Source organism: Hyaena hyaena, unplaced genomic scaffold (assembly GCF_003009895.1).
Source record: "Hyaena hyaena isolate Hyena2069 unplaced genomic scaffold, ASM300989v1 scaffold_941, whole genome shotgun sequence".
Classification (NCBI taxonomy): Eukaryota; Metazoa; Chordata; class Mammalia; order Carnivora; family Hyaenidae; genus Hyaena; species Hyaena hyaena.
This window is the reverse complement of record NW_024081565.1, coordinates 108,979-253,157: the sequence shown is the minus strand read 5'-3', so window position 1 is coordinate 253,157 and position 144,179 is coordinate 108,979.

Genomic DNA, 144,179 nt, shown 5'->3' with positions numbered 1-144,179 from the left:
GCTTATATACTGACAGTCTTGTGTTGATGGTAATAAAGCCTACTATTATCCTGCCAGCATATCTGATGCTGAAAAATCCTTTTGGTGGAGAAAGAGCCTTTTAAAAATACTAACTGCTCTCAGTAGCATTTAGTACAACCTGCGAGAGGCTGTCAGTTTTTCTGATCCATTTTTAAAATTTTTTAAATGTTTATTTTTATCATTTCGAGAGATAGTGCACAAGATGGCGGGGGCGCGGGGGGGGGGGAGGTGACAAAAGAGAGGAAGAGAGGATCTCAAGCAGGACTTTACTGTCAGTCCAGAGCTCAACATGGGACTCAATCTCATGAGCCTTGAGATCATAACCTGAGTCAAAATCAAGAGTAGGACACTAAATCGATGAGCCATCCATACTCCCCTTTCTGATCCATTTTTAGCTGCTGGGAATATAATGGTGTCCACTGAAATTAAAACAGAATGGTTAATGTACTGGTGAAATTTATTAATGCAACAATTAATAAGACTTTTATGATGTTGTATGGAGCTCTGACAATATGCTCTTAGAGACAGTGCAAAAGCAGAAATGTTTCTTCTTTCAGAAGCCCCAAAAAACCTTACATTTAAGGGCATTATGAAATAACCATCAGACATAATGCATCTTCTATTCTTTCCCTTTCCCGCTATTTCCCTTGGATTGTGCAAATTAAATTTGCTTTTATAATACAGTTACTACCCTAAAATGCACATTGTGTTATAAGTCTTTAGACCTAAAAAGATTAAGGACCAGCCCTGAGGAAACTTAAATAATGTTAGTAGTCATCAATACTTCCTTGAATTTGTCTCTGAATTTATTAAACATCCCTTCTGATGTATGATCATGGGTAATGAATAAGGTTAACATATTTAGCTATCCAGTGATGTCTTTCCATGCATCTCTGATAACTAAACCCAATTACAAAGTAATCCCTAAAAAGAGGGATGCAAGTAAGATTTTCTGTGAAATGAGATGACCTATGAATCTATGCATACTGTGCATTTATGATTAAAAGAAACACCTTAATGTAATGAGGACAGAAAAAGGTATTTGGACATTTTATATATTTTTTTAATGTAACCAAAACCAGTCCTAGAAATAGCCCTAAATAGCATTCACCTGCAGAGCAAATATTCACAGTTCAGGAGGACAATTTTATGCAATCAATTAGCAGTTTCTGCATATTACGTTCACATACTGCCTTAGTGACATATTCCACTACATTCCTATAAGTGATATGAAGAGCCTATCATACCCAAAGAGCTATCCCTGTTGTGTTTATTTACTCAATTATTCATATTTCGTTGCCACTTTTACATTTACCCTTAAAAACTCCTTGAGATCTGCCCTATTCTTATTCTGTCATTTAATGACTGTGGATAATACTTCAAAAAAGCCATTAAAGATGATATTATAGATTACAGATCTGCATAAAAGGTATCCCAATTGTGTGAATAAAATTTCATCACTTTCTCTTTTTATGCAGAAAATACTCCCCTTGATTGCAGAATATCTGGACATCTTAGGAACATAAGCTGGCCTGGCAGAGATAGACAATGCAGGTAGATTTGATTTATCTTGGGAAGTTAGAAAACCTCTCTTCGAGGAAGGAGGTTAAAGCTATAATGATTCTTCATAATGAACCCTGATAATGAGGAGCAAGCAATGAGCCACTTTTTATGGCAGTTAATGATTTGGGCAGAAACGAAAAAGGCTGCATTGGTCACTTGCTCAAACAGAAAAACACAACACAGTGAAGAAGCATCTTGTTTCCCTGAATTTAGAGAAAACACTGAAAATGTTTTTCCAAGGAAAAAAGTTAGTCACTGTTCTAAACCCAGTAACTAGTACTATTCTTTTGTTTTTGTTTCTTGCTTGCCTCCCTTATGTAGAAGCTATCCTAGCTTAAACTGTTGGGTTTTTTTTTCCCCACATTCAGTATATTTTTACAGTATTCCTACAGTCCCTGCACAAAAGAGTTTGAGCTGATATTTATAAACGGAAAACCAAAGGACTCTGCGAACCTGGATATTGACATCCTCACCCTCTGTCCTCAATCTAGAATACTGATTAATAAATGTTATCATATCTGTGCAATACACATAGATTGATCATGACCAAAAATGAAAGGTCCCCCATAGGGTGTCATTATTTGTAACTGTCTATAACAATAGCTAAACTTTGGTATTCATAGTGCATTCAACACTTGGAAATTTACTATTGTTTTTAATGACTAATAAAGAGAGTCTTCTATGAAGATGACAAACATAGTAAATACATCCTCCTCCTTCTAAATTGTGTCTCCCTAGGAAGTACAGGTCTAATGGAACCACATACATCTTCATTTGTTGAAAACAGGAATGTGAACTCTGGACGACAAAAACAATGAGACATCAGGAATATACCTATTGGAATAAACAAATGCAAGAGACACCCATAACAACAGATTTATATAATTACTCCTTTATCTGAAATTTGAGTGTGTGTGTGTTTTTTTTAAAGGAAGCTATGGGACAGCTTTTCACATAGGAAAAATTATTGTAAAATTCCCCATTATCTCCCAGGATTCTGATAATTTCCACATTGAAAATCATCATTTAACAAAGATGATGATAGAGTCCAACTAAATTTCTGAATATTCTCTCAGTCTCTGAGATTACATTAGTCAAAAACATGTATGCACCACTACTTTAGTTATTCTTAACAGTGCACTCAAGAAAGATAAAGAGCCATAAGGGAACCTGGGTGGCTCAGGCCATTGAGTGTCGGACTCCTAAAGTGAGCTCAGGTCATGATCCCAGGAAGCCCCACAACAGGTTCTCTGCTGAGCTGAGCATGGAGCCTGCTTAAAATTCAATCTTTCTCTCCCTCTGCCACTCTCCCCTCACCCCCACTTGCATACTCCCTCTAAAATAAATAAATAAATAAATAAATGATAAAAGATAAAGAGCTGTGCATCCTATAAATGATACATGATCTCACGGTTCACAAGTTCAAGTCCCGTGTCAGGCTCTGTTAGGACACCTCAGAGCCTAGACCCTGCTTCAGATTCTATGTCTCCCACTCTCTCTGCCCCTCCCCAGCTCATGCTCAATCTCTCTCTCTCTCTCTCTCTCAAAAATAAATAAAAAATATTTAATTTTTTTTAATTTTTAATCAATTCATTAACAATTTCACATATTTGCTTTATTCCTCTCATTTTCCCTTCTTAAACTAGAGAAGATATTTCAATTCTCTTCCAATATTTAACAGCCATCTAGTTCAAATTGCCATTTTTTTCTTTTAAAAACACAAAAAAAGCAGATTCTTGAAAATTCCTAATTTAAATGGGTGATTTATCTTACCTGATACTTGGATTTTATTGACACTGTTTCCTTATAATACAGAAAGCCTCTAGCCATTTTAAACTACAAGGCTCATGAACCTTTTCAACATATGTGGCAAAGATTTTCTTACAGGCACTGTTTGAACACACTCAGAAAGCTTATCAATGGCAATGCTTCATTCACACCTGTTTCTATGGCAAGAGGGTTTTAATAAGCGTAGGTATATCTAGCATATTGAGTATCACCTGTATTTTAAGTCAAATAATGCTACCAACAGAACTCCATTGGTGGGTGAAATATTTAATTTAGCTTTATTCACCCAGCAATATAAAGAATTAAAAATTAAATACAAATGAAAACACATCACCAGGAATAAGAGTCAAAAGTAACTACCAACAAGAGGTAGAGTGGGCAGAGCTTAAAAGGAAGGAAATGGCATAGCTTGGGTGCACTAGGCTGGATTTTACAGGTAATACAGAGATAGAGGAACAGATCAATTAACTCTGAGGGAAGAATCAGATCCAGAACGTGGAACATTCTATAAGAAAACACCTAAATTCTTCAATAGGCAGAGGGGATTAGAATAAGTTAACCTGACAGTAAATGAATGGACAAAACTAATCTGAGAAAAGAAAGGGAATATATATAGATATAAGTGGCCATTGGTTTTCTGGTGTAGGAGCTCATGTTTATTTATTTTCTTTTGCTATGACTTGTAAACTGTCCTGGGTTAAGTCACTTTATTTTTTTTCTGTCCCAACCAAAAAAAAAAAAAGGAGGATAAGATATCTCCCTGTATCCTGATAAGACAAACAAGTTGATATGAATATAATAGGTGTCTATAACAGTTTGTGAGCCCAGGTTAAATGATCTTGGGCCTCTTTTGATTATTTAAAAAAAAAAAAAAAAGTAACTACCAATGAGGTTTAGATCTCCAAAGATCTAAAATGTTTGAATTATCAAATATAAAATATGAGATAAAATAGATAAAAACATTTAAAGAAAAATTGGAATAATAAGTAAATGGGTAATATAAAACATTGTTAGGAATATATGAAAATGCAAATTTAGAACTGAAAAACATAATTTTTGAAATTAAAAATAACCTGAATGAACAAGTTATACAACAGATAAGGCTAAACAGATAAAGATACAACATATCTAGCTAAAGAGTGGTTTAGTGAACAAGGTGCTAAAGCCAAATAATTATGTACAACACAGGAAACAAAATGAATGATGTGAAAGAGAAAGTAAGAGACACAGAGGATGAAACAAAAATATAAAATATATGCCTAATCCTGCCCTCATCAGGAAAAAATAGAGCAAAGGAGAGAAGATATGCAAACATTTAATAGTTGAGAATTATCTAAAACTGAAAAAAGTTGTATTCACAAATAAAAGAAGTACAATGTATATAAGCAGACATATGAAAAGCAAAAACAAAAGCACTACACATAAAAAAATTGTGGTAAAATTACAAATCACCAAAGAAAATGACAAAAATTTTAAAAGAAAACAGAGTAAAGACAAATCAACAACATAGTAAAAAGTAATTAGAGTAATAAAAGACTTTTCAAAAAAAGTAATTAGAATAACAGAAGACTTCAAAAGAAACAATGAAGAAGGAAATCTTCAATGAGCTAATGTTATTTATACAATAAATGTACAAGTGAAAGACAAAAAAGGTTAAAAGTAAAAGATGGAAGTATACATTGATAAATTCTAACTGTGACAAGGCTAAGTCATATTAATATAAAATTAGAAGTTAAGACTATTACATTAGTAAAATGAAGAAAGCTAGTATATGATGAACAGTTTTAACTGATGAGAAAAAAATAATAAACATATATAAAATGTAAATAAATAAAGAAAAAATTTGATAAAATTCAGAAATAAACACCACATAAGTTTGTTACTATATATATGTAAGGAAATATGTACAGAAAAATTGATAGAATTCAGGAATATTTTATAAGTAAATATGCTATTATAGTAGGAGATTTTATCCTTATGATAAGTAAACAAAAAAATTGTTAAAGATATAAAATATTTTGTGACCAAATTTAAAATGTGTGTTTAGTTCTGGTTCAATATGGCTAGTAGGAAGACTCTGAACTCACCTCCTCCAAGAACACACTAGATTATACTATTAGCAGAATAATTCTGAAGAAGAACTGAGGGTTGACAATTGCTCCTGGAAAACCAAAGGTAGAACAGCAAGAGAGATGAAGGCACAGCAGCAAAACCCACAGCCAATGCTGCGAATGGAAGTGGGGAGGGATAGTATTGAGGGACTGGAAACAAATCCCTCTGTCCTTGAGAACAGGAGATAAAAATCCACGGTTTAGCATATAAAAGAGACGACATTAGAACTCTTCCAAGTGGCAGAGGAGCAGCAGGAAAGCCCTCCAGGTCAGAGGGACTGGAGAAAACCATATGGTGTTTATGTTCAGACAACTTAACGGACAAGCTGGTCATCGTGGTGAGCTCACGGCTTCAGTGAGGCCAAGGGTCCACAAACCCACACCAGTCCTAGTTGTGCTGGGGCACAAGAAAAGCAGTTGAAAAGGCCCCAGGAGCTATGGGGCCTCCATGTTAAAAGCTCAGACCTGAACAGGGTCTGGACACCATAAAAGGCGTTCAGATTCCGTAACTGAAGGGTCCCATCACAGGACAGGTTTAGGGCCATAACTGGTGGATTCAGTCCTCACAGGGAGCTTCTGATCTCACCAAGTCCAGGGTCCTCAAGCACACATCAGCCTTGGTGCTCAGCAACACAGGAAAAAAGCCATGGTTTAAAAGGGCCGAAGAACTGAGAACATTCTCTCTCCCTCCAGTTGGACTGGAGCAGAGTCCAAAACACACTGAGCTTGTGGCTTCAGTAAACCCAGGATCCACAAGCCCATACAAGCCACCCTGGGGTGCTGGGGCACAGAAAACAAGCCGTGGTTTAGTGTTTCATTTATTCTTTTTCTTTTGATTTTTATTACTTTATTTTATTAAAGTTTTTCTTGTTTTGTTTTTATTTTATTTTTAATCTTTTTGGTCTTGTTCTTTTTTCTTTTTTAAAAAGGGCTCCATTTTTTAAAAAGTCCTTTTTTCTTTTTTACTTCTCTTTTTTTTCTTTCTTCTTTGTTTTCCTTTTTTGTTTTATAATTATATTTTCTATATTCTTTCTGTAAAAAAATCTTGGTTTAAAAGAGTAACTAGCATATAAAGCCACAGCTCTAGTCGATCAGCAAAAGTCACCAACCACACACAGTCTGCAGTGGGGACATGATACACAAGACCACTCCTTCAGCATTAGGAGAAGTAGTCATTTTACCTAATCCAGAAACAAACACAGAAAGTCAAGCCAAATGAGGGGATGGAGAAATATGCTCCAAAAGAAAAAACAAGAAAAAGCCCCAGAAAAAGAACTAAATAAAACAGAGATAAGCAATATACCTAATAAAGAAATTGAATGATTATATATTTAATGATTATAAAGTATTCACTGGGTCGAAGAAAGGAGTGGAAAAACTCAGTAAGACTTCACATAAGGAGGTAGAAAATATCAAAAAGAACCAATCAAAGCTGAGGAATTACTCAAAAAATACACTAGAGAGAATCAAGAGGAGACTAGAGAATGCAGAAGAATGTGACAGCAATCTGGAAGACAGGGTAATGGAAAGCACACAAGCTGAACAGAAAATAGAGAAAATTTTGAAAATGAGGATAGATTAAGAGATTTCTTAGACAACATCAAGCAAACACACACACACACACACACACACACACACACACACACATACACATTTGCATTATAGGTCCTAGAAGGAGAGAGAGAGAGAGAGAGAGAGAGGCGGGGGTGGGGGGAGAGAGAAAGGTGTAGAATATTTATTGGAAGAAACTATAACTAAAAACTTTCTTAACCTAAGGAGACAAATGGACACGCAAGTCTGAGGCACAGAGAGTTCGAAACAAAATGAGCCCAAAAAGGTCTACACTATGATATATAATAATTAAAATGCCAAAGATAAAGATAAAGTCTTAAAAGTTGTAAGAGAAGAAAAAGTGACATATAAAGAAAAATCTATAAGGGTGATTTTTCAGCAGAAACTCTGTAAGCCAGAGGGAAGGGCATGATATATTCAGAGTACTGAAAGGAAAACACTTGTAACTAAGAATACTCCACCCAGCAAGGTTATCATTCAGGTTTGAAAGAGAGATCAAAAGATTCCCAGGGGGGAAAAAAAGATAAAGTAATTTATCACCACTAAACCAGCCTCACAAGAAATGTTAAAGGTAGTTGTTTTACATAAAAAAATAAATGACCACTATTAGACATATGAAGAATATGAATGAAAAGATCTAAAATATGCCAACATATACATAAAGTGTGGAGAAAAGAGAAAAGAGGGAGAAGAGGAAAAAAAGAAAAAGGAAGATTTTTTCTTTTTGTTTTTTTTTTTTTTAAGTGAAGTTAAATCTCCAAATTAATACAGACTGCTATTTACTTAGTATGTTATATATGAACCTCATGGTAACCACAAACCCAAAACCTATGATAGATGCACAAAACATAAAGAAAGCAAAGAAAACACTATAGATACTCATTGATGATTTTTAAAAAGCAAGAGAGGAAGAAAGGAGCAAAGAAGAACTACAAAAACAAAGAGAAAGCAAATTTTTAAAATGGCCTTAAGTACATACCTATAAATAATCACTTTAAAAGTAAATAGCTTAGCTGCTCCAATCAGAAGACACAAAGTGGTGGAATGCATAAAAAACCAAGACTCATCAATATGCTACCTACAAGAGACTTATATGAGATTTAAAAATGCATACAGACTGAAAATTAAAGAATAAATACTCACCATGCAAATGGAAATGGAAAAAAAAAAGCTGGGTAGCAATACTTCTATTAGACAAAATTAAAACAAAGAGTGTAAAAAGAGACAAGGAAAGGCATGACATAATGATAAAGAGACCAATCCAATAAGAAGATGTAACAATTGCAAATGTCTACACACCTAAAACTGGAGTACCGAAATACATAAAACTAACATTAGTGGATATAAAGAGAAAAATTGGTGTTAATACAATAAAATGGGGAATTTAACAGTCCACTCACATTAGTAGATAGATCACCCAGATAAAAATCAATACGGAAACAATGTCTTTGAATGACACATTCGACCAGATGGACATAATACATCTATACAGAACATTCCATCCAAAAACAACAGTATATACATTCTTTTCAATTACACATGGAACATTCTCCAGCATAGAATTCATATTAGGACATAAAACAAGCCTCGACAAATTTAAGATGACTGAAAACATGCCATGCATCATTTCTAACCACAACAGTATGAAACTTCAAATAAATCACAAGAAAAAAACTGGAAGAAACACAAAAATGTGATATTAAACAACCAATGGGTCAATGAAACAATCAAAGGAGAAACCAAAAAATACATGGAGATAAATGAAAATGAAAACACAACCGTTCCGAATCTCTTAGGACACAGCAAAAGCAGTTCTAAAAGGAAATTACATAAACATATAAGCCTACCTCAAGAAACAAGAAAAAACTCAAACAATCTTACTTTACACCTAAAGGAACTAGAGTAAGAAGACCAACCAAAACCCAAGGTGAGTAGAAAAAAGGAAATAATAAAGATCAGAGGAAAAATAAATGACATAAAAACTAAAAACTTAAAAATCTATAAAAACAAAAGCCAGTTCTTTGAAAAATTCAAAAAAAAATGACAAACCCTTAGACAGACTCATCAGGAAAAAGAGAAAGGCCCCAATTAAATAAAATCAGAAATGAGAAAGGAAAACACTGATATACAACTGATAACACAGAAATACAAAAGAGTATAAGAGAAACCATAAAATACCTACGAATAAACATAATCAAAAAGGTGAAAAATCTATACATTGAAAACTCTAGAATGCTGATGAGGGAAATTGAATAAGACACACAAAAAATGTAAAAATATTCCATGCTCCTGGATAGGAAGAACAAATACTGTTAAAATGTCTATACTACACAAAGCAATCTTCATATTCAATGAAATCCCTATCAAAATAATACCAGCATTCTTCACAGAGATAGAGCAAACAATCCTAAAATTTGTATGGAACTAGAAAAGACCTCGAATAGCCAAAGCAATCTTGAAAAAGAAAACCAAAGCAGGAGGCATCACAATCCCAGACTTCAAGCTGTATTAAAAGCCATAATCATCAAGACAGTATGGTACTGGCACAAAAACTCACATTAAGATCAATGGAACAGAACACAGAACCCAGAAATGGACCCACAAACTTATGGCCAACTCATCTTTGACAAAGCAGGAAAGAATATTCAATGGAATAAAGACAGTCCCTTCAGCAAGTGGTATGAGAAAACTGGACAGCGACATGCAGAAAAATGAACCTGGATCACTTTTTTATACCATACACAAAATAAAATCAAAATGGATGAAAGATCTAAATGTAATACAAGAAGCCATTAAAATCCTCGAGGAGAAAGCAGGCAAGAAGAACCTCTTTGACCTTGGCCACAGCAACTTCTTACTCAACACGTCTCCAGAGGCAAGGGAAACAAAAGCAAACATAAACTATTGTGACATCATCAAAATAAAAACTTCTGCCCAATGAAGGAAACAATCAGCAAAACTAAAAGGCAACCAACGAAACGCAAGAAGATATTTGCAAATGACATATCAGATAAAGAGTTGGTATCCAAAATCAATAAAGAGCTTATCAAACTCAACACCCAAAAAACAAATAATTCAGTGAAGAAATGGGCTAAAGACATCAACAGACACTTCACCAAAGAAGACATCCAGAGGGCCAACAGACACATGAAACGATTCTCAACATCACTCATCATCAGGGAAATACAAATGAACACCACCATGAGATACCAACTCACACCCATCAGAATGGCTAAAATCAAAAAGTCAGGCAACAACAGATGCTTGCGAGGATGTAGGTCTCTTTTTCACTGCTGGTGGGGATGCAAACCTGTACAGCCACTCTGGAAAACAGTATGGAGATTCCTCAAAAACTTAAAAATAGAACTATCCTACAACACAGCAATTGCACTACTAGGTATTTATCCAAGGGATACAGATATATTGTTTCAAAGAAACACATGCACCCCAATGTTTATAGTAGCACTATCAACAATAGCCAAAGTATGGAAAGAGCCCAAATGTCCATCAACAGATGAATGGATAAAGAAGATGTGGTATATATACACAATGAAGTATTACTCAGCAATCAAAAAGAATTAAATCTTACCATTTGCAACTAGAGAGTATCATGCTGAGCAAAATTAGTCAGAGAAAGACAAATATCATATGACTTCACTCATATGAGAACTTGAAGATACAAAAAAGACAAATATAAGGGAAGGGAAACAAAAATAATATAAAAACAGGGAGGAAGACAAAAACATAAAAGACTCTTAAATATGGAGAACAAACAGAGGGTTACTGGAAGGGTTGTGGGAAGGGGGATGGGCTAAATGGGTAAGGGACATTAAGTCTACTCCTGAAATCATTGTTGTACTATATGCTAACTAACTTGGATGTAAATTAAAAAATCATTAATAAAAAGAGTATAAGAGAATGCTATAAAAATTATATGCCAACAAACTAGAAGAAATAGATGAATTCCTAGAAATGTACAGTCTTCCAAAATTGAACCAGGAAGAAGGAGAAAATCTGAATAGACCAATTGCAGATAACAACACTGAACTAATAATAAAAAAATAAAATAAAAATAAACTACCAAAACAAAAAGGTCCAGGACCAGATGCATTCACAAGTGAATTCTATCAGACATTTAAAAGAGAGTTAATACCTATTCTCCTCAAACTATTCTAAAAAATAAGAGGAAGGAAAGCTTACAAAAATATTACTGAGGACCAGCATTACCCTGATACCAAAACAAAACAGCAACCACACACACACACACACACACACACACACAACTACAAGCCATAATTTCTGATGAACATGGATCTAAAATCCTCAAGGAAATATAAGCAAACCACATACAATACATTAAAAAGATCATTCACCATGATTGGGTGGAATTTATTCCGAGGATGCAAAAATGGTTCAGTATTCACAAATCAATCAACATCATATACCATACAAACAAAATGAAGGATGAAAATCATATGATCATCTCAAAGGATTGAGAAAAAACATTTGATAAGATTCAACATCTTTTTCTGATTAAAAATTTAAAAAAAACACACACAACAAATGAAGAGGTAACATACCTCAACATACTAAAGGCCCTGTATGAAAAACCCACAGCTAACACCATCCTCAATGGTGAAAGACTGAGAGCCTTCCCTCAAAGGTCAAGAACCAAACAATGATGTCCACTCTTACCACTTTTACTCAACATGGTACTAGAAGTCCTAGCCACAGCAATCAGACAAGAAAAAGAAATAGGGGCACCTGATGGCTCAGTCGGTTTTGGCTCAGGTCATGATCTCATCATTCATGAGTTCAAGCCCCACTGACAATTCAGAGTCTGGAGCCTGATTCAGATTCTGTGTCTCCTTCTCTCTCTGACCCTCCCCACTCACTTTCTGTCTCTGTCTCTGTCTCTCTCGAAAATAAATAAACAAAATTTTTTTAAGTTTAAAAAAATAAAGTAAAAGAAATAAAATCATCAATATTGGTAAAGATGGTAAACTATAACTATTCCCAAATACATGATACTATACATAGAAAATCCTAAGAATTCCACCAAAAAATGACTACAAGTAATAAATGAATTCATTAAAGTGGCAGGATACAAAATTAATACAGAGAAATTGGTAATGTCTCTATATAATAACTACGAAGGCACAGAAAGAAAAATTAAAAAAAACAACACCATCTACAATTGTACCGAAAAGAATAAAACACCTTGAAATAAACTTAACAAAAGAGATGAAAGACATGTACTTTGAAAAATATAAAACACTAATAAAGGAAAATGGACGTGACAGAAACAAATGGAAAGATATTCTATGCTTATAGATTGGAAAAATTAATATTGTCAAAATGTCCATATTACACAAAGCAATCTTCAAATTCAATGCAGTTCCCATCAAAATACCAAAATCATTTTTCACAAAACTACAACAATACTAAAATTTATATGGAACCACAGAAGACCTAGAATAGCCAAAGTAATCCTGAGAAAGAAAAAAAAAAAGGCTGGAAGTATCACAGTTCCAAATTTTAAGATATACTACAAAGCTGTAGTAATCATAACAATATGATACTGGCATATATAACAAAAATAGATATATAGGTCAATAGAACAGATACCCTAGAAATAAACCCATGTTTATATGGCCAAATATTCTATGACAAAGAAAGCAAGACTATAAAATGGGGAAAAGAGTCTTTTCAATATATGGTACTAGAAAAACTGGACCACTTCCTAACACCATATACAATAATAAACTCAAATGGATTAAAGAACTTAAACCATAAAAATCCTACAAAATAACACAGGCAGTGATTTCTATGACATCAGCCATAGCAACATTTTTCCAGATATGTCTCCTAAGGTAAGGGAAACCAAAGCAAAAATAAACTATTGGGACTACATCAAAATAAAAAGCTTATGTACAGCAAAAGAAATCATCAACAAAACAAAAACACAATCTAGTGAATGGGAGAAGATACTTGCAAATGATGTGTCTGACAAAGTGTCAATATCCAAAATATATAAAGAACATACACAACTCAACATCAGAAATATAATCAATCCATTTCCAAAATGGGAATAAGACATGAAAACATTTCTCCAAAGACATACAGAAGGCCAACAAATACATGGAAAGATGCTCAACATCACTAATCATCAAAGAAATGCAAATCAAAACCACAATGAGATATCATCTCACACCTGTCAGAATGGCTAAAATCAAGAAGACAAGAAACAACAAGTGTTGATGAAGATGTGGAGAAAAAGGAACCTTCATGCAGTACTGGACATAGTTTCCAATAATTCCACCACTGGGCATTTACATGAAAAATGAAAACAACTAATTCAAAAAGATAGGTGCATCACTATGTTTATTGTAGCATTATTTACAATAGCTAAGACATGGACACAACCGAAGTGTTCATCAACAGACAAATAAGGAAAATGTCAGATAGATAGATAGATAGATAGACAGATGAAAGAAGAAAGAAAGAAAGAAAGAAAGAAAGAAAGAAAGAAAGAAAGAAAGAAAGAAAGAAAGAAAGAAAGAAAGTTAGTTACACAGCCATAAAAAATGAGATCATGCTATTTGAGACAAGGTGAATGGACTTAGAGAGTATGATGCTAAAGTAAATAAGTCATGATTCCACTCATAAATGAACTCTATAAAAAGCAAAATCAGACAAACAAAAAGCAAAATCAGAATTATAAATTCTGATTATATAAATTATAAGGTATATAAATAATTATATAATTCTGATTATATAAATTATACAGGTATATAAATAATTATATCTGCATATAAATTATACAGGTAACAGACTAATGACTGCCAGAGGGGAGGGAGGTGCGGGGTTGGACAAAATAAGTGAAGGGGAGAAGAAGGTACAGGCCTCCAGTTATGAAATGAATGAATCACAGGAATAAAAAGCACAACATAAGAAATACAGTCAGGGATACTGCAATAGCAATGTAATGGATAGATGGTAGTGATACTCACAAGTGAACCCAACACAATGTATAAGCTTGTCAAATCACTAAGTTGTACATCTGAAACTAATATAACACTGTGTGTCAACTACACTAAAATAAATAAAATAAAAATCATTCATTCATTCACTTTTTTGCAAATTTTATTTGTAAGTCTAATATATATATCTCTGCCCGTAACAGAGATTATGTGTTCTTCTCAAGAATATATAAAATAGATATTTTTTAAATTGACCATACAGTAAACCATAGATCAAGTCTCAACAAAATTTGAAGAATCAATATCATATGACCATGTTCTTCAACCAGAGTATAATTACACTAGGAATCAGTATTAAAAAGATTTTTTTAAGTTTCTATAAAACAGAATATGTAAACACAATATAAATACCATTTTGGGAAAAGTAAACCTCAACAAAAAAACTAAAATATTTGGAATTGAATGATAATGAAAGCACAAAAGTTTGAAAGGATAACATGAAAATAGTGTTTATAGAAAAAATGTTATCCTCAAATTATGAGAAATTAGAAAACAAGAGATTAAAAATTAATAAAGCACCCAAATTAAGAAATTTAAAAAATAAACCAAATAAAGCAGAAAACAGATTTTCTTTAAAAAGTTGAAATCAATGGAGTAGAAAATAAACAGAACAAAGAGAAGATGAATAAAACTAAGTTAGTTCTTTGAATAAAGCTAATAAACTGGAGAAAGTGATCAAGAAAATGAGAATAGAGACACAAAATAAATATGATTAGGAATGTAAAAGAGACATTCCAGATCCAAGATAGATTTAAAAGCTATTACAAAATGTGGTTAACACCAGTAAACTTGAAGAAATTTGGTAAAATTCAAAAATCCCTTAAGATACAAATATATCAAAGCAAAACCAACCTAATGTAAATAAAAATCTGAAGAAATTCAACTGCAATTAAAACTATTTCCACAAGGAGCAGGGCACCTGGGTGGCTCAGGCAGTTGAGCGTCTGGCTTCGGCTCAGGTCATGATCTCGCAGTTTGTGGGTTCGAGCCCCTCATCGGGCTCTATGCTGACAGCTCAAAGCCTGGAGCCTGCTTCAGATTCTGTGTCTCCCTCTCTCTCTGCTCCTCCCTTACTCATGCTCTGATCTCTGTCTCAAAAGTAAATAAACTATAAAAATTAAAAATAAATAAACAAATAAATAAAAACATCTCCACAAGGAGCATCTCAGGTCTGGATAATTGTACATTGTTTTCTTGAGCACAGGAAAAAATAGAAAATAACAAAATCAGATGTGCAATCCAGTAAAGATAAAAAAAAAAAAAACAAAAAAAAAACCTGGAAAGAGATGTACAGGAAAGGGAAACTGTAGTTCAATCTCATAAATGAACATGAATACAAACAGATTCAAATATCTAAAATGTATTGACCAAGATGCACAGAGTGAAATTTAAAATAACTGTTGATTGTGTTGGCATTCATTTTTAAACCTAAAAAGAAACCTCCTCATTAGAAATCGTTAAAGGTGATTACATTAGAGAAAGAGACTTCTGGATTGAGGGGATCGGTGGCAACTGTAACATTTCATTTTGAAACTTGTGTATAGTCATTTTCTATTATTATACATGTGTTATTTTTCCCTTCTCCTTTTTTTTTTTTAAGTCTGGCTTGAAATACTAGTTTTATAAATTTCATTTTGTTTTTTCTTTGGTATATACATGGTAAAATCAATAAGTACTTTAAAATATAATGTATAAGTTCATACCATTTACGTACCATGTAAATCATGTACATGTAAATGATACACTTAGAATTACAAAATAAAATTAGCTGAAGAAACAACTAGAATAGGCTAGTAACAGAAGACATGGAAGAATTGACAAAAAGTATACAAAAAAGTTGCAGGCTAGACAGTTCCAGAGGCAAGTTTTTATCCAACTTCAAGGGATAATTTCTACCTTGCATAACTTATGCCAGATCACAGCAAAAGATTAAAGCTCTTCAAATTATTGACAAAATTGGCATAAGCTGGATACCAAAATCTGACAAGAATAAGACAATGGGAGAAAAATTTTAACGAATTTCACCTTCAAGCATCAATGTATTAGTAATGCCAATGAAATAATTCAGGCCAGACAAGAGTGGGCTGGACTAAAGGAACAGTGTGAAATGTAAGATCTGGATTTGGTGATGGAGTAGACATGAGAGAAAGGGTGTAAGGATGGAACTGAATAACTTGAAGGCTTTTGGTCTAAGCAACTGAAAAAATTAAATTCATTCACTGAGACTTGGAAAGTCACAGAATGAGCTGGATTTGAGGGTGGGTATGTGGGTAGGAAACAGGTATTGGACCTACTCAGTTTGAGATGCCTCCTGTACATCCCACTGCAGGTGCCAGGAAGTCAGTTGGATATATAGGCCTGGATTTCAGGAGACTTTCCAACATGCAGAAATAAATTTGGGAGTCAACTGCAGAGGGCATTTAAAACCCAGAGTTGAGACACTATTACTGTAATGACATTGTTACACTAACATTTAAGTGGAGCAAAAAGTGCTGGATGGTTAAGTTGCAGTTCAACAACAAACTACAAGAGAAACTGAAACAGAGGGGCTTATTACTCACAGGTATTGCAGGAAGTACACAGAATGTCTCAAGGGGACACATGGGAAGGTCAAGGCAAAATGAAAACAGGGAGAAGGGGAGATTGGGTGGCTTAGCTGGTTAAGGGTCTGACTTCAGCTCAGGTCATGATCTCACAGGTTGTGGGCTCAAGCCCTACATCGGGCTCTTGCTGCCTGGAGCCTGATTTGGGTTCTATGTCTCCCTCTCTCTCTGCCCCTCCCACACTCATGCTCTGTCTCTCTCTCCTTTCTCTCTCTCTCAAAAATAAATAAGCATTTAAAAAATGGAGAAAAAAAAACAGACAGAAAATTACAGAATTGGAGCAAATGCCTATATTTGGGCCCATGGGCTGAGTGCTTTGAGATTCCCAGGCTGAGGCCAGAATGGTCAATTCACACCAAAAGAGCAGGATTCTGGTAAGCTCCACAGGAGTCCTGTTTCAGGAGCACACAAGGAGAAGGCCCAGGGAGGCAGAGGACACTGAATCACCGGGGCTACTGGGGGCGTCAGAAACAAAAACTGACTTGTGACTCTGCAGACTCTTATTTAGGGATTGATTGATCTTGCATGAGGAACTAGTGCGAGCCTGAGGTCCCCAAAGGCCACTTGACACCCCCCCCAAAAAAAAATAGGATGCCAAGGCAACAACATTATGGAGTAGCTTAAACTCTTGACAATTACCAATGAAGAGAGAGTAATTGGGCCGAAAGTAAATTCAAGGACTAAAACGTTGGTTGCTGAGAAGGAAACAGCAAAGGAGTCTGAGAAGAGGCAGTTAGAGTGACGGTAAAAGGAAAACCAGAAGAGAGTGATAGTCTAGAAGCCAAGGAGGGGGTAAGCTACTCTTAGTTAAATAATATGAGACCTGAGAGAAAACAAGCAATTGGATCTAGGAATGTGAGTCACTGTAGATGTTGATAAGATCTGTATCAGGGGAGTTCTGAGTATTAAAGTGAGGTCAAGCCTGATTAAAGTGAGGTCAAGAGAATGAAGTATCAAAGGACATGATGGTGATCTTGGTAGTGGTGGTGATGCTGCTGTTGTGAAAGCAGGAGAGAAAAAACAGTATGTTTTAATGAAAATGATCCAGAAGATGGGGAAAATATCAATTTTCATGAGAGAAAGAGGACAAAGCAATGTATTTTTCCTCTATCAATAACAAAGATTCTAGCTACAGAGTTTCTCTTATTCACTTTCTACTGACAATCCTGATTTCTAACTATAATCAATCACATCTGTAGGAGGTTTGAATATCCTGAAGAACGTCCTGTAAATGCCCTCCATGGCTTTGGCTGCCTTTGTTGCCCTGGTGGAAGGAGTTTCAAAACCCTCCAGATTCCAGTTGAGCACTGTCCAGATGATTCCATCCCAGTTCTAAAATATCTTTGTCTCTAAGGTTGTTTCAGGGTGTCACTGAAATGGTTTGTCTTCTCAGACTGGACCCTTAATTTTCCCAGGAAAATGTCAACATCCTACATACACACCTACAAACATACACACGCAATCTCTTTCATCATCCCACTTATCCCTTAAAAGTAGCTCACACTGTTACAGCTTTCCTAGGACACTGTCCTTGGACCAGGACAGTCACTTCAGTATACTAACATCATAGTCAAAAAGTAAGTTCAATCTTTCTCTTTCATATAGAATGTCGGTCGCACATGTTTCAAGGCTCCATAACTGCTCAAACTCTACTGACGTTGTTTTTGCTTAGGATATTTTGAAATGTCATTCTTACTATTATGTGCATTACTATTACATATATTCTTACTAAGTATATAGTCTTACTACTATTTTCTTGTTTACATGTTCTTATAACAGAAACTAACATACTAGCAAATGTTCCTAAAATGAAAAACTTTTTAAGATGATGTCTACCTCTACCATTTGTAAAAAAATATTTTTTTTCTCAAAAATTTGGAAGATAAGATATTAGAAGGGATAGATTTTAACCTGTTCATTTGCACCACAAGGAAATTACTCTAAATCTTTACAATGAATTCTAATCTTCTAAATCACTGTAATTGTTTCCCATGCCAGTGTAATCTTGTCATTTATTCGGATTAAAAGAAGCAGCATTTATTGATCAACATGATTGAAGGCAATGTACTAAAGAATGTGAACCCAACTGTTACTCTAATGCTGGTCACTAGAATTGGCATCTATTCACCTCTTGTCAAGCCCTAATTTCAGAAGGTAATGGTTGTATGCTTCCCATGAAGCTGCTGTTACAACCAGGTTCAGTCTCATTCAGGATAAAGTTAAAAATAGAACATGAAAGAGAGCTATGGGTTTTGGGGACCAGATGAATGGATTCAAGGGAGAATTCACTTTGGGGTAAAGAAGACAGAAACCAAATATCTTAAGGCATTTAAGAATCATGGCTTAGAAACAAATCTGCTCTAAATCATGTTGCTTAATAAGCAAGTCAGAAATACCAACAGTATAGTCTCGCTGACTCATTTTTAAAATTCATTTGTTCATCCAACATTCATTGATATATTTACTTAACAAGGTGTCTGACATTATGTGCTAAGTCACAAGGTTAAACAAAATAGGCAGAATGTCTGACTTCAGATATCTCATACTGTACTGGAGGAAATGGAAAATAAAAATAAACAAATTCATATAAACATACAAAATATAACAGCACACTGAAATTAATCCTATGGGGGAAAAAACAAAGCCAGATGACAGAGGGTGAGATGAGGTGCCATTTTGGATAAGAGAGTTAGTAAAGGCTTATTTGAGAAGGTGTTGCTTTTAGAGACCTGAATTACATGAGGCAAACATGCAAATATCTCGGGGAATCCTTCCAGGCTGAGGGAAGAGCAACAAAGATCCTGTGGTAGGGATATGCCTTGTTTTTTTTCAAGATACAAAAAAGGTCAGTGAGAAAGGAAGTAGGATAGTGAGCAAAAAGAGTGGTTGGGTGCAGGGAGGGGGAGTCAAGGTGGAGCCTAGCAGATTCCCCAAGGTGCTGAGGAGTTGATTCTTCAAGAATACAGAGCTGAGAGTCCAGGGAGATCAAAGAAGCTAGGGTTTGCAGGACAGAGTGTCTGACTCAAGAGACAGCTTCACAGAGAGAGCATGGGTAGGGTAGCTGCACATGTGTGTGAGGAAACCACCTGAGGCCAGAGAAAGAATATCTTAAGGCATTTACGGAAAGAATGCCTGGAACTCACAAAGGAGTAGTATCTGCTACTACTAGCCAGTTTGGAAATAATCTCGTAATTCACAGGCACTGGGTAGAATATTCTGAAAGGATTACACAGGAACAGGAGAAAAACTGGGGATAATGGATAATGTTCAGTATCTTGATTGTGGTGATCGTCTCAGGGATGTTTGCAAATGTTAAAACTTATCAAATTGAAAAAACATATTAAATAATAAAAAAGAAGAGTAGTAGACATGCAATCAGAAAGACAACCAGGAGCCAAATCACACAGAAGTTGTGGCAAAATTTTTAGATTTTATTGTAAATTTGGTGGAGCATAATACTACCATAAAGACAGACCACCACCATGTGGCAGAAACTAAAGGGCAAACACATTTTAACTACCTAGTTCAAAATACTAACGTACTCCTCTTGTCATCATTTCTAAAGTTCTGATCAAGCAGAAAAAGTTGGTGTGGATGTAGGTAGTGAAAAGGGTATGATTTGAACCAACCACAAGTTCTGGCATCAGAATTCACTCTGCTGACCTAGCATATGATCTCTGTACAAATAGTTAAGTGCTAAGAGCAAAAGGCATTGGAGAGAAGATCCAAAATCAAGTAAAGACGTCTCCTAACAGATGAGAAGGGTACATAGATGGGACTCTAATTAGCTCCTTGGCTAATGATTCAGAAAGAGCAGGTACACTGTGGGCACCAGGGAGAACTGCTAGTGAATAACACAGTCATGGTCTCATCTGCTGACTGGGTTCTATCCCTGAGACAGGGCTGAAAAAGCTAACGCCAAATCCTATTAGGATCCAAAGCTCCTAGCGACTACTCAGATTAGATCAGCCAAAACAGGGAATGTGGTGACGAGACAATGGCAGCTCTGTGGTCATAAGTGTGTGTCAGGGTTTTCCAAGCCACAGAACCAACAGGAAATATATAGATACATATTCATGTATATATCTGAGGAGATTTATTAAGGAGATATTGTAAAAACTGGCTCATGCAGGGGAGACTTGGTGGCTCAGTCACTTAAATGTCTGACTTCGTCTCAGGTCATGATCTCACGGTGAGTTTGAGCCCCACATCAGGTTCTCTGCTGCCAACAGCAAGCAGAGCCTGCTTTGGATCCTCTGCCTCCCTTTCTCTCTGACCCTTCCCCCCACCACCATCCAAAATCAATAAATATTTTCAAAAAAATTGGCTTATGCAATTATGAAGGCAAAGTCCTACAATCTGCCATCTGCAAACTAGAGAACCAGGAAAGTCAGTGGTGTAATTTAGTCCATGTCCAAAGATGAAGAGCTGGCCAATGGTGTAGGTCGTGGCTGAATCTGAATGCCCCAGAATCAGGAGTCTTGATGTCTTTTAAACAGAAAGCAAATTCACTCCTCCTCCATCGTTTTGTTCTATTCAGGCCTCAATAAATGGGGTAATGCCCATCTGCATTGTTTAAAGTGATCTTTACTCAGTCAGCCAATTCAATGCTCTCTTCTGGAAACATCTTTATAGACACACTCAGAAAACACACTCAGAAATGTTTTACCAACTATGTTGGCATCCCTTAGCCCAGTAAAAATGACATATAAACTAACCATTACAAAGTAGAGGCCTGTAATGGCAAAACAGGTGCATGAGCAAGCCTGAATGGTAGCTGGTTATCCATCTCCTACCTAGGGCGAGTAGTGCTGGTGACTTGAGTTGAGCCTATAGAGGGCAGTCAGCCTTTAGTGTGGGGTTAAGGAGGTAGAAGACTTTCAGGATTCAGGCGGGGCTCATCAGTGCTCTCAACACTGCCTTAAGGACAATACTAAATGGCCCACCATAACTGGTTCCCTTCCTAGTACCAAAATTAACTTTCAAAAATAATTCTAAATCTAATATTATTAATTTTTTCCATTTCATTATCCAGATGAAACATTAGGTTAATTTATCTGTCATGGGAAGTTTTGCTTACCTTTAAAGGTAGTTACTAAAAGGAAAATCTTCAAGACAAGGACTAAAGGAATTAGTTAAGCCTGCTTCAGATTCTGTGTCTCCCTCTCTCTCTGCCCCTCTCCCACTTGTGCTTTGTCTCTCTCTCCCTCAAAAATAAACATTTTTAAAAAATAATGATTCTTCTTCATTGATTAGATTTTCAAATCAAACATGTTTCTCCTACCAAATGAGGGATATTTTCTCACTCAGGATCTCTAGCCAGCATTCATCAACTCACATTGACTGACAAATGATTTAAGTTCTTGGGAAAAGAATAAAGATACATGTCACTTTTGTTTTTTTTTTATTTTTTTAAATATAGTTTATTATTTTTGAGACAGAAAGAAACTGAGTACAAGTGGGGGAGGGGCAGAGAGAGAGGGAGACACAGACTCTGAAACAGGCTCCAGGCTCTGAGCTGTCAGCACAGAACCTAACGCGGGGCTTGAACCCACAAAGCACAAGTTCATGACCTGAGCCGAAGTCAGATGCTTAACCAACTGAGCCACTCAGGCACCCCCAGTCAGTCACTTTTAAACTTGTGGGTGTATGGCTTTAAAAAAACAACCCACACACATAACATGAAATTTATCTTCATAACAAAATTTTAGTGTACAATACAGTAGTTACCTATATGAACACTATTTCACAGAAGACCACTAACACATTTTTTTAATGTTTTTATTTATTTTTGAGAGCGAGAGATAGAGCATGAGCAGGGGAGGGGCAGAGAGAGAGACAGAGACACAGAATCCAAAGCAGGCTCCAGGCTCTCAGCTGTCAGCACAGAGCTGGACGCAGTGCTCGAACTCACGAACCATGAGATTATAACCTGAGCCGAAGCTGGACGCTCAACCGACTGAGCCACCAAGGCGCCCCTAAAACATTTTCATCTTCCATGACTGAAACTCTGTACCTGTTGAACTGCAGCTGTCCATTTCTGCCTCCTCTCCCTCTCCCTGAGCTCCTGGCAACCACCATTCTCCTTTCTGCTTCTGTTTCATCAAGTTTGCTGGTAAGCTCCTCTAAAGAATACTTCAACTTATTTGTTGTATTCTTTGGCTCCAAAAATTCTGTTTGGTTCTATTTATATTTGTTATCTTTTTGTTGAAATTCTCATTTTGTTCATGGAGGATTTTTTTTCCCTCAGTTTACTGATCTTTAGGATGAGTAAATTATTTGTCGACTAATTCATATAATCCCTTCTTGAAGGATCAGTATCAGGAAGCCTTTTTTGGTTCCTCTGATTGGACCATGTTTCCCTGTTTCTTTGTATCCTTATAACTTTTTGTTGGGATCTCTGCATTTGAAAAAAAAAACAAAAAACAAACAAACAAACAAACAAAAAAAAAAACACCTCTCCTCATCTGTAAAGACTGGCTTCATACAGGAAAATCTTCACCAATCAGCCCAGTGAGAGATTCTGGGGGCCTTCCAAATCTTTCTGGAGCTGCATCTTCACTGGACTTGTGCTTATAAATTTCAAAATAGAGGGATTTGCTGTTTTGGGGGTTTGGGGTGGGGTGGTTACACTAGTTCATAATCTCTTGCTCTCTCTGGTGTCAGTCTGTAGAACTGCAAGTTTCTAGAACTGCTTCTGTAAACCCAGCTCTCTTTCATTTTCAGCAGCAGACTTCCAGTGTTTGCCAGGTATCAGCACTCTTGAGTCAGGAGAAACTGAAACCAATCCCTGGAACATATCTCTGAAAAGTCATTGGCTACACACTCCTCCCCAAGGAGAAATCACTAGTTGGGGTAATGGGGGTTTTCTCCTACTTACTCTCAGGTTAAAGTATAGCAAGTGAATGCTCTAAACCATCACCTTTGTTCTCAGTGGTCCCCAACCTGACACCCTTTCCTGGTGGCACTTAGATTCAAGCAAGATTGAAACCCATCCCTCAGCCAGAAAAGTCTTAATGTCAAAAATATGATCCAAGCTTCTCTTTCCCTTCCCACTGAGAACAAAGGGGCTGGAAGTTTCCTCCTGATGGTGCTACACTGAGCTAGTGGGAGGGACTACAGTGTCCTGGAGCTGGTTTTGCACTTGCCTAGGGTGCAAGAGTCTCTTAAGTGTTTACTTGATTTCTCACAATGGAAACTGGTCTGTGTATTATTTTGAGTCAATCTCTCCACTGGAGAGAGAAGGATCTGGAGCTTCCTATTCTACCATCTTGCTGAAATCACTCCCTGGGATCATTTTTTAATTAAAAACAAAAAGAGAAGCTAAGGATCACAATCTCCCCTACAAGCCTATAAATAATTTTAGAGCAACTCCCATCACCCAGCTCAGAGCCCAGCACATAGTATGTGCCTGTTAAATATTTATTTAACTGACCTAAAGGGTTGTACAAGACTATGGTAGAAGTAGGGTTTGAACTTACAGGCTTTGACACTGTCACCTTTCATAAATGGCTTTCGTATGGCTCTCTACTCAAATTTACAAGAATACCTAGGAATTTACCTAGTAACTATCACAGAGAGAATTCAAGCTCAGGGAAGCAGCGGGGTATATAAGAAAAGGTAGAGAAGACTTGGTATCAAAGACCTGAGTTTGAATCAAATTCCTTCAAATCCTCCTAGTTATATCCTAGATATTCTTCAAATTTACCTGTGAAACATTGGAAACATATAGATTCCCAGGACCCACCCCCATTGAATCAAAGCTTTAAGGAGTAGAGCCTAAATAGATACCATTCAAACAGACTCACAGGTTGAAAAATGCTCTTCAAGCTATTTCATAAAAGGCATGCCCCAATTTTTCAGAACCGTAACAAACTCGACTATCTATAAAATGAGATATTAGTCCTTCTATCATTGACCTTATGGGGATAATCTGAGGGTCTAGTCATAGTGGGAACACATGTGAAAGCAATGTAAACTGTAAACCATGATAATAAGATAACTTCATCCTATCAGGTAATCTGAATATCAAATAAGGGCTTAATGGAAACAAAACCATGACTATCTCCTCTAGACATGTTCTATATAAAGAATCATCGGGGCGCCTCGGTGGCTCAGTTGGTTAAGCGTCCAACTTTGGCTCAAGTCATGATCTCACGGTTCATAGGTTCGAGCCCCACAACAGGCTCTGTGCTGCCAGCTCGGAGTCTGGAGCCTGCTTCAGATTCTGTGTCTCCCTCTCTCTCTGACCCTCTCCTGCTCATGTTGTCTCTCTCTCTCAGAAAAAAAAAGAAAAAAGAGAATAATTTTCTTCTCTCCTTTTAAAGTTAAAACTATACTTCTCTCATTGTAGTTGTGCTTCTGTGAAGTTGTTTATAAATCAAGTTTTATTTTAAGCACATTAAGAGATCTAAAGTAACACCCTATTAAACTTCTGATGACATAAAGAATGCTTCTAAAATGCAAAGAGACAATCCTTAAGTAATCAGTTTTTCAACCTTGGGTTTTATATCTGATGTTGCCCGGAAGTGGGACAAGCTATATTGCTGTCAACAACACCTGGCAGTTTTGCTGTGGAACTGTTCCTGCCTTTCTGGGGTCACAGTCACAACCACAATACCACTGTCTTCAGAGGGAAGGATAAGATGCTCAGGGCCTTTCAGTTGCCCACCAAATGCTAAGAAACAAACACAGATGTTACCTCTTAGTCACAGCCAGGCTCCCCCATTTCCCATAATAAAGCCTTAAATCAAACAGAGGACTCCCCACAAAAAGTACTCTTAATGAAATATACCTCATATTCCAATGCTCAGGCCTGATTTATCTAACATCTAGGGACCAAACTTCCTCTTGGATAGTCCAAAAATCTCACATGACAATTTTCTTTAAAAATTCTATTTCTTGGTTCAGTTAGGTTGATAATATTTCAGGTGTTAAAGATAAAAGGCATTCAGACAATCTGGTTTTTCAGAAACTCAGGGGGGAAAATGAGTTTTTTTACAATGAGTTTCCTTTCAAAAGAAGAAAGTTATGGTAGTTGAAGATCAAGATTCAAGTCACTTCCCATCTGAATCAAACCTGTTTTAGAATTCAGTTTTGCCAAGGCCCAATCTCCAACTATGGTGACCGGCTGCCAGTGTGCATGACAGCCATTGAGGGATTGGAAGGGTAAAGCAGAGCTGATCGGAGTGGTTCAACAACACATAACTTTTCACTTATTAGATTAGAAGTGCCCAAAGACAATCTTCTCAAAGGTGTTGAATATTGCTCACTGGGAACTTATGAGGCTAACCAAGGAATTCAGTGAACTCATTCATTATTAATCCAGATGTATTTTGTGATTAATATGGCAGAACAAATCTCAAAGCACTGGTAAGCAAAGAAAGAACTCTTGAACCACAAATGAAGAAATTAAGAGCTATAAGAACTGGAGGCAAGGCAATGTCATAATGAAGAACACAGGGAACGAGAGCATGGTTCTGAAACCAGACCGGGTCCGATGGCAACACTGATACTTAGTAGCTGTGTGACTTTAAACAAGTTAAGTAGCCTTTGTAAACCTTAGTTTCATTATCCATAAGCAGAAGGATGATAGTATTTAACTATAACAGAAAGGTAAGTAAGTTGATATGTGTAAAGTTCTTAGGGTACTGCCTGGAACATCGTAAATACTATAAGGTTTTTCAAAATTAAAAATAATGTGGAACAGAATTTTAAAATCTGGTCCTGTAAGGAATCCTAAAGATGAGAAAGCAAAATACAGAGAGGTGGCAAAAACCAGACTAAGTGGTCCATCAATAATGCACGCCTAACAGCTCTGACAACCTGTCTCCATTTCATTACTAGCTTACTGATGACTCTTGGACAGTCACTGAAACAGATGTGCCAAACTGGAATGATAATAATACCGAGCTTCTTTGTATTAGAGGTGTGAGGGAAAAAAAAAGGAACAGTAAAAAGCACTTTTAACTGTTTTGCAAGTGGAAAAGCACCAAACATAGGGTTTCAGAGCATATTCTTATTTCCCAGAAGTATATTTCAGTTTTTAATCACACTTTCTGGGGCTAGTGTCTATAGAGAAAATGCAGACTGTAGCCAGAGGGCTTGTTGAAATGGAGGTTTTATTAACAGAGAAAATGAAGTATTCCTAAAATCGCATTTGACTTTAGAAATGTATGTAGACTGGTTTATTAAATAGTGCTCTAAACAGGAAGTAAAAACTCAAGCACCTGATTGCTACCCATGTCCTATGCTACCTTGAGAAATTTACAGAATCTTTCTGAACATCATATTCCTCACAAATCAGAGAGAGCGAGGAGAGAGAGACAGAGACAGAGACAGAGAAATCTTGCTTCATCCCTAATGATGAACAGGTTGATGATGACTGATCCATGGGCAAAGCGCTTCCTGATTTTTAAACAATGTTTAGAAAGCACAGGCCACTAAAAATAGAACACTTTACAACTGATAATATTATATTTGTCTCCTTTAGCACATGAATTGTACCACATGGATAAACAGAATGGGAATATCAGTTCTAGAACTTACTGTTGGTAGAAATCAGATTTAGAAATCTGATGAGCCCAGTTTAGCAAAGGACTAGAATAAAGGTTTAACTGCTCTTCTGTGGCACCACATTAAAAATAGTCTCAAATCCCCTTGTGAAATTCTGTGAGATTCTTAGAGACTGGGAGGGTTTATCTGTCTTAATAATGAAACCATGGCTCTGAAAGATTACAGAATGGGTCAACATCTCATACTTTTTTGGTTCATTATAAACTGACATATCTCTTTTGTCCTTTCAACAGACCTCAGGTAGAGATACCCCCACCCCGCCCCAGCCCCCAGCGGGGGGGAAATTATTACTGTAACTGGTATCCATCAACTCTAAGTGGAGAATATCACGTGCCTTGTTAATTGAAGAAATATTATTTTCTTGCCATAGATTTCAACAAAAATGTTTTTAATTAAATGTATTCTGTCTTATAGGTTTTCCAATAGGTCAATCCATTAAAGAGCCTTCAAGTCCACAACTCCCACTGGTGAAATACCTAAGAGCAAAGTCAAGTTGAAGCGTTTATGAAACCAGAAAATGGAAAGAATTGCTGTCTACCCAGGTGAAGTCCATGCCACCCTTCAAGCCCTTAGGACATTATAAGGGACAGAAGGAGGACAAGGGTACAGGGAGTGAGGTCTGCTTTTGTTTAGGATAAGAGATGTCAGAGGGAATCATGGAAAGCACAGATGCAAAACTCAGATCAAGAGAGCAAGGTTAACACTGGAAAGATCCACTCTCCTTGTGAAGGTACAATCATAAAGCATCTTTCTACAGCTATTAAATTTTTTTTTTCAATTTAGCTAGAGCTTTAACCTCTTCCTTCTCTGTTTTCACTCCATTCTGAAAGTACCCTAACACTTTAGTGAAGATCCTTCAACAGTTTTACATCCTAATTGAGAGGAAACTTTAGGTATAACATGGCAAAGAAGAAAGAGAATAATGTTTACCTCGTATTTTCTTAAATTCAGAGGAAAACACTATCTGCCTTCTTTGAATGAACTTAGATTCATGCTTCTAAGTGACTGTCAGCAGACCTAAGAGGCATGTTCTCATAGTGGCACACAGATTCTCAAAACCAGAATATTCTAAAGAATATAAATGCTACTGAGCTTGAATTATCTTCATAGGTTAGAGGGGGTGACATCCTGCAGGAAGAGACTGGAGGACTTCTGGTTTGCAGCAAAAATCTGCTTTGTTGACTTGGAGAAGGCCACCTCACTTTGGGTCCACAAATGCCTTGGTACTTTTTATTGAGAAAGTGCTCATAACCTAAATAAAAGTATGTAGGAACTTTGGTAAAAGGTATAAGAAAGAAGAGGGAGGAATCTGGGACACAGCAGAAAGAAGTCTGAAGGAGGAGAACTCTGGGTACAAAGCCTTGCTACTTAAAGTGTGGTCCCTGGACCAGTAGCATCAGCAGAAATCACAGGCCCCACACTAACCTACTGATCAGAATTTGCATTGTAACAAGACCTCCAGATGTGTCACGTACATATTTAGAAGGTTTGAGAAGCATCAGTTTAGAAGGTAGTCCCAGGAGAGCAAGGAAGACACAGATGGGGATCACAATCACTGGTCACAATGTGGAGAGGGTTGAGGAACAGCCCAGAGGGTGAGATACCACAATGGACAGTCAATATCAGATCTGATTGGCAATGACATCATGACCACAAGAAGTGACAGCAGAGATAGAAAATGGGGGAAGTGCTCCCTCCTCAGGGTCAAGCCCTCTACCCGAGTTGGCCAAAGCTATTAAGATTATCGGAATACCAGGCATAGAGTGGGGTTAAAGAAAAGGCTCTAGTCCCTTCAAGAAACAGAAGTGTTCAAGAGCAGAAGCCTGGCTCTAGAGTTTCAGTCGATATGTAGAGGTAAGGAAGTAACATGACTTGGAGAATACACGGAAAACCAGAGCTCATTGCTAGCGCATCGGCATCTCAACCTCCTAGCGGCACAACTACCACCGCTCCCACCAGCCACGGACTGAGGCTCATGGCAGTACAGAGGGGCATTTAGATAGTGGAATCTGAGTTTTCACACTAATGTGTTTTTTTTTCTCTCTCTCTCTCTCCACAGTCTGGTGGGGCTTGAGGATATTTTGGTGACACAAACCCCCCAGTTTGTTGTAGGTAAACTGCTTTTGTCTGGAACCCAATTCTAGGAGTGTTTTTTTTTTTTTTAATGTTTTTTTTTTTTTTTTTTTTTTATTTCTAGGAGACAGAGAGAGAGACAGCGTGAGCAGGGGAGGGTCAGAGAGAGAGGGAGTCACAGACTGAAATAGGCTCCAGGCTCTGAGCTGGCAGTCAGCACAGAGCCGGACGCGGGGCTCGAACCCACGAACCGCGAGATCATGACCTAAGCGAAAGTCGGATGCTCAACCGACTAAGCCACCCAGGCGCCCCTAGGAGGAGTGTTTTTAACAAGGTTTATAAAGATGAGGAATATTAACACTAATTAAATCTGTAAATTCAAACCCACACTACTTTCATAAAATGTGTTTTATGTACCAAAATATTTATCTCTCAAATTACCCAGATTAACTGGTTTTCACCAAAATTGCAAAAGTCACATTGGCCCCCTGCACTCCTCAGTCCCAAAGAACTGAATCCACTGCTCAGTTCAGTTCATGAGGCAACCCAAACAGGGCAGTGATACATTACCCCATTTGTGTGGTTCTAAGAGGCCATATTCTAAGAGAATATTCCTCCATATTCCTGCAAGGGCCTGGGAGACGTCTCACATATTTATCACCTGTGCTCACCAGGCTCTGCCATTTACCCAGCAGGCCTCAGCATGGCACGCCATGTGTATACTGAGAAGCTTCCACACGCACCAGGTATCAAGCTCTCCTCTATGTTCTTCACTGTTCATCAGGGAATTATCGCTTTGCCCAGGATACTGTCTCCTGAGATGCATGAATTAGATAGCTCACAGGATACCCAAAACAGGATGATGACCCCTTTCCGTTTTAATTGTGCCAACACTAGGATGCATTTGAAGCAGGATTAGAAAGGGAAGGGTGCAGACTTAGCCCAGTGCAATTTCTGTGGAAGGAGGGGATGCTCTATTTTTCTCTTTTGCCTTATATACCCATGCACAAAATTTCTATCCTCATATAGACTCTCTTTCCCAAACAAATCCATTTATGCAAATATATATTGGCAGATGTGGGTATGTGCAAAGATGGGGCCCATGTGGTCCTTTGGCTCTAAAGGTAAATTTTCACTTAGATCTAGCAAGGACCAGTCTGATATTTTTGTTGGCATTTACCATCTAAAAACAAAATATTTCTCTCCCCAGAATATCTACTAGGTATCTGACTCCAAAGGAGACCAAATGTGTTAGATAATTGGATCCTAAAAAGAGCTCTACTTTTAGTTTGTACAAAGGTGAAAAGAAGACTTTTTAATGGCATTTGAATGCAATTAGTCTTTCAAGAAGACTCACCAACTATTCTTACCAATGAAGACGAGCTTTCTTTTTTAAGTTTCATTTGCACTGGCACCTAAAATGGTATTTAACTGATCACATGTGATTTGTCAGTCAAAGTGCCCAAGGGAAATACTGCAGCATTCTTCTCTTGGAGCTCACTGCTATGTTTTCAGCCAAACAAAGAAAAGAATTCTCTTAGCACCTGATTTAAGTGACAACATAGAGCAGCAAGCCTTCTGTGGTGTATGTATGCTAAAGCTATCTTTAGCCTTTTTTAGTCTAAGATCTATGTTCTTAATGACAGAAAGTAATGTGTATCTGCAGGTAAAAATAATAATAATAATAAATTAATCATGTGGTTTGGGAATCCAGTAGCAAAAACTCAGGACTTCCTTCAGTGAAGAAGTCAGTGTTTTCTGGCAAGGATGAATTAGAAGCATCATTTACTGAGAGGTAGGTTTTGGAGAGTTTATTTTTTTTTTTTTTTTTAAACATCAGGTGACCTGCAGGCTAAGAAATAATTACATGATTTTAGAATTAAGAGTTGTTTCTTTTCTTCAGGGAACATTCTGGTACTTTCCTCAATTGAAAAAAAAAAGTCCCAAATTCTGCAGCAGAGAATGATTCCCTTCGCAGAGCAAACACATTTTATATGTCACACATATTACAGAATACTCAGAGGTGTTCAAAGGTTTAAGGGGAGTGGCAGAGGTGGGAAAGGGAAGGGGTGGTGGAGTCCTAGAGGGAAAGATTGAAAATAAATTCTCCAAGCATTTGAAAGAAAAGCAGCCAATCCTAAACACGTAAAAGATATACAGATGTAAATTTTAAGACTGTATGCTATAAAGTCCTGACATTATGAATCTTCAGAAGTCTCACAGAGACTTAAGAGTCATGGTACACAGTAGGTACCAAATTACAATTGCCCAAAAAGTGATTTACCAGATCAGTAGATCCTCTGAGTTCTAAGAATCACAGGATACAGTTCTTGCAAGCCCAACTTAATAACTACTCTCTTTCCTTCTGATAATTTGATATCAAATAGAAGTGATGACTTTGAGTTTAAAGTCCAGACTGTATTAAACCAACTGAATTTCTGTGAATGTTTACATTACACAAATAATTATGGGGGTCTTAATGACAAAAACATTACATCTCGCTAAAGTGCACTGTCCTCTCTTTTTTCTCAGACATCTCCTAGATTCAGAATCACATTCTTAAATCAGCCATATAAAAATTAGCACAATTACCACTGGATACAAAAAAGTCAGGGAATGGGTCTAAAAACACATGAAATATACATGAAAAAATAAGTATCATCAGCCATGTTCTCTGCCTATGCAGTCTGGTTTTATTTTTTTTTTTATCTTTTATTTTTTTATTTTTTTTGAGAAAGAGACAGAGGGTGAGGGAGAAAGGCAGAGAGAGAGAGAGGTAGACACAGAATCCAAAGCTGGTTCTAGGCTCTGAGCTGTCAGCACAGAGCCTGACACGGGGCTCAAACCCATGAGCCATGAGATCATGACCTAAGCCAAAGTTGGATGCTTAACAGACTAAGTCACCCAGGTGCTCCTGGTTTTATTTTTTTATGAGACTCTCAGCTAAACGGGACACTGTATTTTTCAGTAGTCAGTTTTTTGTTGTTGTTGTTTTCTTTTCTTTTTTGTTGTTGTTGTTGTTTTTTTACCTCATTGAGACAAGTTATCTGACCTGGGGGAAGAAATGAAGAAATCCATTTGAAACCCCACTTCACTCAGCTATGTAATGCATGGGCCTCTTATGAATCCAAGTATTGAAAACACTAGAAAGTTGATGTAAGCATTTAAGAGAGAAAATATTTGTTCTTGCTCCTTCTTCCTCATCAGAAACCCAGGAAAAGAAATTCTGCAACCACCATTGGGAATCCATTACCATAAATAATGGAGTTATCACCAGTCTGTTCCAAGATTCAGCAAATAAAACTTCGCAAGCTTGCTCTTTACCCTTGTCACAAATATGTTTCTCTAAATAAAATAGACATTTAATAACCAAGTATGTCTTTCACTTCCAGTGGAGTGCCAAATTTTGTTGATACAGATGATAGCTCATCCAAAAATGTTTGATTCTTATATAGTTTTTCAATTACAGAAACAAAGATTCCCCTAGGCTATTTGGCCTAAGCCAGTAAAATTAGAGTGAAATGTGACTTACTAGGCTGTATATTACACTACAGGAGGTTAGATTAAATATGAGACAATGGTCTTCAAACCCTCCACAGCAGTCCCATTCCACTGACCTTCTTCTTGCTACCAATGAAGACCTACTCTATTCTGCCGGATAAATGTAGTCTGCATCCGTCCCCTAACTCCCTTCAGGAGTGATCTATTTCTACCCTCCCACAGATTTTCTCCCTAGGACTGAGATTCCCCATTGTTTTCTTTTGTGTGAGCCTCTTCTCTGTGCTATGACATATTTGGCTGTCCTCCATAAACTCTACTCAGGCATTCTGAACATCATAGCTATTCTTATAGCTATAAGTGAAAATATGTTTTGACTTTTTACCTCTTGCTTTTCTGTTTAACTTTGTATCTATTTACCTATCTTTATATTATATGTTTAAAACTCTTTCTACGATTCTTTATAGCTCTGGATACAGCATTCTACATAGTTACTACTCAGCCATGTTCAAAGAGGGGAACTCCAAAAAGGGAAAGCAGAAAACAATGTCACTGCTTTCCCCTGCTTCCCAGATATGTTGGGCTAATTTTCCTTACTCTTAGATAAAATTGAGGGCAGATCTCATGACTTCTCTGGATAGTCTCAGGGAAATGAAAATTCCTTAGAAGCTTTTCATTAAGACAGCAGCTAATATGACTAAAATGACCCTGTAGTAACAAAAGTCCAAATTACACTTTAAGTTAAGATATATTCTTTCTACAATATGTTTCTGCTTTATAATGTAACCAAAGGTGGGAAAAGAGGTCTGTTTCTCCACATCCCCACCTACACTTTGACTCCTCTCCCACTCCACCCTTACCTAGGCTGACTTCTCTGGGCTAACATGAGGAGGGATGGTAGGTAATGAATGGTCAAGAAATGGCTTATTCTACTGTTATGACTTCTACATGGTGAGCTATGAACTAGCTACTTGAATTGGGCAATTTAGTTAACTTCTCTGAGCTTTAATTTCCCCATGCAGTGAGAACTGAGTTAACACATACGAGGCATTTGTAATTTCTGAGACAGATAGATGCTCATTACATGTCAGGCATTATTTCTATACAAACCAAGTCTCTCTCATGAGGTACTTTGGTGTTAGTTTGGACAACCGTCTTTATAAATACCAGAGAAACCTCCTTGATGTAGATAATATCTCGCTACATGTACGACCCCACTGAGTTTTTGTATGTAGTAGTTCCCTTCCAAACTCTACCTAAAGCTCATTTATGTAATGCCCCAGTTTAGGGTTGCCTGGGTGGCTCAATCTATCAAGCCATGGACTTCAGCTCAGGTCATGATCCCGCGGCTCACGAGTTGAAATTTGAGCCTTGTGTCAGGCTCTGGGCTGACAGCTCAGAGCCTGGAGCCTGTTTTGAATTCTGTGTCTCCCACTCTCCCTGCCTCTCCCCCACTCACACTCTGTCTCTCTCTAACTCTCTCAAAAATAAACAAACATTAAAACACTGAGGCTGCCTCCTTGACCAGTGCAGTCCTCATTTGGCCCTCCTGAGCCATATGCTTCTTCTACTCACATCTATTTTTGTCCCTAGTACCACTAGGAAGCTAACCTAACACAGCTTCACACTAAAGTTACAGTCCCTTATGTTCTGCCAAACTTCAGGGGACATTATCAAGGCCTTTGCATATGTTCTCTTTTTGCTGAGCTTTAGGTGAGGAGAAACAGCTTCCCCATGTCATAACACTCCAATAACATTTTCCAAAAACTTCTTTAACTTCATCTTTCGTATGCCCAACCTGAGGGTGGGTGTTGAGCTAAGGATTTCAGGAGCTATTTATGGCCTTGTTATGTGCCAGAGCCTAAAATGGTCCAACTACTTATCCTGGAGTCCAGAATGCTCACTTCCTGTTGTTCTGTCTTGGCCTTTTAGAACTCTCACACCTTTGCTGCAACAGCAAGTTTTGAGACTTTATCTTTCTACAGTCACGGTCATTTCCTCCTTATTTCAGATTCACATCTTCTGAACCTTGTCAAATCATTAAAAACTTTCTAGACAATAGGGAAATTTCAGATGCTGAGAACAGACACGGAGTTCAGCCTTGCTGGGATTTTTCAGTTCTATTTGTCTCAGACCTAAATCCATTCTATTCTCAAACACTCTTCACCACTCTCTGTGAGCTATTAAATGTTTGCATTCTCTAATTCCACTGTATTTTCTTTTTTGACCTGATTTTTTTTGGCAAAAAAAAATGTATTTAAATGCAAGTTAGTTAACATACAGTGTAATAATGATTTCAGGAGTAGAATTAGTGATCCATCACTTACATACAATACCCAGTGCTCTTCCCAACAAGTGACCTCCCTATTGCCCATCACCCATTTAGCCCATCCCCCCACCCAACATCCCTCCACCAATGCTCAGTTTGTTTTTTCTTTATTTAAGGGTCTCTTACGGTTTACCTCCTACTCTGTTTTAATCTTATTTTTACTTCCCTTCCACTTTAAATCTAAGCCTTGTCTAGGATGAATTCCTGCTGGGTCTCCCACTCCACAGAAGAAGCAGTGGACCTTTTCCAGTCTAAAGTTTCTTTTCCTGGGCCAGGTTCTTTTTTTGAAAGATGCTACTACATTCCTTGCACCTAAACACAGTGATTGGAACATAGCAGTGCCTAGTAAGCATCTCCTGTTATTGAGGGAACTTTGGCTTCCACAAAACAACTCTTTTTTCACTGAACTTTGCTTTATATTTATGGGGGAAATGTTCATTGTGTGCTACACCAATTAATTTCCTTCCAGGTAGGCACTCAGAAAGCCCGGAGTACCCAAACCATTACATGTACACAGGGACACGGATTTTGGACAGAAGTAATGCACTCATTCCCAGATTTGGCCTCAAAAATGACTCTCATGATCTTCCACTTTCTTTCTACCTTTGTTTTTGTCCACACTGTTGAAAGCAAAAGATTCAGATATGATCAGAGGCCATAATTCACTTCCTAAATGGGAGCTACCTAAGAGAATCACCCAACCACATGAAATTTAGTGTGAAACATAGAATTATATTGTTCAATTTTACTCTAAAATTGTTTGTTATAACAGCTAGCATTAATTTTAATAACTAATGCTTCATTCAGTGACTGGGATCCCAGGCAGAGTGAAAAGAACCCTTTTAGATTAGGAAAACTGTGTTTGTAAAAAAAAAAAAAAAAAAAAATGCAGTATAATAAAAAAATAGAACCAACAAAACCAAAATATTCTATTTCATGGCCAAGAAACTTAAACATGCAGTAAACTTTAAGCTTTCAAATCAAGTGAGGTAATAATACATGTGAAAATACTTTAACTGAAAGGATGTGTTATTATTCTATTATGATTCACCATTCCCTGGGCCTCCAGAGTAGTCACTCTAGAGGTACAGAGGCAGCTTATATTCTTTGAAAGCCAATTAACTATTAACAATCAACTAAAGTCTTATAAAACACACAGAAACAGTCAAATCAAATATAGAAAATAAGCCATCTTCAAAAATTTTTTCTCCTAGTGTAAAAAGGAAAATATAAGAGGAATGAACTAATGAGCATATAATTGATGAGGCTTGAATTACAATGATAATGACAACTCCACTCAATTTTCCCATACATCCTTCTAATGATATACATAATTTATAACTCCATATTTTAATAACCAAGAAAAGACAACTAGGAAATGTTCTTTTTGCTTGATCTACAAGGGAAGGAAGCAGAAGCAGGATTACTATGTTTTTCACTTCTCAGGTAAAATTGCTTCAAGGTGACTACAGGTCAACTGAGAGCAATTTCTCAGCTCCAGAAGGTAGGAGGGGTACACCATGGGCATGTAGTGGGTAGAAGCCACACATGCTCTAAACCTCCCACAATTCACAGGACAGTCCCTCAATAAAGAATTATACAGCCCAAAAGTGCCTTGGTTAAGAAACCACAGGTTAGGCTTAAAGGGACTCTATTTCCTTTCAAATATTCCAAAAAGCTCAGTATGCCTGAAATGTCTGTCTTTACCAGTCTGTTAGTTCACTGCAATTTTGACCTTGGAAGAATAGCCATGTAAACAAAAGAAAAATTATAAGCTAATCCATTATTAAATTATCATGCAAAATGGAATCTTAATTCTCTCTGAGGCCCACAAATCTTAGCAAGGCAGATTGTTGAGTGATTATTGAATAATTAAGTTAATTCTTCCATTTTGGGTTTAACCATCTACATGTATGAATAAACTATTAAGCTCAAATGTGCTATACATTATACTGGGCACTGTGGGGTACATGTTCCTCGCAAGGAGATGATATTCACCTTCCCTTTGAAAATGTACAGTGAGTAAGGGAGAGAAAACTGCTTTTGTTCTTTTTTGTCAGTCTTGGTACCCACGGTGCCCTCATGGCAGCTGACTCATACTAATCCCTTAACAAACACTGATTAAACAAATGAATTCATCAATTTCAAGTCCACTCCCACACTTGTTTTCCCCATGCACTGAGAAAACCTTTATTAGCACCCTGATTTCATAACCTACAGATGGATCATACCTTCAGTTTGAACATTTATTTATATATGTGCATGGGGGGGAATAAATATTTTAATACATTTTAAAAACAGCATTGGGAAGACAGTAACCTAAGGTTCTATGACAGACAATGACAGCAGGGGATCATTTTTTATATATGATTATCATCAAGGGCTTCTGAGGAAGAAATCAAGACCTGAATGATACTAATAGCTAGCATTTGTGTGGTGTACGTGACACATCATTCTGAGTGCTTTATATCTAACTACCCCCTATATACCTCAGGACAACCTTACAAGGGAAGCGCTGTTATTATCAGTGTTTATAGTTGTGGAAACTGACACAGTGAAGTTATGAATCTTGCCCCGTACATCCCAGATATGTTGATGGGTAAAACTGGGATTTGGAGCCACTATGTCTCCAGAAGTTCATGTTCTTAATTATTATCCAATACCATGTCTAACAGTGTAAGTATCAGTTGCATAAAGCTGTAGGGAAGAACTTTCTTTGCAGTAAGCACTTGAGACAAAAATCAACATGCCCTTACTATGCCAGCAGACATGGCTCCTTTTAAAGACTTTTACCTTTCCATTCATAAATAATCTATCAGTTGGTCTTATTGTGATAAGCATGGGACAGGCAACCCATCACTTTCTCTGTCCTTACCCTATTATTTCCTTTGTCTTGGAACCAACCTAAATTATCCTAAAAATTTCTTGATTTGGCCTAGGAAAAATTCTTCTATAATCAAACTCCAGGTCTCTACTGGGTCTTAGCCTGGATAAACTACTGACTCGTAATGGAATACAATTCTCCTCTTCTCCAAGCCCTTTGCAAGAACTCACTTTCCCCAGGAAACAGGAAACAGCAGCAAGGATATCCATTTGAAAGAAAAGCTTTTAGCTCCTCTGCCAGTCTCTAAAGCCCCTTGACACAGAACCTTATGTGCAGAGATGGCTCTATCTGTCTTTAACACAAGCCATATATGCCAAGCTGTTTAAGTCCCTAACATTTCCTAAAAGAGCCTAAATCATCTCTTTGTAATGCAGGTTATAGAATCAGTAGAGATGGCTTGCTTTGACTGATGTGGGAGTAGCTGCTGCACTCATTAAAAAGCAGTAAACAAAAGATAAGAGGTTAAGAGCAAGATAGGAAGGGAATGATGGATTTGGGATTGATTCTTTAATGACTATGCCAAAGGGGAATGGAGGATGAACAGCCAAGTTATTCAGCACATGGAAGGCTGCTAGCTGGTGGTGACTTTAACAGTTCAGGGTGTTCTATAATGAATTCTATGGCTTGGGGACTTCAAAAGAACATACATCATATTTTCAAGGTAGTTTCCCTATTTTATCATTTAAAATTCAGTTTTAGAAAAAATGAAATATCTAAGAATAAGGTGATTTAGTGTTATGCTCCAAGGTTGACTCCCAGAAAACCCCAGAATTGGCCCAAAATGGAAAAAGTGATCTCTGTTATTGCCAGGATGCTGCAGTTTTTAAGTCACTGTGCCAACCACTGGTTCCAGCATCACACAATCTGGGTCACAATCTTGATGTCCAAAAGCCAGTGACAGAACCTCTGACTCTGATGCCATGCCACTCATATCGGAGCTTATCAGCAAAGGATCCCTGCACACTATCACCTCTCTCTCCAGTTAATTCAGTCCCAAAGTCACAATTCCATGTGTGCATCTGACTAGTGGGACCTAAATTATACCTAGAATCTGAGCCACAATGACATGTGAGAAATGGTGTTTTTAGCTCCATTAACACATGTACTATAGAAAAGAATACCAGAAAGAATTGGAATAGAGATTAAATAATGCAGGCTATCATATCAGCCACAGATATGTTCATCTGCTATTCAAGAAGGATAGTTTTTTTTTCTTAATTCACTTTTTTTTAAAGTAGGTTCCATGCCCAATGTGGGACTTGAACTTATGACTCTGAGATCAAGAGCTGCACACTCTACCAACTGAGCCATTCACACACCCTAAAGAAAGACAGTGGTTTTTATTTTTTTAATGTTTATTTATTTTGAGAGAGAGAGAGAGAGAATGGGAGAGCAGTTGCATAGGGAGGGGAAGGGCAGAGAGAAAGGGAGATGGGGAATCTGAAGTAGGCTCCACACTGTCAGCACAAAGTCCGACATGCGGCTCAAGCCCATAATCACGAGATTATGACCTGAGCAGAAATCAAGAGTTTGACACTTAACTACTGAGCCCCCAGGTGTCCCAAAGAAGGACAGTGTTGTTGGTTTTTTTTTTTTTAAAAACACAGCCTGACCATTAGATGTAATTACCATTTGCTTATTTCTTTTAATGTTTTATTTATTTCTAGGAGAGAGAGAGAGACAGCGTGAGCAGGGGAGGGTCAGAGAGAGAGGGAGTCACAGACTGAAACAGTCTCACGGGGCTCGAACCCACAAACCGCTAGATCATGACCTAAGCGAAAGTCGGATGCTTAACCCACTAAGCCACCCAGGCGCCCCTGCGCGCTCAGTCGAAGAGGACGACCTTCCCCGCTAGAGGAGGACTGTTCCTCGGTCAAGGGTATACGAGTAGCTGCGCTCCCCTGCTAGAACCTCCAAACAAGCTCTCAAGGACCACTTGCTTATTAACAAATTTATCTAAGAAATAATGTTTGCCCAAGTCAGATACAGTTATCTTCCACGTAATGCGTGTGTTCTTCGAAACAGCTGTGTCTAAGTACATTTGTGTAGACTGAATACTACTGTCTCATTGATTTATAGCCTTTTTAAAGATGACCTTTTTAACTGATATTCAAGTTTTAGTGCCCTTAATTATTTACATTTAAATTTCTCTGGTCATCATCATCATCATCTGGAATCATTAAGCAATTAGTGATTCATTAGTAAATAATTTAATGGACTAGTTTGGAGTAAGAGAAAAATAACAGAAAATTATAAAGTAGCATGCCATATATACTCTTAAAGGTTTGCACTTTTTTTTAAACTAAGTTGCCCTGGAATTTACTCCAGATCAATGCATAGGAATCTTCCACATTTGTTTTTAAAGCTACCCAATATTCCATGCTGTAGACAGTATATCATCATATACAAATTTAGATATTCTTTTTGAACTAATATAAAAATGTTTTCCTTTTAACTCCTTTTAATTGAATTTATCCCAGTCACTTAATGATATAAGTGAAATGTTTAGTCTCTACCTCATATTACATTTTGTATTATATTTTTTTATTATTATGTTTAATGCTGTCTTATGCATGTCCAGTGCTCTCTTATGCACTCTTGTATTTAGGAAATGTTATAATTCTAACGGTGACCTTTATGCCAAGATCTTTTATCATGTTCCTCGGCCTCCTTTCCTTTACTTAACATTCTACTATAGCTTTAATTCTTCTTTTATTTACATGGTGATTAGTGAGTTTATCTATTCCTCTCTTTACTTATCCTTGTCTTTTTGTTTTAGTTGTATTATTTCAATTTTATGTGAATACGTAACATTCATACAGTGCCTCCCAAGCCCCACCACTTTGTTTTGGTCTTAGATCTACAACTAAGTATGTTAAATACTCAACCTCATTCCTTTTACTGAGTTATCCTCAAATCATCTTTTGGTTTAATGAAGCATATCTTCAGTAGGTTCCACAAGAAGGTATGTAAATTCAGTGTTTCTTGAGTTTCTTATGCTTGGAATTATTTTTCCATGGCCTTAATAGTTGAAGAACTTCAAAAAATATCAAATCCTTAGTTTATATTTTCTTTTCTTGGGTTTTGCGACAATGCTGTTCCACTATTGCTTTATACTGTACAGCTATCAAAATTCTAAGACCAGCCTGATTCTCTCTGTTTTATAAATTACTTGATCTTTTGGCCTATTTTTCAAAAATTTTCCTTAAATCTAATAGTTTTACTCAGACAGGTCTCAGAGGTGACAATGTATGGTCAATTTTCCAGGTACCCAGTAGACCCTTCCAATATGTACATATAAGTATATTTTTAAGCTTCCATAATTTTTTATTGATTTACAGTTTCAAATATTCGTTTTCTTCTATTATTTTCTTTTTATTACCTTAAAGACTACAATAGCAAGTATTGGACTCTCTTTGCCTTCTACATCTAATACTTTCCCATTCATTTACCTTTTTTATTTGGTCTTCCTATTCTTCCCTGTTTCCATGACGGTGCTCCATGTTTCCACTCCATCCATCTATTCTCTCTTGAGTGAGTTGTAATTTCATCTTCCCTTCTGAAATGATTCAATTTTTTTCTCTTTTTCCCAAGTTTATTTGATTAACATTTGTGTCACATCTTCCTCTTTTTTATTTTCTGTTTATGTCGCTGTTCATTTTCACTCTAAGTTTGTTTCTGAATCTGATTTAAAGTTTTCTTTCATGTGTGAAAATACATGTTTAATGATATTTAATGAATGTGGAGATGCATTTCAGTTGTCCTCTGCTGCATAGTTGTTTTCCTCATGGTGAGGGAGGTGACAAATGCTTTTTACCATGTGAAAAACTTTGCTTTTCACTTCTAATTTCCCTCTTAAAGTAGCTTTGTGCGAGTGTTACCTGACATTTGCTGTCCAATTTGAAATGTTCTGGGTTTTTCTGAAACATAAATAACAAATGTTTCTTGATAGGAAGAATTTAATGTGAAGGTTTTGGGTAGATTAATGGTGTCTTAGTTCAAGGTCATCCTCTTCTCTTGATAGAGAAAAGTTGAGTTTCTTTAATAGATGTACCTTTTGGGGATGGCTGATATTTCTTGCGACTCATTAATATTATTTTATTTAATGCACTTAAATTTTAGATCTTCTTGATCCTTTATTTCCCTTCACCAATCAGCCTTCAAAGAAAGCTTCCCTCCTTTCTAAATTGCTTCCTGGTAGCCCAGAATCTGTGCCTTCTCAAGTTGGTGGCCTCTGGTTTGCATAAATTTTCAAGCCTCTTTCTTTCGATTCCCAAGGAGCCAATACTCCCCTACATCACAGCTCACATGGACTCAGAGTGGGAATCTTTGTTTAGTGGGATGATGTAGTCTGTGTTTCACTCCTGCTAGTACCGGTTTCCTTTTCCTGTTTCTGTACAGTCTCTACCTGCGTCTCACCTTGAATGGGCTCCAGAGATGACTCTGAAGATTTTAGATATCTGTCTTCTCACTTACAAGTTCAAGTAAAGTTGTAGTTCTCCCTACCTCCTAGTTAGATCTGTAGGTGTGAATTATGAATACATTCTTCTCTAATAATCTTAATATTTTTAGAGGATACAGGGAAAAATTCAGATTTAGGTAGTTACCATAATTCTGTAAGAATCTAGAATTCTTATCTGATATTTTAAAGCCGTTTAAATGGCAACATTCTCCAATTTTATACACCTAATATACACAAAGTCAGTCCATTTTTGTACATTAATTGGTATTCAGGAAACTTGCTATCTCTTACTGTAACAATTTATATATCAATTGGGGGGAGATAGTCATCTGTGAATAATGACAATTTTATATCTTCCTTTTCAATCCTTGTATCTTTTGTATCTTTTCTTCTTCCTGCCTAATGCCTTCAAAAACTTGCTTGAAAAGAAGTCTTGATTAGTGGCATCTTTTCTTATTCCTAGTAACAAAGAGAGAGCTCAATGTGTCCCTATTAAGTAGAATGTTTGCCCTTTCATGGTTTTACCTAGTGTATTTTTAGTGTAACAGGATGGTATGTAATTCTTAGTGAAGTATATCCTGTTTTCCCAGAGTTCATCATTAAGGCTCATAACTAAGGATGAAAGATTCCAAGTATCACCAGCTGTTCGGGCTATCTACCTCCTGCAGCATTCATTGAGCAGAACTATAATTCTTGAAATTGAGCAATATCAAGTCATGAGGTATAAATACATAAAAGAATTTTCTTTTCATCAATAACTGTAACCAACATGCTGTATTAAGTTCCCCTTTCTTCTGGACAGTGAATTACATTAGGACATATTAATCTGACTCTTTTTAAAGAAGTTTAGCATGTATTAAAACAGTCTCATTTTCATTTTTAAGACTCCATTCTGCTCACTTAAAATATCTAGGCTCACAATTAGAGAAAATTCTTTAAACATATAACAGGTAAGAACATTCTTATACCAGTACTATCTCTAGTTTCCAGTCCCTGACACTTTAATTTGGGTTATCTTTGATAGGATTATAGGAAAGAGGAAGAAGGATGTGTTGCCTATGGCAAACTTGGCCCTCTCTTCTTCTTTTAAGCACCTCCAAGTACTTGCATCTAGTAGCACTGTTCTATACATAAGCATTTGCTCCATGCTGCAGCAATCCCCTGCAAACATACAACCCAATCTCATATGCCCACCATAGCACCCAACTCTGGAGCCTAACGGCATAGATTAAGTCTGTTCCCCCTAACTCTAAGGAGTAGGAACTTAAGGAGCTGTCCCACCATGACAACTTTTCTCAGAGCTCTTTGCCTAATTCAGCATCATCAGGGCAGGTCAGCAAGCTTACTTGTTTGGCAGAGATCTCACAAGATGCTAGATGTCACTTCTGCTCTAGCAGATGTGCCCGAACTCTGTGATTCTCTTAGCCCTTTCCCTCACCATAAGAAAAAGCAACTAGCTGAGTAACCCTCTCATCTCCCACTAAACTGAGAAGAAAGGTGTAGCTTCTCCTCAGGAAGAATGCACTCCCTGCAGAATGCATAAGCAGCTCACTTCCAGACTTTCTCCTACATAAACTGAGTGGGATAGAGCCAGGTGGAGAGATGAAAAGGCATCTCTTAGCCATCCCTGATGGGCCATGGTCATCCCAATGGATGTTGGGTCCTCTAAATTTAAAACGTGGAATAGTCTTTTGTTCTCAGCTGTGGGCTTTAATTCTCAATTTCTGAAAAGCAGAGATGCTCCTACTTGGCATCACGTAACTTCACCATCATCAAGCAATCTTTTTTACCCTTCAACTATGGGCTTTGTCTCTATCCCAGGCTTACCTCAAATCATGAAAACATGAAAACAATAGATGCCGCTAAACTGTTTTTTTTCATATCCACTTGACCATCTGACCAAAACTGTAGTGCAAAGAAACTATGTATCAGATACCTGATAATGTTGACAAAAACAAACACTACCAGAGTTGTCACTCTGAGGGCCATTTATAAATAATGGTATCGTGCCTGGCTCTTTACACAAAAGATGAAGTAGTTAGCTAAAGCAATCACTCAGCTATTCCAGGGCCAACATACACAATTTGGAAAAAAAGTGAGATCTTCTGGACCATCCAGTTAGAACAAACTATAATGTTCATGTTTATTTTTCTGTGACTTCATTCTAACTTATGAACACTTTATTACTACAACCCAAGATGGTAACAACAAATTCCATGAGAAAATATATCCCCTGAGGACAGGAACTACTTTCTTTCTCTCTTCCTCCTTCTTTCCATCTTACCTCTCTTCCTTCCTTGGTCCCTCACTCTTTATTTCTTTATATTATAATTTCTCCCTTTCTCTCGTTACACTATCCTCATGTGAGTCTATGTGAGTGAGTGTATCCTCATGTACATGGCACAGGCCTACCCCATTCTAAGTGCTCGTAAATGTGAAATTAAACAAAAACAGAATATACTATTTTATTTATTAGAAAGAGTGTGATACAATTTGGTCCCCTGGACACTGAACTGTTTTCAACCTCTTAATAAATGCCTGGACAGTTGAACCAAAACTTACAGCAGACCCTTTCTAAAGCTATGCTGTCTTTGTACACTGCTAATTGGGCTTGTTGATTGATTGATTGGTTGATCCTGTCACCACAATCTTACCAGTTCTATAGGCAAACTAGAGAGGAAATCAATCTACCCCACAATGTCATTAAACTTCCTCTTCCTTCTTTTTAATCTTCCCTCTCTACAGCCAAAGAATTAGGTATCTGAAATCCTTTCATCCCTCAGTCCTCCAATCTTGCCACTTTCTCAGATGCAATTCCACTTTATAATCACGTAACCCATATTACACCTCTCTCCAGGGTTTATTGTAAGCCCCTCTCTCCACTCTCTGCACACACAGCAGGAGGTACTTACTAATACTACTGCTGAATCTACAGCACTCAGTCTACTGAGTTACTTTGTGGTTTCAGGGCATTTCGGATTTTGAAGGAAGTAGTGTCAAAGGTACAATTCAGTCAAGAAGTAGAAAACCCTTTGTAAAAATAAGATGAATCATATTTTTAAATTTCTACATTGACTCTCTGGGCCCTTGAGAAGTGACAAGAAAATGCGATCCAGTTCTGTAGGAATTAGGGAAGAAAGTGACAGCTATACAGCAAATATATTTAATAATAGGGGCAAAGTTAAAGAGGAGAAGGGACTAACTGGGATTGAAACTCAGAAACAAAATGAAATTTTGAGAAGAAAATAAGAAGTGATTAAAAATAGAAGATTCTTGGCCAACTGGAGTGTGGAATAAGATTGAATGAGAACATGAAGGAGAAAAACTGTAGGGGAATGAGGCTAGGGGGTCATGGCACAACATCTCAGTATCCCTGGTGAGTCATAACACGGTCACTTCTGCCTGCTGCTGACGAGCTCTGCTAGCACAGGTTCTGTAAAATCCCAAGACCCTGGAATCAATTCCTCTCTTCCACCTGGAGACATTCAGTTGCCATCTGCCCTCCTGACATTTCTTGCAGACCTGGCCTGACATCTCTGTGAGGATAACAGTTGCATTCCGAGGTCATGAAACTGATTGATCCCATCAGTAATTATCAAATATGTGTATTTTACTAAGTACACCCTGAACCATCCATAGGACCTCACCAAGAAAATCAAAACAAAAAAATAAAAGTTAAAATCAAGTTTTATATACACTAAAGCACAAATTTTTAAAAAAATGAAACCTGGTGGCTACAAAAGCTGAAAAGAGTCTGTACTTTGCTGTTGATGTTTTGTGTGCCACACCTTATTATTTATTTTCTTCATGGCAACCATGACTTGTCATGATAACAAACAAGTTCCATAGATGGTTAATTACCATTGCCTCCTCAGTCCTAAAATTTTTTGAAAAAAGAAAAGAGAAGGAAAAAAGGAAATGGCTAAAACTCCATAAAAGTCATATTTGGTTTTAAAGCTATAAAATCGTTGAGTCAAGTTATTTTTAGTAAAATTAGTTCCATCACACCAAAGGTGCAAACGTAAATTCTGGCACATAAGCAGATGTGTGTGGCTATACTCCAAATAACTGAGGAAAAAATTATTTCCATACCTAAATGGCCAAGGTACTCCTAACTCTCTCTGCTTTCTATTTCATCATCCTGACTAAAATTGAGGCTTGCATTTCATCTCTGGTTTATTTTTCTTACAGACTCCAAACAATGAATGATTATTGTAAAAATATCTAATTCTGAAATTTGATGAAATTTACTTGGGGATATTTATTTGTTTCTTAATAATAGGGCTCTTATACTTATTTTTAAGATGTCATAAAAAAATAGAAATCATTAACTGAACACCTGTTCGCAAATTAGAAGCAGTATGCATAATTCTTATCTTCAGAGAGACTTCATCTAATTGGAAATATCAGACAAGTACCTGCAATAAACCAGTTATACTGTTAAACAATGAACTGCATGGTAGACACTATGTGCATTTTATATGTTCACAAAGAAGGTAGTTAAGGATTGTAGTAATGTCGAAAACATTCACATACATATGAAACTTAAATTGGATCTCAAAAGTTGGACAGAATTTGTTTCGTGTACATGTGGCTAGGTAGGTCTGGTTACAACATATGTTTTATTACAAAGGAGTAAAGAAAAATGTAGGTTCCCTTGATGAGAGAAAGAAGTAATATAAAGACAATTTGTGTCATTCCTGAACAAATCTAGGAGCCAGGGCAATCAGGATATGTTAGGATACAACTTTTTCTTCCCACAATTTAATCTCAGTGACTTTATCCCTAAGGTTCTGTGAAACCATATGCACTACCTACTCTTCACTAGTCAAGAAAGAAAAGATCAGAAAGAAAGATTCTCTATAAAGCCCTTAAAGAAGAGATTTCAATGCCAACATGGTCTAATGCAGAACTACTGGGCCGGTCAAAAAAATTCAGAAATCTCAACTGTGTATAGAGCTCCAATTCCCAACAAATTACCTTCATTCCCTCTGCAAATTTTGTCCTTTCATTTACTGTACACCATATCGTACAGTCACTGAAAGCAGTCTGCCTAATTTGGACCAATCCTGAAAGATACAGCCCCCTATAACTTCAGCTAAATGGAAAACTGAGGCAATTTTGAGGATAATTCAGTTGCAACTACGAGTTGGGAAGTCATTCCAGGCAAGTCTGGGCAGTGATGGCAATGGAGTAGGCAGGAATGCTCACTCTCTCCAAAGGAGATAATCAAGTTTTTAGAACATAATAAATTGCTTTTAGTATGCAGTAGGGCCTTATTACCTTTTAATTCCATGCAGAGGATGTTTTTATTCTGTACTTTATTCTATTGTAAGTGTCTATAGCAGAGCTCCCAATCAAATCTTTATTCTCACGTGCACCAAAAGAAAAGAAAAAACATAATCCATCTTAGTTACTAAGCAACATAAGGGTAGCCTAACCAAGAAGAAAACCTTCAGGAGAATTTGTCAAAACCAGCCTCAACACTTCTATGAATTCCAAATCAAGGCAATTCTTTTCAATCTTCACACAAATTTGAACTACCCAAAAGGGTGGGTAGAGACACATAAATAAGGAAAGTTTAGGATTAAAGACTTTAAGAAAAAGACTTTCCTTTCTGGTTGAAAACATCCTCCAGCCTTTTGTAAAAATACATATCATCTTCCCTTTAATCCTTGGGGAGCCAGGTTGTCCTTCTCACCTGTGCCTTGACCTCTTCCTACTCACTTCTTCAGGGCAGTAGCCCATCAAATTCCTCCCATTCTTCCCTTCTACAGGTCCTTTCCAATCAATATACAGGGCAAACAACTCAAAGTTTTCATTTGTTTAATAAACTTATTTAGGGCAGAACCTGGGTGGCTTAGTCCGTTAAGCATATGACTCTTGATTTCGGCTCAGGTCATGATCACAGTCATGAGATCAAGCCCCGTGTTGGGCTCTGCACTGGGCATGTAGCCTGCTTAGGATTCTCTCGCTCTCGCTCTCTCTCTCTCCCTCTGACCCTCCCCACTTCATGCTCGCACTCTCTAAAAAAAAAAAAGAAAAGAAAAAGAAACTTGTTTAGTTAGAGAAAATATAGAGAAAAGTGCACAAATCATAAAAGAGGAACTTCCAGAATGAATGCACCTGGGTAAATGCCATTGAGATCAACAAGTAGAATGTTACCTATATCCTAAAAGCCTCCACAGTCCCCCCCCGCCAGGTATTCCCTCTCCCAAAGGTAACCAATATTCTGACTTGTAAAACCACTGGTTAATTTTTCCTATTTGAAAATTTTCTCTAAATTTAATTATCCATATATTCTTTCTTGTATCTGGCTTCTTGGATCAGTACTGTTTGTGAAATATATCCATGCTGTTGCATATATGTGGTTTTGTCCATTCATCCTTGTTATCACAGAGTATCCTAATGTATGAATAAACTACAATTTATTTGATGGTTGATAGAAATTTGATTTGTTTCCAATGTAGATCTGCTTTTAAATATGGATTGTAAAATAGGACTACCATGAACATTCTTAGATGAACATATTATACACATTTCTGTTGGGTATGTACCAGAGAGTGGTGTTTCTGTATCATAGAATATGGATACATTCAGCATTACTAGATACTGTCAAGCATTTCTCCAAAATAAATGGATCTATTTATTCTCCCAGCAGCATATATGAGAATTTCAGGTGCTCCACATCCTATCCAAAACTTGGTATTTTCAATTTGGGGAGGGGGGGCGGGGGGTTGGTAATCATTCGGGCATAGGGAAAGAGATATCTAATGTGTTTTTAATTAATTTTCTGATGAGTAATGACATGACCACCTTTTCCCATGTTTACTGACCATTTATATGTGAGGGATCTGTTCAAGTGTTTTGCCCATGTTTCTATTTGAGGTGTTCCAGTTTCTCTTTATATGCTATGGAGATCTTACTCTCCCCTTCCCATCTCTCTCTCCCTGCTGGTCTCTCCCTCTCTCTCTCCTTCCATCTCTCTCTCTTATATATATTATACTTTATACTTATATATAAGCATATACTTATATATACTGTATATATAAATTCTTATATGTGCTTCTATAATTTATGACCGACTATGTAAATATAATATACATATATATAGTTAATATACTATAAATATTATCTAAATAATATAAATAATACTATATATTATTACTATACATATATAAGATATTCCCACACTGTGACTTGCCTTTAAGTATTTTACATAGTGTCCTATTTAACAGAAGTGCTTCATTTTAATGGAATCCAATTTCTCAGATTTTTCCTTCATGATTAGTGGAATTTTTCTGTGTTATATTTAGGACATTTTTATATACTGCAATGTCAAGAAGGTACTGTCTTCTGTTTTATTCTAGAAACTTTGTTTTAATTTAAGTAACTTCTTATCATCCCCTCTAACTATAACTACCACTCCTTCCCTTTACAGTAAACTTCATATAATAGTTGTGCACATTCTCCACCTTTTCTTCAAAAGTACTCTAATTTATGACTGCTCCTATCTACTACCCCCTCCAAACTGCCAATCCCCTCTATTCCAATGCAGCTATTCTCTCTAAGCCAATTCATATCTCTTCAGTTGCCAACTGGGAATTTTTCCATTCTTATTCACTTGACTAGCATTTGATGCTGTTAACTAAATATTCTTTCTCTAAACTTTCTCTTTAAAATTTTCAGGATTCCATTTCATCCTTATGTTATTCTCAGCTCATTTGTTCTCAATCTTCTTTATGAGTTCCTTCTCTATTTACGTTGTAAACATATAACTACAATATTTCTAAAACTCTGCTGTGTACCAGATACTATGCTAGACACTGGAAATATGGTGATGAGCAAAAACACATGGTCCTGATGTCATGGAGCTTAGTATCTGGTGGTAGACTCAAACATTAATCAAATAATTATCATGAATATATAATTTTGAACTCAGATCAGAGATCTGAAGGAAATAAAGGCCTATAAAAGGACTCAGGCAACTATTGCCTGTGAGCTAAATATGGCCCACTGACTATATATGTAAGTGAAGTTTCATTGAAACACAGCCATATTCCTTTATTTAGATATTGTCTATGGCTGCTTTCGCAGCAACAGAGTTGAGCAGTTATGATAGAGACCACATGGCATGTAAAGCCTAAAATACTTACCATCTGGCCTTTTACAGAAAAACATTTACCAACTCCTGATCTATAACAAAGAAACATAACCTCAACTGGGCATGTGGCGATCAGGAAAGGCTTTCTTTCCTAAGGCAGTGGTTCTCAGTTCTCAGGAATAGTAAATATTTACTAGACAATGAGCAAAAGGTAAAACTCTAAAGAGAAAAACAGCATTCACAAAGGTACTATATGGAAAGGAACATGGTACATTCCAAGGGAATGAGGGAAAGATGAGGCTAAAGAGATAGCCAGGGAGAAGCTCATGCACCATCTTGCAAATCACATTAACAATGCTGCAGTTTTTGTTTTTGTTTGTTTGTTTGTTTTTGTTTCTCTAATGGAGCAGTATTAAATACTTTTTAAACAGAGCTAGATGGGAAGATTTTTGTCATGTTTGTCACTATTTCTCCCCATCTCTTGGCTCTGGCTTCTTTGGTGTTTGTTGGTTTTATACTCAGGCTATTTAGGAGGCCTTCAATTATTCCTAGCTAATATCCTTCAGGTTCAAGAAGGATTCAGAAGAAAAGAGAGATTTCCTCCCTACAAGAGTTCCAACATAAGTCCTGTTTCTGATTGCTAATAGCCTATTTCAGTCACATTCCCACTAGTGAACCAAACACTGAGGCCAAAAGAATGTATTAAGCCAGCAGACTTAATCCTCATTACATCACTACCCCTAGAGCTGGACAGAGGATCAGCCCCAACCACTTGCAGTAAAAGTTAGACAGAAGTAACAACCCAAAGGAAATACAAAGTACTCTTTCAAGGAGTAAGATGAATGAATGCTAAACCAAAATATTTTCAACACAAGATAATTTCTCTTCTCCCTGTGTATGCTTTCTAAGAATATCTTATTCACATCTGTTTTCAACTACTACCTATATAATAATCTATTTGTAAGTATCTGTTTGTTGCCCCCAAATACTCTCTGGTATCCAAATCCTTTAATCCAACTATTTATTTCACAATGCCACTTGAATATGCTACAGATTTAATTGAATGAGAAAAGCAACTAATTATCTACCTGTCAGACTTACTTCTGTATTCTCTATCTTGGCCAAATCAGAATCTAAAGAATTATTCTATATTCCTCCCTGAATTTTATCAAACTACCTAATCAGTCATGAAGTGTTATGATAGATCTTTCCTCCTCCCTCTACTTAAAATTGTTAAGAGGATTCTCACCACCTCCAGAATGAAATTCAACCACCCTACCAAGATATTCAGGATGCTTCTTGAAGTCCCTGCTACCTCTAAAATGACATTTCTGCATTCCCCTCTTTCACTCTTCTGTCCCTTTGCCCATACTTTTCCCTCTTTCTTCTGATATCCTTCTTCTTCATGTGGTAACCTCCTGCAGTTTACTCATGAATAAGCTTAAACCTCAGTTCCTTCAGGAAGCCTAACCAGAATCACTGTGAGTCCACTCGTCTTATCTGTGCCCTAATAATATCCACACACATCCATGTCTCCAAACCTATGACACAGTCATGGTGCATTCTTCTATCTCTTGTAGTCTGCAAGATCCCTGAGGGCAAGGGATGTGTCTTTTATCTGTCTATCACTATGACCTAGTACAGTGCCTGGCACATAATAAAACGTACAATAAATGCTTGTTGAAAAATTCTACTCAGGTCAACCAGGGATTGAAATTACACTTCTTGAAGAGAACTGCATTGATAGAAATCAAACATTAACATAGAAACTATATAGTAGTGGTAAACACAGTTCATTAAGATTTTTAAAAAATCCATTCTTGACCCTCTCTGCTCCCCTCTTTTCTAGGAGACGGTGTCCACTCTTAGAGAAGCAGATGTTTAATAAAATATTTCAACCATAAAATATAGTCACAGAGAGCAACTTAATGATAAGGGCAGTGTCTTCTCTAGTTTCCATAAAATGCCTCATTTAGTGCCCTGCAGCCCAGAGATACCCATTATTTAGCAATTAGTGACCACAATATTCAGGCAAGTACATAATCATAGAACTTATGATAAGCATACTCTAACATCTATTGTTGCTGAGTAATACAAGTAAATAACAGAAAACAGTTTTTAGAACCACCTCTAGGATTAAAATTTTTTGGTTCATGAAATTCCTCTTTAGTCTCAGTAATTCTAGGCGCTAATGTCTACCCGTAACAAATACCCTTTATGTTTTTTCATTTCTTTATTTTTTTATCTTCTACAATTTAAATACAATTTCCTTTAGTATATTCCCTTACTTTATTCAATTATCATATTCCTTTAGGAATTTAATATGCTTTATTATATATCAGTCATCCTTTCCCTTGCAGATACTGTGGTAAACAACATCAACTCAAGCCCTCCTCTTACAATGTTCAGAGGAGAGTCTGAGGGGGTCGGGAACAAAGTCATTAAGCAAATAATCACACACACAACCCAACTGAGAAAGAGAACAAGGTGACATTTTTTTGGGGGGGAGGGGAATATATATATATATATATATAAATGAATTAATATAGAATGTAAAAGAAGCCTTCCCTGAAGAAAAGATGCTGCAACTGGGATCTGAGAATGAAGGCAGTCAATTAGCTAAAGGAAAATAAGGCTGGGAGAAAACAAAATATTCCAAGCATGAAAATGTCATATGCACTTTGAGACATGAAGGAGCATGGTATAGTCAAAAAACTAACTTTTTAATTAATCCTAAATTCTTACTAATTACAATTTTTCAAAGATACGAAACAACAGGATTTAGTAAAAGAGATACTGAATTGGAAATCAATAAAAATGAACTGAATCCCAGTTCTTCCTCTCAATGTATTATTACATTGTCTATACAGTCTTTACGGATCTGCTTTTCCAAATCTGTAAAGTGTATTAATCCAGTTTTTTCTCCATAATTCCGAGTGTATTATACTTCAAAAATTAGTGAGAAACTATCCTGGACCAATGTCAAGTATTATTATTGACTGTTTTCTCATAATTGATTTTCAATTAAAAGAAGCATCACAGAATTTTAACTTCCATATAACCTTCCTCATATCAGCAAGTAGAGATTCACAAACCAATCATGAAGATCTAAGAGATCTTTTTACTGACAGTCAATGTTTTTCTTATTTTATTTTATTAAAAAAAGTGTAATGTTCAATTTTGAGAGAGACAGAGAATAAGTGGGGAGTGGCAGAGACAGAAGGAGACACAGAATCTGAAGCAGGCTCCAGTCTCTGAGCTGAAAGCAGGGCTCAAACCACAAACCATGAAATCATGACCTGAGCTGAAGTTGGACCCAGGCACCCCTTCCAAATTTTACTTTAAATGCCAAATTATTAAGCATGCAACATGAATCATCAAAAATAGAACATAAGTATAAGTTATGAAAAAAATGAATCTATTTTAATTAATGACCAAAATTGTAACTTGCTGAGAAATAAGACTGAATAGTAGACAAATACTAAATTATGATTTGGGGCTTTTTCACTGAAAGAAACTAGGAAAATCAATTTGCTTAGGTGAAAAATAAATGCAGAAAATTAGGTTTGAGAGAGAGGATAATACAGTGAGTTTACTTTAAAGCAAATATAGCTGGAGCCCAATGGAGACCCAAATAGAGTTTTCCAGGAATAAGTTAGAGATGTAGATCAGAGCTGCTGGAGAGGCTGAGCTGGACTTATGAACTGGGAGACATTAACACACAGGCAGAAGTTCTAACTTTGGAAGTAAAATTATTGATTCAACTCATTTCAGATAAAGTATTTTCAAGCAAGTTCTAATTGTTCCTAACCTACTTTGAATCACAGCGTATGCAAGTGGAAAAATAAAATTAGTTAAATGCACTTCAAAAGTAAAGACATATATAAATCTTTAAGAAGAGCCAAAGGAATGCACAAAATACCCTTGAAGAAACTGGAGAACTTCTAGTTTGGGTAAGACTTTGTTTTGACAGCAGGCATCACTCTATGTACACAGGATGGGGAGGGTGATGGCCAAGGTAGTATAAACCATGCAGTTCACTGACATTATGCTACTGCCTATGGCCTATAACCCAGAAAACATTTCTGGGTTAAGAAAGCAAGAGAAGGTGGTGTTGACTGCAATATGGCCCACAAGCACTTAAATTAGGGGGCTCAGAGAAGTCACCATCCTACACTTGATTATTCTAGGCTTTCTGAATATTTAACAAAATTTGTAGACTCTTTGATACTGCTTCTTATTCAAAGTAGCCTCTTCTGAATGCATGTTTCATCTGCCTAAACATAGGCCCATTTATTGAATAGTCCAAAGACCAGCAAAACCAGTCTGAGTATCTTGATTTCACTAATATTTCCCGAATTTATCTAATATACAATGGATTGTTCCAGATGTTGGGTCTAGAGCTAATTTCATGACAGCCCAGGTCCCTGTCTCTATGGAGCATATATTCTACTAAATTAGTTGCATTTGTAAGTTAATTGAGTTTTAATATTCTATATCTGAGTAACATTTCTCTCAAATTTCACTGGGGTTGTTTAAAAGCATAATTTTAAAAATTTAAAAAGTAAACACTGATATGATTAAGTAGAGCAATTTTAAAATACTTTGCTTTTTAAGAGCTCTGGGTGTAAAAAAAATAAAAGTCTCCATTAATTTTATTAGGGGAAGGAGAAGAAATCTGTAATACTCTGAAGATAAATAAGATTTAATCAAATAACTTTTTTCAGTCTTGACAACAACTCCTATTCCAAGAAACAGTGTTATAACACATTTTCTCTTCATTATATGTCTTCAACAGAACCTTGAAAAGGTGTCTGACCTTTTCTTCTCCTTAGATATCTACTCAAGCTGACCCAAAGAACCTTGGAAAAATTTACACTTGAAAATAAGTTTTATCTTTTAATGGAGAAAATATTTTAGTTTTTTTTTTTTCTTTTTTCATCTTTGTTCTACATTTTTCTTCCTAAAAAAGACACTATATGAAAATTCACATACTATCAACAGTATCTTATTTGGTTCCAAAATCAACGTAATAACTTCAAGGACTCCTTAGTAATTCAAGTTATTTAACATATCTTAGTTGCACAATTTATTTACCACAAAACAAAGAAACATGATCCTCAATGAAGATTTCTCAGTTAGGGTCCTGTTGACCCTTTGGACTGAATAATTCTCTGTTGGGGGTGAGAATGGACTGTGCATCTTAAGGAAATTTAGCAGCATCCCTGGCCTCTACTCACTAGGTACTAATAGCATCACCAAGTTATGACGACCAAAAATGTCTCCAGAATCGTCACATATACTCTGGGGAAAGGGGTCAAAACTGTCTCTGATTGAGACTATAAAGTGTCTAACTTGTTGATAATGGTATTGTTTACAAAGCCCTCCAGTGACAGAAGACCTAAGATTTTAGGGGCATACAGAAAGGTTTGCCCCAATTTTAAAGCAGTTTGAGTATTAACTTATTTACTGTCCTACTCATTCAAAGTTATTTTGCATATTAATTATAGGTGAGAACATTGCAGAAGAAGCTTGAAAACTATTTAATTATAATTTATGGGAACTAATGTTCCATAAGGTATTAGGCTGTGAAAATGGTACACCAACACAATGTTGAACACAGGCTTTTTTTTTTTTTTTTTCCACATCTCCAAGCAAAGAAAGAAACATTAGAGGGGAGAACCCAATATGAACAATATGATTGGAGAATTAACATTAAGTGCATTCATTTGCTAACTAGTTGATTACATTTTAATATGTTTTATTGTGAGTGGGAAGTAGTATTATATGAATATTAATAAAAGGCATTTATAATCCTCTCTGCTTAAGAGCTCTGCTTTTGTTAGATGTAGAAAACATAATGTGTAACTATAGAAACCTGCCACTTCCATTATTGGAATTTTTCTCATAAGGGACAAAACTGATTAAACTTTTAGTCTGTGTAAAGTTTCTAAAAGCCTAGCAAAGAAACCAAATCTTGCCCTATAAGATTTGTTTTGCCAGCAGAGAACAGATTTAAATTAGTGGGCACCTGGGGAGGGAGGAAGAGGTAGGTATATCAGGTTGTAAATCTGAAATATTTTGTGTAAAGGTTTACAAATGTTGCCAATCTCAGTGTCTTAGTGCTGAGATAACCAGGTCACATTATTGCTAATGGTGAATAAAATCAAATGTTAGGGATAACAGCAGAACTGTCACCAAGAAAACCTAGGCTCAGAATCTAAACACAAGCTTAACAAGGCTCAGAAGTCTGTTTTAATTAGGAACACAATCCAAACTGGAACTGGAAAATGGGATCCATTCTATGCAAGGTGTCTCTCTCCAGCATCTTCAACTTACCCTAATGCTCCCTATATAATTCTAAATTCATTTTAATACTTAACTTACTTATACATTTATCACCACAATGTTAGTTACTCCATGATAACAATAATGACATAATGTCCAGAAGTAGAAAGAATTATACACATCCACACACATTGCTTTTAATCCATCAGAGTAAAAAGGCAGCCCAAACCAACTGCAAAACTATTTTCAAACTGGCTAAACTCTCTCATGCTCAAATGCAGCAAGTAAATATTTTGATAACGTAAATCCCAGGCCTGGAGGCTCTTTGAGCTCTCTATGGAAAGATCATTTAAAATCCCCCCCAAGTCCATTGAGATTACAATTATTTGACAACCAAGATTGTGAGACATTTGAGGAGACTTAGTAATAGGATGTGAGAGAGGGACAGAAATTAAAAATTCAGTTTGCCTGTAAATTTTCTGATACACAATACAAAAACAGAGAGCATGACCCCTTGCCCCACAATATTATTGATATGACCCTTTCTTAAGGCCATTTCCCTTCTCTTACTTTACTGCATTAAGCATTTTGCCAAGTAATTAATTCTTCCATTATCTAGTTCCTCATATACATTAAACAATGTGGCATTTGTTTTAGAATTATTGAGTGACCCATGCTCCTTTACTTGTTCTTAAAAATGACATTTGGCTATTTCCCCCTCTTGTCTACAGGAATATGAAAACGCTAAAGCATTTTTAATAAAAGGATATGATTAGCAATTTTTTATCATTAAAACAGCCAAAATATTTTCATCAGGCACACTGTTTTGGGAGTTTTCCCCCTTGGACTATTTTATTACTTTGCTACAAATTGTCTAAGGAGTTGATTTGTTTAAAAGCTTTGGTGATAAAAGAGATGAAGAAGGGCACTACATAATAATTACAGGGTCCATCCATCAGGAAGAACTAACAATCATAAATGTCTACGCACCAAATATGGGAGCACCTAAATATCTAAAACAATTAATCACAAACAGAAACAAGCTTATAGATAAGAATGTGCTAATAGCAGGGGACTTTAATACTCCGCTTACAGCAATGGATAGGTCAACCAGACAGAAAATCACTAAAGAAATAATGGACTTGAAAGACACATTGGACCAGATGGATCTGACGGATATATTTAGAACTTTACATCCTGAGGCCAGGGAATTTACTTTCTTCTCAAGTGCGCATGGCACATTCTCCAAGATAGATCACATACTGGGACATAAAGCAGCCCTCAATAAATATAAAAGAATAGAGATCATACCATGCACACTGTCAGATCACAATGCTTTGAAACTTGAAATCAATTACAGGAAGAAGTCTGGAAAACCGCCAAAAACATGGAGGTTAAAGAACACCCTTCTAAAGAATGAATGGGCCAATCAGGCAATTAGAGAGGAAATTAAAAAATATATGGAAACAAATGAAAATGAAAACACAACAATTCAAAATCTATGGGATGCGGCCAAGGCAGTCCTAAGAGGAAAGTACATTGCTCTCCAGGCCTATTTCAAGAGATTAGAAAAAGCACAAGTCCAAAATCTAACAGCTCACCTAAAGGAGCTAGAGGCAGAGCAACAAGAACGCCCTAAACCCAGTAGAAGAAGAGAAATAGTAAAAATTAGAGCAGAAATAAACAACATAGAGACCAAAGAAACAATTGAACAGATCAATGAAACCAAGAGTTGGTTTTTTGAAAAAGTAAACAAAATTGACAAACCTCTAGCCAGGCTTATCAAAAAGAAAAGAGAGAGCACCCAAATAGACAAAATTATGAATGAAAATGGACTTATTACAACCAACCCCTCAGAAATACAAGCAATTATCAGGGAATACTATGAAAAATTATATGCCAACAAATTGGACAACTTAGAAGAAATGGACAAATTCCTAAACACACACTCACTACCAAAATTCACACGGGAAGAAATAGAAAACCTGAACAGACCCATAACGAGTGAAGAAATCGAATCAGTGATCAAAAATCTCCCAACAAATAAGAGCCCTGGACCTGATGGTTTCCCTGGGGAATTCTACCAGACATTTAAAACAGAATTAATCCCAATTCTTCTCAAGCTATTCCAAAAAATAGAAGTCGAAGGAAAACTCCCGGACTCATTTTATGAAGCCAGCATCACTCTGATTCCCAAGCCAGACAGAGATCCAACAAAAAAAGAGAACTATAGGCCAATATCCTTGATGAATACGGATGCAAAAATTCTCAACAAGATCCTTGCAAATCGAATCCAGCAGCATATCAAAAGAATCATCCACCAAGATCAAGTGGGATTCATTCCTGGGTTACAGGGCTGGTTCAACATTCGCAAATCAATCAATGTGATCCATCATATCAATAAAAGAAAAGATAAAAACCATATGATCCTGTCAATAGATGCAGAAAAAGCATTTGACAAAATACAGCATCCCTTCTTAATAAAGACTCTCGAGAAAGTTGGGATAGAAGGAACCTACTTAAACATCATCAAAGCCATCTATGAGAAGCCTTCAGCTAACATCATCCTCAACGGGGAAAAACTGAGAGCTTTCCCCCTGAGATCAGGAACACGACAGGGATGTCCACTCTCACCACTGTTGTTTAACATAGTGCTGGAAGTCCTAGCATCAGCCATCAGACAACAAAAGGAAATCAAAGGCATCAGAATTGGCAAAGAGGAAGTCAAACTTTCACTCTTCGCAGATGACATGATACTCTACATAGAAAACCCGACAGACTCCACCAGAAGCCTACTAGAACTGATCCAAGAATTCAGCCAAGTTGCAGGGTACAAAATCAACGTACAGAAATCGGTTGCATTTTTATACACCAATAATGAAGCAACAGAAAGAGAAATCAAGAAACTGATCCCATTCACAATTGCACAAAAAACCATAAAATACCTCGGAATAAACCTAACCAAGGATACAAGAGATCTGTATGATGAAAACTATAGAAAACTTATGAAGGAAATTGAAGAAGACACAAAGAAATGGAAAAACATTCCATGCTCATGGATAGGAAGAATAAATATAGTTAAGATGTCATTACTACCTAAAGCACTCTACACATTCAATGCAATTCCAATCAAAATTGCACCAGCATACTTCTCAAAACTAGAACAAACTATCCAAAAATTTGTATGGAACCACAAAAGACCCCGAATAGCCAAAGTAATACTGAAAAATAAAACCAAAACGGGAGGTATCACCATCCCAGACTTCAGCCTCTACTACAAAGCTGTCATCCTCAAGACAGTATGGTATTGGCACAAAAACAGACACATAGACCAATGGAACAGAATTGAGAACTCAGAAGTGGACCCAAAAGTATACAGCCAACTGATCTTTGACAAAGCAGGAAAGAATATCCAATGGAAAAAAGACAGCCTTTTTAACAGATGGTGTTGGGAGAACTGGACAGCAACATGCAGAAGAATGAAACTAGATCATTTTCTCACACCATGCACAAAAATCAACTCAAAATGGATAAAGGACCTGAACGTGAGACAGGAAACTATCAACACCCTAGAGGAGAAAGCAGGAAACAACCTCCTTGACCTCCACCGCAGCAACTTCTTACTTGACACATCCCCAAAAGCAAGGGAATCAAGAGCAAAAATAAACTGTTGGGACCTCATCAAGATTAAAAGCTTCTGCACAGCCAAGGAAACAACCCAGAAAATTAATAGGCAACCAACGGAATGGGAAAAGATAGTTGCAAATGACATATCAGATAAAGGGTTAATATCCAGAATCTATAAGGAACTCACCAAACTACACGCCCGAAAAACAAACAACCCAGTGAAGAAATGGGCAGAAGACATGAACAGACACTTCTCCAAAGAGGACATCCAGATGGCCAACAGACACATGAAACGATGCTCAGCATCCCTCCTCATCAGGGAAATACAAATCAAAACCACACTGAGATACCACCTCACGCCAGTCAGAGTGGCTAAAATGAGCAAATCAGAGAACTCTAGATGCTGGCGAGGATGTGGAGAAACGGGCACCCTCCTACACTGTTGGTGGGAATGTAAACTGGTACAGCCCCTCTGGAAAACAGTGTGGAGGTTCCTCAGGAAACTAACAATAGAACTCCCTTATGACCCAGCAATAGCACTGCTAGGAATTTACCCAAGGGATACAGAAATGCTGAGGCATAGGAGCACATGTACCCCAATGTTCATAGCAGCACTCTCCACAATAGCTAAAACATGGAAAGAGCCTAAGTGTCCATCAACAGATGAATGGATCAAGAAGATGTGGTTTATCTATACCATGGAATACTACATGGCAATGAGAAACAATGAAATCTGGCCATGTGTAGCAACATGGATGGACCTTGAGGGTGTTATGCTGAGCGAAATAAGTCAGGCAGAGAAGGACAAATACCATATGTTTGCACGTATAGGAGGATTAGGAGGAACTTGACGGAGGACCAAGGGGGAGAAGAAGGGCGGAAATGGTGGGGGAAAGGGAGAGAGGCAAACCATGAGAGACTCTTGAATGCTGACAAAAACTGAGGACTGATGGATGTGGGGGGGAGGGGGGGATGGGCATGAAGGAGGGCACTTTGGGGATGAGCACTGAGTGTTATGTAGAAACTAATTTGACAATAAACTATTTGTAAAAAAAAAAAAAAAAAAAAAAAAAATAAAAGCTTTGGTGATAAGACAGAGATCTTGAGCAAATTCAAAAAGGAAGCACTGTATGAAGGGCACTGAAAGTGCCATGTTGCACTACATCCTGAAGTAGAAAAAAGTAAAATAACTCCCCAGGAGCATCAAGCTTTCCCCTGTCCAGATTAGTGTGTTCTCCAAACTTCACACTGCAAATCAAAGCCACTCAAAGATGTTGCAATAGCCCCCCAAAATTTTCTTTTTGCTGCCATTTAAAAGGGAATGAGAGAGGGTTAGTCCAAAATTATTGCATCAGTGGCTCCCAGTAATACAAAGTTCAATCTGTATTTACTCTCTTCAGAGAGAGGTCTCAAATTACTGAATTGTCTGTTTCTTAGCAGTTCTGTCGCAAAGTCTATCAAGGTAGCAAAGTGAAGTGAATGGATATTTGTAGAAACCAACACTGTATTCTGTCCCTAATACCTCAAATAGAAGGATTATGTGTAAATCCTTTGTCAGTTAAAGGAACACCAAAGAATGTTCTTATTAATATTCCAGTTAGGTGTTCTCGTTCTCCAATGTTTCCAGAATGACATTCTCTAAATATTACTTCAACAGAAATAGTTTTTAAAAGAATGCACTTCGTATTTTTCAATATTATCTGGAAATACTTTTCTCCAATGTCCAGATCATGAGAAGTCTTTGGGGGGAGGGGTGCAAAATGGTCAATAATAATTTATATAATCTGTGTAACAGACTCTCAGATAAAACTCATTTGACCCCAGAACAAGAGACCTCAGCACAAATGTGAAATAGAGAGAGAACATTTTTTAAAGATCATATTTAGAGTATGGCTTCAGGTAAGCAGGCCTCCACCTCTTTTGCCTGACCCCCCATTTCCCCTCAGGCATGCCATGCAGGCTGCTCACAGGATCAGTAATGCAACAGGTGAGTCTGTGTAACTGCCCTTCAATATTGTTCAGAAGGATGATAATTAAAGAAAGATCAGTTTACATTTCTAAAGCGATCCCAGTGAGGGGAATTTTCAAACCCTGGAAATACGTACTTAAATATTCTAAATTTAATCATGCTGGGGTTAATGTTGGCAGCATATAAAATCAGTCTATACCAGTTTCCTTGGAAGGAATTAAAACACTGGCATCGCTAGTCAAACTAATATATCTTCGGTCCTGAGTCACTGATTTGCTTGAAGTCTGGAATATTTACATTGGGTGTATGAACAATATAAGTGAAAAAGCAGCTGCACATATGGGCCAACAAACATCAATAATTTAATTATTTTCCTCCACAGCAGATAGAGAGAAATAACTTATGGGGCCAGTGGGAACATTGAAATAAGCTTTTCTCTCTTGGCTAATAAATCTGATGAAAATACCTCACCTCTGCCAGGGGCAATATTCCTAGAAAAGCTTTCCTAAACCCAAGTAAGTTTAACACTCCTTCAAATCTCATGGTCTAATCATGTGCAAAGACTCCTCTATAATTCCATAATTTTCCAGTGAAGGACAGGGAAAAGTACTTTTCTTTGGTCTGTAAACGAAGGGAGGTTTAACCCAACTTAGAGGTTGCTCATGGAGGATAATCTCCCAGTTCTTCCACTTAGCTATTTGTATACCACTATACAAAGTTTGTAATACTATCTCTGTCCTTGGGAACAGCTAAATGACTTTCCAAAGACCATAAATACCAACTGGAGAAAGCTGTATTCAGAGGAGTTAAAAAACAAAATGGAAATGTATTTGAGAGGCATAATAACATCTGCTAGGTTTGGAAAATATGATTTTCCTCAAGTCATTTTGTGTAATACACATCCAAGCTTAAATAATGTTCCAATTTATTAGTCTATGTTGTGGTTCCAGTTATATTTTATTTTTAAACTATAACCAACTTTACATATAATTTTACTAATCTGTACAAAATTTTCTATATATTTTAATAAAAATTAAATAATTTTACTTTGACACTTCATTATGGAAAACATTTTTATGGGAAATTTCTAATTATAAAGGAACAAATAGCTATGAACCAGCACGTGTTTCAAATATGATAGAAGATCTCATGTGACTTTAGAACTGAGTACTGGAGGTCAAGTTTTGAGTTTCCCACCAAAAAATACCCAAGAATCTTACACCATCATCAAAAATATATACCCTATACATGTTCTTGGTATAAGTGGGTAATGAATGGTCTGCTCACAAGGTTTCTGCTCTCCCAAACTGTGACCAGATGGGTTACATTCAGTATAAGTTTCACTTTCAAGCTGTTCCAGGACCATGACAAGAGGACAGGGAATGGGGACCACATTGCTGGTTTCTAGTTCCAGCTCATCCACCTATGGGACCCTGGTTTCTCTGAGCCTGCCCTCATCTGTGACACGTGAGTGATAGTATCTGACTGAGTTTTTGTGAGAATCAAGTATACAAGCTATAACTAAGCCGAAGTCTATCAAAACCAGCAAGTCAGATCTATTATTCGCTATTCAAGCAGGTTTTCAGAGGAAAGAAATAAGCATTATGCCTTAATCCAAAACATTACCAGATATACAGAGAATATGTCACAATTTAAGAAGCCATGTATAGTAGATAATCAATTACTGCCCCCTCCCTTTTTTGCCTCAGCTATTGTCTACATTGATATCATTGTCAGGGTGTTCAAAAATATAAAGAACTCTCAAAACTCAACAGATAAAAATAATCAAACCAATTTAAAATGAATTTTAAAAAACCATGAACATACACTTCAACAAAATAATATACAGATAGATGACAAATAAATAATGAAAGATATTTCAACATTATTAGCCATTATTGAAATGCAAATTGAAACATACACCTACAACAATTGCTGTATTTTTTGAAAAATCGAGATACCTTTGTAATACAGCTTGAAGTCTGGAATTGTCATGTCTCCAGCTTTGGTTTTCTTTTTCAACATTACTTTGGCTATCTGGGGTCTTTTTTGGTTCAAAGCTGTAATCATCAATACAGTACGGTACTGGCGCAAAAAAAAAAAAAAAGACACATGTATCAATGGAACAGAAGAAAGAACTCAGAAATAGACCCATAAATGCATGATCAACTAATCTTCGACAAAGCAGGAAAGAGTATCCAAAGGAAAAAGAGACATTCTCTTTACCAAACTGGATAGTGACATGCAGAAGGATGAGTCTGGACCACTTTCTTACACCATACACAAAAATAAACTCAAAATGGAAGAAAACCTAAATGTGAGACAGGAAACCATCAAAATAATAGAGGAGAAAACAGGTAGCAACCTCTTTGACCATGGCCTCAGCAACTTCTTATTAGACATGCCTCTGGAGGCAAGGGAAATAAAAACAAAAGTGAACTATTAGGACCTCATGAAGATAAAAAAGGCTTCTGCACAGCAAAGGAAACAATCAACAAAACTAAGGCAAAATTGGAGAAGACACTTGGAAATGACATATTGGATAAAGGATTTATATCTAAAATCTATAAAGAACTTGCCAAACTCAATATCCAAAAAACAAATAATCCATGATGAAATGGGCAGAAGGCATGAATAGACACTTCTCCAAAGACATACAGATGGCTAACAGACACATAAAAAGATACTCAACATCACTCATCATCAGAGAAATACAAATCAAAACAAGTGAGATACCACCTCACACCTGTCAGAATGGCTAAAATTAACAACTCAGGAAACAACAGATGTTGGGGAGGTTGCAGAGAAATTTTTTGCACTGTTGGTAGGAATGCAAACTGGTGCAGCCACTGTGAAAAACACTGTGGAGGTTCCTCAAGAAATTAAAGACAGAACTACCCTACAACCCAATAATTGCTCCACTAGGTATTTTACCAAAGGATAAAAAAAAATGCTGATTTGAAGGAATACATACATCCCAATGTTTATAGCAGTGTTATTAACAGTAGCCAAATTATGGAAAGAGCCTAAATGTCCATCAAATGGTGAATGGATGAAGATGTGGTATATGTATACAATGGAATATTACTCAGCGGTCAAAAAGAATGAAATCTTGCCATTTGGAATAACATGGATGGAACTAGAGTATGTTATGCTAAGTGAAATAAGTCAGTCAGAGAAATCATATGATTTCACTCTTGTGTAGAACTTAAGAAACAAAATTGATGAACATAGGGTAATGGAAGGAAAAATAAGATAAAAACAGAGAGGGAGACAAACCATAAGAGACTCAAATACAGAGAATAAACTAAGGGTTGATGGAGGGGAGAGGGAGTGGGCTAAATAGATGATGGGTATTAAGAAGGGCACTTGTTGGGATGAGCACTGGGTGTTATATGTAAGTTATGAATCAGTGGGTTCAACTCTTGAAACCAATACTACACTGTATATTAACTATGTTGAATTTAATGAATTAACTAGATTAATTTTAAAAACACAATGAGATACAACCTCACACCTGTCAGAATGGGTAAAATTAACAACACAAGAAACAAAAGCTGCTGGCAAGGATGCAGAGAAAGGGGAACACTCTTACACTGTTGGTGGGAATGCAAACTGGTGCAGCTACTCTGGAAGAATGTATGGAGGTTCCTCAAAAAATTAAAAGTAGAACTACCCTACTATCTGTCAATTGCACTACTAGATGTTTGTCCAAAGAATACAAAAATACAGATTTGAAGGGATACATTCACTCCAATGTTTATACCTGCATTATCAACAATAGACCAACTATGCAGGAAGCCCAAAGTCCTATAAGGTGGTGAAATTTGGTGAATGGATAAAGAAGATGTGACATACACACACACACACACACACACACACACACACACACACACACAGGAATATTGTGTGCATCAAAATGAAGGAAATCTTGCCATTTGCAACAATGTGAATGCAACTAGAGTATATTACGCTAAGCAAAACAAGTCAGTCAGAGAAACAAAAATACCATATGATTTCACTCATATGTGGAATTTAAGAAACAAAATAGATGAATATATGGGAGAGGGGAAGAGAGAGAGAGAGAAAAAAAAAAAACATAAGGAAAGAGAACAAACTGAGGGTTGATGGAGGGAAGTGGGTGGTGGGTGGGCTAAGTGGTTGATGGGCAATAAGATGAGCATAGGAGACTCTTAAAGATAGAGAACAAACTGAGGGTTGATGGAGGAAGTGGGTGGTGGGTGGGCTAAATGGTTGATGGGCATGATGATGAGCATAGGGTGTTGTATATAAGTAATGATTCACTGAATTTACCTCCTGAAACCAATATTGCATTGTGTTAACTAACTAGAATTTAAATAAAAGTTTGAAAAACAATTCTGAAATACCAAATTTTAGGAGAATGCAGAGCAACTCTCACACCCTGCTGGCAAGAATGGAAAATTGGAAAGCTACTCTGGAAAACATTTGGGCAGTTTCTTATAATTTATACACACACACACACACACACATACACACACCAGTAATCTCACTCCTGGATTTACCCTAAAGAAATGAAAACTTATGTTCACACAAAAATCTGTACACAAATGCTTATAGTAGACTTATTCACAGTCCCCCAAACTGAAAATAACCAAATGTACTTCAGTAGGTAATGAATGAACAGTGTCACATCCATACAATGGAATAGTACTCAGCAATAATAAGAAATACACAACAAAGGTATGATGCTGAATTAAAGAAACTCGTCCCTAAAAGTTAAATGTTGCATGATACACTTTCTACTATTCAAGAAATTTTAAGATTATTTTATACAAAATTCAAACTTCAAAGCAATCTTTTCTTATCTTCCTATTTTATCTATCTTATCTTCTTATCTATCACTTATCTTCCATAAGCACATAATCATCACCAGGCAGTTAGTAATTATTTGTGTGACTTATGTCTCAGATTTTACATTTACATAATAATGAACATATCGAACATGAACAAACAGATGTCCATACAATTCTAAATATTCAAATATTTGCAAACATCTGCATGGACATTTATTTTCACTTCCTTGAAATATCTGGCATTTTACCAACACTGAAGTCTTTGTATATTTCCAATTCCTAAAGGAAAATAGTTCTCATGTCAAATAAATTACTGCATTTATGCCTCTTAGTGTTGACAAAGTTGGTCAATATTTTCGGTTCAATTTGTATGAATCATTTATCATTACATTCAAATGTTCAGCTCTAGGAAAGTCACGTATTACTAACTTAAATTGAAACACAATCTCTGTCAATTTTTCTCTCTCTCTTTTTCCTTCCTTCTTTCCTTCCTCTAACCCTACTTTTTGTCTTTCTCTTACACACCTTAAACTTGAACTACTGAAATCTGTTTTAGCATTTGATGGGATACCACGCCTGTGCCTCCTCTTCTGTGTAAACTGTCACCCTCATCCATAAGTTTAAGTTCTAGCAGATGGTCATTTTTATATCCTGTGAATGATTTTTTAAGGTTCTGTAAAAGAGATATAACTAAGATGTAATATGGCAATTAGACCCAGGAGAGACTACTGAAGACTGTGGACTAGAAAAACTGACAACTGAACAGAAATTGAGTCCTCTGTAAATTCAATATAACACACTTATAATAATCTTGCTAAGTGGAGAAGTATATTTTAAAATAATATGACTGGGTCAGGAATCAATTAAGAATTAAAGGGAAATCTTTAAGCATAATAGCAGAAGCCAAAAGGGACTTATGGAATATGAGCAAGAAGGGAGTTTTCCATATTGAAATCACACTCACCTGCATCTAACTTTGTTCTTGAGGAATTCTTCAAGGGAACCGGGAAGATAGTCTGGGCCAAAAATATATATCCCATCAACTTTTCAAGGACTAAAACACCACCACTAATTACTTGCCACTTTCAGTCTAAAATAACATTTGTAGTTACTTAACTAGGTAACAAAAGGCAGGGCCTTAACTGCAATGTATGATAAATTAGGAAATGAAAACTTGTATATTTGAAACAATTCATGAACAAATAAATACAAGAGTCTACAGGGAAAAAATCCATAAGCAGTAGGAAATCAGAGAGATGAGTAGAAGAGCATTAAAACACTTTCTTGAGGAGCTGAGACTTAGACTGAGGCCTGATAACTAACACACAGAGAAGAAAAACAGATTGGAAAGACAGATTGAACAAAGGATGCTGGCAGGCCTGAGATTAGGACTGTCAAATTAAGCACATAACCCAGAAGTGCCAGGACGGTGCTACAAACAAATAACTAAATTATCTGTGTCCTTGACCTGAAGTATTGGAATATGACGTTAAATACAAAAATGCAACAAAGGTTAAACAGATGTCTCACATAAGTTTTAACAGACTAGAGGACAGAGTTTCTCCTCAAGTCTTCAGATGCTGGAAGGATGGCTGTGCTATCTAATGTACATATTCTTGAACATACACACATATGCCTGGAATAGAACAGACAGAACCCTTTTTTTAAAAAAAAAGAAAAGAAAAATGAGTTGCCTGCCTACTCTGAGCAATAGTAATTTTAAATATATATATAATATATATATATTTAAATATATATCATATATATATTCATGATATCTGGAGCAAAGGAAATATTTATAGCAGAATTAAAACTGGGAAAATTCCCAGGGGACTCAATCTGGTACTTTTTTTCCCCAAAAGGACAGCATATTTTAGAACTCTCAAACAGAAAGGTCAAATAAGTATATTAGGTTAGGCAAACAGAAAATCTGCTTTCTCTTCACATCTTGTCCCTTTCTTGGATGGTATGAGGGAAAAGGGACTCCTAATATTTCTTAAAAAAATTTTTAACTAATACTGCATATTGTAATGATGGGCTATGTCCAAAGCAGATTTGGGGTTAAAACATGGTATTCCTAATGAAGTTATTGACCTTTAGGGAAAAACAGAATTTCTACTAGTCTAGCTTTTGTCAGCTAAGAGCCTACTAAAATTATCATCAAACACCTCAAGAAAAGTCACAAGCCATCTTGCCTGGCCAAAGTTATTAATTAACTAAGATATCTGCTAGATAAAGTAACCGAGAAGAATCAAGTTTCTGAAAGAACTTCGATAATCCTTAAGAATTAAGCTTTATTAAGCTATTATGTTATAGAACAATTGAGTAATACATGAGTATATGAAGCACTTACATTTGTACCACCTAAGACTATACTGATATAGGTACTAACAGAGAAATGATTTATATTACAAACAGGTGATATAAATTTATGGAATTAATAAATACAGTATAATAAATGTATTTCTCTTATGATTTTCTTACTAACCTTTTCTCTAGCTTACTTTAGCATAAGAATACAGTATATAATACACATAACATACAAAATATACGTTAATCGACTGTTTATGTTATTGGCAAGGCTTCTGGTCAACAAGAGGCTATTAGTTAACTATGGGGAGACATAAGTTATATGAGGATTTTCACCTTGAATGGGGGGTTGGCACCCCTAACCCCCACATTATTCAAAGATCACCTTTATACAGAATTTGAGGTGGCATATCCGAGTTCTTAGAGACCCACATACACCCTCGATTACCATATATGTCTATGAGGTACAAACTGCAAATGAAAATTAGCAAATATTATTCTTTTCAATAATAACTAATACTTTTGTTTTTAGAATCATTAATTTTTAATATAAATCATGTGAAATGATAAATGGAACTCACCTCAGCAACCTAAACCTAAATGCTTCTTTGTTTGAAATGTTTTATCTCAAACTGAAACTGTTAGTTCTTTAAAATGTTGAAACTATTGGGGCGCCTGGGTGGCTTAGTCGGTTAAGCGTCCGACTTTCGCTTGGGTCATGATCTCGCAGTTCGTGGGTTCGAGCCCCGCGTCGGGCTCTGTGCTGACTGCCAGCTCAGAGCCTGGAGCTTGTTTCAGTCTGTGACTCCCTCTCTCTCTGACCCTCACCTGCTCATGCTGTCTCTCTCTCTCCTAGAAATAAATAAAAAAACATTTTAAAAAAAATGTTGAAACTATTAGATCAATATTTACTTTTTAAAATAAAAATGATGAAACTATGTGCTTCATAATTATAAAAAAATCATTTTTATCTTTCTTTAGATTGTATGTTTTGTTCACAGTCCTTGGTTATCTCCTCATCTTTGCCATGCCTCAATGTGGGTGGAGCATTTTTCCCAACTCCACTGACTGGAAGTGTCACTGTTTTGACCAATGAAATGGCAGCATGCAGGCTCTATGCACAAGCTTTAAGAGACAGTTCATGTTTCTGAGGCACCTGGTTGGCTCAGTCAGTTGAGCATCTGTCTTCAGCTCAGGTTATGATCTCATGGTTCATGACTTCAGGCCCCGCATAGGGTTCTGTACTTATAGCTCAGAGCCTGGAGACTGCTTGAGATTCTGTGTCTCCCTCTCTCTCTGACCCTGCCCTGCTTGTGCTCTGTCTCTATCTCTCAAAAATAAATAATTTTTTTTTTAATTTCAAAACAAAGAGGCAGTTCATGTTTCTGCTTACCTTTGAGTGTCTGCCCTCTACCCTACCCTAAAGGCAAAGTGTTCCATGCTCCTTGAGACTGGCTCACAGCACGAGAACAAATTTGGAGTAGACTAGAAACTGTCCTGATGCCGGGAATTAAACCCCAGTTGAGGCTGGATAAATACAACCATAGGCCTCACTTAGACCAATATGCAGGAAATAAATGTTTCCTGTAATGAGACACTGAAATTTGGGGCCATTTTTTTTATATAGGAAAAGCTTGTTTAATAATAAAAAATAATTATAAATTTTAATAATAAACAAGGTAGCCTTGGCAGGAGAAGCACACTGTATAAGTAGATCAACAACTTCTAAACCATCCATACTGAGAGACTGTCTTCCATTCTAAACACTATCATCCAATTAAAAAATTAACAGAGGGCCTGGGGCACCTGGGTGGATCAGTTAGTTAAGGGTCCAATTCTTGATTTTGGCTCAGGTCATGATCTCAGTCTGTGAGATCAAGCCCCACATCACGCTCCATGCGGACAGTGCAGAACTTGCTTAGGATTCTCTCTCTCCCTCTTTCTCTTTCTCTCTCTCTTTCTCTCTCTCTAAGTAAATAAATAAATTAAATAAATAAATAAGTAAGTAAATAATAGGCAGAAGGCCTGAATAGACATTTTTCCAAAGAAGACATCCAGATGGCTAACAAACACATGAGAAGATGCACAACATCACTAATCATCAGGGAAATGCAAATCAAAATCACAATGAGAAGAGGATCAAGGAGTGCACTTGCTGTGATGAGCACCAGGTATTGTATGGAAGTGCTGAATCACTATATTGTATACGTGAAACTAATATTACACTGTATGTTAACTAACTGGAATTCAAATAAAACCTTAAAGAAATATATATAATGAGATACCACCTTAGACCTGTCAGAATGGCTAGAATCAAAAAGACAAGAAATAACAAGTGCTGGCAAGGATGTGGAGAAAGAGGGACTCTTGTGCACTGCTGGTAAGAATGTAAATTGGTGTAACCACTGTGGAAAACAGTATAGAGGTTCCTCAAAAAATTTAAAATAGAAATATCATAGGATTCACTAATCCCACTACTTGGTACTTACCCAAAGAAAATGGAACTAATAATTTGGAAAAAATACATGTAACCTGATGTTTATGCAGCATTATTTACCATAACCAAGATATGAAAGAGCCCAAGTGTCCATCAATAGATGAATGGATTATACATAATGGAATATTATTCGGCCATACAAAAAGAGAGATCTTGTCATCTTCAACAATATGGATGGACCTAGAGCATATTATGCTAAGTGAAATAAGTCATACAGAGAAAAACAAATACCATACAATTTCACTTATATTTAGAATCTAAAACAAATAAAGCAAACAAACAAAGCAGAAACAAACCTATAAATATAGAGAACAAACTGGTGGTTGAAAGCAGTGAGGTCAAGGGCAGATGGGCAAAAATGAGGAGCAGGAGGTACAGGTTTCCACTTACAGGATGAAAGTTACAGCACAGCGAATATAGCCAATGGTACAGTAATAGTATTATATGGCGACAGATGGTGGCTACACTTCTAGTGACCGAGTGTAAGTTATAGAGCTGTTGAATCACTATGCTATACACTTGAAACTAATGTAATACTGTATGGCAACTATACTTCAATAAAAACAATAAATAGGGGCAGCTTGGTGGCTCAGTTGGTTAAGCATCCAACTCTTGATTTCAGCTCAGGTTATGATCTTATGGTTTGTGGGATCAAGCTCCACATCAGGCTCTACACTGCATATAACCTGCTTGGGATTCTCTCTTTCTCCCTCTCCTTCTGCCCCTCCCTCGCTGCCCCTCCCTTCTCTCTCTCTCAAAATAAATAAACTTAATGAAAAAAAATAAATAAAATAAAGTTTACAAGCTTACACTTAAAATACACTTAAAGCAAAGGTAACAAATTCTTAAAACTCACCACCTCCTAATTATTTTATTATAAACTTATATTTTAAGATTTTACTATAATCTACACTCCTTAGACTATTGCACCTACTGTAGCTATATATGAAAATACTATGTAATTATGTATTATTGCACATCTCTTCCCATTCCAATGTACATCACATTGGTAGTTTAAAATTGGCCACAGAAATCAGCAAATACTACAAATTGGGCTCAACCTACTATCTTATTGATTGTCAAGACCTATAAAAAGTAATGGAGAATATACTAATAACCTTAACACTAATGCTAATAACACTTTAACTTAAATGCATATCAGGTATCTATTACATTCTGAATAGGCCAAAGAAAATGAGAAAATATCCTCTCAGTATTCAAAAACTATCACCCAATTTAACAAAGTTACTCATGTCATTAAAGAATGAGTAATGTTCCAACACACAACTGTTTCATTTTTACCTTACTCACTAAATAAATGAAAATACTAACCAACAGTTATTGTGGAACTATGCCCATTTCTGAAAACTGTCAGTTATTTTTTTTGCTGAATCAGATATGAAGCAATTATTCATAGTTTGATTTTGTCAAGTCATGGATGAATTATAACCTTAGCTTGGCCATGGATTCAAGTTTGGCGAAAATTAATGAAAGCATTTCGTGAAAATCAATTGGTTATATGGAATTCACAATAAAGAGTACTGTGCATTGTACTATTGTTGCAAATCGTGTGCTACACAAACTTTATGTAGGTAAAACCTATCATTAACTTACTTTTTTTCTTTTCAGAGAGCTGGTCATTAAACATTTACCAACTCATCACTTTCTAGTGCCATATCTGCTCTCCTTGGTTTGCTGGATGTATAACTAGGCAATTCTCCAGAAAACTTGTGAGCACTTGAGACCCTTCCTTCTCTTAGTCCAAGTATTCTTCTATTCTGTTAGGTCAAACCTAGCAAGCAAAAGGATTTTGTGGGAAGTTTGAAGCTGCAGACAGAAATAGGGCCAAGAGAGCACAGAGATAGATACCTCTTTGCACCAAAATCAGTGGTTTTACTCTTTCTCCCTAAAGAAGATTAAAGAGAGTGTACTGTGCGAGCTGTCACTTATTTTTCTTTCTCATTCTGTCTCCATGCTTTAATTTTCTCTTGCTCTTGTATACATACTATGTTCCATTTCTGTAAGTATTTTTTCATATAACTTTTTTACAATCTTGATATCTTGGTCACTCATATCCATTCTAATATAAAAGCATTTTACTAGATGAGCTCTTAATATAGGCTGACCATCAGAAAACTGGCTTTCCAACTTTGGAAGCTACACGTCTATAAAAACAATCTAAAACTTTATCAACCGTATTAGCAGTCACCCAACACTGTAAGCTAATGGCAAACTTAAGGTTAACTGAACTATTCCACATGATCTATTCAGAAGTTGGCACTTCTATCTTTTACTTTGAGAACCTAAAATAGAAACAGCAAAGTTGAAATGTGGAAGTAAACTAAGAATATTAAGGGACAAACAGGGCAAACATGAACACCAGATGATGAGATTCAAGGACTATAATGAGAGGGGCACCTGGGTGGCTCACTCGGTTGAGCGTCCGACTCCAGCTCAAGTCACAATCTCACAGTTTGTGGGTTTGAGCCACATGTCGGGCTCTGAGCTGACAGCTCAGATCCTGGAGCCTGCTTCTGATTCTGTGTCTCCCTCGCTCTCTGCCCCTCTCCTGCTCGCTCTCTGCCTCTCTCTCTCAAAATAAAGACATAAAAAATTAAAAAAAAAAAGAAATATAATGAGAAACAAAGATCCTTTCGCACCTAAATAAGATTGAAAAATCAAGCATTATATCTCAGCACATAAACAACGAACATAGTACTGAACCTGCATTGTCAGTATCTCAAAAGGCAAGAAAATGTGCAATGCTTTTTAGAGAGCTGTCTAGCGAGGTTAGTTTAAAAATTATTTGTGCTAAGCTGATTATTCTCATGAAAGCATAAAATTCCATTAAAAGTTTTTAGAAACCCCCAGAACCTTCATCATAATGAATTCTTTTCAAATGTTTGTTAAACAAATTAAAGGAGTGTACATATAAAATCTTGAAACCTGACACAGACAAAAAACATCAAAATTAGTGATGCCCCTGCATTACAACTTATAATATGAGCAATCACTTAATTCCTTCTACAAACTAGTAAGGCTGCATATGCCATTTCCAACGAATAACAATAGTGAAAGAAATTAATATTGTTATGCCTATTTTATAGATGAAGAAACTGAGACAGTGAAACTTTATGGAAATAGCCCAAGTTCACACAGCATGTAATTGGCAAAACCAGGATTCTAACCTAGAGTTGTTTGATCACAAAACCTGGGCATTTTCTCATATTCTATATTCTTCAAACAATGATGGTTGTGCATATCAATAACTATGAATTAATTTCAGAATCAGTTTTACTTGATTTTATTTCAATTATAAGCATTATTCATATATGCCTAGTCTTTGCAGAATGGTTTAATATTCATATCTTTATAAAAAAGACACAAAATTTGTCTTAAATTCCATTTCATGGAAGACTACCAATAACTAGAATGGTTTTTATCAGTTGAGCATAAAGAGTAATACAGCCTGGCATAACATGAGTAATGTTTATAAATTCCAAGGAGACAATGTGTGCACGTGCATGTATTGAACAGGTTCCTTTGTAAGGTACGGATTCCCCCAACTATCCATTTAGTATCATTGCTGATCTGGGTGCCCGGTACCCAAGCAGGCAAAAGTGGGATGGAAGCGAAGGGTGGCTTTAGCAGGCCCCCACTCTCTTTGAGTGCCTCTTCCTATTCCTAGGATTCTTGGTTTTTCGCTCATCTCCAGCTTTGGAGGCCTAGTATGCTTTCAAGAAACTGTCTCATTTCCAATGAATGATGAGAGTTTGAGGAGTTAATCCTGCCTCCACGAGTATTTGCATTCTATGCAGTATCCAGACATTAGTTGGTGGTCTTAGTTTTCTTCCTTTTTAATTCAAGACATCAGTGCTATAATGGTCAACCAAGTTATTAATGATTTGATCCAAAAAATGATTCCACAAATTATCCCAGTAAAAGTTGTCCCCAAGGTATCATTAATGTTTTGGTAAATTTAATAAGAGCAAACCAGGAAAGCATTGACAGAAATTCTAATTAAGTTAAATTTAACTTTCTTGAAGTAACGTATATTAATAACTAATTTAAGAACAAAATATAATTGGGATGCCTGGGTGGCTCCGTTGGCTAAGCATCCGACTTCTTAATTTCGGCTCAGGTCATGATCTCCTGGTTCAGTTCATGAGTTCGAGCCCCACATTGGGCTCTGCACTGACTGCACGGAGCCTGCTTCAGATTTGCGATTCTCTGTCTCCCTTTCTCTCTGCCCCTCCCCCTCTCAAAAATAAAATAAAATAATAAAATAAAATGTAGCTCTTTTAAAAAAAAGAACGAAGTATAATTATTCATGTAAACTTTATGTTACAGAAATGCATGTGTATGTGTATAAGAGCAAATAAACTCATATAAACTGGCTCAACTTTAATCCAATGTCAATAAGGCTTTTCCCTAAAATCCTGAGATTGGCAAATAGGGTTAAAACCTGAGGAGTAGGAGGCACTAAATGCACAGTCCACATACAAAAGAGAATCACCAAAGGTTGGGAGTCAAACAGCTTCCCCAGGGATTATAAGGAGACCAAGGAAATGGGTTTCCTATCATAAGTATCTGAGAAGCTGAGAAGGGAAGGGAACAGGAGAAGAAGCTACTCTCCCAACTTCTATTCCCATCCCAAACAATTCCATAACCAAGTAAGAGAGAAGACTCCAATTGGATCACTGTAGAGATTGGGGATGCCTGCATGAAAGGGTGAACACCATTCCATTCAGTAGTGGGACAGTGACTAAGGAAAGGGAGCTGCTGATCTACCCCTTTGTGCTTATAGGAAAGAAAAGGAAGCTGGAGAGAGATAGCAGGCAGAGGGCAATGAATGACCAAGAGGTCAGCAATCTTCACTTCTACTATTTGGGGTGCTCAAGGTGGGTCAGTTTCCCATAGATCAAATGGACATCATGGAAGGTAGGTGAGCTATAGACGTTTTGCTAGTACCCTCTTAAAAAACACTAACATTGGGGAAAATACACACACACACACACTCACACATTCATTTATGTGCATACATATATAACACGGGCTCAAGCAGCTGTGAGGCATAAGTCAGTGGCAGCCATTTAAATCCAAAGATTGAGTGGAAGTGACAGAGCTAGAGTTATAGCTGCCAAGGCAGTAATCTATGCAGTGAGAAAGACTCATAGCTCCTGAAGCCCTGGACCCACCTAAGAACTCACACATGCACACACAAGAGAACCAGCATTTGGACATCTGCAGTGCAGAGGGTGTAGATGACTAGTCCTTGTTAACCAAAAACAGCAGTAGTGACTCAAAAAAAAAAGAGTCTACCATAGTGATCTCTTGTAATAAAGAAGCTCTCTCCTTCCTTACCATACTAACATTCTGGGGTCTGGCATAGGGAGAAGGGGAGAAGTAGAACTTTGAATGAGATTTAAAGTAGGTAAGACCTTTAAAAACTGAACATGACAGAAAGTTACACAATCTGCCCAAATTCTACTGAGGAACTGGAAAGGGATAGTCAGAGGGTCCTCACTGAAGGCCATGATATGAAAAAAAAAAAAAATAGTACTAAGAATGGTTTCATGTTTGTATTGGCAAATAGTTGATAGTACGTAACAAATCATTTATTCTAGTTTTACAGTTAAACATTTTTCACCACAAATGATAATCAAGAGCATAAAAATTACAATACATAAAGGCCCTATTCTTTTTTTTTCTTGACTCCTATTATTTTTAAGTTTTCAGGATTACTCTATAATTTTTCTCTTAGTGCCTAACCAACTGGATTTATGAATCAGGTGGAGGGAATAGTCAATTCACTTTTAAACATATCCTTTGTGTTCCTATTTACATAATCCTATGCCTAAAGACAAATCCATTTTATTTCAAAAATATTTAAACCATGAAAAATACAATTATTCATAAACATCTATGTTACTAGGGTTGTGCTAGGCACCATGGGTATACATAAATATATACATACATAACATTAAATAATTAAAGCAAACACACAAAATAGAGAACAAACTGCAACAAAAAATAATGTAACCTGATGTTAGGAATGAAAGAAGAGAATTTACTGGGGGGTAATGCATTCAGGCATGCTTCAAAGAAAAAGTTAAAACTTGATAAGATAGTTAATACTCTCTTTATTAACTATATATACCTTGATCAATTATTTTAAGAACTAACCTTGGTATATTATATATTTCCATTTTTCCATTTCTGCTAGCTTCAACATTCCTATAAATCTATTAAAATGTAATAGAATGGAGACTAAGCTTACACAACTGGGTGAGAACTTTATGAGGTCATTTCTACTGAAGTAAATCAGCTGGGACTCTAAGCCATGGCATTTAATTACTTTATTTACTAGCTAAGTCCAGCCAAGGAAAACATTTTATTATGCATCATATTTCACATCTATAAGGCTCTAAGTTTATATACCAAAGGAGATATGTAACCGATGAAACAGAGGAGCTGTTTACAGCTCTAGTACTAAAGGTATTCTTATTACTTAAATATATCAAGGCAGATTACTATTGACTAATAATTTAGAATATTAAGATGTCCTTAAGGGGATATGTCAGATCTCAGTATATCTCAACTTTTGTTGCAAGTTGTTCATTGCTTGTGATATAGTAAATCCTCATAAATTGGTTACTTCCTTTTGTTTAATATGGGGAAAGGTCTTAAATGTTTTTAATCAGAGAATGCATAATATTGCTCTATGTGCTTTTAAAATTTACAAAGATGTTAATGAACTATAAGTATCCTTTTACAACTTGCTTTTGTACTCCATATCATGTTTTTGAGATACATGACAACTTCTAAGGAAGGAGAAAGAGAAAGAAGGGACAGGGGTGGGTGTAGCTGTATTTGTAATTTGTATTTCTTTGAGATGGGAAGTAGGGAGAGAGAGAGAGGAGAAGGTGGAATAAGAGGAGAAAGGGAATGGAGAAGACAGAGGAAGAAAGAGAGATTTGAACCAAATATGGCCAAATAATATTTCTTCAAATTGAGAGATGGATATGTAGATATCAATTATATATTTTAAACCGGTCTGTATGTTACAAATATTATCAATGTTTTAATGTTAACATCCTTTAAATGAAGCAATGTCACGTGTCCCAGAAAAACATTTTAAGCATGTTATCAATTCCCAAATCCATATTAACAAATAATGTTCTAATTAAAAGTTCTAGACTACTGGTTAAATAGGTCTCCTAAAGCTCTGAAGTAGTCCATTTTTACTTATCTGAGAACTTATCAAATTCAAGATATATGAATTTTGAAGACAGTAAAACGCTACCCTTTAAAATTTAAGTGCTTCTGGAGATTTGCTCACTGGCAGACTTAGCTGGAGCACAGTGAATTAGAATGCACCAATCTTTTCATATTTAACTTGATGGTCCCTATAGAACTAAAATCTGTGAAACAGCATACTAAGCCGAAAGCCAAGCCTTTCTAGTGAAATATGCCCCATGCTGAAGCTTTGAGATATTTGCCAAGACTTTTTACAAGGACAATGACCAATAATCATTAATAAATGAACTGAAAGGCAAGAACTGGATCACTGCCTTGGGGACCAAGGAAACAGTAGCTACCCCGAGCTCCAATCATTGAGAACAGTTAACATAAAAGGACAGGGCCCACTCTTCCTTCAGACTGTGACTTAAGAACTGCCAGAGCTTCTAAAGTCCACAAACCAACACTACTAGAAACATGGCTACTCAACAGCCTTACTTTAGATGCAATATACTGCATTCTTTGTTCTTAGATATTAAAAACACGTAAACCTCCAATTTGTTGAGAGACTCTTGCTTTGAGTTCATTGTTGTTCTAGAAATATCACCTTGCTTTGTCTGTGAAACCACGGGATCCTCTGAATTTCTTATGCCAATTTCCAATCTGACCTCAATGTAGTAGTCACTGGAAGCATTTATAGTATTTTGTCATCAGTAAAACGTAGTATTCCACAGGCAGCAGAAGAAAGTGTTATGTGGAGGCTGATTTTACCTTTCTTTCTTATCTCTATATTATCTTCATCACTATCACATACAGATGTATCAAAATTCCTTTGGAGTATGGAATAGTTCAAGAGAATAACCTAAGACTTAAGATTATATAGTAAACATGACTTTCTTCAGTTTGTCACAAGTGGGAGGTGAAGGAAAGATCCAAGGAGTTAAAACGTTCTCAGGAAGGCACACCTGGTTGACTCAGATGGTTAAGTGTCTGACTCTTGATTTCAGCTCAGGTCATGATCACACAGTTTGTGGGATCGAGCCCCACATTGGTCTCTGTGCTGACAGTGCAGAGCCTCCTTGGGATTCTCTCTCTCCCTCTCTCCCTGCCCCTCCCCTGCTCTCTCTCTCTCTCTCTCAAGATAAATAAACTTAAAAAAAAAAAACCTCTCAGGAATCCCTGTATGAAGGGCACCTCTTATTTTTAGATGAGCTCCTTTCTTTCAGTCCTTGCCTTAAAGTTCCCCAATCTTTCAACTTTCCCCAGGAGAATTCCTAATCTCACTTCAAGATCCATCTCTCCTTCTCCAGCAGTACATTTCCACAGTGGAAGGGATGGGGATCTTTTCAATACAGTGATTTCTTTCAGGTATCACTGGTCATCAGTGATATCTACTAACAAACATCAAGTATCTGAGGATAGTACACATTTAAAATCTTACACACACACACACGAAGTTGACAAGCATTAATTCTGAAAGTCAATACTGTCTAAACTCATAAAGAGGATGAAAGATATTTGTATAACTATGGGATGATTTGTGATATTCCTCTCCATCAAAATAGCCAGTATTCAGTTTCTTCTTCCTCATTCAAACGGTGCCTACGTAAGAAAGGCACTCTTACCAAGCCATGTACCTACTAACCACTGCTCCCTAACTACACAAAGAGAAATTTGAGACGTTTTTAGAGCTGCTTAGTGAAGTCTTCTATTACTAAAAAGTTGTACTAATATGCTGTGGTCATTATTTATGCGCAGCTAGGACAGTGCAGGCCTAGATACAGGGTGAACTCTATACAGAGTTGAGGTTGAAGAAATCACTACTTATTTTCTGGATTGTCATTCTCCTACCCACCTCCCTCCAGATCCAAATACATACATACATAGATACATACATACATGCATGCATACATATATACATACCAAAGGCTCTTTTACTCTTCAGATACATATGCATTCCATGCACTAGATTCCAACTGCTTCCCCATCTCCATTCCATGCCTCTTTCTCTACCAATTATCTCTATGGAACTGCTGTCAACTTACCACTTCCAAGAAAAGACATAATGAACTCATTTTCATGCAAAAGTTAATAATTAATTGAAGTTTGATTTTGTTATCGTCCCCAGTATCATTACCTCAAAGCCATGCAATATTAATGGTAGAATGTCATGTACCAGTGATATGCTGATAGGAAAGAAACGTTAATACCCCCAAATCTCACTAGAGGATTTCTGCTCATTCTCAACAGAGAGATAATCCTGTCTCATTCTCTGGGTTGACAAATCATTTTCATTAGACATGGCTTAATAGCGTGACTAAAGATTAACACCTAAAAATTTATAAAACTAGTCTTGGAAGATTTATGTACATTCACTGTCTACACATTCTCAGCTGTCACTTACTTTTCAATCCAGTACAATGTGGGGCTTTTACAATCAATACTCTAGTGAAACTACTGAAACTGTAGCTCTTGACACTTCTGATCATTTCTTCCTTCTTAAAACTCTTGGGATTTCTTTGGCTGTCTCCATGGTCCTTCTATTTCTCTGTTCTACATCACACATCACACAATATCCTCATAATGTCAAAAGTATGAATCCTGAAGCCAAATTGACTGGATTCAAATCCCAACTCTGTTTCATTCTTTTTTATGGCTGAGTAATATTGGCCAGATGTATGCACGTATGTATACACATGCTGTATCTTCTTTATCTGTTCATGTATGGATAGATACATGGATTGCTTCCGTATCTTGCATACTGAAAATAATTCTGTGGGGCACCTGGGTGGCTCAGTTGGTTAAGTGTGCAACTTCGGCTCAGGTCATGATCTCGTGATCTTTGAGTTCAAGCCCCTCATGGGGCTCTGTACTGACAGCCCAGAGCCTGGAGCCTGCTTCAGATTCTGGGTCTTCCTTTCTCTCTATGCCCCTCCCCCAATCACACTCAGTCCTTCTTACTCTCAAAAATAAATAAAATATAATTTTTTAATATAATTCTGCAATAAATACAAGGTTAATATACCTCTTCAAATTATTGTTTTTGTTTTCTTTGGGTAAATAACAAGTAGTGAAACTACTAGATCATATGGTACTTTATTTTAAATTTTTTGAGGAACCTCCATACCATTTTTCACAGTGGCTGCACAAATTTGCATTCCCACCAGTAGTGCATGAGGGTTCCTTTTTCTCCACATCCTCATCAACATTCATTATTTGTCTTTTTTTCCTTCTAGCCATTCTGACAGGTGTAAAGTGATATCTCATTGTGGTTTTGATTTGCACTTCCCTGATGATGAGTGATATTCAGCATCTTTTCATGTTCCTCTTGACCATCTATATGGCTTCTTTAAAAGTGTCTTTTCAGGTCTTCTGCATTTTTTAAAATTATTTGGGGATTTTTTTGGTGTTGAGTTGTATAAATTCATTATGTATTTTGGATATTAATCCCTTATAAGATATATCATTTGCAAATATCTTCTCCTATTCAGGAGGTTGCCTTGTCATTTTGTTGATGGTGCATAAGCTATGCAGAAGCTTTTTATTTTGGTGCAGTTCCAATAGTTTAATTTTACTTCTGTTTCCCTTATCTCAGGAAATATACATAGAAAAATGTTTCTATAGCCAATGTCAAAGAAAGTACTGCCTATGTTTTCTTCTAAGAATTTTATGGTTTCAGGTCTCACATTTAGGTCCTTAATCCATTTTAAGTTTATTTTTGTGTATGGTGTAAGAAAGTGGTCCTATTTCATTCTTTTGCATGTAGCTGCCCAATTTTCCCAATACCATTTGTTGAATAGACTGTCTTTTCTCCAATGTATATTCTTTTTTCCTTTTTTGAGGATTAATTGACCATAAAAACATGTGTTTGTGTTCTCTCTATTCTGTTCCATTGACACATGTCTATTTTGTGCCAGTACCACAGTGGTACTGGCTTTGCAGTATATTTTGAAATCTAGAATTGTGATACCTCCAACTTTGTTCTTTTTCAAGATACGTTTACCTACTCAAGGTCTTTGGTGGTTTCATACAAATTTTAGGATTGCTTGTTCTAGTTCTGTGAAAATGTTGTTGGTATTTTGATAGGGATTACATTAAATCTGTAGATTGCTTCAAGGGTTATAGCAATATTGGTTCTTCCAATCCATGAGCATGAAATATCTTTCCATTTGTTTGTGTCATCTTCAGTTTCTTTCATCAATGTTTAATAGTCTTCAGAGTACAAGTCTTACACCTCCTTAGTTTAGTTTATTCCCAGATATTTTATTATTTGTGTTACAATTATAAATGGGATTTTAATTTCTCTTTCTGCTACTTCATCATTAGTGTACAGAAAAGCAACAGATTTCTGGACAGTGATTTTGTATCCTCAGACTTTACTGAATTAACTTAACACTTTTAGCATTTTTGATGGTCTTTCGGTTTTACTATATATACAATCATGTCAACTGCGAATGGTGAAAGTTCTACTTCTCTCTGACCACCTGAACATCTTTTATTTCTTTTTGTTGTTAGACTGCTGTGGCTAAAATTTCCAATACTATGTTGAATAAAAGTGGTGAGAGACACTGAGACAATGATATCATTGTCCTGTTCCTGTTCTTAAAGGAAAAGCTTTCAGTTTTCCACCATTGAGGATGATGTTAGCTGTGGGTTTTCATATGTGGTCTTTACTATGTTGACGTATCTTCCCTCTAAACCTAAAATGTTAAGGGTGTTTATCATGAATGGATGTTGTATTTTGTCAAATGCTTTTTCCGCATCTACTGAAAGAACGTTTTTTGTTCCTTTCTCTTAATGGGATGTCTATCACATGAATTGATTTGTGAATACTGAACCACCCTTGCATCTCAGGGATAAATCCCACTTGATTATAGTGAATGATTTTCTTAATGTATTGTTGGATTCTGTGTGCTAATATATTGCTAAGGATTTTTGCATCTATGTTCATCACAGATACTAGCCTATAGTTCTCTCTTTTTTTTAAGTGTCTATCTGGTTTTCACCTCAGAGTTATGCTGGCCTCATAGAATGAATTAGCTTTCCTCTCTCTTCAATATTTTGGAATACTCTGAGAGCACAGATATTAACTCTTCTTTAAATGTCTGGTAAAATTCACATGTGAAGCAATCTGATCCTGGAATTTTGTTTGTTGGAAGTTTTTTGAGAACAGACTAAATTTCACTACTAGTAATCTGTTCAAATTTTCTATTTCTTCCTGATTCAATTTTGGGAGGTTATGGGTTTCTACGAATGTAACCATTTCTTCTAGGTTGTCCAATTTGTTGGCATATAATTTTTCATAACATCCTCTTATAATCTTTTGTATTTCTGTAGTGTCAGCTTTTATTTCTCCTTCATTTCCTACTTTATTTATTTGAGTCCTCTTTCTCATTTCCTCCCTCTCTCTCTCTTTGATGAGTCTAGCTAATAGTTTTTCAATTGTGTTGATCTTTTCAAGAACCAGTTCCTGGTTTTATTTATCTGTCCTAATTTTTTCAGTACCTATTCATTAATTTCTGCTCTAATCTTTATTATTTCCTTTCTTTTATGGGCTTTGGGCTTTGTTTTTTTTTTTTTTTCTACCTTCTTTAGTTGTAAGGTTAGGTTGTTTGAGATTTTTCTTCCTTCTTCAGGTAGGCTTATACTGTTATAATCTTCCCTATTAGAACATCTTTTGCTGAGTACCAAAGATTTTGGGTTGTGTGTTTTCATTTTCATTTGTCAGAAAAGGGAGAAACTTAACATAGACTTTGGAGTTTAACTATCTCTTCATTTCCCCCGAACAAACCTAGTACAAATAAGTTTAAAAAAGAATATGGCTTACAAAACCCAGTCACTCCCCTCTCTAAATTTCTACATAGAAAATGAAATAAATTGCCTTCCACTCAGGCATCCCAAATTATTTTGAACTGAGAGTAAAAATGTACGATTTTAACTTTCTAGACAAACTAATCAAATTTAAGGTAAAAGATATATAAGCTGAGTCCACAATAAATCATCCAAAAGCACTGTCCTAACATTGGCATATCCACTCATTCTGTCCTCACAACCCATGAGATAGGTTTATAGCCACTACCCAGTATCGATGGAGAACTCAGCATAATTACAGTTTGTGAAGTGGCTAGGCTGACATTTGAACCCAATATCTTTGTGCATAACACCATGCTCTACAGCAGTAGATTGCTCACTAAGCATTCTTAAGTCTCTTGACTAACATTCTCTTTCAACAAACAGCACTGATTTATTACGTGGAAACACAGTAATGAACAAGATAATGGAGATGATATAATGGGGAAAGTGACAAAATAAGTAACAGTGAGAAAGTGTCAAGAGCGTTTTGACAAGGAAAGTTGAGGGACCTGCAGGAGCAAAGCAGAACACCTCAACTTCCCAGTATCAAGGAAATACTTCCCATAAAAATGAAGATGAAGGTAAACCAGAAAGATGAGTAGGAATCTGACTGATAAAGAAGGAGAAGATGGATTCATCCATGTGCAAGAAACTAGTAGAAATCTTCTAAAACTAGATCACAGAGAGCTAGGTAAAATAACAGATGAGGCTGAAGACAAGCTGGCCATGTTACAGAGTTTGGGATTATGGAAAAGACAATGAGAAGCCACTGGAGGGCGTTCTGTAAAGGAAACCTTCTAAAGCTACACCATAGAGACTAGATTAGAGACAAACAAGACGAGAAGCACAAGATACAAATGGAAGGAAACTATCTCAGTACTCCAAATATGAGATGCTGGTATGGAGATGATGGGGATGAAAAGAAGTGGATATATCTGAGAGACATTTATGAGACAGAATCTACAGGACTTAGTGATGTACTGGGTATGAGAGAGGGAGAAGTCAAGGATGACATTCAGGAGGCAGCATGAAGAAAGCAATGAAGGACCCAAGACACTGAACCTTTGTCATAAGCATGTGATGAAAAATATAAAATGTGTTAAGGTTTACCAACCACTACCACCAATCAATTGAATGTAGAAGAGAACTGATTAATATATCTATCAGGAAAATATTAACATTGGAAATGCAGAATATTAAAAGAACAGAGGAACAACTGCTCAAATTATAAGTATATGCATGAGGAAGTATCTCAATATGCAGAGAAAGAGCACAGAAAATGAAAGCAGAGATCCAGAAATGTAAATGCAGAATGGGAATAAAAGCCAGTAATAATGAGTCTTACAGAAGTATCCCTCTTAGCTTAACAATGTTTTTAAACTCTGAGAGGTGTGGGTGTTAGAATAAATGGGCAAGAAATAGCAACTAACCAGAAGAGAATCACGGATCCAATCTCTTAAAATTCTATAAACAAAGATTCAGGCTCTACTGACAGTGGCATCATCAAAATGAGTATGCTAAAGAAGCCACTGTTAAAGAAAATAAATCCAGGATGGAAGGGATTTATGTTCCTGTGATCAGCTGGTACCCTTAAGAATATGATTTTCTGGGATTTGAAACAGAGGCTTTTAATAAATGCCTTCCTGTAACTTTTACTTGCTACAACATCAGTTGCTTGAAATCATTTCAAATATACTATAAATACAACAGTAAATATTGAGTGTATTCATCTTCAATACAAAAATAACTTAAAGATTCTGTAGAGGTAAGATACAAGTAGGAACGCAGAGATGAATTATTTTTATATATGAGATAAAATATGATTTTATCTCTCTTATAAATAGACAAAGTTATGATTCTCATCTACCATATCTTTATTTTGAAGATCACTGTCTATTAAAAATACTGTATTCATTAAAAATTTATTTATTCTTTTCCTATCTTTATTCACCAAAAGCATCTGTCACTGTCAATCAGAACTTCTCATGAGTACAAATAACCACAATGAATTAATGTAACTCCGTACAAAAGATAAAACCTACTTGGCATTTAAATCAGCTTGTGCAAGGTCACGAATGTTGAATTTCCATTAGGCTTTCTAAAACACTGGAAGTATATTACAAATCCCTACTACAGTAGTTTCCCCTTTATCCACAGAAGATACATTCCAAGACACCCAATGGATGCCTGAAATTAAGTTAGCACCAAACCCTGTATATACCAGGTTTTTTCCTATGCATACATACATACATACATACATACATATGATAAAGTCTAATTTATAAATTAGGCACAGTAAGAGATTAACAACAATAAAAAATAATAAAATAGAATTATAATATAACAAAGTTATGTGAATGTAGTTTCTCTCTCTCTCTCCCTCTAGATATCTAACTGTACTGTACTCATCCTTTTTCTTGTGATGATATGAGATGATAAAGTGCCTACATGATGAGATGAAGTGAGGTGAATGATGCAGGCATCGTGATGTTGTATTAGACTACTACTGACCTTCTGATATCAGAAAGACCATCAGCGTCCAGACCACAGCTGGCCAAGGGTAACTGAAACTGTGGAAAGAAAAACCATGAATAAGAAGGGATCATTGTACTAATATTAGGGACCCCAACTGGAACATGCTGCCATAAGGTTGGTACAGACATTAACTGAGTGTGTAAGTGTTCAGTGATTGTAAGTGGTGATGAACTTTCCTAGGGACAGTGGGGAAGAGTTTCTCTGTAGTCTCCCAAAATGATAATGACATTCTATAAGAACTAAAGAGAAAATCTGCATCACAATGCGCTCAAATGTCACCAGGTAACATGTGAGTTAATATTTTTAATCAGTAATATCTGAATAGTCACCAGGCAGAAGAAAGGAGCATTTTCATGAGAAATTAATGCCATAATACTATTGTTCTGCTATTTCAACAATCTAAAAGAAAAAAGACTGGCATTTAAAAAGACTACTACATTCATTTGTAAATTATTATTTCCTTCAATGTCTGTCATTCCAGAGATGGCAGAGTGGTAGGGTTGAAAATCTTGTTTGAAGTTTGTCTAACAAATAATAATCCCAATAATTCAAAGCAACAGAAATCAATTTACCTGAAATATTCAGAAGATTGCACAGATTTGCCATTACAACAGCCTCGATTTTCTCCTTCACTCTGTAAATTAAGTGGTTCTTCACCCAGGATAACGGTATGGCACCATGATATGGAATGAGGAACCAGAACACTTGTTTCAAATCCAAGGTCTACTGTTAAACAGTCGTGTCACCTTAAACAAGGCACTTAAAACCCTGTTGTCTTCATCCTCCTCATCCATTAAATGCAACATTAACTAATCTCTAAATTCCTCTTAATTCTGAACTAGTATCTATGTTTATTCTAATAGCAAAAAAAAAGTATTCAATGTTTAACAATCAAGCATATTTAAAAGCATATCACATCCTGAACGTCAACTGAGGAACCAAAGTATTATGTTTTCCTGTCATTCACTGCTTTCTGATCAAGACCATATTTCTTTTTTTTTATTTTTTAATGGTTATTTATTTCTGAGAGAATGTGTATGTGTGTGTGAGCAAGGGAGGGGCAGAGAGAGCAGGAGACACAGAATCTGAAGCAGGCTCCAGGCTCTGAGCTGTTAGCACAGACCCCAACGTGGGGCTCAAACTCACAAACTATGAGATCATGACCTGAGCAGAAGTCAGACACTTAACTGACTGAGCCATCCAAGCCCCTGACCAAGCCCCTATTTCTAATACAAGAATTACATTCCATGAAGACAAGCTCATAAGGTATTTTTGTTGATAAAGATATGAATAACAAGTGTTTCAGGTCTGAAATTCAGTTAAATAATTGCATTTCCACTTGGAATACACATACTTGACAATTTCAGACCTCATTACATCTTGTACCCAATATATCTTTACTCTGTCAAGTGTGACCTTTTGGACATTTAAAATTTTACTGTTGATGAAACCATAATTTGAACTGAGATAATGAAACATTAAAGAAAAGTTACTCCTGAAGAAAGGTCTTGACAGCCTGAAAGAAAGTTGACCGAAGTTGTAAAGCCACTGTCCTCTCCAAGCCTATTCATATTATAATCATAGTCTTTCTTGATCCCTCTGAATCTGTCCTTGTCTGTTTCTCTCTCTTTCTAAACTGATGTAGAGCAATTACCTCAGGTACCAAAAGAGACTGGGCATTGCCTCTTATTCTGATGTCCTAAGGTTAACTCTCTATTCTAATCTTCTCCAGAAGTGAGGTATCATTTAGATAGCCAAGCTGGAAGATCCACAGCTGCTTTCATAGGAATCAGTTCCTGAGATGAGACTAGGTTTGGATCCTACTTCCTGGACACTACTTCTTGTTACAGTCCATGTCTTTTATTTAGAATTTTCCTTCATTCCGACCCCAGGTACTTAGACTTTGTCTGAGTTGTAACTGACTGGGCCCAAGACCTATTTTTACACTCCTACTTTCTAAATGAGTATACTAACCACTCCTAGGATACAAGGGTTAAACCAAAAACAAAAAAAAACAAAATTATGTATAACCATAGGATAAATACGATGCAAGTTCTTAGAGAACGAATCTGTGTCGTGATAGGAACATAAAACTATTTTATTTAAACAAACGTGGACATATTATGAAGTACAGTACACTGCAAAATATAAGTGAATTTTAAAAATTAAATTTGAGGCTTCATGGTATTTCCTTTTTGTATCAAGGAAATTTCTCTGGTTGTATTTATTGATCTACCTCTCCTATACTTCAGTAGAAATTTTTTGGGGGGTGGGGAGAAGATGACTGACTGTATTAGAAACTCTTTCTCCAATGTTTCCACAATTCTTTGGGGACGTTACTTACACTGCATTGTAATTATCTAATTGGATGCTGGGCCCCTTCACTTCGCTGGCTGAACAAAAATAAAGTCAAAGTCCCTGACAGAAAATTCCCCTAGTGACAAAATGAATTGCTGAGATTTATAAAATGAGATTCAATATATAAGCTAATATAAGTGTCATTTTGACTAAACCAGCTCACTTTGACATGATGAGGGATTATGCAATATAATTTACATATCTTTCAAAAGACTGTAGTGTCATCTTTTTCATGATCTGGTCCTATTGAAAATATATTAAAATATTTCTGAATAGTGTGATCTTAAACAGTATTGACATTATGAAAACTAAAGACTTTTAAAAGTAGAAAATTATTGGAGAAAAGCAAGCATAAATGTAAAAGCAAAATTATTTAGTCAAGTACAAACAGTTAACAATGATCAAGTTCACAAAAATCTCTGACATGTTTTCTAGTTCAACTAATCACTCTGGGAAGAAATCTTGAAATTCCTCAGCGAGAGTTGATAAAAAGTAAAATATTGGTTTGCACCATACCACTAGGAGGAAAAAGAAATTTCAATTTCAAAGCGAAACTTCTTAAAAGAGTGTGAATCACAGTATACAAATCCGAGCTGAATAATTCTACAGAGCTCTTCTCTTGAGAGTAGAAAAGAAGTAGAAAGCAGATATTTTACCTTTTCAATTGCCTCATTCTTTGCAGACAGACTTAATCTGTCTTAATCAATCCCTCAATTAGAAGAAAGTCTGTTTCATTAGTGATTGTGACCTGCTGCTATTTCTTTCTACTTAGCACGACTCTAGGAAATGGAAGGTAGGTATCAGAAAAAAACATCCTGAGAATAGCCACTGTTGAAGACTAAAACATGTAAGTAAGTGCCCTCTCCAAGCCACGGGGTTTCAAGTATGACTCGTATACATAGGGGTGGGCTGGGCTATGTGGGGTCTCAAGTCCAACCAGGAACTATGATTTAGTCATGTTTCACTTTTCCTTATTAGAATTTTCTTAAACTTACATATATTCTCAACCCACAGAGTAGGTAGGTGGTAGCTGTTTCCATAACATATCTCTTATAACAGTGACACTTTGGCAACAGGGACCAATAAGTACTTATTGTCCAAATACTATGGGTCACATTTGTGATTACTATTGAACTTGTTTACTTTCTTGTATTCTGAATTCTTCAAGGCCCAAACTATATTTAGTTCATGGTTAGAGAACTAATACATGTTTACCTTCATGGCTACTTCTGGGAATTCAGGAAACCCATCTGGTATTTGTTATTTCAAAAGTGACCTTTAATGATGCTGAATTTATTCCATTCATGTGTCAAGGTAAAAGCTAACAATTAAATAACCTCGTCATTCTTACTTACTTGTAAAGCTGCAACAGGTATAATACCAACTCTAAATGTCACATTCAACAGAAACGAGTTCAGGTTATCCAAACTCAGGATTCCCCAAAGGTGAAACTTTATGACAAAAGAAATTCTTTCTACATCTATACTGAAAAGGTACAACTGGTGTATTGAGTTCATCAGTTTGTCATTCTGCATCGAGAATATTCTAGAAAGAATACAGTGATAACCATATCCACTTGTTCACCAGCCTAACTGGGACAAAGGGAGGTAGAAGTGAAGTGAGAAGGACAAGGTAATAACATTCTTATGGAATAAAACTGCTAGACAGAGAGCATGTGATTCTTTTCACTTGGAAGTTCCCAACTGCTAAAATTTCCAGTTCCTTTGTTCTACCTGGACTTATTTAAAACAGAAACTCAGTGTTATTAAAGCAGTAAAATGGAAGTCTTGAAAGTAAAATACATGGAGCCAGTTTTTAAAAAATGGAAGCATAAATGCCAGGAGCACTCAGCATAAAGTATATCATGAGGAGAATACCTTTGTATGAAGTTTAAACTAAAAATATACCCTTTTTAAGTAGACACACACACACACACACACACAGAGTCACTCAATAAGTAGTTTATAAAACAATCTACAAGGAATATTCCATAAATTTAAAAAAGCATAGGCTTACCTCTTTTTCTAGTGCCTTCAGTATTAGAAGTAAATTTATAATGTTAGAGGTATACCATAATATCTCTTCAGAAAACAGTGATGCTGGGAAAAGTTTATGTCACTAATGCTATAAAATGAAGGACAGGTAGGCTACTTTAAATTCACAATGTATGTTGTGAGAAAACTCATAGAAGTTAAGGCAAAGCTAATGGGAATAATTATCAGGATTCCCACAACCTACAAACTTGGTCATTTGGAATAATCACGTCTTCTAATCCAGTTAGTTTATTACTTTTTATTTAAAAAATTAATGCTTATTTTTGAGAGACAGAGAGGCACACACACACACACACACACACACACACACACACTATGAATAGGAGAGGGGCAGAGAGAGGGAGACACAGATTCCAAAGCAAGTTCGAGGCTCTGAGCTGTCAGCACAGAGCCTGATGTGGGGCTCGAATTCATGAACCAGACCGTGAGATGATGACCTGAGCCAAAGCTGGACACTTAACAAACTAAGCCACCCAGGTGCCCCCAATTAGTTTATTTTTGTAACACATTTTTCCTCTAACTAGGTCCTTTATATTTTGGCAAGTGTCAGTTTTCTCCTCTCATTATTTAGGTGGTGATCACAGTTTTATAAGCAGTATGCATCTGTCTCATTCTTCTATTCACTAATATAAAAAGATCTATTGACCAGATATCTCTACCTGGGTGACAAAGGTGTATGCTAGTCATCAGGATAAGCCTACTATAAATTTAAGGAATCAAGTCATCCAACAAGATACCCCCCAAGTTATGGTGGCAGAACCCAGTGTAAAATACATTAAACATTTCACTGTGCTTAAAGCAAGGTGGACAAAGGGTGGTAGATTACGGTAGGAAAGAAAAACAATAGTTATAAGTAAAAAATGTAAATAAATATACAGGGGCACCTGGGCGGCTCAGTCAGTAAGTATCCATTCAGCTCAGGCCATGATCTCAGGGTTCCTGAGTTCAAGCCCTGCATCAGGATCTCTCCTGTCAGCACAGAGCCTGCTTCAGACTCTTTGTCCCCTTCTCTCTGACCCTCCCTTGCTTGTGTGTGTGCATGCTCTTTCAAAAACAAACATTTAGAAAATGAAATAAAGGTAAATATATATATGTGTGTATGTAGGTGTATCTCAAAATGATAAATTATAGAAATGTGTACAGACATAGGAAGTGCATAATATTATCTTTGTTCTAAACATAGACTTTCTGCCTGTGAATAAAATGGTACATTGATCCAGTCTATACAGTCAGTCTCTGCACCTTAGCAAGACCTCTGCTGCCCCTGAGTATGTGTTCAGGTTTTGAGAGGCAACCTGAGCTCACAAGGATGACCTCTAAAAATGGAAGTCACACAGAAATTTGCCTTTTTGGATGTTTGCCAACTGGGGTCTGTAGAATTAAAATGAATATGATTTCCATAGGACAGTGCAACTCTATCAATTGGAACAGGAGCAAAGAATGGGGGAGAGGTAAAAAGAGGAGGAGGCAATTAAGCATGATTTTTAATTTTGAAAAACTATCATCTGACCGAAGAAGGGAGCTACTACGTATGGGTAACTCAGTACAAAATAAAAACACAAAACTGCTTATTCAAAAATTAAGAACTCAGAACAAAAGAGCAAAGAACCAAAGCAAGTGTGGGCCCTTCTAGGTACAAGATCCAGTGCAACCACACATGCATGAAGCTGTAGCAGAAAGCATCCTAGGTGGAGAGGAATGGTGTTTGTAAAGGCTCAGAATCCTAAAGGAGTAACTGTCAAAAAAGAAGAAACCCACTATTGGGGAAGAAGCCCAACCTCATAGAGAATGGCAAAAGAATAACAGATTCCAAAGGACATGACTGAGCACAAAAGCAGGTTGCCTTGCCATTACTCTGTAGTTGCCAAAAGTATACAAGGAAACAGTGGATCAGAGCAAGACCATTTATAACTTATGGCACAGTAGACAGCAGGAGCATCAGCACCATTCCTTTGCCCCCATGTCCCACAGAGTGATATAAAGTCCTAGAATGCAACTACACTTGCATTGGGCTAACTCAGGGCTAAGAGCTCAGCAACTTTTATAGCAAGTAGTAAACAAGCCAATCCCTTTTCCCCAAGGAGACAGTTGTCATATTATAGACATGACACTGAGGATGCCTATAGCTCAATTAGCTACAAAACAGCTCAAGATTAGAGCATATTAGGTCTTGTACTTTAACATCATTGCAAATGGCAAAATTTCATTCCTTGTGATTGACAAGTACTATTCCACTGTGAATGTGTGTGTGTGTATGTGTGTGTGTGTGTGTGTACACACATTTTCTTTACCCATTTGTCAGTCAATAGACATTTAGGCTCTTTCTATAATTTAACTATTGTTGATATGTTGCTATAAATATCAGGTGCACGTGCCTCTTTGAACCTACATTTTGCTCTTTTGGGTAAAAACCTAGCAGTGCAATTCCTGGAACATGTGGTAATCATATTTTTAACTTTTTGAAGAACTTCCAGACTATTTTCCACAATGGCTGTACCAGTTTGCATTCCCACAGTGTAAAAGGACTTCCCTCTCTCCACAATCTCACAAACATCTTCTGTTTCCTGTGTTGTTAATTTTAGCCATTCTGACCAGTGTGAGGTGGTATCTAATCATGGTTTTAATTTGTATTTCCCTGATGATGAGTGATGTTGAGCATCTTTTCATGTTGGCCATCTGTATATCTTCTTTGGAAAAATGTCTATTCATGTCTTTTGCCCATTTCTTCACTGAATTATTTGGTTTTGGGGGGTTGAGTCTGATAAGTTCTTTATAGATTTGGATATTAATCCTTTGTCTGATATGTCATTTGCAAGTATCTTCTCCCATTCTGTAGGCTATCTTTTCATTTTGTTGATTATATCCTTCACTGTGCAGAAGCTTTTTATCTTGATGACGCCCCAATAGTTCATGTTTGCTTTTGTTTTCCTTACCTCCAGAGATGCATCTAGAAAGAAGTTGCTCCAGCCAGAATCAGAGAGGTTGCTGCCCGTTTTCTCCTCTCACATTTTGATGGTTTCCTGTTCCACATTTAGGTCTTTCATATATTTTGAATTATTTTTGTTTATCATGTAAGAAAGTGGCCCTATTCCATTCTTTTGCATGTTACTGTCCAGCTTTCCCAAAACAATTTGTTGAAAAGACTCTCTTTTTTCCACTGGATATTTTTTAATACTTTGTCAAAGATTAGTTTACCATATAGTTGTGGGTCCATTTCTGGGTTCTCTATTCTGTTCCATTTATCTATGTGTCTGTTTGTGTGCTGGTACTATACTGTCTTGATCACTACAGCTTTGTAATATACCTTGAATCATGATGCCTACAGATTTGTTTTTCTTTTTCAAGACTGCTTTGGCTATTCAGGGTCTTTTGTGGTTCTATACAATTGTAGGATTGTTTGCTCTAGCTCTGTGAAAAATGCTGGTGGTATTTTGATAGGGATTGCATTAAAAGTGTAAACTGCTTTGGATAGTATAGGTAGACATTTTAACAATATTTGTACTTCCAATCCATAAGCATGGAATGTTTTTCCATTTCTTTGTGTCATTCTCGATTTCTTTCATAAGTGTTGTACAGTTTTCAGAGTACAGATCTTTTATCTCTTTGGTTAGGTTTATTCCTAGGTATCCTATGGTTTTTGGTGAAATTGTAAACAGGATCAATTCCTTGATTTTCTTCCTGCTGCCTCATTATTGGTGTATGGAAATGCAACAGATTTCTGTATATTGATTTTATATCCCGCAACTTTGCTGATTTGTGTATCAGTTCTAGCAATTTTCTGGTGGGGTATCTGGGGTTTTCTGTATTAATCTGTTGTATCATATTGATAGATTTGCAAATATTAAACCACTCCTGCAGCACAGAAATAAATCCCACTTATTGTGGTGAATAATTCTTTTAATGTACTGTTGGATTTGATTTGCTGGTATCTTGTCAAGAATTTTTGCACCCATGTTCATCAGGGATATTCGCCTGTACTTCTCCTTTTTAGTGGGGTCTTTTAGTCAGGTTTTGGAATCAAAGTAATACTGGCCTCAGAATGAGTCTGGGACAGTCTGAGAAGAATAGGTATTAATTCTTCTTTAAATGTTTGGTGTAATTCCTCTGGAAAGCCGTCTGGGTCTGGCCTTTTGTTTGTTGGGAGATTTTTGATTACTGATTCAATTTCTTTGTGGTTATGGATCGATTCAAATTTTCTCTTTCTTCCTGTTTCAGCTTTGGTAGTTTGTATGTTTCTAAGAATTTATCCATTTCTTCCAGATCACCCAATTTGTTGGCATATGATTTTTCATAATATTCTAATTGTTTGTTTTTCTGTGGTGTTGGTTGTAATTTCTCCTCTCTCATTCATCATTTTATTTACTTGAGTCCTTTCTCTTTTCTTTTTGTTAAGTCTGGCTGGGGGTGGAGTAGAACTTGTAAATGATGATTCAGAAGATAAGACTTGGGACTTTTTTGGACCTAGAGTTAATAATGGAATGAGTTAAGACTCTGGGGACGTACGAATTAGATTAATATATTTTGCATGTTAGAAGAACATAAATTTAGGGAGTAGGTGGTGCCAAAGGATGGACTGCTGTGGGCTGAATGTGTCTCCCAAAAACATATGTTCAGTATGAACGTGACCTTATTTGGAAATAAAGTCTTTGCAGATATAATCAAGTTAAGATGGCATCATGCTCATTTGTATCCTTATAAGAGGGACATTTGGACACAGACATGGAGAGAATGCTATATGGTGCCAGTGGACAACACTGGTGTGGTGCATCTACAAGCCAAGCAACTCCAAAGGTCGCTGACAACTGCCAAAGCTGGAAAAATGGCAGGTTCTCCCTCAGTGCCTCCAGAGGGAACCAATCCTACTGACACTTTTATTTCAGACTTTGAACCTCAAGGACAGATACAATAAATTTCTGTTGTATGAAGGAAGCCACCCCGATTGTAGCACTTTGTTACTGCAGCCCTAGGAAATACCATTCCCTTTGGTATAACGGGAAAAGGCAGTAACAGTGCCTCTACTATATTGAGATAGAGAATCTGAAATCAAGCTTTCTAGTTGTGAAATTCTTACAGACCGAACCTGGGTGTTTATTAGAATTCAGTTTGCATATTTACTTTGGGACAACCTGGCCTTAATTGGAAGTATCCTTACACCCTATCAATTGAACATCTGAAGAGAAATTTAGAGCTGTTGTCAATATTTCTTCATAGCAAAATGACAGGAGAGTGAGAATAATTTAGCATCCTTGACTTGTTAGGCATACTCTCTAAAAGCAGAGGAAACTGATCAGATTAGTGACCTTGTTTGAAATAAAGAAGTTAAAGTGCACCAAGATGCAGAACACTAAATTTATTTGAAGTACACACTTCAAACAGCAAGCCTATCTATCCTACATTTTCTAGCAAACCTATCTATCCTACATTTTCTTTTCAGTAAAATACTACTGACAGCCTCAGGTAATAGGATTGTACGCTGACACCATGTTTCTATCACATTTTACCAACCCTGACCACACTGGATGAAGCTAAGGTTCAGACCTCTGGCCTACAGGCTGAGACACATTCTCTCTTTCTCAGGATTTTAAATTAAGACATAAGCTGGGAAGTAGTTAGAAATGGCCTCTTGACCTATCAACACCCTAGAGGAGAAAGCAGGAAACAACCTCCTTGACCTCCACCGCAGCAACTTCTTACTTGACACATCCCCAAAAGCAAGGGAATCAAGAGCAAAAATAAATGATTGAGACCTCATCAAGATCAAAAGCTTCTGCACAGCCAAGGAAACAACCCAGAAAACTAATAGGCAACCAACGGAAGGGGAAAAGATAGTTGCAAATGACATATCAGATAAAGGGTTAATATCCAGAATCTATAAGGAACTCACCAAACTTCACACCCAAAAAACAAACAACCCAGTGAAGAAATGGGCAGATGAACAGACACTTCTCCAAAGAGGACATCCAGATGGCCAACAGACACATGAAACGATGCTCAGCATCCCTCCTCATCACGGAAATACAAATCAAAACCACACTGAGATATCACCTCACATCAGTCAGAGTAGCTAAAATGAGCAAATTAGAGAACTCTAGATGCTGACAAGGATGTGGAGAAACAGGCACCCTCCTACACTGTTGGTGGGAATGTAAACTGGTACAGCCCCTCTGGAAAACAGTGTGGAGGTTCCTCAGGAAACTAACAATAGAACTCCCCTAGGACCCAGCACTAGCACTGCTAGGAATTTACCCAAGGGATACAGAAATGCTGATGCATAGGAGCACATGGACCCCAATGTTCATAGCAGCACTCTCCACAATAGCTAAAACATGGAAAGAGCCTAAGTGTCCATCAACAGACAAATGGATCCAGAAGATGTGGTTTATCTATACCATGGAATACTACATGGCAATGAGAAACAATGAAATCTGGCCATGTGTAGCAACATGGATGGACCTTGAGAGTGTTATGCTGAGCGAAATAAGTCAGGCAGAGAAGGACAAATACCATATGTTTGCACGTATAGGAGGATTAGGAGGAACTTGACGGAGGAACAAGGGGGAGAAGAAGGGGGGAAATGGTGGGGGAAAGGGAGAGAAGCAAACCATGAGAGACTCTTGAATGCTGACAAAATTGAGGACTGATGGATGTGGGGGGAGGAGGGGTGGGCATGGAGGAGGACACTTGCAGGGATGAGCACTGGGTGTTATGTGGAATCTAACTTGACAATAAACTATTTGAAAAAAAAAAAAAAAAAGTTTTAAAAAGGAAAAACAAAGTTTTAAAAAGGAAAAAAAAAGAAAAGAAATGGCCTCTCGATCTAGATGTTCTCATAAATTTAGAAGCTGGGGCAACCAATTACAAACAATGTATACTGATGACCAAGAAGACCGCATCTGTAGCAAAGGGCAGACAAGAGATCTATGGAAGTAGAAGGGTAATGCAAGGGAAATTTCTTGGGTTTTGCTGGAACTTCTGCTGTCAGGTTTGATTTTTCTTAATGCTCAGTTGTACATCCTTTGTTTCTCTTACACTATTTTGTTTTTTGTTTTTTTTGTTTTTTTTGTTTTTTTTTACAAATAGTTTATTGTCAAATTAGTTTCCACATAACACTCAGTGCTCATCCCCACAAGTGTCCTCCTCCATGCCCATCCCCCCCCTTCCCCTCTCCCCCACCAGCCCTCAGTTTGTTCTCAGCATTCAAGAGTCTCTCATGGTTTGCCTCTCTCCCTTTCCCCCACCATTCCCGCCCTTCTTCTCCCCCTTGTTCCTCCGTCAAGTTCCTCCTAATCCTCCTATACGTGCAAACATATGATATTTGTCCTTCTCTGCCTGACTTATTTCACTCAGCATAACACCCTCAAGGTCCATCCATGTTGCTACACATGGCCAGATTTCATTTTTTCTCATTGCCATGTAGTATTCCATGGTATAGATAAACCACATCTTCTTGATCCATTCATCTGTTGATGGACACTTAGGCTCTTTCCATGTTTTAGCTATTGTCTCTTACACTATTTTGAATGGAATTTCTATTTCTTCGAATCAGATATCTAATCTCCTTGACATGCTTCCTTAATACAACTCAGAAGTGTTAGGAGTGATTCTGTTTTTAAGGAATGATTCCTCAAAAGGAGCACCATTACAAATAACCTTGTAGTGAGTAGAGAGAACCACTCAGAGCTGGCCAAGAGTAAAGAGACTATAGTACCAGTTAGGGGGTTACCAGGAGAGCTACTGTTAAAGACTCCATTTAGCTGCAAAGCCCTATGAGAACTACAGCCAATGAGAGATGCCATGGACAACACTAATCCCTTACAGCCTGGAGCTTATCATTAGGTACACCATATTATTTGTAACTTTTCCACCTCAGGGTAAAGAACTCTTGGGGGACAGTGGAGACATCACCATTATCAATTTCTCCAAATCAAAGCCATCATCCAAATAACCATCCAAATAATGGACTAAACAGTCCATTTTAAGAATAAAAAGAGGCTTTAGGAGTAACTTGCAAGCTTCATATTAAGTATTCAATTTATAAAATTAAAGATAAAAATAAAATTACCAACCAAAAAATACTTTGATTCTTTTGGGATAAAAAAGATGAATTACAGGTAGTAAAGATAGAATATCTGGCCTTTTACATTTTTTCCTAATGCATCAAATTAATGCATCTCTCAAATTAAGTCTGTGAGTTCCATTTTTTAACTTTTGTTCTGAAAACATAAATCCTGCTGAAATGGAATAAGAGTGGTTAGAAAATCTCAGTTGTGCAATGGTGAAAAAAACTGCAAGGGAATACAAATGAAACTCAACAATCCATTTTCTTAATGCAGCATAACATTTAAAATTTAATCCCCAAATAGCTTTTAAAATCATCAGACCTAATTATATTGGAATGATAGCACCTGATCTTAAGTTAAAATACATTACTAAAACCCTGATATTTCAAGAAGACCAGGAAAAAAAAAAAAAAGATTGATGTTTACCCCTTACAGTGCAGACAAACTCCTAATAGTCACGTAGGTATGTGAAATTAAAACTTCCCTGTCCTGAAGAATTGACTTTAGTAGTTCAGTTTGGATTTCAGTGATCTTGATATACATATATATCAGTCACAAGCAAATGTTATGTTCCATCAAATGCTCATTCCAGATTCTTAATCTATTTTAAGAAGTCAATTTTTAAAAATGCAGTCTCATTTTTGTTAAATTAAACCTTCTAAATGGGAATGGCAAGCAAATCTCTACATATGCCATCTTCTTTATTCTCTGTGAAATCTACAGAATAAAGTTAATTCCATTTCCACAGTGGATAAACATCAAATGAGACTTTCTGTTGTTCTCTTCTAATGAAGAATTTTAATCTTTCCTGTAGGCCTTTATCATGAAAGAATGGAAGTGCCTCTGTTAGGTCATTTCTGCAGTCAGAAATAAAGAGACAAGCTAGGAAGACTGTGAACGCAGGAGGTCTATTGCAATGGTATTTCCAATAGGGATACAGCAGCCATCTGCCTACTTCTTTCAAGGCTTAGTGACAGCAATCTCGGGAACAAGTTCTTCTTAATTTCCTTCACCCATTTGGAGAATAAATCATCATGCCAGCAACTTATGTCCAGGATAGTTACTTTTTTTAATTTTTTTTTAACATTTATTTTTTGAAGAGAGAGAAACAGAATGTGGGGGGGGAGGGGCAGAGATAAAGGGAGACACTGAATCTGAGGTAGGCTCCAGGCTCTGAGCTATCAGCACAGAGCTCGACGCAGGGCTCAAACCCATGAACCGTGAGATCATGACCTGAGCTAAAGTCAGCTGCTTAACTGACTGAGCCACCCAGGCACCCCCAGGATAGTTAATTTGACTGAAGAAGTCTATGCCTTACTGAAGACATGTTTAATGCTTAAATTTAGGCAACTCCAATTCATACAATAGACTTAAAGCTCACCTTCAAAAAGAATTCTTACTGAGATAACTTAAAGATTTAGAAAATTACTATTATCATTAGGCCCCAGTATCTCAAAAAAGAACTGTGAGTCTTAACAGTAATAAGATCTTTAGTTGGGGTCCCTAATTCAAGTTCATGAGCCTGGGATTTTCTGGGAGTCAGTCTAGACCAACATGATATGGGTACCAAAAGAGGGATCTAAACTACTCAGAAATTGGGTGTATATATACACAGTCTTACTTTGCAGAAACACCGGCTAGTGTTCTTATTCAGGGAGAGGGAAAACGAACTTGAAATCTTCTATTTATATAATTTGTACATTGCTTCCATTCACAAATTGTTAATAACTAAGGAAAGTATAAATTGCTTATCTATATAATGGTAGTCAATTCTAACCTCATTTCTGTTTTCCATTTCTGTGTTTTTATATCCACAACTCATTTATTTAAGTATGTATTAAGCACCTCACTATGGGCCAGGCATCATTATAAGCAGTAGGGATGCAGCAGCAAACAACACAGACAAGTCCCATACTATCATAGAACTTACTTTCTGCAAAAGGAACATTTATAATAAACAAGTTAAAAACATAAATAATATCATTTCAGAAAGTATTCAGTGTTGTGAAGTAAATAAAATACAGGATGTGCTGGAGAGTAGATTAGCCTGGGAGTCAGAAACAGCTCTCAAAGGAAATGGCATTAAACTAAGAATAAATAATAGGAAGTAGGCCCTCATGGATTCAATATCATAGGCAGAGAAAACAGGAAGTACCATCCTAAGGTAGAATGAATCTGATACAATCAAGGAACAGAAAGAAGCTCTGAGAGAGTTGATTTTAGTGAATGAGGAAGAGGATGGTTAGGGATGACAGAAAAATAAGCAGGAACAGACTAGGTAAGGTCTTGTAAGCCATTGTAAGGAGTTGGATTGCACTCTCATTATAAGGAGCTGGAATACAATGAAAAGCCACTGAAGGAATTTAATCAAGGGAATTATATGATCTGATTTACATTTTTAAATGAATCAGACTTCTGGTTCATACCAGGCTATCTGTTCTAGTGGACTGAGAGCTCAGGAGAACTGAAACTTTTCTGACTCTGAACGGACCACATGAGGATACTTTATTCAATACCTATACACCAGTGAAGCGAGGTAAAGCTTGCTCTCCAGGCATAAGGAAAGGCCTCGGGTCATTCTTCCTGCCACTTTTAGCCATGTTATTTCATGAAATAAAGTACCAACAATACAAGAAAATCCACCAACTGGACAGTGGTAGCTGGGCTACAGTTGAAATTAGACTGTAATAGTCATCTATAAAATGCTAAAGAAACCCAGTATGCAGAGAGCAGAAAGATAATAAATCCTGGTTTGTAGCATTCATTGATTGCACTAAGAAGTAGCAAGTCTATTTGTACTGAATGTAAATGTAAAACATAATGGATTGTTGTCTAGCAAAGGGGAAAAATGCTTTGTCACATACAATATTTCTGATGGTTGTTTGGTTAGAACATGAAGTGATTGATATTTCCTAATGCATATTGTTTAAAAGGTACATTTTATGAGCTGTAGTCCTGTAAATGATCTTTTTTAATGGTCATGAATTCTCAACAAGCTGAAACAGGAAAGGAAAAACAAATCTCCGAGGTGAAATAAGCCTACAGAGGCCAACCTCAGAAGAGGAAAAGGAAAACAGTAATCATTATATGTAAGGCACTTCTGATGTATTATTTCATTCATATAAAACCCTACCAGGAAGGGTACTACTCCTTTATTAGAGATGGAAAAACTGAAATTCACATATGTTATAGAGCTTGCCCATCATGATAAAATGAGTAAGCATCAGAGTTGTCTCTTAGTCAGAGCTATACCGGAGTACAGACCCTGAGTTTCTCCCACTGCACCAAGCAAGGTCAAAGCCAACAATAAAGAAATTAGATGTTACATTCCAAAGAGTGAAGCAGATGAATCTCTGGAGAACCTATGTACAATACGAACCCATGTGCCCTTCCAATCAACTTTCCATTTCCACCACTGTTTGCCTTTCCTGCTACCCAGGTCTCAGGACAGGACTACAATGAAAGAGGCAATTTATGCATGGTCCCTCGCTCTCTTTTTTGGATCCTTTTCCTACCCAGCAATTACTTCATGTTTTCTTTGTTTTCATGTTTCCTTGATCCATACAATTACCAGCCTCTGCTCTCATATTCTTCATTCATGTTATAATTGAAACGACTCATACCAAGAAGACAAATCTAAAAGACATTCATTTTATGATAATGAGATTTAAGTTATTCAAATTAATCTCCACATTTTTCAGAAACCAGTCCATACACAGGGGTAACTTATAGACAACCAGGACATGTCTCAGGTCTTGAAATTAGTCTGCATAGATGGTACCTATGGCATGAATTAAAGTAGACTCCAGTCCAGTAACTGCCCCATCAAAATGTAGCTGCCATATCTCCAACTTCTCTCCCCTCTGGCCACCCATTCCAAACATACATTGTCTCTTTCCATTTCTGTAATTTGTCTACTACTGTGCATCCCACCTGAAATTCTCTCCTTCCTCTTCTTTACCCAAATCCTACTCATCTTCACAGCTCTTGTTCAGGACCAGTATTTTTTTTAATGTTTACTTATTTTTGAGAGAGAGACAGCACCAGCAGGAGAAGGGCGGAGGAGAAGACACAGAATCTGAAGCAGGCTCCAGGCTCTGAGCTGTCAGCACAGAGCCCAAAATGGGGCTCTAACTCACGAACTGCAAGATCATGACCTGAGCCGAAGCCAGACACTTAACCGACTGAGCCCCCCAGGCGCCCCCCAGGATTTTTTTAAATAATAAATTTTATTAGCATTAAATACATGTTCAGCATTAAAACTTTTAGGGGTACCTGGGTGGCTTAGGTGGTTGAGCATCTGACTTTGACTCAGGTCATAATCTCACAGTCCATGAGTTCAAGCCCTGCATCAGGCTCCATACTGACAGCTCAGAGCCTAGAGCCTGCTTCAGCCTGTGTTTCCGTCTCTCTCTCTCCCTCTGTCCCTACCTCACTCATGCTCTCTTGCTCTCTCTCAAAAATAAACATTAAAAAACTATTTTAAAAACCTTTTAAAATACAAACATATATAAAGAAAAATTTTAAATCAGTGTTATTCTATTGCCAAAGTAACCAGTTTTAGTAAGCTTTACCTGTCCCTAAACCTTTTCTGATCATTCCATCTCTCTCAATCCTCAATCTCTCTCTCAGCCTGTCTCTCTCTCTCTCTCTTCTTTAAACTCCTTCAGTTTACTGATGATAACATGCAGTTGACTATGTATTTATTCAATTACTCCTTTAAGAACTGTTATGATGTCCATCTATTCTATATCAGACATCATTTAGACTCAGGGTGTAAACAGAACAGATACGGTTTCTGCCTGGATGATAAGTGCCTATAATTATAACTTATTAACATATCTAACTAATTTAACAATCTACATTTTAGAAGTGAATATTATCTCCTAAGTCAACTGAAACTCCTTGGGGTCAGAAAGAACATAATGTCTTTATTATCCATACTATTTATTATAATGCCCACACAATACAAAAAGGCAGAAAACTGGTCTTTTCTTCATATCAAAACCAGCTTCAATTACACGTGACAAAACCCTACCAATAAACACATTGTTGATTTATAAACATTCTGTTATATTCTATTCCATTCAACACTAGATCATATTAATTAAAAATATTTAACATAGTAAAATCTTAATTGGGGATTACGGTTTATAGCCTGCCCAAGCAGAAATGAAGTCTGCTCTATATTAACATGGTTTCTGAGCCAGATAAATTAAACAACCATTATCTGATCAGACTCAATAAAAAAGATGGGAAATTATAGTGAAACAGGTGACATGTGTTTATTGCGCATGATACAATGATTGTGACTTGGACAGTATTGGGCACAGAATGGATGCACCAAACTATGTGCTAGAAGAAATGGTTGAGAGTTCTTGGGTAAGAACAGCAGGTGCATGATATAAGGAGAATTAGACTCTGGGTGCTAATCTTGATCTTGCCTCTTCAGTTAGGCTCCTTTACCTTCATGGGCCTTAATTTCACATGCAAAGAGGGGTCTGGATTACCCACATTGAATTCCTTCTTTTCCCATATTCTTTCTTTTCTATTCATTGCCTTATTGCCTGAAACATAAAGAGCAGTAGGAAAAGAAAGACTATGCAATAGATGCTATTTTCTTGCAGTCAATAGCATTTATTTGTTTACTTACTTATTTCTTTTAATTAGAGTATAGTTGACACAAAATGTTACAGTAGTTTAAGGTGTACATTAGTGACTTGACAGTTCTATACATTATGCTATACTCACCACAAGTATAGCTACCATCTGTCACGATACAAAGTTATTACAATACTGTTGATGATTGATTTATTCACTCCATAACTAGAAGACTTTTCACCCATTTTTCCCTCACTCCTCTTCGCTCACTTTGCCCATCCCCAGCCTGACCCCCCACCCCCAGCAACCATCAGTATGTTATCTGTATAACTAGGACTGCTCCTGCCTCTTTTGTTTGTTCATTTGTTTTGGTTGTTAGATTCCACATATAAGTGAATCTATAGTTCCTGAATAGTAAATGCAAAGTAAGTACCACAAGGAATATATTTATTGTGACATATTTTGCTAAACTTCTCCTAACAACTGAACACAGATGAATATGCATTCTTTATGTGACTCTCAATAAAACTCTTAATTGCAATAGTATATGTGAATCAACTCATGTTATACAGAATACACCACATTCTATAATACTATTATGCACAAAGCAATGCATCTTCTGGGGAAATTTATTATATTACAATCTTCTTTGTTAATCAAAAGTTATCAACATACTTCATAGACTAAAAAATAAATTTTATGCTTCTATCATAAAGAATATTCTTTCCTTGTGGTTTTCAGGAGGACCTCCTTTTTCCTTTAATGATACTTTAGTTTTTATTTTCTCTTTATTTCATCTCCCCCATGATCATCCACTTTCAACCTCCTACAACTCTTTATTATAGAGTACCAGGAAGATAAAAGTCAAAACTAGGCATATCATTGCCATTTGGCTTTTCTACATGTACTAGTGAACAAACATTAATGAATATAAGGCCATTTGCCTACAGAAAAGCAGATATCAGGTCACAGAAGAAATCATTCTCCTCTTATTCTTTTGCTTTTTTAAAAAAATCAATTCCTCTCAGTTATCAGGCTTACTCCCATCCCAGAGTACCCCCAGTCTTGACATTTACCACCTCATGTACAGTAAGCTCAAGCCATACGGAACAGCAGTTCCCTGAACTGTCCATGCACATTCTTGTTGCAGGACCTAGGCCCATGCATGGTAACCCTTCTATAAAAATTCCCTGGCCCCTCATGTTTATATTGCTCCTGCTCATTCTTCAAACTCAACTGAAGCATCATGTCCTCTGAGGAGTAGTTTTTGATGCCATCTCTCCTTCCATTCCACCTGCCCAAAAAGACATTAAGATCTTCTCCTTCCAGGGCTCAGATAACACACTTCTGTGACTTACCATCTTCATACTTCTCACATTAAACTATTACCTCTTGGGAGATAGGAATCATCTCTTATTCAATTTCCTTACCCCAATAAAAAAGTACCCTATAGGTGCACAAGAAATTCTCATTGCTGAGTGAATTAGTAAAAAAGAAGAAAGAAAAGAAAGAAAGAAAGAAAGAAAGAAAGAAAGAAAGAAAGAAAGAAAGAAAGAAAAAATAGAAAAAAGTTTTGTATCAGATATATGAAAAAGGAACCCAAATCTCAAATGAATAAACCTAACACTGGGTTTTAGGACTTTTCTTCCCTCAGAGCATGTTCTCCAAAAGGTAGTGGATTTTCTTCAGAATGTCCATTACACCACATGCTTCCTAAAATCAGAAACCAAATCTTTCGCCTCATAATTTCTTCTGATGGCACACACAGAAGAAAGAGCTTTTAAAATGGTTTTAAGTGAAAATTATATATCATTTTCTATCTGTGGATATTTAAAATTTCTCAATTTGAATGAAGAACATAAAATTACCTAAAAGTTAACGTGTCATAGAGTCCAAGATGCTAATTTACCTAAATACGTCGTGCAAATTTGATGCAAGTGATCCTAGGCCACACTTGTAAAAATACCTGCATAGATCTTTAAAAGAGTTTTGAGTCCAACCTCTTCATTTCACTAACAGGGCCAGTGAGTTATAGGGTCTGAATGTGTTGTTTGAAGCTATGTAGCTAATTACTTGAGGGCTCAAGTGACAGTAGCCCTACAGGATTAGAAGCTTTCTACAATTTACTTACAAACAGGCCCTTCAAGATATCTCAAGCTAAAAACCTTGATTATCTCTAATTCCCCTATTTGATATTTAGTCAATGATTTCTTCACAAATGCTTGTTTTTCCTCCCAATATTTTTCAAATTAAACATTCAGAAAGAAAGAGGAATTAATAATGATAATTTAGATGAAGATTGGGTCTTAAGTATCAAGACCTTTAGATGGCACTCGAATTGCTGAATTGTTTGGCAATATTAAGTGGTATATATGAGAAGTGTTTGCAGAGAGGCTCTAGGAGTATTTGAGGAGGTTTAATAGCACCTGTCATTCTTAGAATGACCACAGAAAACAAGAGTCAAATGCTTGAAGCTTCTTTTAATATGAGAATTAAAGGATATCAAGGTACTACTGTATTAGTTATTGCTTCAACAATGCTAATTAACAACCCACCTCCAAACTCAGCAGAATATAACAATAAGCATTTGTTCTCACGCTCAAGAGCCTTCAGGATGGCCACAAATGGACCGATCTTGGCTAGGTACAATTAAGCGGATCCAGTTGGGCTTGAATCTCCAGTGCAGGTTGGGTTCAGATCTGCCATTAATGTATACACACAATCTAGGGCATTCACACACACACACACACACACACACACACACACACACACACACGCAAACACACACATTCTGAGGTCTAAGCTGAAAAGGAAGCAGCTACCTGGAGAAAGCTCTTCTCATGGCAATGGCAGAAAAGCAAGCTCCACCACATAAGCCTTTCTTTTATGTCTATTTTATGTCTACTAACATTGCACTGACCAAATCTAGTCACATGGCTGAGCCCAAAATCAATGAAAGGAGTATACTCTACCCACAGAAAGATGTGGAGGGAAGTGAATATTTGCTTTAAAAAAGCTATGCTATCACAACTACAAAGCTGGCTTAAAATCTGAATCTTTCTAACCAAAATTTGGAAAGAAGTATATTGTTTAACATAAGCCCCATGTGAATATATTTAAATATCACTTGCCTTCTCATTCTGTTCAAAGCTATAACAGGAAAAAGGGAGGCAATAACAAAAAGAGCTCATTAGGAACACAAATCATCCATTCAATTAATAATGATCAGATGCCTGTTGACACAAAAGGACAGGACTTAGCCCAATTCACTCCATACAGGTCATCCTAAAATATAATCTGGGTGAGAGCTGTGGAAGAAACGCTATTTATTACATGTAACAAGGGGGTGTGGAGATAAAGATAAGTTTCATTCTAATATATTCTGGTTCTAAGCAAGCCAGTAATAGAAGTCTTTCCCTCTTCCTATTTTAGTTCAATCTTATCTCAGCCTGCCTCTCAGCACTTCACCAGGTCTACCTGCTTCTCACTTTAGACAATGCATGTCTCTGACTATGGCAATACATATAGGATTATTATAGTCTATCATTAAAATGGATTTCTCACAAATAAATTTAGTACTGAACTATCAACAGTATCACTGATTTTCAGTTGTCATATTTAACTTATATAATCAAATTAAATGTTTCGGGCAATCCCAATGTATACCTGATGTCCCAACATTAAGTATTAATAGTGCCACCTTCCATTCTCAAAATTATCTTGATTTGTTTAAAACATTATATGTAAACCCTAATTATGAAAGACCACATGATGATCTATAGACCATCACATTGGCCAATTACCCCCATCTAAGCTTTGGTGAAAATAAATTACCAGTTGATTTCAGAACTATTTTGGTAATGTCACCAAAATTTCATTTTTGTAAGCATGCTAATTACCATTAACACCTTTCCAATTCTAGTAACTTCTTTCCCAGTATCCTATATACATATTTAATGCTCTTTTGACAGAAACTGCTATAATATACCATGTTTATTACAATTGGTTCCTTGGGCACCAAGCTTGTTGAGCTTGTTGAAATGCAGAGTAGGTTAAAATGAAAAACAATAATCTCTCGAGTGGTTTAGATCTCTAATTGGCAAACAGATAAAATCTTGAAATTAGGATTACTTCTCAGGAGACAGTGTCTTTCTTTGTTAACCATCCTATTCTTAGAACTTTTTAATGCATAGACTTACTGTTCAGGAATATTTAGACATTGTTTCCTCTACTGCAGTCTATATGCAAAATCTTCTTCAGTGTTTCTGGACAAATATAGTGATAGATATTCAGTCAATTCTATATAAAATTCTCCTCCCATCCCCACCACCCAAAGGTAATCTGGTTACTTTGGATAACATGATCAGTTCATGAGCAATCAATTAATACATCGGGGCTATCAGACCAAATCAATGATCAGGCAAATCATCTAAACACAATGGATTATATGACAAAGAAAGCATAGATTCAACACAGATACTATAGAAACAAGTCAAAACTATCTATGATAAATATTATTTTTCAAATACCTTCTTTTGAAAAATATAACTGTTCAATGAAAATAGTTTTCATTTCTCTGTTGGCCTTTCAACAATAAAGATTGTTTCTATCCATCATCTGTTGGAATTTCTAGATTTTCTCTTTCATTTCCAAACCATTTTTTATCAGAGGCCACACTTTAGCTTTAGACACCAAATTGCATCTGGTACTCTTAAACTATGTTTTGTCTGGTCACTTGAGGTGCTTACAGAATACCAGTTCAACACCTGAAAAAGCATCATCAGATGCTATGATATCACAGGGAAACCATGTTAAGTTGTTAAATGGCTAAATGACAAAAGATAACTAAATGGCAAAACAAATTATCTTGTCACTGAATGATAAACAATCTACCTGTTTGACCAAAGGAAACATTAGTCATTCCAATTTGTGGTTGGATGACAGAAAAAAAAAAAAAATCAATCTAACCTTGTCCTTAGCAGCTGGTTCTGATGTTTAGGAAACTGTTGTAAAAACTCAAGTAGATTCCAGGAGAACTCATTTTCAAATATCATATGTAAGGTTAGAAGCTGATGCTTACAATTCATAGACTAGCCCTCCTAATTTTCAGTTGAAAATTCTCAGTTTGTCATAGCATAGATGACAGGGTCATGCATATAGTCAATGCTCAACTGGGTATTAATTGAGAACCAAAATTAGGCTAGACAGAAACTAACAGTGCTTGCAATGGTCATTTTCCTCCAGTCCACAAAATAGTAAGTACTCAGAGTGCTTTACAGAAGTTTACTAGATTACTCCCTTTCTGAGCAATCATGGCCATAATAAAATGTCCCAGAAAAAAATTTCTTTTGTATCTATTAATCTTAAGCCTTTTTTTATAATATCACATTTAAACAAGACTGTTAGGTCCTACACACTTCTTTGAGTCACAAAGTACTGTGGAGTCCCAGATGACAGTAGGAAAGGCCAAAAACAGCATTCTGTGATGTCATAAAATAAAGAATTGTACGTAACCAACTATTCTGATTAATCAAATGTCATTTATGTATATATACACAAATGTCTATGCATATGTATGTATTTTATACTTGAATGTAACCCTAAACATATATTGAACATGGCCAATTTTTCTTTCACTTTAAAACACATGAAAATCTTCTAAACTCTTGAGATTATCATTTTGAAGGCCATCCTTTTTTTTTTTTTAATTGTGGAAGATTAACAGATTCACAGAAATGCTAGGCAACATATAATGGGAAAGCTAGATATGCCAGCTTTTACTGTAAGTGGTACTATGCAACCTTTGTTTTTACCCTAGCAATTATCCTCTTACATGAAAAGCTCTCTGCTACTTCTTGGATTAAATGAAATTTTATACAGAAAAGAGTCTAACAGGTACAGGGCTTTATGTGACAAGGATGAAAATGTTCCGGAATTAGATCATGGTGACAGTTGCACAATCTTGTGGACATACTAAAAACCACTAATTGTATACTTCAAAAGGATGGATTTTATGATATGTGACTTACAGCTCAATAAATTAAAAAACCAGATATTCTTATCCCTTAAGAAACAATCTGACCTGTTTAATATGTTAAATAAATGCAATACAATTAATACAATGCTTATAACTTACACATAATTTTATATCATATAATCATAAATAATAAACATATAATCATATATATATTCTTATATAACTTCAGGGTTAATAGCAAGGAAATCAAGGAATAGGGCAAGGGTTGGGCAAGAGAAATAGAGTTTCCACTAGGTTTAGGGACTAATTTCTTGGAAGCGGGTACCTATAGGATTCCTCAGCTGAAGAATGTATCTAAATCATCATCACTCAAAACATACTAATAAATCAAGAAAAAAATTCACCATGAGACTTCAGCAAAAGTACACTGAGACTACAGGAAATTACTTAAATGTAGGCTTCAGGAACAGAAAGCAGATAAAATAATATTTTTGTGATGGTAGCTGTAAAACTAGTTACATACTTTTTACTTTAATTTCAAAAACCTGACAGTCTCTGTAAGGTAAGCCATTTGGAATGGTAGCTGCACTGGATTTCCTTGAAGATGGTTGACCCCACATATGAATCTAAAATAAATATTTCAGGAATGGAGAAATAACAAGCAAATGCTACCAATCACTTTATATCTATTTATCTGCCAATATAACTGGATATTGTCTCCTCTTCCTCATAACAGCAGGACCTGGACCAAGTAAACTGATGTTGTCTGGAGCTTATTCATTTAATTCATTTATGATTCATTTAATTTTGCCTTGATTTACTTAGAGTGGAGATGTCATTTAAAAATTACAGGATATCTATGTTCTCTAAAATAAAAAGCATTTCAACGTTCTACATAGCTTTCTGTTTAATCCATTTGTCAGCATAATATGATCCTCCCTATGGACATTTGAATGGCACATATAACAATAACCACAATGATTCAGAATGTCCTAGGAAAATGGTTTCTTTATTAATTATGTTTTCCTGGTAATTTAGAATACTTTAATTCCCAAATCTTACAGTAAAAATCTTTCTCAAAATGTATTTGTGTACTTACCTGCCTTATCAGATAGAATGACAATAACTGAATAGTTCTCTCATAATCAGAGGTAATAGTAAGCATATACTACATTAGAAATTGAGGTCAATTATAATAAATTCAGAATAATTTTGGAAGATATTTTAAAAGAAAGCTCAATGGCTTTCTTGATTTCTTGTTATTATAGCCTATTTTAAATATTATATACAAAAAAAGGAAAATGAAAAGAACTAAATTATAAGGAGTTAAAAGTCATAGAACAAGAAATTAGTTATAAAAAGTAAGTGCTTAATTTTACTTGTGTTCTACTTAATAAAAATAAAATAACAGACTGAAAGAGTACTGTTAATGCCATAATTTAATTCAGGGGTTTTTAACCTTAAATACACAAGAAAATCATCTGGGGAACTTTTTTAAAACTTCCTGAAACCCCTCACATAGGTTGTGTTTTAGGTAATATAAAGACTTACCTAATCATTGATAATTTTTTAAAGTTCCCCAGGTGATTCTGTTGATCTGCCAGAATTGAGAACCACCATTCCTAAGTCTTATTCCCCACACAGCTCAAACTTTACCCACTCTTGCAACCTTCTCTGTATAGTTCTGCTTAAAGTTTTTCTCCCCCAAACTATCTATATATATAAAACCTGTGTATATAACCACCTGGATCTCACCTGTTACTGCTTTATCTACCTGGTATTCATTCCACTTACATGGATATATCTTTTACTCAACTACATCTGTGCCCTTGGAGCTGACATTTGTTTGCACATATTAAGTCCTCGATATCTATTTACTGTATGAATGAATGAATGAATGAATAAATGAATGAACGAATGAAAATAAGTGCAAATGCTTTCCCATATTCCTAATACTTGGTCTCATGCCCCACTCTACTCCCTTATTAACCTCTTGCCACCTTGTTTCCCCTTCCCCACAAACTGATAGTCAGTTTAGGGCCTTAATCTTTTTATGCAACTGTTCAACTTAAAATACACAAAAAGGACCAGACTTTGGGGAAATATAGAGGCCTATATTCCTAACAGACCCAGCAAAATTAGAACCATAAAGAGCTAACTTACTTTCAGCTGACTAAAACTGCCAGCTTCCTAGTGTTCATTCCATACCTATACATTGTTACTTTTAATAAATAGGGGGGCACTCGTCACTGTATTGTCTTCCATTTTGCACAGTGTGTACTATTCTGATCCAAAATCTATTTAATGTCTATGTCTTATGTTACATAATGCTGTGACACCACATGGCAGCTAAATTGTCATGTTGTTTCAGATTTGAAAACGCCACTTTCAATCTAGACAAGTTAACATTTCAAACTGTAACTATTTAGAATAATGGTAAGCTTCCTTTCATTTCGGCTTATTTCTTACTTGCCTAAATTCAGATATTCGTGATTTGTCATTGGATGAGATAAATGCATAACTTTTGCCTCTTTAATGGATAATTAGGTTGGCTGACTTCTTTAAAATCCTGTAGGAATATAGAGGGCCACTTCTTAAAGGATGCAAATGAACCAGTTTAAAGAAAGAACTATCCGATCATTAAGAGCACTGTAGGATGAGTGAAGAGTCAACCACTGGTGACCTTCTACCTCTCTAAGGTCCCTTTGTCAATCACCTTCCTCTTCTTACCCTCAATATGTTTGTTCCCCGAAACTTCTAGTCTCACTGTTCGTTTCTTCACATTCTACAGACTCTCCCACAAAGAGATCAACTCCTTTTTTTCCACAAACGTTCCAAAATATGAATCTAATCATTCTTGATCCTGAACTTCTGATATGTAATCCAACTAGGTGTCAAACATGGCATGACCAGATAAACTTGTTATCTCATTCCTAATCAAATTCCTTTCCCTCTATCTGCCCTCTCAGTGAACAGCAAGCTGTCTGCCCACATGTAGCTCCAGAAAGGAATCTGGGGAAATCTTCACATGTCTCCACCTCTTCACTCACTGTCTTCCATCAGACAATATCTGTTGGCAATAAATTCTCTCATTAGTATCACTAAAACCTGACTGATTTCTTCCATCCTTTTTACTGCTACTCTCATCACCTCTTCCCTAGTAACTACTGAATTTCCTATCAAAAAAAAGATCTAATCACACCATTCCCTACTTAAAACCCCTCCCAAGTCAACTTTTTAAAAATATATATAACAAGGAAACAAACTACAGCATACAAATATCTCTGCCTCCTTGTCACAATCATCTTAAGCATTAACTGCCCTCTCAGGAAGTTTCCCCTGACTCATCAATCTGGATTAAGAACCCTGCTTGGGATCCTAGAAAATGCCGTGCTTTTGGGATCAGACTATGTATTGTCATGTACTGTGTAATTAACGGTTTACTTGACTATCCTGCCATCTAAAGAGTGAACTCCTTAAGGCAGGGACTATATCCTCATTAAATTTTAAATTTCTAGTACTTAATATAATAACTGGTAGAGAGTAAGCAACTAAGAAATGTTTGGTGAACAGAGGAAGTGAATAAATAAAAATGACATGTCATTTTTCTTACATAAAGCAACCAAGTGTTGGGGGTGGGGAGTGAAAGGAAAATGCAATAGAAAAAGAAAAAGAGAGACTTCTAAAATGAAAAGAGTAGGACTAAAGGACTGGAAAAAGACCAACTTTCTCTTCCAGTCTACAAATGGTTTAAATTGCGCAGTGGCTGGTAGGAAACCTTTACATTCATAATCCCTTTTGTCCTTGTTCCTGAATCTCAGATGGTTGAACACAGCATAGAATTCTCTTTAAATCCTGAGCCTGGTAGCAGAATGAATTAGGAGAAGTATCAAATCTCTTTTCTCTCCTTCAACACTGAGAATTGTTTGCGTTCTGCTGAAAAAGAGCCATCTTGCAGCTCTATTCTTCATCAATATTTTCCTTACAGACTTGCTGAACACAGCAAAATTAAAACATCTCTTTTTCACTGGCTTTCTCCAAAGAAGAAAGCAAGCAAGATTCAAAAAGAATTTTTAATAATCGCAGAATTCCTTGGCATAAAAAAAATAAAGCAATGTATCAGAGAGTATGCATGAAACTAAATTCAGTCCAAGGCCTGATATTAAAAAGTTGTCAGGGCCACTCTTCTCATGGGCATGTAAGTGATAAATTAGGACATCTTATGAACTTGGAGCCAAGAGACCTTGATTTCAAGTCTTTGTTTTGGGTAAGTCTCAAATTCTCCTGGCTCCAGCTCCACATTGTAAAATAAGGCTACCTCTCCAGCCTGCCTTATACGATTATTTTAAGAATCAAATTCATGCATTCCAACATGTATTTGAACAAATACTTTTTAAATGTCACTGTTCTAGGCATCATTGATACATTCCTCCTAGAACTCACATTCTAGGAAGAAAGACAGACAGGGCCACTTGGGTGGCTCAGTCGATTAAGCACCTGACTATTGATTTCAGTTCACATCATCTCAAGGTTCATGAGATCAAGCCCCATGACGGGCTCCATGTACTGACAGTGCAGAGCCTGCCTGGGATTCTCTCTTTCCCTCTCTCTCTGCTCTTCTCCCACTCGCTCACCCTCTCTCTCAGAATAAGTAAATAAACATTAAAAAAAAGAAAGACAGAAAGACAGAAATCAAATATGTAGATGGAGGATGTATATACCTTCAAGGAATAATGAGTGCTCATAAGGCAAGTATACCAGAGTAAGGGAACAGAGAATGACAGGGCAGGCATGCATTTGTTGGGGTAAGGGAGGCTGGTTCTCTCTGAGGAACTGGTTTCTGAGAGGAGATTAGGTGAAATGAGAGAGTGAACTCTGTTAGCATCTAAAAGAACATTCCAGGCAGAGGAGCTGCAAGAGAAAGATCCTGAGGTAGGTACATGCTTAGGACTTTCCAGGAACAGCAAAAAAAACCAGGGTGGTTGAAGCCAAACGGCTGAAAGAAGAGGAAATAAGCTTAGAGAAACTGGGGTCAGATATGATATATGTGTGAAAGTGTTTTGTAAACTATTACTGACTACAACATTGTAAGGCTGATTCACCCCAAATGGTATGAAATACTAGCATCATTCTTCATAAATTTTAAACGGTTGGTATTTATCACTTTAGACTTGAAAGAGTGTTACTCGTTGACGGATTACTTTATCAAATGAGCTACCTTTGCCACACACGAGCACACATGCACACATGCACCGTGCAGAGCTTGTCTCCACCCTCTATGTCCTGTGACTGAACAGTCTAGGATTTCTCATTTTCCTTAGAAATTCACAGTGAAGCAGTAAGAGCAACAGTACCAGAGAGACCTCCAAAGTCATGACTTCTGTTGATTTTCAAGCACTAGCCAGGCCTAGTTAAAACTGTAGCCTAACCTTGGCTCTACCATTAGAAAAGAACACAGAAAACTTAGAGATGAGTAAACATGAAAACGACAAACATCAATCAAAGGATCTATACAGGACAACTAAAGAAACAAATAAATGAGCTAGGACACACATGGAGATTATAAAGAAAAACTAAAAGGTTTAAAAAGAGGACAGACCAATTTTTATCTGTTAAATGACAGCTGAGGTTGGGCCACTAGAGTAGACAATGATATAACCAGATCCCTAGAGAACATTTGGTTCTATGGGGATCTCAAAAATATTCAGCCCACAGAGAGCTTAAAAATAACAGGAACTTCAACATAGTGAAATCCGCAGCTACAGTTTTAGAATTCCTTTTCCCTGACCCTCTCCTTTGCTACTTACATCTGCCCTCAAGCAGACTCATCTGCTACCTCAAACCCGACCCTTCTACAGTTGACTTCTCTCTCAAACATTGCTCCCAATGTGTGCTCTCTCCTAGTGTAATGCCCACTTGTTGTTGTTTTTTGTTCGACATCTGTCATAGTATGTCTTTCTGTGCTAGTTTCTCAATGTATCCGCGAACAAACTAATTAGTCTTCCCTCTCCTCCAAATCAGTTTTCCTTCATGACCTCACAATTTCTGTTCTGTGCACCAAAATTCTTGCTAACTCAGGCTCAAATCCTCAAAAACATCTTTGAGGCCTCTCCTCTCACCTCCACAAGTTCAATCAATTATTAAGCTCCATTATCTCCCCTTAAATGTCACTTGTCCCCTTCCCTGTGTTGGCCCTATCCCACCCACTTACCTACAGAATAGTGAGTGCCTTCGCAGCATACCTCTTCCTCCGGCCTCTCTCCTTTTAACATATTTAATAAAATATCACCAGGGGATCTTCCAAAGTATTCCTCTATTCAGGCCACTTCCCTCCTCAAAAAATCTCTGAAGGTTCTCCATAGCTCAAAAACAAAAAGCCATGTTCCTATGCCTCTAATTCAAGGTTCTCCATAGTGAAATCTAAGTCCATCTTTCTAGTCCTTTTAATCTTCCCCTTCGTATCCCTCCCAACACTCACTCCAGCCTGTGAAATGGCCCACTGTCCTCCAAACAGCTCCTAGTATATTCCCTGCTGCTCTTGATTTGCACCATATTCTAACCCAGACCTCCCTCTATATCCACCTTTTAATATCCTATTTCTATTTTAAAGGCCAATGCAAAATACCACCCCAGGAATTGATTCTCCAAAATAGATGTGATCTCTCTAGCTTCTGATTCCCAGTGGTACACTAATCATGTATGCATCTGTTCACTCCTCCAGCAAGTATTTAGTTGAGTACCTACTATGATTTTACTTCACATTATGGTTAATTATGTCCCTTTCTGTTCCTTCACTTCCCACTTTCCTCTCACCTTACTAAACTGAAAACTCACAATCGTAAGCTTACACAATTGTAAGCTCACAAAAGATATCTGAACACCGGTATCTTTCAGTTTTATATCCCTTTTAGAACCCACCACAATGGCAGACACTAGGAAACTACATTTCATCTGAATGGAGAAATGTTGGATTGTTGTATCCTAAAGGGGAGGCACTATCTCAGCTTTCTTAAAAAAGACAGAAATGGAGAGCACTCATCCCACACCTCGCCCCCATCCATCTTAGAATTCTCTTCCCTTGAAATTTCATGCCCTATAGAAGGTCTGTGGTCTCCCTCACATTGGTTCTTGCTCCCTTCCACTGGGTCTATTACAGTGTCGTTAGACAAGGAACATGGGTTTATAGTGCTCTTATATCCAGTCTGCAAGTCTTGTCTTAGAATGAACCCAAGCTAAGGGGACACAGAACACATTCCAGGGACCTATGGATTTAGTCGTGATAAGGCAAGCAGAATGAAAGCCTCTGACTTTGAGCTCAGCAGCAGTGGACGCTCATCCACTTCAAGGTCAATGAGGTCCTGGGGAAACCATGGCTAAGAACCCAAGTCCTGGCTCTATTTAACTTCTGACTCCTGACAAGATATATGAGATCTGTCAGAACAAAAGAAAATACACTGATAGAGACAATATAAAATAAAATAAGGAGATGTCAAAAAAAGAAAAAAAAGAGTTCACTTGGGGGTTGAAGAGGTTATATGACCATTTTGAGAAAATGTCAATTTGTTCTATCAGTGACTCTAAAACTACTTCAATCATATATCCAAGGGTATTACAGCTATAAAAATATCGAAAGAGAAGTCTGTAAAGGAATTTGGACAAAATTAGAAATCAGTACCTGCAGAAGTTTGCAGAGTGATCATACATCACTCTAATACCTTACTATCTAAATTCTATGAAAATCCCAAATTTGAATAATTCTTGGTCTCCAGACTTAGGAACATTTGATCTTGAAGAATACACAAATACTTTCCTTCTACAATTCAACATGTTCCAAATACTCTGCATTGACAGTTCCTGGTATAATAGAAGGTTATTTCTGTTTTTGTTGCTGTTCCTGACTTTAGGTAAGAAGTGTAATGGCATATTCATTTAGAATTTCATGTGCATTCCACTGATGTCAGTAGATTGGCATTAATTATACTGGAAAGGAATATTTGATGTATCTAAAAAAATCAGCCATGTGGAACCGTACACAGCCTCAGGTTTTAGGTACAGATTCTGAATCTTAATTCACAAAGCCTGATACTCATATAAGCCCCACTGTGTAAACTCTCTGACCTTCAGATAAAGCCTCGGTAATGTTTTACATTTATTCCATAAAGCACTAGAATGAGAGACAGTGTATGCTTGCTTCCCTGAAGGTTTCATCTTTCTCCAGTGTTTTTATGGTAAAATTTGTTTCAATTTCTAAGCTGCAGAGTCAAAATGCTGTGACCAAAAGCTATGGGTCATATTTTCTTTATATTACAGAAGATCTGGATTGATCATCTTTTTGTGTGCAGTATATATCAGAGTAGCAAGGAATGTTTTTCCATTGTATAAAACTTCTCCCAACAAACACCCCCAGCAATATATTTTTTAACACCTAACCCAAATGCAACTCCCACAGATCATTTCTTTCAGTGTCTAACAATCCATAAAGCTCAAAGTGCTCTAGAACTTTTCAAAACTATAGTCTGAAACTACAATACACACTGCACACGTACACATACATGTAGAAACACATTCACATTAAGCAGTCTTTCAGCCACCTCACCAACGGATCCCACGGATAGGTTCTGAGAACCAAGATGGAAAAGTGGAGGCAGGATAAATTTGTGGTTGTGAAATGAGGAGCAAAGGAGACCCTTTGCAGAAAGGAGAGACTGTTCTAGAATAGCAGTGATCTGTGAGCCAAAGAGGCTATTCAAAGAAACATCCTAGACAAGGGAGACCAGGTAAAACACCATGTCCCCAGAAAAGATCTTCAACTGGGTTAAGCAAGTCTGAGAGGGTGAACAGAAGGCTCAGGCTTCTGAAGGCTTGAATTCAGAAGGCTTGAATTCTCTGAAGCACCAATATGTAAAGCAGGACCACATTCCACAGAAGACTGGGCTTTGCCTGTAGGTAAGGAGGGTACTCTTATAGCCAGGATGGTTATTCACACACAGGTGTTTTTCTTTATAGGTTAAATGTCCACTCTGAAAAAAAATGGTTATGAAAATTGTCATATACTCAAAAGACTGGTATGCAATTATTACACATGATGTTAGTAAAAAGGTTCTGATTACATGGCGGAAAGCATATACTTTAATAATAAATAAAAAGAAGATAGTAAACTAAGTAGATACAATATAACTGCTAAAAACCAAATTATGTACTAAAAAGAAGGCTGACAAAACTGGTGCAGCCACTCTGGAGAACAGTATGGAGGGTCCCCAAGAAGCTAAAAATAGAACTACCCTACTATCCAGCAATTGCACTACTAGGTATTTACCCAAAGGATACAAAAACACAGGTTTGAAGGAGTACATGCACCACAATGTTTATAACAGCATTATACACAACAGGCAAACTACAGAGAGAGCCCAAATGTCCATCAACTAATCAATGAATAAAAAAGATGTAGTGTGTGTGTGTGTGTGTGTGTGTATATATATATATACACACACACACACACACACACACACACATACATACATACAGTGGAATATTATTCAGCCATCAAAAAGAATGAAATCTTGCCATTTGCAATGACGCGGGTAGAGCTAGAATTAAGTATTATGCTAAGCTAAGTAAGTCAATCAGAGAAGACAAATACCAACTGATTTCACTCATATGTGGAATTTAAGAAACAAAACAGATGAACATAGGGGATGGAGGCAGAGAGAAGAGAGGGAAACAAACCACAAGAGATCCTTAATGATAGAGAACAAACTGTGGGTTGACAACGGGAAGTGAGTGGGAGATGGGCTAGATGGGTGATGGGTATTAAGGAGGGTACTTGTGATGAGCGCCGGGTATCGTATGTAAGTGATGAATCACTGAATTCTACTCTTTTTTTTTAATTTTTTTTTTTATGTTTTATTTATTTCTAGGAGAGAGAGAGAGAGACAGCATGAGCAGGGGAGGGTCAGAGAGAGAGGGAGTCACAGACTGAAACAGGCTCCAGACACTGAGCTGGCAGTCAGCACAGAGCCCGACGCGGGGCTCGAACCCACGAACCGCGAGATCATGACCTAAGCGAAAGTCGGACGCTTAACCGACTAAGCCACCCAGGCGCCCCTGAATTCTACTCTTGAAACAAATATTGCACTGTATGTTAACTAATTAAAATTTAAATTAAAAAAAAAAGAGGAAAAAAAAAAGAGGGCTGACAGATTGCACCAAAATTTTAATTAAGATGTTAAAACGATTGTAATGTTTTTCTTTATCATCAGTTTTGTTTTATTGTTGCTTCATTTTCTGCATCTGTGCATTTTTAAAATTCTAATAAGTCGTGTTTATTTTCTAGGTTATAACAGCCAGAATTATGCTGTCACAACAAGAGCTCAGAAGTGGAAATCAGAGGTCTTGAGTTTGAGAATAAACCGGATGCTGCCTGATGTTGTAGATTTAAACAAGCCACCTAACCTCTGTAATAATAACCATCATCTTTTGACCTAGTGAACATGTACTCCTTGCCTATGGCATCTCATCAAATATTCACATTGGTGAAGCAGAGAGGTGTGGTTCTACCATTACGTAAATGGTTAAACTGAAACATGAAGAATTCAAATAATTGCCCAAGATTACAGAGCTAGCAAATGGCAGAACAGGTACAGAACTCAGAACTGGTTCCTGACCTTTTCAAGTGTAAAATAAGGATATGCTGTGAGTCTCAAATTTTTCCACTTATGCATTCCCATGAAGGCAAGACTCTTAGTTTTGCTCACTGATTTATCTCAAGCACTTAGACCACCGTTTAGCACATAGTAGGTACTCAGTAAATGTTTATTAAAGTATCTGCAAAAGAGAATGAAATCATGGTTTTGAGAGCTCTGGAACAGCTCTCAAAAGTCACCGTCTACAAGCTGAAATTTCTTTTGAGTCTCATAATGTAACTTAAAACTTTATGTGGACTCTGTATTCTACTTCATAATATTACATGAATGGTTTAAAAACAACATCACAGTATGTGGTTTCACCACATATCATATGTTTCAAACTATTCAACTCTTAAGTAACTTTAACTTCCCTTCCCTCACCAAATAAGTTACGCTGGTGCTCCTGGAAGACTTGATATATTTATCATATGGTGTCTAGTACGCCTGGCACACCTCACATAGCACCATGTATACAGAGTTGGGCTAAGGAGCTTGGACCTAAGTGGTCTCAAATGTTCTCACCAGCTCAAAAATGCTATGCTTTTGGAACAGAGTACAAAGTGACAGATAAAAGTGACCTGGTGACACATACAGCAAACATCTTTGTTCTGAATGTAAAAATGTGAAGACTGCATTAGGGTTTTTTGTCAGCTGAAATTAAAATTAGTTCATTTTAGGTTTAAAATGAACCAAACCCCTAGATATTTCTTATAGGAACTGTTGTAAGTCAGATACTCATCTTATACTGACACATTTTTATTTTTTGGACATGTATGCAAGATTGTACATTTCTTCCCTAATAAAATGAACCGTTAGGTTCAGGTCATCATTCCAGTCTGTTGAGAGCTTTATTGAACCCAGTGGTGTCATCTACCACGGTATCCACCAAACAGAAAATTGTCAGATATGCCTTTCACGTCTTCCTCCAAAGCATTCACAAAATAAATACATAAATAAAAATTAGGGCTTGCCACTCGACACCTTTACCTAGGTCAAAGACAGTCATGACCAAGAGGAAACACATGCCTCAGTAAAAGGACATATCAAAATCTCAGTGTAGGCATGAGATAGTTTTATATTTTTCAAAAGAACAAGAATTACCTTTAAAGGACTAGACATACTGAACTAGGATGACAAAGAATAATGCATCAACATTCTTGGTACTGTTGATCAATTACCTGTGAATCTGCCCATCTGCACTTTCATCTGTTTATGTCTACAGGATATTAAAAAAAGACTGTTGACCTCATGCGCTTCTAAATCAGGATCTCTGATGAACCATTCTAGTAGTATGTTTTTTAATGAGGCTAATTTGGCATTGTTTAGTTTCATTGCTTTTTCTCTGAGAGTTCAAACACAGTAGGCATTTTTTTTTTTTAATTAAGATACATTTCGCTGGTATAAAGATTCTGGAATTTTCCTTTTATCCATCACTTTTAAGATCACTTTTATCTATATCCTGAGCAGATGTTTACAGAACCCCACTTATAACCCCTCAGTCTTCCCTGAAGGTCACTGTGCACTTTCTTCCTTCATATCTGCCAGAGTACATTCTCTACTAATGTAGCCTGCTAAATCCATGAGCAGAGTGGCTGCATCCCCTCAGAGAGACAGTTCTGAAGCACGTCTCACAGTCAGTCTCTCAGAAGGACCTAAGACAGCATGTAATCCCCAACCAGAATAATGCGCTTCTATGTACCTCTGCTTGCTTTCCTCCTTTCCTCTCACTTTCCCAATTGCATTCTGTTTCCTGGGATCACTTCCCGAAAACCTACTTGCACCCAAATCGTTATCTCTGAGTATCCTCTGGGGAAAATCAAAACTAACACACAATCTCCAACTTCCCAGCACTGTTCCATCTGTGTGATTTTTCTAAAATTACTGAAAGTATTTTCCCAATCACATCAAATGTTGTTTCACTACTCATAGATACAGTGTGCATTTGTGCATACAGACTAGAAATCACTGAAAACCTACGTATGGGTACTTTCCTACCACTGCTCCCTTTTGTGCCTCCATGGCCCTTAGTCATGTTTATTTTGTATTTTACAACCTGAAAGTCACCCTTCTTGCTGGAGAAGAGGAAAACAAAATAGCAGTTAGCCAGTATTGTCTTTCTCTCACAAGATACCTCAAGGTCATATTGAAAGTCTTCAAAAAAGAACCTAAGGGTAAACATATATATATTTCTAAAACTAAGAAATACCCAAATATTCAGTTGAAAAGTTAAATTAACCATTTATAAGACAGCATCTATCTGTAAGTTACTAAGAGACTAAGCAGCTTGGCAAGTGGGAATATTGTTTTTACCATCTAAGGGTCTAAATCCCAAACTAGGGTCCTATTATTCTTGAACAAACACTTCTTTAGTTCCCAATACATCAGGCACTGCTCTAGAAAATGGGGAGCTACATCTAAGAACAAGATATGTCTCCTGACAATAAGGACCTTACAGTTGAGTGAACAGTGTTGAGGGTAGATATGGGGAGGAGCAATCCATCTGACCATTCCACATCATCTCCTATAGCCATTCAAGTAGGATCTTGAATTTCTATGATTCAAGATTAAGTATCTAATTTGATACTTAATTCATATCCTAAAGCTTCTGAGTCCTTTTAATAAACTAGCATATTCTTCCTCCTTCACTTTTTTTTACCCAGATGATAACACAGAATATTCCTTGCAGCTCCCAAAATTCTTTGTGATATTCTATTCTCTCTGAATTCTTTTCCACTGGGATGTTTCATTCGGCTAAAAGTAAACGGCACCTTATTAAAGGAACGAGAATATGATGCTGTAGGCAGAGGCAGGGAGGGGAATATGCTGAGTCTATGTAAAATGGTTGGCCTGGGATGCCTGCCAGATTAGCACATTATGTCCAAAATGACCACCTTGTGGTCAAGAACATCAGCCTTAAAAAATAGAACACCGTACGCCTGGGTGGCTCAGTCGGGTAAGTGTCCAACTTTGGCTCAGGTCGTGATCTTTCAGTTCATGGGTTCGAGCCCCGCATGAGGTTCGGTGCTGACAGCTCAGAGCCTGGAGCCTGTTTCGTATTGTTTCTCCCTCTCTCTCTGACTCTCCCCTGCTCACTTTGTCTCTCTCTGACTCTCAAAAATAAATAAAAAAACATTTAAAAAATAGAACACCAAGCAAGGGTGCCTTCTCTGAAACTGCCACAAAGCAGATCTACTCCAAATGTGCCTGGCACTAAACTGCGTTAAGTCCTGGTAAGAAACTGAGGTCCCAAAACACTGGTTTCATCCAGTTACCGGAGAACAGATTTAGAAATATGTCACTTCAGATACTGCCTGTCTTTGCAAGCCTTTTCAGGCTGAACACAAAAAGTTCACGACAGACATACTGCGTGTGATTTTGTACACTGTTTATAACGACCTTTTTCAGAAAATGCACTGTTGACATATTCATTCTTTTTTTAGACTAGCATAGCAGTCACTTTTAGAAAACTCAGCTATTGCAATACCTGAGTTTAAAAGAAGAAAATCCGCTTCCTATTATGTTTCTTTCATTAAAGTGAGTCAGATGTATCATTGCTATTTAAGTAGAACTATTCAACAGATTTGTTCTGGAAGAAAAACACTTCAGGAAACATGGTAAGAGGTTTTCAAGCCCTTGCTATGAGAAAGTTTCTTACTAATGTCCCAGTTCCCCTCCGCCAACTGAATAAGCCTAACTGGTTGATGAGATGATACATTACAGAGACAGAAACATTTTGGTTTTCTGCTCCTTCATCTAGCTTTGCCTTAAAAGAGTCACTTAATCTTCCTGAAACTCAGTTTCCTCTTTTTCAAAACAGACTGTTTAAGGATTAAAAGAGATGATATACTTACAATGCCTGGCATATAACTGGCACTCAGTAGAGTGACTGATGGTAATGGAGTTAGTAATTGCAACAGAAGCAGATATTCCCTAAGATAACTTGCAGCTCAGGCCCTTCTCTGGTGCTTTTTTTTTTTTTTTTATGTTTTTACTTATTATTGAGAGACAGAGCATGAGCATGGGAGGGGCAGAAAGAGGGGGAGACACAGAATCTGAAGGAAGTTCCAGGCTCTGAGCTGTTAGCAGAGAGCCCAGGACGGGGCTTGAACTCACAAATTGCAAGATCATGACCTGAGGCGAAGTCGGACACTTAACTGACTGAACCACCCAGGTGCCCCAACTGCTCTGGTGCTTGTATAAGTTGCATGCTACCTGGTTCTGAGAGTCCATAGCTTTGGGAGATTTCTTATTAATTTTCCTCCTAGTATCTTAGACAACTGAAGTTTTCAGGCATCCACAGTGAATCAGGATCAAGGACAATACCAACTTAATCCAGTTGGTAAGGCTGTCATCCCAATGACTCCAGCATGCCTACATGCACTTTATTATTCACAGAGATTTTTCTCTCCTTATGATACAGTGGAAAGGAGAGAAGTCCTCATCCATCCATGTCTCTTTTAGGGGATGCATCTATCCAGCAAATAGTTTATATAAATCAACTCTTACTTATTAAATCTTGTTATTTAGCCTAAGTGTCCATCAACAGATGAATGGATCAAGAAGATGTGGTTTATCTATACCATGGAATACTACATGGCAATGAGAAACAATGAAATCTGGCCATGTGTAGCAACATGGATGGACCTTGAGGGTGTTATGCTGAGCGAAATAAGTCAGGCAGAGAAGGACAAATATCATATGTTTGCACGTATAGGAGGATTAGGAGGAACTTGACAGAGGACCAAAGGGGAGAAGAAGGGAGGAAATGGTGGGGGAAAGGGAGCGAGGCAAACCATGAAAGACTCTTGAATGCTGACAAAAACTGAGGACTGATGGATGTGGGGGGGGGGGGTGGGCATGGAGGAGGGCACTTTGGGGATGAGCACTGAGTGTTATGTGGAAACTAATTTGACAATAAACTATTTGTAAAAAAAAAAAATCTTGTTATTTAATCAGATTCTTATTTAAGTGCAAGTTACTCTGAATGTTAACTCATCTGATACGGGTATTTTCTAACACTAAATGCTAAAGAATAAAAAAACCTATCCTGGCCAACATACAAAATGTTTGATATGCAGGTGAATGTCAGGATATGTGACACTTCTAGACTAAACACTCAATGTTTGTCAGATTGTTTTACTTGTCACCCATATGACTGTAGAGTAAAATATACTGTCAAAAAGCATTTCTTTGAAAGGGCATTTCTTTTGTTGGTTTGCCTGTCTCTGCTATAAGACTAATTAGCCATGACAATTAGCATAGGTGCAGATCCGAAAAGAAACAGAATTAGCTGAAACAAAACCATGCTACAGGCAAGTCATCGTAAGAAAAATGAAGCATGAAACCTAACACAGGCAAAAATGCTGTACTTCCTCAGGCTCGTAGCCACCAAACACATCCTTTTTGACACTTGCTGGAATGATAAACATTTTACAGTCTGGTAGGTAGTTTTTAAAGAGAGCTTGCACAAATGGCACTTTAATACCAAAGACAATCCAAATTTATAAATGTTATATATTTCAAGGAAAACATTCAGACAATATGAAAGAACTCAGAGACCAAAAAAACTCTATGTAAAATTCAAATTTTACAAGAAAACCAATATGAAACCTAATTTTTGGACATATGTGCATTACTGTACCACATTTAAAACAGATCAGAATTCTTCATTGATAGTTCCAAAATACGAACTCCAAACAGAGTTTAGAAGAAGCTTTTTTGTAGCAGAAGCATTTCCACACACTGGTTTCCATGGTTTATTCTATGCATAAGTATTCTAGTAAACGAGTAAAGTACATGAAATAAGTTAACAATTTGTCATCTGGTGGCACCTTGGACCTCTGCAATTCTTGAAAAGGCTTTCATTGTTTAGTTTTCGGGGCTCACTGGGACCTATAGTTTCCTTAGATTATGGATTTCTTTTCAGAATAAACAAACACACTGCACATTTTTAAGAGAATACACAGCAGAGATGAAATTCTACTTGCTGTGAAGGTCATAACCACCACCATGAGAGTAAGTTTCTTCTTTTTAGGTGAGAATTGGAATGGGTTTATGATGACCTCAGTGTAGAATGTCACATCTCACAGATGAGTCTAAGTCAGAGAAAGATATTAATGCTCAAGGTAGGGCCATTTTACCAATTCTCCACAATCCACCTTGGTATTTTATACTCATGTATAAAAATCCTCATTAAAAAAAATCCATTGTTCTGTGCTCTTTGGGTTTTATTAAAGTTACATAAAAATAAGAAATTTAGTCTTACTGTTTGCCTCTGAAGCAGGATAGATGTTTACAAAATTACAGTTAACTTCAATATATGCAAATCTTATTTTTCCTAAAGGGAAAAAATTGCTAATGATGTTCTTGCAACTACAAAGTCCTCTTCACCTGAGGAGGTCATTTTAAGAATTACTTGTTATGCAAAGTGAATACAGAATTAATGCAGAACAGTCTAAATTGTTTCTTGGGCATATTACTCTAATGATGGGTAAATCTGAGGAAAATTACCTAGAAATAAATATTCATTCCAGGGATTCCAATGATCAGTTTTACTGAGTCATCAATTCCTTAATTACTCAATAATATACCTGCTACTAGGCCTCATTTCTATTGGCAATAATCTCTGTCACCAATTGGGTGAGTGGTTTCATTATTTTAAAACAGCTAAAATAGGAACAGTTATAGAAACCATTACATTTCAGAGAGACTTATCATTTTAAAGAGAGAAGATACAGTTTTGGGGAAAGAATATAATTTAGGGAACAGGAATAAATTTAAGACCACCAATCCATTCCTTTCATTATCTGCATGTTTGAAAAATCTGACTGATACTTGAAAGACTTGAAGAGTACTTTGTTTTGTTTTTTTGATTCAATACTCAGTTGCAAAAACCTGAGTTCATTAAGTGAAGAAAATTATCAAATCACAGGCCTGTGTGGCAAGAGACAGGGAGTGTGTCATCAATTGCATGAATGACCTGCACCAATATTTAGTCCCTTGGGGCATCTGTGTCTGCCATGGCAAAGTGAAGTAGTTGAACTAAGTGATCCCTAACGCCATCCTTTGTATTTACTGCTAGTAAATTTGGAGGACGCTTATCAGAAATTTTTTAACATGACAACTAATTTTATGAATATTTTTAAAGATAATTAAGGTAAGAGAAGAGTCATACATTTGCATATACATTAAAGAAAAGCTCAGAAGAATAAATAATAATTCATGGGAAAAAGTAGTGTGTGTGTGTGTGTGTGTGTGTGTGTGTGTGTCGATGGAGAAAGGGGAAATGTTTTGTCTCTTTATATTCTTCTGTAATTTAACAATCTTTATACACGAATATTTAACTTTTTCAATTAAAATAACTTAAACCAAGGGCGCCTGGGTGGCTTAGTCGGTTAAGCGTTCGACTTTCGCTTGGGTCATGATCTCGCGGTTCATGGGTTAAAGCCCCGCGCCGGGCTCTGTGCTGACTGCCAGCTCAGAGCCTGGAGCCTGTTTCAGTCTGTGACTCCCTCTCTCTCTGACCCTCCCCTGCTCATGCTGTCTCTCTCTCTCTCTCCTAGAAATAAATAAAACATTAAAAAAAAATAAAATAAAATAAAATAACTTAAACCAAATATACATGAAAACTACAGTACAGATAGTTCTTCAAAATTACAATTTTTGAATTTCAAACATAATTATTCCATGGCTGTACTGATGTGTTTTAGTTTTATTTTTTTCAGAAATATTTAGGTTTAGGGTTGTCTTAACCCTGATGTTCTCCCCCTTTTTGTCTGGTTATCCCGTTTCTACTTACAAGTCCTGTTCACACATCACCTCCTCCTCCTCCTGCCCTGGTTTTTCATAAGCAGCTCCACCCCAGTACTTGCATACTAATGTAGTCATGTTCATATGTCTCTCTCCCCCTAGGCCCCAAAGACAGAGATCTTGTCTTACTCTTTATTTCCTCCCAAATTCTTAGCACAATGCCTGGCATTGGGAAGTGACTCTGCATTATTTTACTCCTGGAACACACCATGATGAAATCTAATATCTGATAAACTCTACTAGAGACTTTTTCATGCCATTGAAAATACAAGGAGCAAGAAAAAGTAAAATCCTATTGCATACTATAAACATAAGCACCTGACGGAAAGTAACAATTTGAGCTAATGTCAGTGGAAGTACGTTAACAAATAAGGAGATAATTCTTTAGGACTGTTTTGCCTGGGCTTCCAGGATAGACTCAGATTCACTGACAATCATCTAAAGGTACTCTATCATTGAAATTTTTAAAAAGAATTTTCTAATTTAAAATTCTGCAGTAATGGGAATTAAAGTCAATGAAAAATGTTAACGTGTTTGTTAGGTTGGGTGAAAATACTAAGAATCAGAATTGTGATTCTCTGTACACAATTGCCAAGGTTAGCATCAACAAGCAGGTCATTTTTGAGACCCAAGATTGAATCAAAGAGGCAGCCGATTTGTAAGGGGCAGTAACCTGTAATGGTCCAGGAACTGGAAACATGGAATCAAGTTCCCTTTTTATCACTCACTCTTGTGCCAATTTGGACAAGTCACTTTAGTTATCTGAGCTTAATTTCCTTATTTATAAAACAGCATATAACATGTCTGCCTATAAGATTATTAGAATGATTAAATATTCTAGTTTGTCTAAAACCAACATATAAGCTATTAATTGTATATAGCTATAGAATACTATTGTTCGTTATAGGTTTTTTCTTTTTTTTTAATAATTCTTCTAACCTGGCCTTCATGGGTTGGGTGGAAGTTCATGGTGGAGTGGGAATACACCAATGCTTGGAAACCAGAAGCCCTCCAGTAGTCTTTGTTACAACCCTTTCTAACTGGGTGGCTTAAGGCAGTATCTTAACCTCTCTGCTTTGGTTTCCCACTGGGAAAAAAAGAACAACATTATGTTTACATAGCTGAGGTATTTAAAATAATCAAATGGAAAATGGTTGTGAAATACTTTGCAAAGTCAAGAGCTTTTAGCAAAGATAAGTACATTTGTGTCTTGAGAAGTGAGTGACAGAAAGGTAAAGTGGTTCATGCCAGGATGTTCAGCTTACTGCTGTATATAGGAAGAAACAGGCTAGAGACTGGATCCAAGTTCTTTCTACTCCACTACTTATTTGAATAAGTAGACCAAGTACATAAAATATTGGTCAAAAAATATATAATACTGTATGAATTTTCTAATATAAAAAAGGCAAAAAATATTTATATACATAAATAGGTCAAATATTATTCAGACACCAAGGCATTACTGTTCAGTTACATTTTTTATAAAGCAAACACATTTACTGTATATATTTGACAATGACTTTACTGACTAGTTAGTTCTTCAGTTGCTACTGTTTTCCAGCCTCTCATCTACTTTCCATCAAAATTAAAAGCTCTTTATTTCCAAGTCTGTTTGGGTATAGCTGCTGCCTGTCCTGCTTGTACAAGCAAGGATTGATTTAAAAACTGACCTCAGATTTGCCCAAAATGTTCTTGTTTTTCCACCTGGAAAAAAACAACCGGACTTTCTGGCAATCAAAGTTTCTAATGAACTGTATCTATTAAGGGATAATCAGTTGCAATTGCTTGTTTATTTTTTCTTTTGGTATGGTTTATTTTTTAAATTATATCAATTTACTATAGAACACCTTTCCTGAAGTTTTGTTGCAAGTTTCTAATGAGTTCAGATTTAAAAAAGAAAGATTTTTTAATTTTTTTTTTAATATTTTGAGAGAACAATGAGAAAATGACCTTTTCACATACTGGTTAACTGCAAAATGTTATATTGTACCTCTTTTGTATTCCCTTCTCTCTCTAGGGATAATCTTCATCCCTTATTCAAATTAGTATTATGACACTAAAAAATGGCTCAAAACAAAATTGCTGACCCTTATTTACACACACAAAGGAATTTGAAATATAAATCTTCATATTAGCATTGTTTGTGAAATGTCATTCTATTATGTGATCACTTCCTGTTCCATAAATTGGGTCAACATCTAAAAGAAATCATTCTATTATTACAAAATAGTATAAAAGCACCCTCTTTCCAAAAAAAACTTACCTTTTCCCAGATTTGAGACAAAAAACTCAGAAACTCTGCTTTGCTCCTTTCTTCAAGACTCTTTACTGCCCTACTAAGCTGTAGCTGTATGTTCACATTCTCCTCCAACACTGGGTCATAAAACTCCTTAGGGTAGGGCCTGTGCATAAACCATCTTTATAATCCAAAGATCTTAGTTCCCAGGAGGTGTATCAAAAGTGTTTGCAGAGTTGAAGTTACATAATAAGTGATGTATATTACACTTTTATAACTTTATCCTCTGTATTATTAACCTGTGGAGACAGAGAAGATACCCCAAAGAGCATGCCCTTCACCAGCCATAAACACATGCTCAGTCTGACTCCTTCTGGAGACCAAGACATACCTGCTACTCCTTATCCTCACACCAGCACAACTATATAGACACGGCAGAAAGAACCAACACATTCAAGGGGTCAGTAGCTACCATCACCATATATCCCAATTTTCAAGGGACAGGCCCTATTAACATGCATTATCCTGTTTGGCATCCAGTTTGGCCTAGTGAATCCCTTTCGCCCTCAAAAAGATTGCCTTTTCGCTGATAACTTACACGGTCCTCTTATTAACAGCCACGCTTCAACTGTGTCCTTTTTTTCTCTACTTGTAGACCTTGAAGGGAGGTTCTGAAAACACCAATGATAGGCTAAATTGATCAGGGATCAAAGACAGGGTAACTGGAGGCTGAGTGGGACATTTTCTCTGGACCCTTAATTAATATTTAAAACCCAAAACTGATAAACAGAATATATCACGTTTTAAACAGAATGGCCACTATCAAGAATCAGAAGCCTATGCCAAAGCTCATTAGGAAGAAACAAACCTGCCCCAATACTCTCATGTCATCAGTCCAGCCCCATCCAAATCCCCAGCCCTGACACTCCTTTTACATGTAAACTGAAGTGGACAGAAGAAAGAAACATGAAAGTCCTGAGTTATTGGTCTAGAGGGTCAGCCAGAATCCCAACTGGAATTTAGACACTTCCCCAGTGATGGGGGAGGCTCCCAGAGGATCATTCAGAGACAAGGGGGCAATCTGAGAAGAGACCATGATCTCATTTCCTGAAGGATGTTTGCTTATCCAGAAAACATTGAGATTTTCCCCACTGCACCTTGAGAACCAGGGGAAGAAAAGTGGCAAGAGAAAGCAGGACAGAGAGAAGAAGAAACCATGGAGGCCTTAAACACCCTCTACTTGGTATGGCAAAAAGTGTGTTTCCCTTCAGGGTCTTATGGACACAACAGAGAGAAGCTAGGCTTACACTGTCTTGCCAGTACCAGACCCAGAAAAGCTGACTGCCAGGAAAGGCACATTCAAAGAAGTGGAGTCCAAACCAGAGCCATATTTCCTACAAGGACAACTATGTGGTGAGGAGACACCATGCCTTTCACACACGCCTTCCACAAAGGGTCATCCCAAATACACGTGAACTTGCAGAGAGCCAGCCTTTAGATACCTGCCATACAGAGGCCATCAGTAGCTAGGCAGTATTGTCCAGGCTGGCAGTGACTATGCAGAAGCCACACTGGGGCAAGTTAAGGAAAACACTCCTCCCCACTCACCAGCATTAATATGTAAGAGGAACTAGAAAGAGGAAGAGGACACTGATGACAAACCTCAGGGGCAAAACAATCCCTGTCACTCCAGGTCATCCAGAACTATAAGATTTAAGTTAGGCATGAGTAGAATTTTAAACTGGATTTTTTTTAAGCTACAAGTGACTGGGAGACTTCACATGCTTCCCAATATGTCATTTAGGATGCCATTCAGCAATAAAAGTCACAATCAACAGAGTTGAAGGAAATAATGAAAGCAAAGTAAAATTTCAAATGTGGACCTTACCAAGCTGAGGATAGCTACAAGAACTCAAAATCAAGATTTTTTTTCTAAGTCTGAGCTCTGTAAACTAATCAAGTACTCAGAGATAAGTGTTTAAGGTCTTATGAGCCTAGAAAGGTTCCCTAGCTTAGTATCCAAGCAAGGACTGATATCTAGTCTGCAGCCTATGTTAATGTCCTATGCATTAAATGGCTGCTCAGCTATTCACGAATTCATTTCAATGATTTAATTTAACAGCATGTGACCCACTGATTAGAACCTGGCTGTGGCCTCAAAGTCTTGCCAGTTTGTTTTTCCAACCAGTTTCCAAGGTCATGTTGTTTCTTCTCCAAATTCCTGCTTAAGGCTTAAACAATTCCCAGCAAGAAGGACACAATGAAGAGTGTGTTACCTACTCTGCAGGTAGCCTGACTCCCAGGTAGCAATACTTTCTGTCTTCATCTTCTGCATCTGTTTCCCCTACACTTCGGTGACTCAAGATTTGAGAAAAGGAGAACCTTCCTCAGAAAAATGCTGAGAACTCCCCAGGAAAGGTAGTCTAAAGGCCATATTTGCTGTGCTTTCAAAGGATATTCTTTTGAAAACATTCTGAAACACTGTATTAGGTCTACAGGGTTCAGAAATGGCTCTGATAAAAATGGTTTAATCTTAGCATTAGTAATCTTAGTAAACAGTTTAATCTTAGCATTAATAAGTCTCCAACCCAGGCTCACTCAGGATTGGCTCCCACTAAGTCAGAAGAGTATAAAGGCAGCTGAACTCAGCCAAAAACTGGTTAAATATTAACATGTACTTAGGTTACATGTGAGTGCCGTGAACCTTTTTTTTCTGTCTTCACTGTAGGCTTGTCCCTTAGGAGTTTTGTAGCAAGGTCTTTACAAGATGGAAGTCAAACTAATGGTTGGCCTGGGGTCACAGATCTCTTGGCTCCTGACTTTATCAGGAACTTGGAACAAACCCCAATGTTTCCATACCTTTCTTGGCTTTTGACTCAGCAAAATTCAATTTAGTGTACACCACTGTGCCAATCTTTTTGGCCCATCGCTACCCACAACTCCCATTATGGGAGAATGATTAACAACAACAAATCTGCACAAGTGCTACAGTCTAAATTTAAAAGAACAAAAATTCTCTTCCCCACATTTTCAATACCTCTCAAATTGCACACGTGACCATAAGCTGTACTTATATGTAGTGCCAACCAACCCTTTAAGTTTCAAAAGATATGCTATAACCTTAACCAGGTGTGTGCATGCACCCAAACCCACATACATATTTCACCATCACTCTGACTACCACTACCACTGGGCCAAGTATACAATTTGGAAAACAAAGTACCAAATTCTGTTACTCACCAGACAGCTAGGAAATAGACTAGAAAGAAACTCATTTAGCAGAATAAACCACAATGAGCAAAACACATCATAAAATGTTTGAATAGGACTTTAACAACATAATCTGAACCAATATACTTAATTTTGGTTTTGGCAGTTGTATTTGTTCTATCTAAAAATCTGTTTTCTCATGCATTGTTGGTAAGAACGCAAACTGGCACATCCACTGTGGAAAACCGTATGGAAGTTGCTCAAAAAATTAAAAACAGAATTACCATATGATTCAGTAATTCTACTACTGGGTATTTACCCAAATACAAAAACACTAATTCAAAGGGATACATGCACTGCTCTGTATGTTGCAGCATTATTTATAATAGCCAAACTATGGAAGCAGCCCAAGTATCCATTCATACACGAATGGAGAAGATGTGGTAGATATACACAGAATACTACTGAACCATAAAAAAGAATAAAATCTTGCCATTTGCAACAACACAGATGGAGCTAGAGGGTATCATGCTATGTGAAATCAATCAAAGACAAATACCATATGATTTCACTAATATGTGGAATTTAAGAAACAAAAAAAAGAATGAAAGAGACAAACCAACAAACAGACTCTTAACTATAGAGAACAAACTGATGGTTACCAGAGAGGAGGGGAATGGGAGAAATAGATGAAGGGATTAAGAGTACACTTATTGTCCGGGGCACCTGGGTGGCTTAGTCGGTTGAGCTTCCGACTTTCGCTTAGGTCATGATCTCACGGTTCGTGGGTTCGAGCCCCGCGTCGGGCTCTGTGCTGACTGCCAGCACAGAGCCTGGAGCCTGTTTCGGAGTCTGTGACTCCTTCTCTCTCTGACCCTCTCCTGCTCACGCTGTCTCTCTCTCTCTCTCCTAGAAATAAATAAAAAACATTAAAAAATTTAAAAAAAAAAAAGAGTACACTTATTGTTATGAGCACTGAGTAATGTACAGAATTGCATAATCACTATATGGTCCACCTAAAACTAATATAACACTATATGCCAACTATATTAGAATTGAAATTAAAAAGGAAAAAGAAAGCTGAAAACAAATTTACGGTGTTTTAAGAGGCAGGAAGGAAAGCTAAAAGTATTAGACTGCCCCCATGTATACCCCCAATCTGGAATATTTAAAACAGAAGTAACATTCTTGCTAGCACTCTTCCCCCTGTCTTTAGCATCATTTTGCCACCCCACAGTCATATTCTCAAGAGATTTTTCAGGAAGCCCCTAATATTCTTAGAAAAATCACAGCATCCATTTGATTTGAAGGGAATCATGCTTACTAAAAGACAGGTTGCTTCATGTCCTGCAAAGAACATGAGCTTTGTAGTAAAGGCAGACATGGGGTTACCTCCTGCCTTGAGCTATGAACATTTGGGCTTATTACTTCTCTAAGCCTCGGTTACTTTATCTGTAAGATATAGTAATGTGATCCCACCTCTAAGTGTTATATTGATTCTAAGTGTTATATGTGGAAGAGCTAGCACACAACACTTTTTTGATAAATGCTTTGCATATGAATTTGTAGCTCTTAAACTGAAACTGAGAAGCATTTTCTTGACATCTTAATTATATAATATGCACTATCATTCAAATCTGCTCTAAAAATACTTTGGTTCAGGAGATCTCATAAGATAGTTACATGGAACATCATCAGCTTTCTTTCTTTCTTGTTAATTTTCAATTACTTACCCTGTGATTTGGGCTAACAATCCATAGACTGTTATTTGCCCTACAAAATCACCTAAGGAAGCAACAAGAATATCGGCTTGTAGAGGCTCAGAGGACTCCCCTCAGATTAACTTGAATCGATCTTCTGCACGACATATCATAGTAAAAATGGCAAAATACAAGGACAAAGAGAGAATTTTGAAAGCAGCTAGGGAGAAAAGGGCCCTAACATACAAAGGGAAACCTATCAGAGTGGTGACAGACCTATCTACTGAAACTTGGCAGGCTAGAAAGGAATGGCAGGAAATCTTCAATGTGATGAACAGTAAAAATATGCAGCCAAGAATCCTCTATCCAGCAAGCCTGTCATTCAAAATAGAAGGAGAGATAAAAACCTTTCCAAATAAACAGAAATTGAAAGAATTTGTCACCACGAAGCCAGCCCTACAAGAAATCCTGAGGGGGATGCTCTGAAGGAAAGGTTGCAAGGAACAAAGATACCAGAGACACCACCACAAACATGAACCCTACAAAAGATACAAAGACTCTAAACCCACATATTTCAATAATAACACTGAATGTAAATGGGCTGAATGCTCCAATCAAAAGACATAGGGTAGCAGAATGGATTAAAAAACAAAATCCATCAATATGCTGTCTACAAGAAACTCATTTTAGACGGGAAGATACCTTCAGATTAAAAGTAAGGGGATGGAGAAATATATATCATGCTACAGGAAATCAAAAGAAAGCCGGAGTAGCGATACTTATATCAGACAAACTGGACTTTAAATTAAAGACAATCACAAGAGATGAAGAAGGGCACTACATAATAATTACAGGGTCCATCCATCAGGAAGAACTAACAATCATAAATGTCTACGCACCGAATATGGGAGCACCTAAATATCTAAAACAATTAATCACAAACAGAAACAAGCTTATAGATAAGAATGTGCTAATAGCAGGGGACTTTAATACTCCGCTTACAGCAATGGATAGGTCAACCAGACAGAAAATCACTAAAGAAATAATGGACTTGAAAGACACATTGGACCAGATGGATCTGACGGATATATTTAGAACTTTACATCCTGAGGCCAGGGAATTTACTTTCTTCTCAAGTGCGCATGGCACATTCTCCAAGATAGATCACATACTGGGACATAAAGCAGCCCTCAATAAATATAAAAGAATAGAGATCATACCATGCACACTGTCAGATCACAATGCTTTGAAACTTGAAATCAATTACAGGAAGAAGTCTGGAAAACCGCCAAAAACATGGAGGTTAAAGAACACCCTTCTAAAGAATGAATGGGCCAATCAGGCAATTAGAGAGGAAATTAAAAAATATATGGAAACAAATGAAAATGAAAACACAACAATTCAAAATCTATGGGATGCGGCCAAGGCAGTCCTAAGAGGAAAGTACATTGCTCTCCAGGCCTATTTCAAGAGATTAGAAAAAGCACAAGTCCAAAATCTAACAGCTCACCTAAAGGAGCTAGAGGCAGAGCAACAAGAACGCCCTAAACCCAGTAGAAGAAGAGAAATAGTAAAAATTAGAGCAGAAATAAACAACATAGAGACCAAAGAAACAATTGAACAGATCAATGAAACCAAGAGTTGGTTTTTTGAAAAAGTAAACAAAATTGACAAACCTCTAGCCAGGCTTATCAAAAAGAAAAGAGAGAGCACCCAAATAGACAAAATTATGAATGAAAATGGACTTATTACAACCAACCCCTCAGAAATACAAGCAATTATCAGGGAATACTATGAAAAATTATATGCCAACAAATTGGACAACTTAGAAGAAATGGACAAATTCCTAAACACACACTCACTACCAAAATTCACACGGGAAGAAATAGAAAACCTGAACAGACCCATAACGAGTGAAGAAATCGAATCAGTGATCAAAAATCTCCCAACAAATAAGAGCCCTGGACCTGATGGTTTCCCTGGGGAATTCTACCAGACATTTAAAACAGAATTAATCCCAATTCTTCTCAAGCTATTCCAAAAAATAGAAGTCGAAGGAAAACTCCCGGACTCATTTTATGAAGCCAGCATCACTCTGATTCCCAAGCCAGACAGAGATCCAACAAAAAAAGAGAACTATAGGCCAATATCCTTGATGAATACGGATGCAAAAATTCTCAACAAGATCCTTGCAAATCGAATCCAGCAGCATATCAAAAGAATCATCCACCAAGATCAAGTGGGATTCATTCCTGGGTTACAGGGCTGGTTCAACATTCGCAAATCAATCAATGTGATCCATCATATCAATAAAAGAAAAGATAAAAACCATATGATCCTGTCAATAGATGCAGAAAAAGCATTTGACAAAATACAGCATCCCTTCTTAATAAAGACTCTCGAGAAAGTTGGGATAGAAGGAACCTACTTAAACATCATCAAAGCCATCTATGAGAAGCCTTCAGCTAACATCATCCTCAACGGGGAAAAACTGAGAGCTTTCCCCCTGAGATCAGGAACACGACAGGGATGTCCACTCTCACCACTGTTGTTTAACATAGTGCTGGAAGTCCTAGCATCAGCCATCAGACAACAAAAGGAAATCAAAGGCATCAGAATTGGCAAAGAGGAAGTCAAACTTTCACTCTTCGCAGATGACATGATACTCTACATAGAAAACCCGACAGACTCCACCAGAAGCCTACTAGAACTGATCCAAGAATTCAGCCAAGTTGCAGGGTACAAAATCAACGTACAGAAATCGGTTGCATTTTTATACACCAATAATGAAGCAACAGAAAGAGAAATCAAGAAACTGATCCCATTCACAATTGCACAAAAAACCATAAAATACCTCGGAATAAACCTAACCAAGGATACAAGAGATCTGTATGATGAAAACTATAGAAAACTTATGAAGGAAATTGAAGAAGACACAAAGAAATGGAAAAACATTCCATGCTCATGGATAGGAAGAATAAATATAGTTAAGATGTCATTACTACCTAAAGCACTCTACACATTCAATGCAATTCCAATCAAAATTGCACCAGCATACTTCTCAAAACTAGAACAAACTATCCAAAAATTTGTATGGAACCACAAAAGACCCCGAATAGCCAAAGTAATACTGAAAAATAAAACCAAAACGGGAGGTATCACCATCCCAGACTTCAGCCTCTACTACAAAGCTGTCATCCTCAAGACAGTATGGTATTGGCACAAAAACAGACACATAGACCAATGGAACAGAATTGAGAACTCAGAAGTGGACCCAAAAGTATACAGCCAACTGATCTTTGACAAAGCAGGAAAGAATATCCAATGGAAAAAAGACAGCCTTTTTAACAGATGGTGTTGGGAGAACTGGACAGCAACATGCAGAAGAATGAAACTAGATCATTTTCTCACACCATGCACAAAAATAAACTCAAAATGGATAAAGGACCTGAACGTGAGACAGGAAACTATCAACACCCTAGAGGAGAAAGCAGGAAACAACCTCCTTGACCTCCACCGCAGCAACTTCTTACTTGACACATCCCCAAAAGCAAGGGAATCAAGAGCAAAAATAAACTGTTGGGACCTCATCAAGATTAAAAGCTTCTGCACAGCCAAGGAAACAACCCAGAAAATTAATAGGCAACCAACGGAATGGGAAAAGATAGTTGCAAATGACATATCAGATAAAGGGTTAATATCCAAAATCTATAAGGAACTCACCAAACTCCACACCCGAAAAACAAACAGCCCAGTGAAGAAATGGGCAGAAGATATGAACAGACACTTCTCCAAAGAGGACATCCAGATGGCCAACAGACACATGAAACGATGCTCAGCATCCCTCCTCATCAGGGAAATACAAATCAAAACCACACTGAGATACCACCTCATGCCCGTCAGAGTGGCTAAAATGAGCAAATCAGAGAACTCGTGATGCTGGCGAGGATGTGGAGAAATGGGCACCCTCCTACACTGTTGGTGGGAATGTAAACTGGTGCAGCCCCTCTAGAAAACAGTGTGGAGGTTCCTCAGGAAACTAACAATAGAACTCCCCTAGGACCCAGCACTAGCACTTCTAGGAATTTACCCAAGGGATACAGAAATGCTGATGCATAGGAGCACATGGACCCCAATGTTCATAGCAGCACTCTCCACAATAGCTAAAACATGGAAAGAGCCTAAGTGTCCATCAACGGACGAATGGATCAAGAAGATGTGGTTTATCTATACAATGGAATACTACATGGCAATGAGAAAGAATGAAATCTGGCCGTGTGTAACAGCATGGATGGACCTTGAGGGCAGAGAAGGACAAATACCATATGTTTGCACGTATAGGAGGATTAGGAGGAACTTAACTGAGGAACGAGGGGGAGAAGAAGGAGGAAATGGTGGGGGAAAGGGAGAGAGGCAAAACATGAGAGACTCTTGAATGCTGACAAAAACTGAGGACTGATGGATGTAGGGGGAGGGGGGATGGGCATGGGGGAGGGCACTTGTGGGGATGAGCCCTGGGTATTATGTGGAAACTAATTTGACAATAAACTATTTGTAAAAAAAAAAAAGAAAGAAAGAAAGAAAGAAAAAAAAAGAAAGATAAGCTCACACACCTAAAAAAAAAAAAAAAAAGAATATCTGCTTGAACACAGTTCAAAACATAATCAAGTTTCTGATAATCTGTTCGCTGCTACCCCAAGAGAACATAAGAAGGAAAGATGATGAATAAGGCATTGCTTCTTTGTTTGATCACATTTTCAACAAAAGCGCAAACTTCAGTACTGTTTAGCAGCTCACAATGTAAAACATCTATACATGTAATAGAAACAGAAAACTACTTCCAAGACCTCTTTTTTACTTTGTTGAAACAAATTCTGCATTTCTAACCAGCTCCATGGAAATAACATTTAGGCAAGGAGCAGTCAAAAAGGTTTAAAATCACAAGTGACTGAGATCACTCTGGCAGTTAGGAGGGTTAAGGGAAAATTATTTCTCAAATGTTATGATGGTCCCTCCTTGCATTCCTGCCCCCTATTCAGAGACAAACCCCTTAATAGGCCAATTATAAGTACAGACAGATACAAGCCTGGTTAGGGTAAAAGCCTTTAAAGGATGGATGAGCATTATCTGCATTTCACCACTCAAATAATGATTGCAAAGATCTGCTGACTGAGAAAGTGAACTTGGATGATCCTCTAGGCTAGCCTCTAACACCATGCAGCGATTTCTCCTGTAACATACCGAAACCATCCCAATGAGAGAACTGCATTAACTTCCTACCAGGAAACCCATCCTATCCGGCTACAGCTTTGAAACTCAGGTCAAGCTCAGGAAAACTAGTCACTGAAAATTTTATAACTGCAGAGCTACCTCACTTCATATCCAGGGTCTTGAGATGAGCTGCCAGTGGACAAACAAGGAAGAAACCAACTTCTAGAGCTCCACAGACCCCCAATTAGGCGTCTATTTGTGAGGCCTAACAGGAGTAGCAATTCTAACATAAGCAAAAAGTGATTCTCCAAAGATGATTGTTCTCAGCAGACAAGCATGCCAAGGGTGAAGAAAAGTAAAGACTTCCATCAGTTCCAAGGACTCTAAAGGGTGGCTCAGCCTGGCATTTGAGCCTAAATTTCAATGGAAAAGAAAGATCCCTACCCCCTTTGTTTTACCTTCCTTAGTCTAATCAATACCCAATTACCAGATTGGCACCAAAGTGCTTGGAGCCCAATCCTACATCAACAGGGTGTGATCCCCCTCGATCACCACTCTTTCCTCTGTCAAAAAGAAGACCCACTCAGGTGACTTCTTCCTCTCTGACAGAGAGAAGCTTGTATAGTGCAACTGGCTTTATTGCCTTCTGGCTTGATAATTAAGATGACTGGATGTTAAACAGAATTACTGTGATCACTTTGCAAAATATACAAATATAAAATTACTATACTGTACACCTGCAACTACTATAATGTTAGATATGTCAATTATACATCAATAAAAGAAAATGGCCTTATATTTAACTTCTCATATCAATTCATGAATTTTCTAATGTAAAATTGACCTCCAACATCTGAAACACCAAAAAAATGGGGCTTTCTCAACAAGTTATGGTGCCCATGTCTTATTTATCTTTGGACCCACAATGTCCAGAGCAGTGCCAAACACACAGCATGTGCTTTGCAAACATTAGCTGCCCTAAGCAAAGGACTGAAATGTGTTCAAACACTAACCTTCAAAAGCATTTCTTGTTGAAGACTATTAGAATCATAGGGTTCTCTGTGCAGTTTCTCCATATCTGCAATAAGGTTTTTGTACTCAACAATTTGCAGGAGGAAAGAATGAAGAGAGTCCCAACCTAAGAAATTGAAAAATAGGGGTGTATCAGTCAGTTAAGTGTCCGACTTCAGCTCATTTCATGATCTCACGGTTTGTGAGCCCCTCATCAGGCTCTGTGCTGACAGCTCAGAGCCTGGAGCTTCCTTCAGATTCTGTGTCTCCCTCTCTCTCTGCCCCTCCCCCACTCATGCTCTGTCTCTGTCTGTCAAAAATAAATACATGTTAAAAACAAAACAAAACATTCTTTAGCATTTGTTCCCTTGATCAATGTGCAACAGAACTTCTTATTTATATATTCAGAACATGCTCAAATAGGATCTTACTAAAGCTCCACGTGGACAGTTGTCAAAGTTGGCTAAAATTTGCCTCTCATTTTG